At 45.9% G+C, this 103,828-nt stretch overlaps 1 protein-coding gene across 1 annotated transcript; it reads right to left on the reverse strand.

Moving 5' to 3' along the window:
* Positions 1 to 5,544: 5,544 nt before the first annotated feature.
* LOC139262688 (apoptosis-associated speck-like protein containing a CARD) lies at positions 5,545 to 102,749 on the reverse strand. The gene is made up of 3 exons (XM_070877840.1): positions 102,735 to 102,749; positions 101,670 to 101,778; positions 5,545 to 5,879 (listed from the first exon to the last, which is right to left on the reverse strand). Exons 1-3 carry the CDS (start codon positions 102,747 to 102,749, stop codon positions 5,611 to 5,613), a joined length of 393 nt encoding a protein of 130 aa, XP_070733941.1. The 3' UTR covers positions 5,545 to 5,610.
* Between the last annotated feature and the right edge of the window lie 1,079 nt (positions 102,750 to 103,828).

Below are 103,828 nucleotides of genomic sequence, written 5' to 3' on the forward strand. Positions count from 1 at the left end.
AGTCATCTTACTACAATTATATAGGGCCCTGGTGAGACTACACCTGGAGTATTGTATAGAGTTTTGGTCTCCTTACCTATGGAAGGATATACTTGACATAGAGGGAGTGCAATGAAGGTTCACCAGACTGATTCCTGGGATGGGGGGATTGTCCTACGAGGAGAGATTGAGTAGGTTAGGCCTATATTCCGTGGAGTTTAGAAGAATGAGAGGTGATCTCATACAAAATTCTTATAGGGCTTGACAGGGTAGATGCAGAGAGGATGTTTTCCCTGGCTGGGGAATCTAGAACCAGGGGTCACAGTCTCAGAATAAGGGGTCGGCCATTTAGGACTGAGATGAGAAATTTCTTCACTCAGAGGGTGGTGAATCTTTGGAATTCTATGGAGGCTCAGTCGTTGAGTATATTCAAGACAGAGATCGCTAGATGTTTGGATATTAAGGGAATCAAGGGATATGGGGACAGTGCAGGAAAGTGGAGCTGAGTCCATGATCAAATCAGCCATGATCTTGTTGAATGGTGGAGCAGGCTCCAGGGGCTGAATGACCGACTCCTGCTCCTATTTCTTACATTCTTATGACAGGGGGCAGTGATCAGTAACGGGAATTCTGTCTACAACTCTCCCCCACCATAGCCCAAGGAAAGAAAGATAAGGAGGTAAAGAAAAAACAAAGAAAAAGAAAACAAATGAAAGAAAAGAAAGGAAAAGAAATGTAAAGATTAAAAAGGAGGAAATAGAAAGAAATTGGAGACAGAGGCAGACAGAGAGAAATAGAGATTTGGAAACACACAAAGAAAAAGTTACAAGAGGGAAAATAATCCCATTTTAAATAGTTTTGTCTACAAGCCATGTCATGAGAGAATAACTAATGTATAAGTACACGAAATAAAGCAACAGTGGATGCTCAGGAGAAAATAGATTTGCTGATGACAGGAGCCAGGGTCAGCGAAGCTATCTGTCCTCAATTATAACTTTCTGTATAACTAAGTACCTATTATTGTTGTTCCATTGTAACTTTTCATGGAGTTTCGGAGTTTGAAAAATATGCTTGGGTATAATGCACCCCAGATATCTGCTACATTGGGAAATAGTGTTATATGGGTCGGGAGACGGGCTGGTTTAAATTAATTACTTCATGCCCATGAACAACCTAGTAAAGAAATTGATGATGTTAACAGAATGTTTCTCTAAATATTTGCATTGCATGTAATTAAAATTGAAGGATAAATTCCCCGTTATGATACAGTTGAGTTACCTCCATAATATGCATGATGAGCTGCCCTTTAGCTCCCTCTGCTGGAATAGTCAGTAACTACAACAGTGAAGCATTCAATGCCCAATTGGAAGATCTGACTTTGAATTCTAGGGGTAGGTTATTGTCTTCACTGGAAAACCTAGTGGATTAACCCGTCCATTATAAAACCCACCTCATTTCATTCAAATCAATCAAATGAAAAGTAGATGGATTCTATAAAGACAGGCGATCTGAGTGGGAATGGGCTTGGAGCCTCTGCACCTACCGGCTCCAGCAACACCGCGATTGAAAAATTCTCATCCTTGTGTTCAAATCCCTCCGTGGTCTCGCCCCTCCCTATCTCTGTAATCCCCTTCAACATCTACAACGCTCCGAGATCTCTGCGCTCTTCCAATTCAGGCATCTCTCACATCCCCGATTATAATCGCTCCACCATCGGCGGCTGATCCTTCAGCTGCCAAGGCCCTAAGCACTGGAATTCCCTCCCTAACCTCTCCGCCTCTCTATTTTTCCCTTCTCCCTTAAGACGTTCTTTAAAACCTACCTCTTTGACCAAGCCTTTAGTCACCTGCCCTAATATCTCCTTATTTGGCTCGGTGTCAAATTTTGTCTGATAATGCTCCTGTGAAGCACCTTGGGATGTTTTACTGTGTTAAAGGCGCTAAATAAATGCAAGTTTTATGTTGTTTAACATGTGGAGGTGTGAGGTCAACTACTTTGAATTTAAGAAAGATAGATTAGTATATTTTCTAAATGGAGAGAGGCTGGGAAGGAGCAGAGATATTCAGGGGTCAGAAGTCAGTGAAAGCTGGTGGCCAGGTATAATTTTAAAAGGCTAATGGAATGTTGGCCTTTATCTCAAACGGCTGGAATACAAAGGGGTGGGAGGTACATTACAGTTACAGTAGGAGGTACGTTACAAAGGGGTGGGAGGTACGTTACAGTTGTATAAATCTCTGCTGAGACCCCACCTGGAGTTCTGCATCCAGTTCTGGGCCCTGCTCCTCAGGAAGGATATATTGGATTGGAGGGGGGCAGTGCAGGTTCACCAGAATGATACCGCGGCAAACAAGCCAAAGGTAGGCAGCGGAAACGTTACAGGGACACTCTCAAAGCCTGCCTGAAAAAGTGCAACATCCTCACCGACACCTGGGAGTCCCTGGCCAAAGACCGCCCTAAGTGGAGGAAGTGTATCCGGGAGGGCACTGAGCACCTCGAGTCTCATCGCTGAGTGCATGCAGAAATCAAGCGCAGGCAGTGGAAAGAGCATGCGGCAAACCTGTCCCACCCATCCTTTCCTCCAGGTATAATTTTAAAAGGCTAATGGAATGTTGGCCTTTATCTCAAACGGCTGGAATACAAAGGGGTGGGAGGTACGTTACAGTTACAGTGGGAGGTACGTTACAGTTACAGTGGGAGGTACGTTACAAAGGGGTGGGAGGTACATTACAGTTACAGTGGGAGGTACGTTACAAAGGGGTGGGAGGTACGTTACAGTTACAGTGGGAGGTACGTTACAAAGGGGTGGGAGATACGTTACAGTTACAGTGGGAGGTACGTTACAAAGGTGTGGGAGGTACATTACAGTTACAGTGGGAGGTACGTTACAAAGGGGTGGGAGGTACATTACAGTTACAGTGGGAGGTACGTTACAAAGGGGTGGGAGGTACGTTACAGTTACAGTGGGAGGTACGTTACAAACGGGTGGGAGGTACGTTACAAAGGGGTGGGAGGTACATTACAGTTACAGTGGGAGGTACGTTACAAAGGTGTGGGAGGTACATTACAGTTACAGTGGGAGGTACGTTACAAAGGGGTGGGAGGTACATTACAGTTACAGTGGGAGGTACGTTACAAAGGGGTGGGAGGTACGTTACAAAGGGGTGGGAGGTACGTTACAAAGGGGTGGGAGGTACGTTACAAAGGGGTGGGAGGTACGTCTGTCCCACCTGTGACAGAGACTGTAATTCCCGTATTGGACTGTACAGTCAACTAAGGGCTCATTTTAAGAGTGGAAGCAAGTCTTCCTCGATTCCAAGGGACTGCCTATGATGATGATGACTGGGGCTAAAAGAGTTAAATTATGAGAACAAGCTGCGTAGACTATGCTTGCATTCCCTTGAATATAGAAGATTAAGGAATGATGTAGTTGAGGTGTTTGAGATGAATGAAGGATTTGATAGGGTAGGTCGAGAGAAACTATTTCCGCTGGTCGGGGAGCCCAGAACAAGAAGGCATAACCTGAAAAGTAGAGCTAGTTTTTTGTTATGTAAGGGTTACGGAAAGAAGACGAGCAGATGGAATTAAGATACAAATCAGCCATGATCTAATTGAATGGCGGGGAAGGCAGAAGGGTTTGAATGGCCGACTCCTGCTCCTATGTTCCAATATTCCCTTTAAGCCATGATTTTTACTGTATGGCCTGTCTCTTTTAATGCATGGTCCCTTTAAATGTCTGCGCATGTGCAATATTTACATTGTAAAATCCGGTGGGCGGCCTGCACGGGACCTCTCAGATTACTGCGCGGCCATGCACGCGCACCCTAGCAAGATCATTGGTGTGTGTGTGTGTTTGTGTACATAGGATTTTTTGTGTCCACCTGAGGGGGCGGGCAGGGACTGGATTTAACATCTCAGCTAAAAGACAGCACCTCTGACAATGCAGCACTCCCTCAGCACTGCACTGGACTGTCAGCCTGGATTATGTGCTCATGTCTCTGCAGTGGGACTTGAACCCACAACCCACTGACCCAGGCGAGAGTGCTACCCACTGAGCCACGGCTGATGGAATGCTACCTGCCCAATTCATCCATTCAACCAAAGATTCAACCAAAGGTTAATGATCCACGGTTAATGATCAAGCTGGGTTGTTGACTGCTGGCGGAGTGACTGCAGCAGAGTTAATCACTTAATCTGTTGCCACACATCCCTGATGTGGGGTTTTCTGTCAGTTTCAACGTAGCTGACTGCTCTCCTTCGCAGCAATGCTTCTAAACAAAGCACCCTCGCTGACATCTAGTGGTACAGAATCTGTACTACATTGATATGCCAGACACGAGACTCCCAAAGCAAGCACTCCTTCACGGCAAACGAGCCAAAGGTGAGCAGTGGAAACGTTACAAGGACACCCTCAAAGCCTCCCTGATAAAGTGCAACATTCCCACTGACACCTGGCCAAAGACTGCCCTAAGTAGAGGAAGTTAATCCGGGAGGGTGCTGAGCACCTCATCGCCGAGAGCATGCAGAAACCAAGCGCAGGCAGCGGAAAGAGCGTGAGGCAAACCAGTCCCACCCTCCCTTACCCTGAACGACTATCTGTCCCACCTGTGACAGAGACTGTGTTTCGAGTATTGGATTGTTCAGCCATCTAAGAACTCATGTTAAGAGTGGAAGCAAGTCTTCCTCGATTCCGAGGGACTGCCTACGATGATGATGACATTGATATTCCAAACAATCCGCGGGGGTTTTCTCCGTCTCTGGCCGTGCCTTCGGGTGTGGGGGCGTGGGCATGCTAGATCAGCAGAAACCAGGTAAAATGGCCCTTTACACCGTAAACTTCCGCAGAAGTTACATCAGGGGAACCTCGGTGGGAATGCCATGGAAATCTGTGAAGGCTCCCGGCAAATCCAGGGAAATCTCCCTGGGCTGGTTTTGTGATTTTTAGCTTACATATTTCGATGGAAGTATCCTCAGGATGTCCCAAAGTGCTTCCCAGCCAATGAAGAACGTTTGAAGTGTTGTCGCTGCTGTAACGCAGCAGTCAATTTGTGCACAGCAAGCTCCCTCAAATAGCAATGAAATAATGACCAGATAATCTGTTTTTTTAGTGATGTTGGTTGAGGGATAAATATCAGCCAGGACCGGGGAGAACTCCCCTGCTCTTCTTCGAAATAGTGCCATGGAATCTTTCACGTCCATCTGAGGGAAGACAGGGCCTCGGTTTAACGTCTCATCTGAAAGACGGCACCTCCGACAGTGCAGCACTCCCTCAGGACTGCACTGGAGTGTTAGCCTAGATTTATGTGCTCTATGGCAATATTTTGAAAAAGAGCAGGTGTCCCCAGTGTCCTGGCTAATATTTATCCCTCTCCAATACCTATAAATAAATAATCTGGTCATTATCACAATATTGTTTGTGGGATCTTGATGTGCTCAAATTGGCTGTTGTGTTTCCCACATTACAACAGTGACTATACTTCAAAAGTACCTCATTAGCTGTAAAGCACTTTGGGACGTTCAGATGTCCTAAAAATCCTTATATGAATGCAAGTCTTTATTTTCGTCCTTTTATTTACAATATAGTACAAACATTACAGTATAAAAAACTAGCCTGCTCTTTAATTAGATGGTTATTTATTGAGAAAGATCTTTCATGAGGTAGGGGTCTTGTTCCCGCAGTGCCTCTCGAAGAACATCCATAGCTTTGCTTCCTTTATTGATGACAGCATCCAGTAACCGTCTGACCTGCTCAGCTCGTATGTCTCCGGCTCGGATTTTCTCGTATTCTTCCTGGTTGAGAACATCTCGCTGCTTCAAGATTTCCACCAGAGGATCAACAACGGAAACCCTTTCCACCAGCTCCCGCCGGTGTGCCTCAATGAAATGTTTCGGTGATCTGAGATCTGGAAAAAAACCCGTGTATACATTTATCATCAAACTCTTCAATCCCTTGGTGGGTGGGAGGGTCAGAGCATTTTCTCCCTTCCTTCTCTCTCCTGAAGTTTCTGACTCCTAGCCGGTTCCAATGGCAGTGGCAAATCTACGGCCAAATGTTCACACTCTGGGCACGCCTCCACTGCGACGGCAGAGTGATTGCCACCACGGCCAAGCCTGGGCCGCTCCTTACCCCATCTCCGAACGCACACGGTGTTCACCAGAGGTAACCATGGGCACTGTGGGGTGACGGCTAACAGAGCACAGACCCAGGGTCAAATCTGGCCCCCCAGCAGTCCGTGTAGCTGAGCAGCAGTTCTGTTCCTTCAGCCACCGGTGGAGTTTGGTGCAGGTCATGCAAAATAGAAAATCGCAAATCTCTACTCTGCTCTGCTGATAGTGGCAGTAACCATTAGGTCACGGTTACTGAGGAGATATATTACCATGAACAGATACTGGGGTAGAAATTGCAGTCGGGGGCGTACCTCCAGAGGGCACCTCGGACCTGTGAAACAAATTCTAACGACTTCCAGGCACCAAGACTGCGGAGAGCTTTGGTCTCGGGCCTCCAGATAGATATCCGAGTAAAGGTCCATGGATCCCACCAACGCAGGTGGTTCGGTGGCGTCCCTCGGACCACATGGCCCGGTCCTCCAATAACAAAGGAAGGTTCCATCCCTGGGATCACGTGTGCCTAGTCCTCCAATAACAAAGGAGGGTTCCATCCCTGGGATCATGTGGGCCCGGTCCTCCAATAACAAAGGAGGGTTCCATTCCTGGGATCACGTGTGCCTAGTCCTCCAATAACAATGGAGGGTTCCATCCCTGGGATCATGTGGACCCGGTCCTCCAATCGCCTACTTTAACCAGCTGTGATGGAATTATGGGCAATTGTTGGCCAGTTGTTGGGCACATCACCCAACTCTGCACCAGCAATATAGTGTTTCCAGTTGGGTCGGATAATCGGTCGAGAAACAGCTTGACAGAGCGCAAGCGTACGCGGAAACCCGGAGGTTACGGCGCCTTCCCGATGGATTACGCATCAGAATGCATCTCCATGGAGACAGCAAGTTCCAGCCCATCATATCACACCATGGGCAGGGTGGGGGGTGTACTGAGAATAATATATCACTCCATTGGGACATGGGGGGGGGGGGGGCACTGATATTATATCACAGCATGGGGGGGGACACTGAGAATATTATATCATATCATGGGGGGGCACTGAGAATATTATATCACACCATGGGGGGGGGCACTGAGAATATTATATCACACCATGGGGGGGGCACTGAGAATATTATATCACACCATGGGGGGGGCACTGAGAATATTATATCACACCATGGGGGGGGGGCACTGAGAATATTATATCACACCATGTGGGGGTGAGCACTGAGACTATTATATCACGTCATGGGGGGGCACTGAGAATATTATATCACACCATGGGGAGGGGCACTGAGAATATTATATCACACCATGGGGGGGGCACTGAGAATATTATATCACGTCATGGAGTGGCACTGAGAATATTATATCACACCATGGGGGGTGCACTGAGAATATTATATTACACCAATGGGGGGACTGAGAATATTATATCACGTCATGGGGGGGCACTGAGAATATTATATCACGTCATAGGGGGCATTGATAATATTATATCACACCATGGGGAGGGCACTGAGAATATTATATCACACCATGGGGGGGGGCACTGAGAATATTGTATCACACCATGCGGAGGGCACTGAGAATATTATATCACACCATGGGGAGGGCACTGAGAATATTATATCACACCATGGTGGGGGGGGCACTGAGAATATTATATCACACCATGGGGAGGGCACTGAGAATATTGTATCACACCATGGGGGGGGACACTGAGAATATTATATCACACCATGGGGAGGGGCACTGAGAATATTATATCACACCATGGGGAGGGCACTGAGAATATTATATCACGTCATGGGGGGCATTGATAATATTATATCACACCATGGGGTGGGGGGCACTGAGAATATTATATCACACCATTGGGGGGGCACCGAGAATATGATATCACGTCATGGGGGGGGCACTGAGAATATTATAGCACACCATGGGGAGGGCACTGAGAATATTATATCACACCATGGGGGGGGCACTGAGAATATTATATCACGTCATGGGGGGTGCACAGAGAATATTATATCACACCATGGGGAGGGCACTGAGAATATTATATCACGTCATGGGGGGGGCACTGACAATATTGTATCACACCATGGGGGGGGCACTGAGAATATAATATCACACCATGGGAGGGGGCACTGAGAATATTATATCACACCATAGGGAGGGGCACTGAGAATATTATATCACACCATGGGGGGGGCACTGAGAATATTATATCACGTCATTTGGGGGCACTGATAATATTATATCACGTCATGGGGGGGGTTGCACTGAGAATATTATATCACATCATGGGGAGGGCACTGAGAATATTATATCACATCATGGGGAGGGGGGGGCGACTGAGAATATTATATCACATCATGGGGAGGGGGGGGCGACTGAGAATATTATATCACACCATGGAGGGGGGGCACTGAGAATATTATTTCACGTCATGGGGGGGCACTGAGAATATTATATCACACCATGGGGGGGGCACTGAGAATATTATATCACACCATGGGGAGGGGGGGGCGACTGAGAATATTATATCACACCATTGGGGGGGCACTGAGAATATTATATCACACCATGGGGGGGGCACTGAGAATATTATATCACACCATGGGGGGGAGATCTGAGAATATTATATCACATCATGGGGGGTGCACTGAGAATATTATATCACACCATGGGGGGGACTGAGAATATTATATCACGTCATGGGGGGGGCACTGAGAATATTATATCACGTCATGGGGGGGCACTGAGAATATTGTATCACACCATGGGGAGGGACACTGAGAATATTATATCACACCATGGGGAGGGGCACTGAGAATATTATATCACACCATTGGGGGGGCACCGGGAATATTATAATCACGTCATGAGGGGGGCACTGAGAATATTATATCACGTCATGGGGGGGCACTGAGAATATTATAGCACACCATGGGGAGGGCACTGAGAATATTATATCACACCATGGGGGGGGCACTGAGAATATTATATCACACCATGGGGAGGGGCACTGAGAATATTATATCACACCATTGGGGGGCGCACCGAGAATATGATATCACGTCATGGGGGGGCACTGAGAATATTATAGCACACCATGGGGAGGGCACTGAGAATATTATATCACACCATGGGGGGGGCACTGAGAATATTATATCACACCATGGGGAGGGCACTGAGAATATTATATCACGTCATGGGGAGGGTTGCACTGAGAATATTATATCACACCATGGAGAGGGGGGGCGACTGAGAATATTATATCACACCATTGGGGGGGCACTGAGAATATTATATCACGTCATTTGGGGGCACTGATAATATTATATCACGTCATGGGGGGGGTTGCACTGAGAATATTATATCACATCATGGGGAGGGCACTGAGAATATTATATCACATCATGGGGAGGGGGGGGCGACTGAGAATATTATATCACACCATGGAGTAGGGGCACTGAGAATATTATTTCACGTCATGGTGGGGTACTGAGAATATTATATCAAACATTGGGGGGGGCACTGAGAATATTATATCACACCATGGGGGTCACTGAGAATATTATATCACACCCTGGGAGGGGCACTGAGAATATTATATCACAGCATGGGGAGAGAGGGGGTCACTGAGAATATTATATCACAGCATGGGGGGAGCACTGAGAATATTATATCACACCATTTGGGGGCACTGAGAATATTATATCACACCATGGGGAGGGCACTGTGAATATTATATCACACCATGGGGGGGCACTGAGAATATTATATCACCTCATGGGGGGGCGCTGAGAATATTATGTCACACCATGGGGGTGGCACTGAGAATATTATATCAGGTAATGGGGGGGGCACTGAGAATATTATATCACACGAAGGGGAGGGACACTGAGAATATTATATCACACCATGGGGGGGGGCACTGAGAATATTATATCACACCATGGGGGGGGCACTGAAAATATGATATCACGTCATGGGGGGCACTAAGAATATTATATCACACCATGGGGGGGGCACTGAGAATATTATATCACACCATGGGGGGCACTGAGAATATTATATCATACCATCAGTGGGGGCACTGAGAATATTATATCACACCATGGGGGGGTGCACTGAGACTATTATATCACACGATGGGGGGAGCACTGAGAATATTATATCACACCATGGGGGGGGCACTGAGAATATTATATCACAACATGGGGGGGGCACTGAGAATATTATATCACACCATGGGGGGGAGCACTGAGAATATTATATCACACCATGGTGGGTCACTGAGAATATTATATCACACCATGGGGGGGGGGCACTGAGAATATTATATCACAACATGGGGCGGTGCACTGAGAATATTATATCACACCATGGGGGGGGCTCTGAGAATATTATATCAAACCATGGGGAGGGCACTGAGAATATTATATCACGTCAAGGCGTAGGCACTGAGAATATTATATCACACCATGGGGGGGGCACTGAAAATATGATATCACGTCATGGGGGGCACTGAGAATATTATATCATACCATGGGGAGGGGGGTCACTGAGAATATTAAAACACAACATGTGGGGGGCACTGAGAATTTATATCACATCATGGTGGGGTGACTGAGAATATTATATCACACCATGGGGGGGGCACTGAGAATATTATATCACACCATGGGGGGCACTGAGAATATTATATCATACCATCAGTGGGGGCACTGAGAATATTATATCACACCATGGGGGGCACTAAGAATATTATATCACACCATGGGGGGGTGCACTGAGAATATTATATCACACCATGGGGGGGAGCACTGAGAATATTATATCACACCATGGGGGGGGGCACTGAGAATATTATAGCACAACATGGGGAGGGCACTGAGAATATTATATCACACCATGGGGGGGGAGCACTGAGAATATTATATCACACCATGGTGGGTCACTGAGAATATTATATCACACCATGGGGGGGGGGCACTGAGAATATTATATCACAACATGGGGCGGTGCACTGAGAATATTATATCACACCATGGGGGGGCACTGAGAATATTATATCACACAATGGGGAGGGCACTGAGAATATTACATCACACCATGGGGAGGGGTACTGAGAATATTATATCACACCATGGGGGGGCACTGAGAATATTATATCACACCATGGAGGGGGCACTGAGAATATTATATCACGTAATATGGGGGGCACTGAGAATATTATATCACACCATGGGGAGGGGCACTAAGAATATTATATCACAGCATGGGGGGGTGGGCAATTATATCACGTCATTGGGGGGGTACTGAGAATATTATATCACACCATGGGGAGGGGGGTGGCACTGAGAATATTATATCACACCATGGGGGGGAGCACTCAGAATATTATAATCACACCATGGGGGGGCACTGAGAATATTATATCACACCATGGGGTGGAACTGAGAATATTATATCACACCATGTGGGGGGCACTGAGAATATTATATCACACCATTGGGGGGCACTGAGAATATTATATCACAACATGGGGAGGGGGGGGCTGAGAATATTATATCACACCATGGTGGGGGCACTGAGAATATATAACACCATGGAGGGGGCACTGAGAATATTATATCACGTCATGGGGGGGCACTGAGAATATTATATCACACCATGGGGGCGGCACTGAGAATATTATATCATGTAATGTGGGGGGCACTGAGAATATTATATCACACCATGGGGAGGCACACTAAGAATATTATATCACACCATGGGGGGGGCACTGACAATATTATATCACACCATGGAGGTGGGGCACTGAGAATATTATTTCACGTCATGGTGGGGTACTGAGAATATTATATAACACCATGGAGGTGGCACTGAGAATATTATATCACACCATGGGGAGGGCACTGAGAATATTATATGACACCTTGGCGGGGGCACTGAGAATATTATCTCACGTAATGTGGGGGGCACTGAGAATATTATATCACTTCATGGGGCGGGCACTGAGACTATTATATAACACCATGGGGGGCACTGAGAATATTATATCACGTAATGTGGGGGGCACTGAGAATATTATAGAACACCATGGGGGGGCACTGAGAATATTATATCACACCATGGGGAGGGCACTGAGAATATTATATAACATCACGGGGGGAGGCACTGAGAATATTATGTCACACCATGGGGGGGAGCACTCAGAATATTATATCACACCATGGGGGGGCACTGCGAATATTATATCACACCATGGGGTGGCACTGAGAATATTATATCACACCATGAGGGGGGCACTAAGAATATTATATCACACCATGGGGGGGGCACTGAGAATATTATATCACCCCATGGGAAGGGCACTGAGAATATTATATAACATCACGGGGGGGGGCACTGAGAATATTAGATCACGTAATGGGGGGGCACTGAGAATATTATATCACACCATGGGGAGGGCACTGAGAATATTATATCACGTCATGGGGGGGCACTGAGAATATTATATCACACCATGTGGGGGGCACTGAGAATATTATATCACACCATGGGGAGGCACACTAAGAATATTATATCACACCATGGGGGGGGCACTGACAATATTATATCACACCATGGAGGGGGGGCACTGAGAATATTATATCACACCATGGGGAGGGCACTGAGAATATTATATGACACCTTGGCGGGGGCACTGAGAATATTATCTCACGTAATGTGGGGGGCACTGAGAATATTATATCACTTCATGGGGCGGGCACTGAGACTATTATATAACACCATGGGGGGCACTGAGAATATTATATCACGTAATGTGGGGGGCACTGAGAATATTATAGAACACCATGGGGGGGCACTGAGAATATTATATCACACCATGGGGAGGGCACTGAGAATATTATATAACATCACGGGGGGAGGCACTGAGAATATTATGTCACACCATGGGGGGGAGCACTCAGAATATTATATCACACCATGGGGGGGCACTGCGAATATTATATCACACCATGGGGTGGCACTGAGAATATTATATCACACCATGGGGGGGGCACTGAGAATATTATATCACACCATGGGGGGGCACTGAGAATATTATATCACCCCATGGGAAGGGCACTGAGAATATTATATAACATCACGGGGGGGGCACTGAGAATATTAGATCACGTAATGGGGGGGCACTGAGAATATTATATCACACCATGGGGAGGGCACTGAGAATATTATATCACGTCATGGGGGGGCACTGAGAATATTATATCACACCATGTGGGGGGCACTGAGAATATTATATCACACCATGGGGAGGCACACTAGGAATATTATATCACACCATGGGGGGGGCACTGACAATATTATATCACACCATGGAGGGGGGGCACTGAGAATATTATTTCACGTCATGGTGGGGTACTGAGAATATTATATAACACCATGGAGGGGGCACTGGGAATATTATATCACACCATGGGGAGGGCACTGAGAATATTATATGACACCATGGCGGGGGCACTGAGAATATTATCTCACGTAATGTGGGGGACACTGAGAATATTATATCACTTCATGGGGCGGGCACTGAGACTATTATATAACACCATGGGGGGCACTGAGAATATTATATCACGTAATGTGGGGGGCACTGAGAATATTATAGAACACCATGGGGGGGCACTGAGAATATTATATCACACCATGGGGAGGGCACTGAGAATATTATATAACATCACGGGGGGAGGCACTGAGAATATTATGTCACACCATGGGGGGGAGCACTCAGAATATTATATCACACCATGGGGTGGCACTGAGAATATTATATCACACCATGGGGGGGGGCACTGAGAATATTATATCACACCATGGGGGGCACTGAGAATATTATATCACCCCATGGGAAGGGCACTGAGAATATTATATAACATCACGGGGGGGGGCACTGAGAATATTAGATCACGTAATGGGGGGGCACTGAGAATATTATATCACACCATGGGGAGGGCACTGAGAATATTATATCACGTCATGGGGGGGCACTGAGAATATTATATCACACCATGTGGGGGGCACTGAGAATATTATATCACACCATGGGGAGGCACACTAAGAATATTATATCACACCATGGGGGGGGCACTGACAATATTATATCACACCATGGAGGGGGGGCACTGAGATTATTATTTCACGTCATGGTGGGGTACTGAGAATATTATATAACACCATGGAGGGGGCACTGAGAATATTATATCACACCATGGGGAGGGCACTGAGAATATTATATGACACCTTGGCAGGGGCACTGAGAATATTATCTCACGTAATGTGGGGGGCACTGAGAATATTATATCACTTCATGGGGCGGGCACTGAGACTATTATATAACACCATGGGGGGCACTGAGAATATTATATCACGTAATGTGGGGGGCACTGAGAATATTATAGAACACCATGGGGGGGCACTGAGAATATTATATCACACCATGGGGAGGGCACTGAGAATATTATATAACATCACGGGGGGAGGCACTGAGAATATTATGTCACACCATGGGGGGGAGCACTCAGAATATTATATCACACCATGGGGGGGCACTGCGAATATTATATCACACCATGGGGTGGCACTGAGAATATTATATCACACCATGGGGGGGGCACTGAGAATATTATATCACACCATGGGGGGGGCACTGAGAATATTATATCACCCCATGGGAAGGGCACTGAGAATATTATATAACATCACGGGGGGGGGCACTGAGAATATTAGATCACGTAATGGGGGGGCACTGAGAATATTATATCACACCATGGGGAGGGCACTGAGAATATTATATCACGTCATGGGGGGGCACTGAGAATATTATATCACACCATGTGGGGGGCACTGAGAATATTATATCACACCATGGGGAGGCACACTAAGAATATTATATCACACCATGGGGGGGGCACTGACAATATTATATCACACCATGGAGGGGGGGCACTGAGAATATTATTTCACGTCATGGTGGGGTACTGAGAATATTATATAACACCATGGAGGGGGCACTGGGAATATTATATCACACCATGGGGAGGGCACTGAGAATATTATATGACACCATGGCGGGGGCACTGAGAATATTATCTCACGTAATGTGGGGGACACTGAGAATATTATATCACTTCATGGGGCGGGCACTGAGACTATTATATAACACCATGGGGGGCACTGAGAATATTATATCACGTAATGTGGGGGGCACTGAGAATATTATAGAACACCATGGGGGGGCACTGAGAATATTATATCACACCATGGGGAGGGCACTGAGAATATTATATAACATCACGGGGGGAGGCACTGAGAATATTATGTCACACCATGGGGGGGAGCACTCAGAATATTATATCACACCATGGGGTGGCACTGAGAATATTATATCACACCATGGGGGGGGGCACTGAGAATATTATATCACACCATGGGGGGCACTGAGAATATTATATCACCCCATGGGAAGGGCACTGAGAATATTATATAACATCACGGGGGGGGGCACTGAGAATATTAGATCACGTAATGGGGGGGCACTGAGAATATTATATCACACCATGGGGAGGGCACTGAGAATATTATATCACGTCATGGGGGGGCACTGAGAATATTATATCACACCATGTGGGGGGCACTGAGAATATTATATCACACCATGGGGAGGCACACTAAGAATATTATATCACACCATGGGGGGGGCACTGACAATATTATATCACACCATGGAGGGGGGGCACTGAGAATATTATTTCACGTCATGGTGGGGTACTGAGAATATTATATAACACCATGGAGGGGGCACTGAGAATATTATATCACACCATGGGGAGGGCACTGAGAATATTATATGACACCTTGGCGGGGGCACTGAGAATATTATCTCACGTAATGTGGGGGGCACTGAGAATATTATATCACTTCATGGGGCGGGCACTGAGACTATTATATAACACCATGGGGGGCACTGAGAATATTATATCACGTAATGTGGGGGGCACTGAGAATATTATAGAACACCATGGGGGGGCACTGAGAATATTATATCACACCATGGGGAGGGCACTGAGAATATTATATAACATCACGGGGGGAGGCACTGAGAATATTATGTCACACCATGGGGGGGAGCACTCAGAATATTATATCACACCATGGGGGGGCACTGCGAATATTATATCACACCATGGGGTGGCACTGAGAATATTATATCACACCATGGGGGGGGCACTGAGAATATTATATCACACCATGGGGGGGGCACTGAGAATATTATATCACCCCATGGGAAGGGCACTGAGAATATTATATAACATCACGGGGGGGGGCACTGAGAATATTAGATCACGTAATGGGGGGGCACTGAGAATATTATATCACACCATGGGGAGGGCACTGAGAATATTATATCACGTCATGGGGGGGCACTGAGAATATTATATCACACCATGTGGGGGGCACTGAGAATATTATATCACACCATGGGGAGGCACACTAAGAATATTATATCACACCATGGGGGGGGCACTGACAATATTATATCACACCATGGAGGGGGAGCACTGAGAATATTATTTCACGTCATGGTGGGGTACTGAGAATATTATATAACACCATGGAGGGGGCACTGGGAATATTATATCACACCATGGGGAGGGCACTGAGAATATTATATGACACCATGGCGGGGGCACTGAGAATATTATCTCACGTAATGTGGGGGACACTGAGAATATTATATCACTTCATGGGGCGGGCACTGAGACTATTATATAACACCATGGGGGGCACTGAGAATATTATATCACGTAATGTGGGGGGCACTGAGAATATTATAGAACACCATGGGGGGGCACTGAGAATATTATATCACACCATGGGGAGGGCACTGAGAATATTATATAACATCACGGGGGGAGGCACTGAGAATATTATGTCACACCATGGGGGGGAGCACTCAGAATATTATATCACACCATGGGGTGGCACTGAGAATATTATATCACACCATGGGGGGGGGGGGGGGCACTGAGAATATTATATCACACCATGGGGGGCACTGAGAATATTATATCACCCCATGGGAAGGGCACTGAGAATATTATATAACATCACGGGGGGGGGCACTGAGAATATTAGATCACGTAATGGGGGGGCACTGAGAATATTATATCACACCATGGGGAGGGCACTGAGAATATTATATCACGTCATGGGGGGGCACTGAGAATATTATATCACACCATGGGGGGGGGCACTGAGAATATTATATCACGTAATGTGGGGGGCACTGAGAATATTATATCACACCATGGGGAGGGGCACTAAGAATATTATATCACACCATGGGGGGGGCACTGAGAATATTATATCACACAATGAGGGGGGCACTGAGAATATTATATCACGTCACGGGGGGTACTGAGAATATTATATCACACCATGGGGAGGGGGGGGCACTGAGAATATTATATCACACCATGGGGGGGGAGCACTCAGAATATTATATCACACCATGGGGGGGCACTGAGAATATTATATCACACCATGGGGTGGCACTGAGAATATTATATCACACCATGGGGGGGGCACTGAGAATATTATGTCACACCATGGGGGGGCACTGAGAATATTATATCACACCATGGGGGGGGGCACGGAGAATATTATATCACACCATGGAGGGCACTAACAATATTATATCACAGCATGGGGTGGCACTGAGAATATTATATCACAGCATGGTGGGGGGGCACTGAGAATATTATATCACAGCATGGTTAGGGGGTCCCTGAGAATATTATATCACAACATGGAGGGGGGGCACTGAGAATATTATTTCACGTCATGGTGGGGTACTGAGAATATTATATCACATCATGTGGGGGGCACTGAGAATATTATATCACACCATGGGGGGGGCACTGAGAATATTATATCACACCATGGGGGGGCACTGAGAATATTATATCACACCATGGAGGGGGCACTGAGAATATTATATCACACCATGGGGAGGGCACTGAGAATATTATATCACACCATGGGGGGGGGGCGCACTGACAATATTATATCACACTATGGAGGGGGGGCACTGAGAATATTATATCACGTCATGGGGGAGTACTGAGAATATTGTATCACACCATGGGGAGGGGGGCACTGAGAATATTATATCACACCATGGGGGGAGCACTCAGAATATTATATCACACAATGGGGGGGGCACTGAGAATATTATATCACACCATGGGGGGGGCACTGAGAATATTATATCACACCATGGGGGGGCACTGAGAATATTATATCACAACATGGGGAGGGAGTGGCTGAGTATATTATATCACACCATGGGGGGGCACTGAGAATATTATATCATGTAATGTGGGGGGCACTGAGAATATTATATCACACCATGGGGAGGCACACTAAGAATATTATATCACACCATGGGGGGGGGCACTGACAATATTATATCACGTCATGGGGGGGTACTGAGAATATTGTATCACACCATGGGGAGGGGGGGCACTGAGAATATTATATCACACCATGGGGGGAGCACTCAGAATATTATATCACACAATGGGGGGGCACTGAGAATATTATATCACACCATGGGGGGGGCACTGAGAATATTATATCACACCATGGGGTGGCACTGAGAATATTATATCACACCATGGGGGGGGCACTGAGAATATTATATCACACCATGGGGGGGGCACGGAGAATATTATATCACACCATGGAGGGCACTGAGAATATTATATCACAGCATGGGGGGGCACTGAGAATATTATATCACAGCATGGTGGGGGGGCACTGAGAATATTATATCACACCATGGACGGGGCACTGAGAATATTATATCACGTCATTGGGAGGGCACTGCGAATTTTATATAATACCATGGGGGGGGCACTGAGAATATTATATCACACCATGGGGCGGTGCAGTGAGAATATTATCTGACGTAATGTGGGGGGCACTGAGAATATTAAATCACGTCATTGGGAGGGCACTGAGAATATTATATCACACCATGGGGGGGGGGCACTGAGAATATTATATCACACCATGGGGCGGTGCAGTGAGAATATTATATCACACCATGGGGGGGGCTCTGAGAATATTATATCAAACCATGGGGAGGGCACTGAGAATATTATATCACGTCAAGGCGGGGGCACTGAGAATATTATATCACACCATGGGGGGGGGGCACTGAGAATATTATATCACACCATGGGGGGGGCACTGAAAATATGATATCACGTCATGGGGGGCACTGAGAATAATATATCACACCATGGGGAGGGGGGTCACTGAGAATATTAAAACACAACATGGGGGGGCACTGAGAATATTATATCACATCATGGTGGGGTCACTGAGAATATTATATCACACCATGGGGGGGGCACTGAGAATATTATATCACACCATGGGGGGCACTGAGAATATTATATCATACCATCAGTGGGGGCACTGAGAATATTATATCACACCATGGGGGGCACTAAGAATATTATATCACACCATGGGGGGGTGCACTGAGAATATTATATCACACCATGGGGGGGAGCACTGAGAATATTATATCACACCAGGGGGGGGGCACTGAGAATATTATATCACAACATGGGGGGGCACTGAGAATATTATATCACACCATGGGGGGGAGCACTGAGAATATTATATCACACCATGGTGGGTCACTGAGAATATTATATCACACCATGGGGGGGGCACTGAGAATATTATATCAAACCATGGGGAGGGCACTGAGAATATTATATCACGTCAAGGCGGGGGCACTGAGATCATATCACACCATGGGGGGGGGCACTGAGAATATTATATCACATCATGGGGAGAGCACTGAGAATATTATATCACGTCATGGGGGGGCACTGAGAATATTATATCACACCATTGGGGGGGGCACTGAGAATATTATATCACACCATGGGGGGGGCACTGAGAATATTATGTCACACAATGGGAGGGCACTGAGAATATTATATCACACCATGGGGGGGCCACTGAGAATATTATATCACACCATGGGGGGGGGGCACAGAGAATATTATATCACACCATGGGGAGGGGTACTGAGAATATTATATCACAGCATGGGGGGGGCACTGAGAATATTAAATCACAAAATGGCGGGGCACTGAGAATATTAAATCACACCCTGGGGAGGGGCACTGAGAATATTATATCACACCATGGGTAGGGCACTGAGAATATTATATCACACCATGGGGGGGCACTGAGAATATTATATCACACCATGGGGAGGGCACTGAGAATATTACATCATACCATGGGGAGGGGTACTGAGAATATTATATCACGCCATGGGGGGGCACTGAGAATATTATATCACACCATGGAGGGGGCACTGAGAATATTATATCACGTAATATGGGGGGCACTGAGAATATTATATCACACCATGGGGAGGGGCACTAAGAATATTATATCACAGCATGGGGGGGTGGGCAATTATATCACGTCATTGGGGGGGTACTGAGAATATTATATCACACCATGGGGAGGGGGGGGCACTGAGAATATTATATCACACCATGGGGGGGAGCACTCAGAATATTATAATCACACCATGGGGGTCACTGAGAATATTATATCACACCATGGGGTGGCACTGAGAATATTATATCACACCATGGGGGGGTGCACTGAGAATATTATATCACACCATGGGGGGGCACTGAGAATATTATATCACAACATGGGGAGGGGGGGGCTGAGAATATTATATCACACCATGGTGGGGCACTGAGAATATTATATCACACCATGGAGGGGGCACTGAGAATATTATATCACGTCATGGGGGGGCACTAGGAATATTATATCACACCATGGGGGCGGCACTGAGAATATTATATCATGTAATGTGGGGGGCACTGAGAATATTATATCACACCATGGGAGGCACACTAAGAATATTATATCACACCATGGGGGGGGCACTGACAATATTATATCACACCATGGAGGGGGGGCACTGAGAATATTATTTCACGTCATGGTGGGGTACTGAGAATATTATATAACACCATGGAGGGGGCACTGAGAATATTATATCACACCATGGGGAGGGCACTGAGAATATTATATGACACCATGGCGGGGGCACTGAGAATATTATCTCACGTAATGTGGGGGGCACTGAGAATATTATATCACTTCATGGGGCGGGCACTGAGACTATTATATAACACCATGGGGGGCACTGAGAATATTATATCACGTAATATGGGGGGCACTGAGAATATTATAGAACACCATGGGGGAGCACTGAGAATATTATATCACACCATGGGGAGGGCACTGAGAATATTATATAACATCACGGGGGGAGGCACTGAGAATATTATGTCACACCATGGGGGGGAGCACTCAGAATATTATATCACACCATGGGGGGGCACTGAGAATATTATATCACACCATGGGGTGGCACTGAGAATATTATATCACACCATGGGGGGGGCACTGAGAATATTATATCACACCATGGGGGGGCACTGAGAATATTATATCACCCCATGGGAAGGGCACTGAGAATATTATATAACATCACGGGGGGGGCACTGAGAATATTAGATCACGTAATGGGCGGGCACTGAGAATATTATATCACACCATGGGGAGGGCACTGAGAATATTATATCACGTCATGGGGGGGCACTGAGAATATTAGATCACGTAATGGGGGGGCACTGAGAATATTATATCACACCATGGGGAGGGCACTGAGAATATTATATAACATCACGGGGGGGGGCACTGAGAATATTAGATCACGTAATGGGGGGGCACTGAGAATATTATATCACACCATGGGGAGGGCACTGAGAATATTATATCACGTCATGGGGGGGCACTGAGAATATTATATCACACCATGGGGGGGCACTGAGAATATTATATCACGTAATGTGGGGGGCACTGAGAATATTATATCACGCCATGGGGAGGGTCACTAAGAATATTATATCACACCATGGGGGGGGCACTGAGAATATTATATCACAGCATGCGGGGGGCACTGAGAATATTATATCACATCATGGGGGGGTACTGAGAATATTATATCACACCATGGGGAGGGGGGGCACTGAGAATATGATATCACACCATGGTGGGGAGCACTCAGAATATTATATCACACCATGGGGGGGCACTGAGAATATTATATCACACCATGGGGTGGCACTGAGAATATTATATCACACCATGGGTGGGGCACTGAGAATATTATATCACACCATGTGGGGGCACTGAGAATATTATATCACAACATGGGGAGGGAGTGGCTGAGTATATTATATCACACCATGGGGGGGGCACTGAGAATATATAACACCATGGAGGGGGCACTGAGAATATTATATCACACCATGGGGGCGGCACTGAGAATATTATATCATGTCATGTGGGGGGCACTGAGAATATTATATCACACCATGGGGGGAGCACTCAGAATATTATATCACACAATGGGGGGGCACTGAGAATATTATATCACACCATGGGGGGGGGGCACGGAGAATATTATATCACACCATGGGGGCACTAAGAATATTACATCACAGCATGGGGGGGCACTGAGAATATTATATCACAGCATGGTGGGGGGGCACTGAGAATATTATATCACAGCATGGTTAGGGGGTCCCTGAGAATATTATATCACACCATGGGGGGGGGCACTGAGAATATTATATCACACCATGGGGGGGCACTGAGAATATTATATCACACCATGGAGGGGTCACTGAGAATATTATATCACACCATGGGGAGGGCACTGAGAATATTATATCACACCATAGGGACGGAGCGCACTGAGAATATTATATCACACCATGGGGGGGCACTGAGAATATTATTTCACACCATGGGGAGGGCACTGAGAATATTATATCACACCATGGGGGGGGCACTGAGAATATTATATCACACCATGGGGGGCACTGAGAATATTATATCATACCATCAGTGGGGCACTGAGAATATTATATCACACCATGGGGGGCACTGAGAATATTATATCATACCATCAGTGGGGCACTGAGAATATTATATCACACCATGGGGGGCACTGAGAATATTATATCACACCATGGGGGGGTGCACTGAGAATATTATATCACACCATGGGGGGGAGCACTGAGAATATTATATCACACCATGGTGGGGGCACTGAGAATATTATATCACAACATGGGGGGGCACTGAGAATATTATATCACACCATGGGGGGGAGCACTGAGAATATTATATCACACCATGGTGGGTCACTGAGAATATTATATCACACCATGGGGGGGGGGCACTGAGAATATTATATCACAACATGGGGCGGTGCACTGAGAATATTATATCACACCATGGGGGGGGCTCTGAGAATATTATATCAAACCATGGGGAGGGCACTGAGAATATTATATCAAGTCAAGGCGGGGGCACTGAGAATATTATATCACACCATGGGGGGGGGCACTGAGAATATTATATCACACCATGGGGAGGGCACTGAGAATATTATATCACGTCATGGGGGGGCACTGAGAATAATATATCACACCATTGGGGGGGGCACTGAGAATATTATATCACACCATGGGGAGGGCACTGGAAATATTATATCAAGTCATGGGAGGGCACTGAGAATATTATATCACACCATGGGGGGGGCACTGAGAATATTATGTCACACTATGGGAGGGCACTGAGAATATTATATCACACCATGGGGGGGGGGCACTGAGAATATTATATCACACCATGGGGGGGGGGCACAGAGAATATTATATCACACCATGGGGAGGGGTACTGAGAATATTATTTCACAGCATGGGAGGGGGCACTGAGAATATTAAATCACAAAATGGCGGGGCACTGAGAATATTATATCACAGCATGGGGAAGGGCACTGAGAATATTATATCACACCATGGGTAGGGCACTGAGAATATTATATCACTCCATGGGGGGCACTGAGAATATTATGTCACACCATGGGGGGGCACTGAGAATATTATATCACACCATGGGGAGGGCACTGAGAATATTACATCACACCATGGGGAGGGGTACTGAGAATATTATATCACACCATGGGGGGGCACTGAGAATATTATATCACACCATGGAGGGGGCACTGAGAATATTATATCACGTAATATGGGGGGCACTGAGAATATTATATCACACCATGGGGAGGGGCACTAAGAATATTATATCACAGCATGGAGGGGTGGGCAATTATATCACGTCATGGGGGGGGTACTGAGAATATTATATCACACTATGGGGAGGGGGGGGGCACTGAGAATATTATATCACACCATGGGGGGGAGCACTCAGAATATTATAATCACACCATGGGGGGGCACTGAGAATATTATATCACACCATGGGGTGGCACTGAGAATATTATATCACACCATGGGGGGGGCACTGAGAATATTATATCACACCATGGGGGCGCACTGAGAATATTATATCACAACATGGGGAGGGGGGGGCTGAGAATATTATATCACACCATGGTGGGGGCACTGAGAATATATAACACCATGGAGGGGGCACTGAGAATATTATATCACGTCATGGGGGGGCACTGAGAATATTATATCACACCATGGGGGCGGCACTGAGAATATTATATCATGTAATGTGGGGGGCACTGAGAATATTATATCACACAATGGGGAGGCACACTAAGAATATTATATCACACCATGGGGGGGGCACTGACAATATTATATCACACCATGGAGGGGGGGCACTGAGAATATTATTTCACGTCATGGTGGGGTACTGAGAATATTATATAACACCATGGAGGGGGCACTGAGAATATTATATCACACCATGGGGAGGGCACTGAGAATATTATATGACACCATGGCGGGGGCACTGAGAATATTATCTCACGTAATGTGGGGGGCACTGAGAATATTATATCACTTCATGGGGCGGGCACTGAGACGATTATATAACACCATGGGGAGGGCACTGAGTATATTATATAACATCACGGGGGGAGGCACTGAGAATATTATGTCACACCATGGGGGGGGAGCACTCAGAATATTATATCACACCATGGGGGGGCACTGAGAATATTATATCACACCATGGGGTGGCACTGAGAATATTATATCACACCATGGGGGGGCACTGAGAATATTATATCACACCATGGGGGGGAGCACTCAGAATATTATATCACACCATGGGGTGGCACTGAGAATATTATATCACACCATGGGGTGGCACTGAGAATATTATATCACACCATGGTGGGGCACTGAGAATATTATATCACACCATGGGGGGGCACTGAGAATATTATATCACCCCATGGGAAGGGCACTGAGAATATTATATAACATCACGGGGGGGGCACTGAGAATATTAGATCACGTAATGGGGGGGCACTGAGAATATTATATCACACCATGGGGGCGGCACTGAGAATATTATATCATGTAATGTGGGGGGCACTGAGAATATTATATCACACCATGGGAGGCACACTAAGAATATTATATCACACCATGGGGGGGGCACTGACAATATTATATCACACCATGGAGGGGGGGCACTGAGAATATTATTTCACGTCATGGTGGGGTACTGAGAATATTATATAACACCATGGAGGGGGCACTGAGAATATTATATCACACCATGGGGAGGGCACTGAGAATATTATATGACACCATGGCGGGGGCACTGAGAATATTATCTCACGTAATGTGGGGGGCACTGAGAATATTATATCACTTCATGGGGCGGGCACTGAGACTATTATATAACACCATGGGGGGCACTGAGAATATTATATCACGTAATATGGGGGGCACTGAGAATATTATAGAACACCATGGGGGGGCACTGAGAATATTATATCACACCATGGGGAGGGCACTGAGAATATTATATAACATCACGGGGGGAGGCACTGAGAATATTATGTCACACCATGGGGGGGAGCACTCAGAATATTATATCACACCATGGGGGGGCACTGAGAATATTATATCACACCATGGGGTGGCACTGAGAATATTATATCACACCATGGGGGGGGCACTGAGAATATTATATCACACCATGGGGGGGCACTGAGAATATTATATCACCCCATGGGAAGGGCACTGAGAATATTATATAACATCACGGGGGGGGCACTGAGAATATTAGATCACGTAATGGGCGGGCACTGAGAATATTATATCACACCATGGGGAGGGCACTGAGAATATTATATCACGTCATGGGGGGGCACTGAGAATATTAGATCACGTAATGGGGGGGCACTGAGAATATTATATCACACCATGGGGAGGGCACTGAGAATATTATATAACATCACGGGGGGGGGCACTGAGAATATTAGATCACGTAATGGGGGGGCACTGAGAATATTATATCACACCATGGGGAGGGCACTGAGAATATTATATCACGTCATGGGGGGGCACTGAGAATATTATATCACACCATGGGGGGGCACTGAGAATATTATATCACGTAATGTGGGGGGCACTGAGAATATTATATCACGCCATGGGGAGGGTCACTAAGAATATTATATCACACCATGGGGGGGCACTGAGAATATTATATCACAGCATGCGGGGGGCACTGAGAATATTATATCACATCATGGGGGGCTACTGAGAATATTATATCACACCATGGGGAGGGGGGGCACTGAGAATATGATATCACACCATGGTGGGGAGCACTCAGAATATTATATCACACCATGGGGGGGCACTGAGAATATTATATCACACCATGGGGTGGCACTGAGAATATTATATCACACCATGGGTGGGGCACTGAGAATATTATATCACACCATGTGGGGGCACTGAGAATATTATATCACAACATGGGGAGGGAGTGGCTGAGTATATTATATCACACCATGGGGGGGGCACTGAGAATATATAACACCATGGAGGGGGCACTGAGAATATTATATCACACCATGGGGGCGGCACTGAGAATATTATATCATGTCATGTGGGGGGCACTGAGAATATTATATCACACCATGGGGGGAGCACTCAGAATATTATATCACACAATGGGGGGGCACTGAGAATATTATATCACACCATGGGGGGGGGGGCACGGAGAATATTATATCACACCATGGGGGCACTAAGAATATTACATCACAGCATGGGGGGGCACTGAGAATATTATATCACAGCATGGTGGGGGGGCACTGAGAATATTATATCACAGCATGGTTAGGGGGTCCCTGAGAATATTATATCACACCATGGGGGGGGGCACTGAGAATATTATATCACACCATGGGGGGGCACTGAGAATATTATATCACACCATGGAGGGGTCACTGAGAATATTATATCACACCATGGGGAGGGCACTGAGAATATTATATCACACCATAGGGACGGAGCGCACTGAGAATATTATATCACACCATGGGGGGGCACTGAGAATATTATTTCACACCATGGGGAGGGCACTGAGAATATTATATCACACCATGGGGGGGGCACTGAGAATATTATATCACACCATGGGGGGCACTGAGAATATTATATCATACCATCAGTGGGGCACTGAGAATATTATATCACACCATGGGGGGCACTGAGAATATTATATCATACCATCAGTGGGGCACTGAGAATATTATATCACACCATGGGGGGCACTGAGAATATTATATCACACCATGGGGGGGTGCACTGAGAATATTATATCACACCATGGGGGGGAGCACTGAGAATATTATATCACACCATGGTGGGGGCACTGAGAATATTATATCACAACATGGGGGGGCACTGAGAATATTATATCACACCATGGGGGGGAGCACTGAGAATATTATATCACACCATGGTGGGTCACTGAGAATATTATATCACACCATGGGGGGGGGGCACTGAGAATATTATATCACAACATGGGGCGGTGCACTGAGAATATTATATCACACCATGGGGGGGGCTCTGAGAATATTATATCAAACCATGGGGAGGGCACTGAGAATATTATATCAAGTCAAGGCGGGGGCACTGAGAATATTATATCACACCATGGGGGGGGGCACTGAGAATATTATATCACACCATGGGGAGGGCACTGAGAATATTATATCACGTCATGGGGGGGCACTGAGAATAATATATCACACCATTGGGGGGGGCACTGAGAATATTATATCACACCATGGGGAGGGCACTGGAAATATTATATCAAGTCATGGGAGGGCACTGAGAATATTATATCACACCATGGGGGGGGCACTGAGAATATTATGTCACACTATGGGAGGGCACTGAGAATATTATATCACACCATGGGGGGGGCACTGAGAATATTATATCACACCATGGGGGGGGGGCACAGAGAATATTATATCACACCATGGGGAGGGGTACTGAGAATATTATTTCACAGCATGGGAGGGGGCACTGAGAATATTAAATCACAAAATGGCGGGGCACTGAGAATATTATATCACAGCATGGGGAAGGGCACTGAGAATATTATATCACACCATGGGTAGGGCACTGAGAATATTATATCACTCCATGGGGGGCACTGAGAATATTATGTCACACCATGGGGGGGCACTGAGAATATTATATCACACCATGGGGAGGGCACTGAGAATATTACATCACACCATGGGGAGGGGTACTGAGAATATTATATCACACCATGGGGGGGCACTGAGAATATTATATCACACCATGGAGGGGGCACTGAGAATATTATATCACGTAATATGGGGGGCACTGAGAATATTATATCACACCATGGGGAGGGGCACTAAGAATATTATATCACAGCATGGAGGGGTGGGCAATTATATCACGTCATGGGGGGGGTACTGAGAATATTATATCACACTATGGGGAGGGGGGGGGCACTGAGAATATTATATCACACCATGGGGGGGAGCACTCAGAATATTATAATCACACCATGGGGGGGCACTGAGAATATTATATCACACCATGGGGTGGCACTGAGAATATTATATCACACCATGGGGGGGGCACTGAGAATATTATATCACACCATGGGGGCGCACTGAGAATATTATATCACAACATGGGGAGGGGGGGGCTGAGAATATTATATCACACCATGGTGGGGGCACTGAGAATATATAACACCATGGAGGGGGCACTGAGAATATTATATCACGTCATGGGGGGGCACTGAGAATATTATATCACACCATGGGGGCGGCACTGAGAATATTATATCATGTAATGTGGGGGGCACTGAGAATATTATATCACACAATGGGGAGGCACACTAAGAATATTATATCACACCATGGGGGGGGCACTGACAATATTATATCACACCATGGAGGGGGGGCACTGAGAATATTATTTCACGTCATGGTGGGGTACTGAGAATATTATATAACACCATGGAGGGGGCACTGAGAATATTATATCACACCATGGGGAGGGCACTGAGAATATTATATGACACCATGGCGGGGGCACTGAGAATATTATCTCACGTAATGTGGGGGGCACTGAGAATATTATATCACTTCATGGGGCGGGCACTGAGACGATTATATAACACCATGGGGAGGGCACTGAGTATATTATATAACATCACGGGGGGAGGCACTGAGAATATTATGTCACACCATGGGGGGGGAGCACTCAGAATATTATATCACACCATGGGGGGGCACTGAGAATATTATATCACACCATGGGGTGGCACTGAGAATATTATATCACACCATGGGGGGGCACTGAGAATATTATATCACACCATGGGGGGGAGCACTCAGAATATTATATCACACCATGGGGGGGCACTGAGAATATTATATCACACCATGGGGTGGCACTGAGAATATTATATCACACCATGGTGGGGCACTGAGAATATTATATCACACCATGGGGGGGCACTGAGAATATTATATCACCCCATGGGAAGGGCACTGAGAATATTATATAACATCACGGGGGGGGCACTGAGAATATTAGATCACGTAATGGGGGGGCACTGAGAATATTATATCACACCATGGGGAGGGCACTGAGAATATTATATCACGTCATGGGGGGGCACTGAGAATATTATATCACACCATGGGGGGGCACTGAGAATATTATATCACGTAATGTGGGGGGCACTGAGAATATTATATCACACCATGGGGAGGGACACTAAGAATATTATATCACACCATGGGGGGGCACTGAGAATATTATATCACACCATGAGGGGGGCACTGAGAATATTATATCACGTCATGGGGGGGTACTGAGAATATTATATCACACCATGGGGAGGGGGTGGCACTGAGAATATTATATCACACCATGGGGGGGAGAACTCAGAATATTATATCACACCATGGGGGGGCACTGAGAATATTATATCACACCATGGGGTGGCACTGAGAATATTATATCACACCATGGGGGGGGCACTGAGAATATTATATCACACCATGGGGGGGCACTGAGAATATTATATCACAACATGGGGAGGGAGTGGCTGAGTATATTATATCACACCATGGGGGGGGCACTGAGAATATATAACACCATGGAAGGGGCACTGAGAATATTATATCACACCATGGGGGCGGCACTGAGAATATTATATCACACCATGGGGGGCACTGAGAATATTATATCACACCATGGGGTCGGCACTGAGAATATTATATCACACCATGGGGGGGCACTGAGAATATTATATCATGTAATGTGGGGGGCACTGAGAATATTATATCACACCATGGGGAGGCACACTAAGAATATTATATCACACCATGGGGGGGGGGGCACTGACAATATTATATCACACCATGGAGGGGGGGCACTGAGAATATTATATAACGTCATGGGGGGGTACTGAGAATATTGTATCACACCATGGGGAGGGGGGGGCACTGAGAATATTATATCACACCATGGGGGGAGCACTCAGAATATTATATCACACAATGGGGGGGGCACTGAGAATATTATATCACAACATGGGGGGGGGCACTGAGAATATTATATCACACCATGGGGTGGCACTGAGAATATTATATCACACCATGGGGGGGGCACTGAGAATATTATATCACACCATGGGGGGGCACTGAGAATATTATATCACACCATGGAGGGAGCACTCAGAATATTATATCACACAATGGGGGGGCACTGAGAATATTATATCACACCATGGGTGGGGCACTGAGAATATTATATCACACCATGGGGGGGGGGGCACGGAGAATATTATATCACACCATGGGGGGCACTAAGAATATTATATCACAGCATGGGGGAGCACTGAGAATATTATATCACACCATGGGGGGGCACTGAGAATATTATATCACACCATGGAGGGGGCACTGAGAATATTATATCACACCATGGGGAGGGCACTGAGAATATTATATCACACCATAGGGAAGGGGCGCACTGAGAATATTATATCACACCATGGGGGGGCACTGAGAATATTATATCACACCATGGGGGAGCACTAAGAATAATATATCACAGCATGGTGGGGTGGCACTGAGAATATTATATCACAGCATGGTTAGGGGGTCCCTGAGAATATTATATCACACCATGGGGGGGGCACTGAGAATATTATATCACACCATGGGGGGGCACTGAGAATATTATATCACACCATGGAGGGGGCACTGAGAATATTATATCACGCCATGGGGAGGGCACTGAGAATATTATATCACACCATAGGGACGGGGCGCACTGAGAATATTATATCACACCATGGGGGGGCACTGAGAATATTATTTCACACCATGGGGAGGGCACTGAGAATATTATATCACACCATGGGGGCGGCACTGAGAATATTATATCACACCATGGGGGGGCACTGAGAATATTATATCACACCATGGGGGGCACTGAGAATATTATATCACACCATGGGGGGCACTGAGAATATTATATCACACCATGGGGGCGGCACTGAGAATATTATATCACACCATGGGGGGGCACTGAGAATATTATATCATGTAATGTGGGGGGCACTGAGAATATTATATCACACCATGGGGAGGCACACTAAGAATATTATATAACACCATGGGGGGGGCACTGACAATATTATTTCACACCATGGAGGGGGGGCACTGAGAATATTATATAATGTCATGGGGGGGTACTGAGAATATTGTATCACACCATGGGGAGGGGGGGCACTGAGAATATTATATCACACCATGGGGGGAGCACTCAGAATATTATATCACACAATGGGGGGGCACTGAGAATATTATATCACACCATGGGGGGGGCACTGAGAATATTATATCACACCATGGGGTGGCACTGAGAATATTATATCACACCATGGGGGGGGCACTGAGAATATTATATCACACAATGGGGGGGCACTGAGAATATTATATCACACCATGGGGGGCACTGAGAATATTATATCACACCATGGGGGGCACTGAGAATATTATATCACAACATGGGGGCGGCACTGAGAATATTATATCACACCATGGGGGGGCACTGAGAATATTATATCATGTAATGTGGGGGGCACTGAGAATATTATATCACACCATGGGGAGGCACACTAAGAATATTATATAACACCATGGGGGGGGAATGACAATATTATTTCACACCATGGAGGGGGGGCACTGAGAATATTATATAATGTCATGGGGGGGTACTGAGAATATTGTATCACACCATGGGGAGGGGGGCACTGAGAATATTATATCACACCATGGGGGGAGCACTCAGAATATTATATCACACAATGGGGGGGCACTGAGAATATTATATCACACCATGGGGGGGGCACTGAGAATATTATATCACACCATGGGGTGGCAGTGAGAATATTATATCACACCATGGGGGGGGCACTGAGAATATTATATCACACCATGGTTAGGGGGTCCCTGAGAATATTATATCACACCATGGGGGGCACACTGAGAATATTATATCACACCATGGGGGGGCACTGAGAATATTATATCACACCATGGAGGGGGCACTGAGAATATTATATCACACCATGGGGGGGGGCACTGAGAATATTATATCACACCATGGGGGAGCACTGAGAATATTATATCACAGCATGGTGGGGTGGCACTGAGAATATTATATCACAGCATGGTTAGGGGGTCCCTGAGAATATTATATCACACCATGGGGGGGGCACTGAGAATATTATATCACACCATGGGGGGGCACTGAGAATATTATATCACACCATGGAGGGGGCACTGAGAATATTATATCACACCATGGGGAGGGCACTGAGAATATTATATCACACCATAGGGACGGGGCGCACTGAGAATATTATATCACACCATGGGGGGGCACTGAGAATATTATTTCACACCATGGGGAGGGCACTGAGAATATTATGTAACACCATGTGGGGGAGCACTGAGAATATTATATCATACCATGTGGGGGGCACTGAGAATATTATATCACACCATGGGGAGGGCACTATGAATATTATATCACAGCATGGAGGTGGGCACTGAGAATATTATATCACACCATGGGGAGGGGCCCTGAGAATATTATATCACACCATAGGGGTGGGCACTGAGAATATTATATCACACCATGGGGAGGGGCACTGAGAATATTATATCACACCATGGGGGGGGCAATGAGAATATTATATCACGTCATGGGGGGCACTGAGCATATTATATCATACCATGGGGGGGGAGCACTGAGAATATTATTTCGCACCATGGGGAGGGCACTGAGAATATTATATCACATCATGGGGGGGGCACTGAGAATATTATATCACACCATGGGGGGTCACTGAGAATATTATATCACACCATGGGGGGGGCACTGAGAATATTATATCACACCATGGGGGGGCACTGAGAATATTATATCACCCCATGGGAAGGGCACTGAGAATATTATATAACATCACGGGGGGGGCACTGAGAACATTAGATCACGTAATGGGGGGGGCACTGAGAATATTATATCACACCATGGGGAGGGCACTGAGAATATTATATCACGTCATGGGGGGGCACTGAGAATATTATATCACACCATGGGGGGGGCACTGAGAATATTATATCACGTAATGTGGGGGGCACTGAGAATATTATATCACACCATGGGGAGGGACACTAAGAATATTATGTCACACCATGGGGGGGCACTGAGAATATTATATCACACCATGAGGGGGGCACTGAGAATATTATATCACGTCATGGGGGGGTACTGAGAATATTATATCACACCATGGGGAGGGGGTGGCACTGAGAATATTATATCACACCATGGGGGGGAGAACTCAGAATATTATATCACACCATGGGGAGGGCACTGAGAATATTATATCACACCATAGGGACGGGGCGCACTGAGAATATTAAATCACACCATGGGGGGGCACTGAGAATATTATTTCACACCATGGGGAGGGCACTGAGAATATTATGTAACACCATGTGGGGGGGCACTGAGAATATTATATCACGTCATTGGGAGGGCACTGCGAATTTTTATAATACCATGGGGGGGGCACTGAGAATATTATATCACACCATGGGGCGGTGCAGTGAGAATATTATCTGACGTAATGTGGGGGGCACTGAGAATATTAAATCACGTCATTGGGAGGGCACTGAGAATATTATATCACACCATGGGGGGGGGCACTGAGAATATTATATCACACCATGGGGCGGTGCAGTGAGAATATTATATCACACCATGGGGGGGGCTCTGAGAATATTATATCAAACCATGGGGAGGGCACTGAGAATATTATATCACGTCAAGGCGGGGGCACTGAGAATATTATATCACACCATGGGGGGGGGCACTGAGAATATTATATCACACCATGGGGGGGGGCACTGAAAATATGATATCACGTCATGGGGGGCACTGAGAATAATATATCACACCATGGGGAGGGGGGTCACTGAGAATATTAAAACACAACATGGGGGGGCACTGAGAATATTATATCACATCATGGTGGGGTCACTGAGAATATTATATCACACCATGGGGGGGGCACTGAGAATATTATATCACACCATGGGGGGCACTGAGAATATTATATCATACCATCAGTGGGGGCACTGAGAATATTATATCACACCATGGGGGGCACTAAGAATATTATATCACACCATGGGGGGGTGCACTGAGAATATTATATCACACCATGGGGGGGAGCACTGAGAATATTATATCACACCATGGGGGGGGCACTGAGAATATTATATCACAACATGGGGGGGCACTGAGAATATTATATCACACCATGGGGGGGAGCACTGAGAATATTATATCACACCATGGTGGGTCACTGAGAATATTATATCACACCATGGGGGGGGGCACTGAGAATATTATATCACAACATGGGGCGGCGCACGGAGAATATTATATCACACCATGGGGGGGCTCTGAGAATATTATATCAAACCATGGGGAGGGCACTGAGAATATTATTTCACGTCAAGGCGGGGGCACTGAGATCATATCACACCATGGGGGGGGCACTGAGAATATTATATCACATCATGGGGAGGGCACTGAGAATATTATATCACGTCATGGGGGGGCACTGAGAATATTATATCACACCATTGGGGGGGGCACTGAGAATATTATATCACACCATGGGGGGGGCACTGAGAATATTATGTCACACAATGGGAGGGCACTGAGAATATTATATCACACCATGGGGGGGGCACTGAGAATATTATATCACACCATGGGGGGGGCACAGAGAATATTATATCACACCATGGGGAGGGGTACTGAGAATATTATATCACAGCATGGGGGGGGGCACTGAGAATATTAAATCACAAAATGGCGGGGCACTGAGAATATTAAATCACACCCTGGGGAGGGGCACTGAGAATATTATATCACACCATGGGTAGGGCACTGAGAATATTATATCACACCATGGGGGGGCACTGAGAATATTATGTCACACCATGGGGAGGGCACTGAGAATATTACATCATACCATGGGGAGGGGTACTGAGAATATTATATCACGCCATGGGGGGGCACTGAGAATATTATATCACACCATGGAGGGGGCACTGAGAATATTATATCACGTAATATGGGGGCACTGAGAATATTATATCACACCATGGGGAGGGGCACTAAGAATATTATATCACAGCATGGGGGGTGGGCAATTATATCACGTCATTGGGGGGGTACTGAGAATATTATATCACACCATGGGGAGGGGGGGGCACTGAGAATATTATATCACACCATGGGGGGGAGCACTCAGAATATTATAATCACACCATGGGGGTCACTGAGAATATTATATCACACCATGGGGTGGCACTGAGAATATTATATCACACCATGGGGGGGTGCACTGAGAATATTATATCACACCATGGGGGGGCACTGAGAATATTATATCACAACATGGGGAGGGGGGGGCTGAGAATATTATATCACACCATGGTGGGGGCACTGAGAATATTATATCACACCATGGAGGGGGCACTGAGAATATTATATCACGTCATGGGGGGGCACTGAGAATATTATATCACACCATGGGGGCGGCACTGAGAATATTATATCATGTAATGTGGGGGGCACTGAGAATATTATATCACACCATGGGAGGCACACTAAGAATATTATATCACACCATGGGGGGGGGGCACTGACAATATTATATCACACCATGGAGCGGGGGCACTGAGAATATTATTTCACGTCATGGTGGGGTACTGAGAATATTATATAACACCATGGAGGGGGCACTGAGAATATTATATCACACCATGGGGAGGGCACTGAGAATATTATATGACACCATGGCGGGGGCACTGAGAATATTATCTCACGTAATGTGGGGGGCACTGAGAATATTATATCACTTCATGGGGCGGGCACTGAGACTATTATATAACACCATGGGGAGGGCACTGAGAATATTATATAACATCACGGGGGGAGGCACTGAGAATATTATGTCACACCATGGGGGGGAGCACTCAGAATATTATATCACACCATGGGGGGGCACTGAGAATATTATATCACACCATGGGGTGGCACTGAGAATATTATATCACACCATGGGGGGGGCACTGAGAATATTATATCACACCATGGGGGGGCACCGAGAATATTATATCACCCCATGGGAAGGGCACTGAGAATATTATATAACATCACGGGGGGGGCACTGAGAATATTAGATCACGTAATGGGCGGGCACTGAGAATATTATATCACACCATGGGGAGGGCACTGAGAATATTATATCACGTCATGGGGGGGCACTGAGAATATTAGATCACGTAATGGGGGGGCACTGAGAATATTATATCACACCATGGGGAGGGCACCGAGAATATTATATAACATCACGGGGGGGGCACTGAGAATATTAGATCACGTAATGGGGGGGCACTGAGAATATTATATCACACCATGGGGAGGGCACTGAGAATATTATATCACGTCATGGGGGGGCACTGAGAATATTATATCACACCATGGGGGGGCACTGAGAATATTATATCACGTAATGTGGGGGGCACTGAGAATATTATATCACGCCATGGGGAGGGTCACTAAGAATATTATATCACACCATGGGGGGGGCACTGAGAATATTATATCACAGCATGGGGGGGGCACTGAGAATATTATATCACATCATGGGGGGGTACTGAGAATATTATATCACACCATGGGGAGGGGGGGCACTGAGAATATTATATCACACCATGGGGGGGAGCACTCAGAATATTATATCACACCATGGGGGGGCACTGAGAATATTATATCACACCATGGGGTGGCACTGAGAATATTATATCACACCATGGGGGGGGCACTGAGAATATTATATCACACCATGTGGGTGCACTGAGAATATTATATCACAACATGGGGAGGGAGTGGCTGAGTATATTATATCACACCATGGGGGGGGCACTGAGAATATATAACACCATGGAGGGGGCACTGAGAATATTATATCACACCATGGGGGCGGCACTGAGAATATTATATCATGTAATGTGGGGGGCACTGAGAATATTATATCACACCATGGGGGGAGCACTCAGAATATTATATCACACAATGGGGGGGCACTGAGAATATTATATCACACCATGGGGGGGGGGGGGCACGGAGAATATTATATCACACCATGGGGGCACTAAGAATATTATATCACAGCATGGGGGGGCACTGAGAATATTATATCACAGCATGGTGGGGGGGCACTGAGAATATTATATCAGCATGGTTAGGGGGTCCCTGAGAATATTATATCACACCATGGGGGGGGCACTGAGAATATTATATCACACCATGGGGGGGCACTGAGAATATTATATCACACCATGGAGGGGTCACTGAGAATATTATATCACACCATGGGGAGGGCACTGAGAATATTATATCACACCATAGGGACGGGGCGCACTGAGAATATTATATCACACCATGGGGGGGCACTGAGAATATTATTTCACACCATGGGGAGGGCACTGAGAATATTATATCACACCATGGGGGGGGCACTGAGAATATTATATCACACCATGGGGGGCACTGAGAATATTATATCATACCATCAGTGGGGCACTGAGAATATTATATCACACCATGGGGGGCACTGAGAATATTATATCACACCATGGGGGGGGTGCACTGAGAATATTATATCACACCATGGGGGGGAGCACTGAGAATATTTTATCACACCATGGTGGGGGCACTGAGAATATTATATCACAACATGGGGGGGCACTGAGAATATTATATCACGCCATGGGGGGGAGCACTGAGAATATTATATCACACCATGGTGGGTCACTGAGAATATTATATCACACCATGGGGGGGGGCACTGAGAATATTATATCACAACATGGGGCGGTGCACTGAGAATATTATATCACACCATTGCGGGGGCTCTGAGAATATTATATCAAACCATGGGGAGGGCACTGAGAATATTATATCACGTCAAGGCGGGGGCACTGAGAATATTATATCACACCATGGGGGGGGGGCACTGAGAATATTATATCACACCATGGGGAGCGCACTGAGAATATTATATCACGTCATGGGGGGGCACTGAGAATAATATATCACACCATTGGGGGGGGCACTGAGAATATTATATCACACCATGGGGAGGGCACTGGAAATATTATATCAAGTCATGGGAGGGCACTGAGAATATTATATCACACCATGGGGGGGGCACTGAGAATATTATGTCACACTATGGGAGGGCACTGAGAATATTATATCACACCATGGGGGGGGCACTGAGAATATTATATCACACCATGGGGGGGGGGGCACAGAGAATATTATTTCACAGCATGGGGGGGGGCACTGAGAATATTAAATCACAAAATGGCGGGGCACTGAGAATATTATATCACAGCATGGGGAAGGGCACTGAGAATATTATATCACACCATGGGTAGGGCACTGAGAATATTATATCACTCCATGGGGGGCACTGAGAATATTATGTCACACCATGGGGGGGCACTGAGAATATTATATCACACCATGGGGGGGGCACTGAGAATATTACATCACACCATGGGGAGGGGTACTGAGAATATTATATCACACCATGGGGGGGCACTGAGAATATTATATCACACCATGGAGGGGGCACTGAGAATATTATATCACGTAATATGGGGGGCACTGAGAATATTATATCACACCATGGGGAGGGGCACTGAGAATATTATATCATGTAATGTGGGGGGCACTGAGAATATTATATCACACAATGGGGAGGCACACTAAGAATATTATATCACACCATGGGGGGGGCACTGACAATATTATATCACACCATGGAGGGGGGGCACTGAGAATATTATTTCATGTCATGGTGGGGTACTGAGAATATTATATAACACTATGGAGGGGGCACTGAGAATATTATATCACACCATGGGGAGGGCACTGAGAATATTATATGACACCATGGCGGGGGCACTGAGAATATTATCTCACGTAATGTGGGGGGCACTGAGAATATTATATCACTTCATGGGGCGGGCACTGAGACTATTATATAACACCATGGGGAGGGCACTGAGTATATTATATAACATCACGGGGGGAGGCACTGAGAATATTATGTCACACCATGGGGGGAGCACTCAGAATATTATATCACACCATGGGGGGGCACTGAGAATATTATATCACACCATGGGGTGGCACTGAGAATATTATATCACACCATGGGGGGGCACTGAGAATATTATATCACACCATGGGGGGGAGCACTCAGAATATTATATCACACCATGGGGGGGCACTGACAATATTATATCACACCATGGGGTGGCACTGAGAATATTATATCACACCATGGGGGGGCACTGAGAATATTATATCACACCATGGGGGGGCACTGAGAATATTATATCACCCCATGGGAAGGGCACTGAGAATATTATATAACATCACGGGGGGGGCACTGAGAATATTAGATCACGTAATGGGGGGGCACTGAGAATATTATATCACACCATGGGGAGGGGCACTGAGAATATTATATCATGTAATGTGGGGGGCACTGAGAATATTATATCACACAATGGGGAGGCACACTAAGAATATTATATCACACCATGGGGGGGGCACTGACAATATTATATCACACCATGGAGGGTGGGCACTGAGAATATTATTTCATGTCATGGTGGGGTACTGAGAATATTATATAACACTATGGAGGGGGCACTGAGAATATTATATCACACCATGGGGAGGGCACTGAGAATATTATATGACACCATGGCGGGGGCACTGAGAATATTATCTCACGTAATGTGGGGGGCACTGAGAATATTATATCACTTCATGGGGCGGGCACTGAGACTATTATATAACACCATGGGGAGGGCACTGAGTATATTATATAACATCACGGGGGGAGGCACTGAGAATATTATGTCACACCATGGGGGGAGCACTCAGAATATTATATCACACCATGGGGGGGCACTGAGAATATTATATCACACCATGGGGTGGCACTGAGAATATTATATCACACCATGGGGGGGCACTGAGAATATTATATCACACCATGGGGGGGAGCACTCAGAATATTATATCACACCATGGGGGGGCACTGAGAATATTATATCACACCATGGGGTGGCACTGAGAATATTATATCACACCATGGTGGGGCACTGAGAATATTATATCACACCATGGGGGGGCACTGAGAATATTATATCACCCCATGGGAAGGGCACTGAGAATATTATATAACATCACGGGGGGGGCACTGAGAATATTAGATCACGTAATGGGGGGGCACTGAGAATATTATATCACACCATGGGGAGGGCACTGAGAATATTATATCACGTCATGGGGGGGCACTGAGAATATTATATCACACCATGGGGGGGGCACTGAGAATATTATATCACGTAATGTGGGGGGCACTGAGAATATTATATCACACCATGGGGAGGGACACTAAGAATATTATATCACACCATGGGGGGGCACTGAGAATATTATATCACACCATGAGGGGGGCACTGAGAATATTATATCACGTCATGGGGGGGTACTGAGAATATTATATCACACCATGGGGAGGGGGTGGCACTGAGAATATTATATCACACCATGGGTGGGAGAACTCAGAATATTATATCACACCATGGGGGGGCACTGAGAATATTATATCACACCATGGGGTGGCACTGAGAATATTATATCACACCATGGGGGGGGCACTGAGAATATTATATCACACCATGGGGGGGCACTGAGAATATTATATCACAACATGGGGAGGGAGTGGCTGAGTATATTGTATCACACCATGGGGGGGGCACTGAGAATATATAACACCATGGAAGGGGCACTGAGAATATTATATCACACCATGGGGGCGGCACTGAGAATATTATATCACACCATGGTGGGCACTGAGAATATTATATCACACCATGGGGGCGGAACTGAGAATATTATATCACACCATGGGGGCGGCACTGAGAATATTATATCACACCATGGGGGGGCACTGAGAATATTATATCATGTAATGTGGGGGGCACTGAGAATATTATATCACACCATGGGGAGGCACACTAAGAATATTATATCACACCATGGGGGGGGGGGCACTGACAATATTATATCGCACCATGGAGGGGGGGCACTGAGAATATTATATAACGTCATGGGGGGGTACTGAGAATATTGTATCACACCATGGGGAGGGGGGGCACTGAGAATATTATATCACACCATGGGGGGAGCACTCAGAATATTATATCACACAATGGGGGGGGCACTGAGAATATTATATCACAACATGGGGGGGGCACTGAGAATATTATATCACACCATGGGGTGGCACTGAGAATATTATATCACACCATGGGGGGGCACTGAGAATATTATATCACACCATGGGGGGGCACTGAGAATATTATATCACACAATGGGGGGGCACTGAGAATATTATATCACACCATGGGGGGGGCACTGAGAATATTATATCACACCATGGGGGGGGGGCACGGAGAATATTATATCACACCATGGGGGGCACTAAGAATATTATATCACAGCATGGGGGAGCACTGAGAATATTATATCACAGCATGGTTAGGGGGTCCCTGAGAATATTATATCACACCATGGGGGGGGCACTGAGAATATTATATCACACCATGGGGGGGCACTGAGAATATTATATCACACCATGGAGGGGGCACTGAGAATATTATATCACACCATGGGGAGGGCACTGAGAATATTATATCACACCATAGGGATGCGGGGCGCACTGAGAATATTATATCACACCATGGGGGGGGGCACTGAGAATATTATATCACACCATGGGGGAGCACTGAGAATATTATATCACAGCATGGTGGGGTGGCACTGAGAATATTATATCACAGCATGGTTAGGGGGTCCCTGAGAATATTATATCACACCATGGGGGGGGCACTGAGAATATTATATCACACCATGGGGGGGCACTGAGAATATTATATCACACCATGGAGGGGGCACTGAGAATATTATATCACGCCATGGGGAGGGCACTGAGAATATTATATCACACCATAGGGACGGGGCGCACTGAGAATATTATATCACACCATGGGGGGGCACTGAGAATATTATTTCACACCATGGGGAGGGCACTGAGAATATTATATCACACCATGGGGGCGGCACTGAGAATATTATATCACACCATGGGGGGGCACTGAGAATATTATATCATGTAATGTGGGGGGCACTGAGAATATTATATCACACCATGGGGAGGCACACTAAGAATATTATATCACACCATGGGGGGGGGGCACTGACAATATTATTTCACACCATGGAGGGGGGGCACTGAGAATATTATATAATGTCATGGGGGGGTACTGAGAATATTGTATCACACCATGGGGAGGGGGGGCACTGAGAATATTATATCACACCATGGGGGGAGCACTCAGAATATTATATCACACAATGGGGGGGCACTGAGAATATTATATCACAACATGGGGGGGCACTGAGAATATTATATCACACCATGGGGTGGCACTGAGAATATTATATCACACCATGGAGGGGGCACTGAGAATATTATATCACACCACGGGGGGGGGGCACGGAGAATATTATATCACACCATGGGGGGCACTAAGAATATTATATCACAGCATGGGGGGGGGCACTGAGAATATTATATCACACCATGGGGGGAGCACTCAGAATATTATATCACACAATGGGGGGGCACTGAGAATATTATATCACACCATGGGGGGGGCACTGAGAATATTATATCACACCATGGGGGGGGGGCACGGAGAATATTATATCACACCATGGGGGGCACTAAGAATATTATATCACAGCATGGGGGAGCACTGAGAATATTATATCACAGCATGGTTAGGGGGTCCCTGCGAATATTATATCACACCATGGGGGGGGGGCACTGAGAATATTATATCACACCATGGGGGGGCACTGAGAATATTATATCACACCATGGAGGGGGCACTGAGAATATTATATCACACCATGGGGAGGGCACTGAGAATATTATATCACACCATGGGGGGGGCACTGAGAATATTATATCACACCATGGGGGAGCACTGAGAATATTATATCACAGCATGGTGGGGTGGCACTGAGAATATTATATCACAGCATGGTTAGGGGGTCCCTGAGAATATTATATCACACCATGGGGGGGGGCACTGAGAATATTATATCACACCATGGGGGGGCACTGAGAATATTATATCACACCATGGAGGGGGCACTGAGAATATTATATCACACCATGGGGAGGGCACTGAGAATATTATATCACACCATAGGGACGGGGCGCACTGAGAATATTATATCACACCATGGGGGGGCACTGAGAATATTATTTCACACCATGGGGAGGGCACTGAGAATATTATGTAACACCATGTGGGGGGGCACTGAGAATATTATATCACGTCATTGGGAGGGCACTGCGAATTTTATATAACACCATGGGGGGGCACTGAGAATATTATCTGACGTAATGTGGGGGGCACTGAGAATGTTATATCACGTCATTGGGAGGGCACTGAGAATTTTATATATCACCATGGGGGGGCACTGAGAATATTATCTCACGTAATGTGTGGGGCACTGAGAATATTATATAACACCATGGGAGGGGCACTGAGAATATTACATAACACCATGGGGGGCACTGAGAATATTATCTCACGTAATGTGGGGAGCACTGAGAATATTATATAACACCATGGAGGGGGCACTGAGAATATTATATCACACCATGGGGAGGGCACTGAGAATATTATATGACACTATGGCGGGGGCACTGAGAATATTATCTCACGTAAAGTGGGGGGCACTGAGAATATTATATCACTTCATGGGGTGGGCACTGAGAATATTATATCACACCATGGGGAGGGCACTGAGAATATTATATAACATCACGGGGGGAGGCACTGAGAATATTATATCACGTAATGGGGGGACACTGAGAATATTATATCACACCATGGGAGGGGCACTGAGAATATTATATCACAGCATGGGGAGAGGGGAGACTGTGAATATTATATCACACCATGGGGGGGGCACTAAGAATATTATATCACAGCATGGGGGGCTGTCACTGAGAATATTATAACACAGCATGGGGGGGGAGCACTGAGAATATTATATCATACCATGTGGGGGGCACTGAGAATATTATATCACACCATGGGGAGGGCACTATGAATATTATATCACAGCATGGAGGTGGGCACTGAGAATATTATATCACACCATGGGGAGGGGCCCTGAGAATATTATATCACACCATAGGGGTGGGCACTGAGAATATTATATCACACCATGGGGAGGGGCACTGAGAATATTATATCACACCATGGGGGGGGCAATGAGAATATTATATCACGTCATGGGGGGCACTGAGAATATTATATCATACCATGGGGGGGGAGCACTGAGAATATTATTTCGCACCATGGGGAGGGCACTGAGAATATTATATCACATCATGGGGGGGGGCACTGAGAATATTATATCACACCATGGGGGGTCACTGAGAATATTATATCACACGATGGGGGGGGCACTGAGAATATTATATCACACCATGGGGGGGCACTGAGAATATTATATAACATCACGGGGGGGGCACTGAGAACATTAGATCACGTAATGGGGGGGGCACTGAGAATATTATATCACACCATGGGGAGGGCACTGAGAATATTATATCACGTCATGGGGGGGCACTGAGAATATTATATCACACCATGGGGGGGGCACTGAGAATATTATATCACGTAATGTGGGGGGCACTGAGAATATTATATCACACCATGGGGAGGGACACTAAGAATATTATATCACACCATGGGGGGGCACTGAGAATATTATATCACACCATGAGGGGGGCACTGAGAATATTATATCACGTCATGGGGGGGTACTGAGAATATTATATCACACCATGGGGAGGGGGTGGCACTGAGAATATTATATCACACCATGGGGGGGAGAACTCAGAATATTATATCACACCATGGGGGGGCACTGAGAATATTATATCACACCATGGAGGGGGCACTGAGAATATTATATCACGCCATGGGGAGGGCACTGAGAATATTATATCACACCATAGGGACGGGGCGCACTGAGAATATTATATCACACCATGGGGGGGCACTGAGAATTTTATTTCACACCATGGGGAGGGCACTGAGAATATTATATCACACGATGGGGGCGGCACTGAGAATATTATATCACACCATGGGGGGCACTGAGAATATTATATCACACCATGGGGGGCACTGAGAATATTATATCACACCATGGGGGGCACTGAGAATATTATATCACACCATGGGGGCGGCACTGAGAATATTATATCACACCATGGGGGGGCACTGAGAATATTATATCATGTAATGTGGGGGGCACTGAGAATATTATATCACACCATGGGGAGGCACACTAAGAATATTATATCACACCATGGGGGGGGGCACTGACAATATTATTTCACACCATGGAGGGGGGGCACTGAGAATATTATATAATGTCATGGGGGGGTACTGAGAATATTGTATCACACCATGGGGAGGGGGGGCACTGAGAATATTATATCACACCATGGGGGGAGCACTCAGAATATTATATCACACAATGGGGGGGCACTGAGAATATTATATCACAACATGGGGGGGGCACTGAGAATATTATATCACACCATGGGGTGGCACTGAGAATATTATATCACACCATGGGGGGGGCACTGAGAATATTATATCACACCATGGGGGGGGGCACGGAGAATATTATATCACATCATGGGGGGCACTAAGAATATTATATCACAGCATGGGGGGGGCACTGAGAATATTATATCACACCATGGGGGGAGCACTCAGAATATTATATCACACAATGGGGGGGCACTGAGAATATTATATCACACCATGGGGGGGGCACTGAGAATATTATATCACACCATGGGGGGGGGCACGGAGAATATTATATCACACCATGGGGGGCACTAAGAATATTATATCACAGCATGGGGGAGCACTGAGAATATTATATCACAGCATGGTTAGGGGGTCCCTGAGAATATTATATCACACCATGGGGGGGGGGCACTGAGAATATTATCTGACGTAATGTGGGGGGCACTGAGAATGTTATATCACGTCATTGGGAGGGCACTGAGAATTTTATATATCACCATGGGGGGGCACTGAGAATATTATCTGACGTAATGTGGGGGGCACTGAGAATGTTATATCACGTCATTGGGAGGGCACTGAGAATTTTATATATCACCATGGGGGGGCACTGAGAATATTATCTCACGTAATGTGTGGGGCACTGAGAATATTATATAACACCATGGGAGGGGCACTGAGAATATTACATAACACCATGGGGGGCACTGAGAATATTATCTCACGTAATGTGGGGAGCACTGAGAATATTATATAACACCATGGAGGGGGCACTGAGAATATTATATCACACCATGGGGAGGGCACTGAGAATATTATATGACACCATGGCGGGGGCACTGAGAATATTATCTCACGTAAAGTGGGGGGCACTGAGAATATTATATCACTTCATGGGGTGGGCACTGAGAATATTATATCACACCATGGGGAGGGCACTGAGAATATTATATAACATCACGGGGGGAGGCACTGAGAATATTATATCACGTAATGGGGGGACACTGAGAATATTATATCACACCATGGGAGGGGCACTGAGAATATTATATCACAGCATGGGGAGAGGGGAGACTGTGAATATTATATCACACCATGGGGGGGGCACTAAGAATATTATATCACAGCATGGGGGGCTGTCACTGAGAATATTATAACACAGCATGGGGGGGGAGCACTGAGAATATTATATCATACCATGTGGGGGGCACTGAGAATATTATATCACACCATGGGGAGGGCACTATGAATATTATATCACAGCATGGAGGTGGGCACTGAGAATATTATATCACACCATGGGGAGGGGCCCTGAGAATATTATATCACACCATAGGGGTGGGCACTGAGAATATTATATCACACCATGGGGAGGGGCACTGAGAATATTATATCACACCATGGGGGGGGCAATGAGAATATTATATCACGTCATGGGGGGCACTGAGAATATTATATCATACCATGGGGGGGGAGCACTGAGAATATTATTTCGCACCATGGGGAGGGCACTGAGAATATTATATCACATCATGGGGGGGGCACTGAGAATATTATATCACACCATGGGGGGTCACTGAGAATATTATATCACACGATGGGGGCGGCACTGAGAATATTATATCACACCATGGGGGGGCACTGAGAATATTATATCACCCCATGGGAAGGGCACTGAGAATATTATATAACATCACGGGGGGGGCACTGAGAACATTAGATCACGTAATGGGGGGGGCACTGAGAATATTATATCACACCATGGGGAGGGCACTGAGAATATTATATCACGTCATGGGGGGCACTGAGAATATTATATCACACCATGGGGGGGGCACTGAGAATATTATATCACGTAATGTGGGGGGCACTGAGAATATTATATCACACCATGGGGAGGGACACTAAGAATATTATATCACACCATGGGGGGGCACTGAGAATATTATATCACACCATGAGGGGGGCACTGAGAATATTATATCACGTCATGGGGGGGTACTGAGAATATTATATCACACCATGGGGAGGGGGTGGCACTGAGAATATTATATCACACCATGGGGGGGAGAACTCAGAATATTATATCACACCATGGGGGGGCACTGAGAATATTATATCACACCATGGAGGGGGCACTGAGAATATTATATCACGCCATGGGGAGGGCACTGAGAATATTATATCACACCATAGGGACGGGGCGCACTGAGAATATTATATCACACCATGGGGGGGCACTGAGAATATTATTTCACACCATGGGGAGGGCACTGAGAATATTATATCACACCATGGGGGCGGCACTGAGAATATTATATCACACCATGGGGGGGCACTGAGAATATTATATCACACCATGGGGGGCACTGAGAATATTATATCACACCATGGGGGGCACTGAGAATATTATATCACACCATGGGGGGGCACTGAGAATATTATATCATGTAATGTGGGGGGCACTGAGAATATTATATCACACCATGGGGAGGCACACTAAGAATATTATATCACACCATGGGGGGGGGCACTGACAATATTATTTCACACCATGGAGGGGGGGCACTGAGAATATTATATAATGTCATGGGGGGGTACTGAGAATATTGTATCACACCATGGGGAGGGGGGGCACTGAGAATATTATATCACACCATGGGGGGAGCACTCAGAATATTATATCACACAATGGGGGGGCACAACATGGGGGGGGCACTGAGAATATTATATCACACCATGGGGTGGCACTGAGAATATTATATCACACCATGGGGGGGGCACTGAGAATATTATATCACACCATGGGGGGGGGGGCACGGAGAATATTATATCACACCATGGGGGGCACTAAGAATATTATATCACAGCATGGGGGGGGCACTGAGAATATTATATCACACCATGGGGGGAGCACTCAGAATATTATATCACACAATGGGGGGGCACTGAGAATATTATATCACACCATGGGGGGGGCACTGAGAATATTATATCACACCATGGGGGGGGCACGGAGAATATTATATCACACCATGGGGGGCACTAAGAATATTATATCACAGCATGGGGGAGCACTGAGAATATTATATCACAGCATGGTTAGGGGGTCCCTGAGAATATTATATCACACCATGGGGGGGGGCACTGAGAATATTATATCACACCATGGGGGGGCACTGAGAATATTATATCACACCATGGAGGGGGCACTGAGAATATTATATCACACCATGGGGAGGGCACTGAGAATATTATATCACACCATGGGGGGGCACTGAGAATATTATATCACACCATGGGGGAGCACTGAGAATATTATATCACAGCATGGTGGGGTGGCACTGAGAATATTATATCACAGCATGGTTAGGGGGTCCCTGAGAATATTATATCACACCATGGGGGGGGCACTGAGAATATTATATCACACCATGGGGGTCACTGAGAATATTATATCACACCATGGAGGGGGCACTGAGAATATTATATCACACCATGGGGAGGGCACTGAGAATATTATATCACACCATAGGGACGGGGCGCACTGAGAATATTATATCACACCATGGGGGGGCACTGAGAATATTATTTCACACCATGGGGAGGGCACTGAGAATATTATATCACATCATGGGGGGGGGCACTGAGAATATTATATCACACCATGGGGGGGCACTGAGAATATTATATCACACCATGGGGGGGGCACTGAGAATATTATATCACACCATGGGGGGGGGGCACGGAGAATATTATATCACACCATGGGGGGCACTAAGAATATTATATCACAGCATGGGGGAGCACTGAGAATATTATATCACAGCATGGTTAGGGGGTCCCTGCGAATATTATATCACACCATGGGGGGGGGGCACTGAGAATATTATATCACACCATGGGGGGGCACTGAGAATATTATATCACACCATGGAGGGGGCACTGAGAATATTATATCACACCATGGGGAGGGCACTGAGAATATTATATCACACCATGGGGGGGGCACTGAGAATATTATATCACACCATGGGGGAGCACTGAGAATATTATATCACAGCATGGTGGGGTGGCACTGAGAATATTATATCACAGCATGGTTAGGGGGTCCCTGAGAATATTATATCACACCATGGGGGGGGGCACTGAGAATATTATATCACACCATGGGGGGGCACTGAGAATATTATATCACACCATGGAGGGGGCACTGAGAATATTATATCACACCATGGGGAGGGCACTGAGAATATTATATCACACCATAGGGACGGGGCGCACTGAGAATATTATATCACACCATGGGGGGGCACTGAGAATATTATTTCACACCATGGGGAGGGCACTGAGAATATTATGTAACACCATGTGGGGGGGCACTGAGAATATTATATCACGTCATTGGGAGGGCACTGCGAATTTTATATAACACCATGGGGGGGCACTGAGAATATTATCTGACGTAATGTGGGGGGCACTGAGAATGTTATATCACGTCATTGGGAGGGCACTGAGAATTTTATATATCACCATGGGGGGGCACTGAGAATATTATCTCACGTAATGTGTGGGGCACTGAGAATATTATATAACACCATGGGAGGGGCACTGAGAATATTACATAACACCATGGGGGGCACTGAGAATATTATCTCACGTAATGTGGGGAGCACTGAGAATATTATATAACACCATGGAGGGGGCACTGAGAATATTATATCACACCATGGGGAGGGCACTGAGAATATTATATGACACTATGGCGGGGGCACTGAGAATATTATCTCACGTAAAGTGGGGGGCACTGAGAATATTATATCACTTCATGGGGTGGGCACTGAGAATATTATATCACACCATGGGGAGGGCACTGAGAATATTATATAACATCACGGGGGGAGGCACTGAGAATATTATATCACGTAATGGGGGGACACTGAGAATATTATATCACACCATGGGAGGGGCACTGAGAATATTATATCACAGCATGGGGAGAGGGGAGACTGTGAATATTATATCACACCATGGGGGGGGCACTAAGAATATTATATCACAGCATGGGGGGCTGTCACTGAGAATATTATAACACAGCATGGGGGGGGAGCACTGAGAATATTATATCATACCATGTGGGGGGCACTGAGAATATTATATCACACCATGGGGAGGGCACTATGAATATTATATCACAGCATGGAGGTGGGCACTGAGAATATTATATCACACCATGGGGAGGGGCCCTGAGAATATTATATCACACCATAGGGGTGGGCACTGAGAATATTATATCACACCATGGGGAGGGGCACTGAGAATATTATATCACACCATGGGGGGGGCAATGAGAATATTATATCACGTCATGGGGGGCACTGAGAATATTATATCATACCATGGGGGGGGAGCACTGAGAATATTATTTCGCACCATGGGGAGGGCACTGAGAATATTATATCACATCATGGGGGGGGGCACTGAGAATATTATATCACACCATGGGGGGTCACTGAGAATATTATATCACACGATGGGGGGGGCACTGAGAATATTATATCACACCATGGGGGGGCACTGAGAATATTATATCACCCCATGGGAAGGGCACTGAGAATATTATATAACATCACGGGGGGGGCACTGAGAACATTAGATCACGTAATGGGGGGGGCACTGAGAATATTATATCACACCATGGGGAGGGCACTGAGAATATTATATCACGTCATGGGGGGGCACTGAGAATATTATATCACACCATGGGGGGGGCACTGAGAATATTATATCACGTAATGTGGGGGGCACTGAGAATATTATATCACACCATGGGGAGGGACACTAAGAATATTATATCACACCATGGGGGGGCACTGAGAATATTATATCACACCATGAGGGGGGCACTGAGAATATTATATCACGTCATGAGGGGGTACTGAGAATATTATATCACACCATGGGGAGGGGGTGGCACTGAGAATATTATATCACACCATGGGGGGGAGAACTCAGAATATTATATCACACCATGGGGGGGCACTGAGAATATTATATCACACCATGGAGGGGGCACTGAGAATATTATATCACGCCATGGGGAGGGCACTGAGAATATTATATCACACCATAGGGACGGGGCGCACTGAGAATATTATATCACACCATGGGGGGGCACTGAGAATTTTATTTCACACCATGGGGAGGGCACTGAGAATATTATATCACACGATGGGGGCGGCACTGAGAATATTATATCACACCATGGGGGGCACTGAGAATATTATATCACACCATGGGGGGCACTGAGAATATTATATCACACCATGGGGGGCACTGAGAATATTATATCACACCATGGGGGCGGCACTGAGAATATTATATCACACCATGGGGGGGCACTGAGAATATTATATCATGTAATGTGGGGGGCACTGAGAATATTATATCACACCATGGGGAGGCACACTAAGAATATTATATCACACCATGGGGGGGGGCACTGACAATATTATTTCACACCATGGAGGGGGGGCACTGAGAATATTATATAATGTCATGGGGGGGTACTGAGAATATTGTATCACACCATGGGGAGGGGGGGCACTGAGAATATTATATCACACCATGGGGGGAGCACTCAGAATATTATATCACACAATGGGGGGGCACTGAGAATATTATATCACAACATGGGGGGGGCACTGAGAATATTATATCACACCATGGGGTGGCACTGAGAATATTATATCACACCATGGGGGGGGCACTGAGAATATTATATCACACCATGGGGGGGGGGCACGGAGAATATTATATCACATCATGGGGGGCACTAAGAATATTATATCACAGCATGGGGGGGGCACTGAGAATATTATATCACACCATGGGGGGAGCACTCAGAATATTATATCACACAATGGGGGGGCACTGAGAATATTATATCACACCATGGGGGGGGCACTGAGAATATTATATCACACCATGGGGGGGGGCACGGAGAATATTATATCACACCATGGGGGGCACTAAGAATATTATATCACAGCATGGGGGAGCACTGAGAATATTATATCACAGCATGGTTAGGGGGTCCCTGAGAATATTATATCACACCATGGGGGGGGGGCACTGAGAATATTATCTGACGTAATGTGGGGGGCACTGAGAATGTTATATCACGTCATTGGGAGGGCACTGAGAATTTTATATATCACCATGGGGGGGCACTGAGAATATTATCTGACGTAATGTGGGGGGCACTGAGAATGTTATATCACGTCATTGGGAGGGCACTGAGAATTTTATATATCACCATGGGGGGGCACTGAGAATATTATCTCACGTAATGTGTGGGGCACTGAGAATATTATATAACACCATGGGAGGGGCACTGAGAATATTACATAACACCATGGGGGGCACTGAGAATATTATCTCACGTAATGTGGGGAGCACTGAGAATATTATATAACACCATGGAGGGGGCACTGAGAATATTATATCACACCATGGGGAGGGCACTGAGAATATTATATGACACCATGGCGGGGGCACTGAGAATATTATCTCACGTAAAGTGGGGGGCACTGAGAATATTATATCACTTCATGGGGTGGGCACTGAGAATATTATATCACACCATGGGGAGGGCACTGAGAATATTATATAACATCACGGGGGGAGGCACTGAGAATATTATATCACGTAATGGGGGGACACTGAGAATATTATATCACACCATGGGAGGGGCACTGAGAATATTATATCACAGCATGGGGAGAGGGGAGACTGTGAATATTATATCACACCATGGGGGGGGCACTAAGAATATTATATCACAGCATGGGGGGCTGTCACTGAGAATATTATAACACAGCATGGGGGGGGAGCACTGAGAATATTATATCATACCATGTGGGGGGCACTGAGAATATTATATCACACCATGGGGAGGGCACTATGAATATTATATCACAGCATGGAGGTGGGCACTGAGAATATTATATCACACCATGGGGAGGGGCCCTGAGAATATTATATCACACCATAGGGGTGGGCACTGAGAATATTATATCACACCATGGGGAGGGGCACTGAGAATATTATATCACACCATGGGGGGGGCAATGAGAATATTATATCACGTCATGGGGGGCACTGAGAATATTATATCATACCATGGGGGGGGAGCACTGAGAATATTATTTCGCACCATGGGGAGGGCACTGAGAATATTATATCACATCATGGGGGGGGCACTGAGAATATTATATCACACCATGGGGGGTCACTGAGAATATTATATCACACGATGGGGGCGGCACTGAGAATATTATATCACACCATGGGGGGGCACTGAGAATATTATATCACCCCATGGGAAGGGCACTGAGAATATTATATAACATCACGGGGGGGGCACTGAGAACATTAGATCACGTAATGGGGGGGGCACTGAGAATATTATATCACACCATGGGGAGGGCACTGAGAATATTATATCACGTCATGGGGGGGCACTGAGAATATTATATCACACCATGGGGGGGGCACTGAGAATATTATATCACGTAATGTGGGGGGCACTGAGAATATTATATCACACCATGGGGAGGGACACTAAGAATATTATATCACACCATGGGGGGGCACTGAGAATATTATATCACACCATGAGGGGGGCACTGAGAATATTATATCACGTCATGGGGGGGTACTGAGAATATTATATCACACCATGGGGAGGGGGTGGCACTGAGAATATTATATCACACCATGGGGGGGAGAACTCAGAATATTATATCACACCATGGGGGGGCACTGAGAATATTATATCACACCATGGAGGGGGCACTGAGAATATTATATCACGCCATGGGGAGGGCACTGAGAATATTATATCACACCATAGGGACGGGGCGCACTGAGAATATTATATCACACCATGGGGGGGCACTGAGAATATTATTTCACACCATGGGGAGGGCACTGAGAATATTATATCACACCATGGGGGCGGCACTGAGAATATTATATCACACCATGGGGGGGCACTGAGAATATTATATCACACCATGGGGGGCACTGAGAATATTATATCACACCATGGGGGGCACTGAGAATATTATATCACACCATGGGGGGGCACTGAGAATATTATATCATGTAATGTGGGGGGCACTGAGAATATTATATCACACCATGGGGAGGCACACTAAGAATATTATATCACACCATGGGGGGGGGCACTGACAATATTATTTCACACCATGGAGGGGGGGCACTGAGAATATTATATAATGTCATGGGGGGGTACTGAGAATATTGTATCACACCATGGGGAGGGGGGGCACTGAGAATATTATATCACACCATGGGGGGAGCACTCAGAATATTATATCACACAATGGGGGGGCACAACATGGGGGGGGCACTGAGAATATTATATCACACCATGGGGTGGCACTGAGAATATTATATCACACCATGGGGGGGGCACTGAGAATATTATATCACACCATGGGGGGGGGGGCACGGAGAATATTATATCACACCATGGGGGGCACTAAGAATATTATATCACAGCATGGGGGGGGCACTGAGAATATTATATCACACCATGGGGGGAGCACTCAGAATATTATATCACACAATGGGGGGGCACTGAGAATATTATATCACACCATGGGGGGGGCACTGAGAATATTATATCACACCATGGGGGGGGCACGGAGAATATTATATCACACCATGGGGGGCACTAAGAATATTATATCACAGCATGGGGGAGCACTGAGAATATTATATCACAGCATGGTTAGGGGGTCCCTGAGAATATTATATCACACCATGGGGGGGGGCACTGAGAATATTATATCACACCATGGGGGGGCACTGAGAATATTATATCACACCATGGAGGGGGCACTGAGAATATTATATCACACCATGGGGAGGGCACTGAGAATATTATATCACACCATGGGGGGGCACTGAGAATATTATATCACACCATGGGGGAGCACTGAGAATATTATATCACAGCATGGTGGGGTGGCACTGAGAATATTATATCACAGCATGGTTAGGGGGTCCCTGAGAATATTATATCACACCATGGGGGGGGCACTGAGAATATTATATCACACCATGGGGGTCACTGAGAATATTATATCACACCATGGAGGGGGCACTGAGAATATTATATCACACCATGGGGAGGGCACTGAGAATATTATATCACACCATAGGGACGGGGCGCACTGAGAATATTATATCACACCATGGGGGGGCACTGAGAATATTATTTCACACCATGGGGAGGGCACTGAGAATATTATGTAACACCATGTGGGGGGGCACTGAGAATATTATATCACGTCATTGGGAGGGCACTGCGAATTTTATATAACACCATGGGGGGGCACTGAGAATATTATCTGACGTAATGTGGGGGGCACTGAGAATATTATATCACGTCATTGGGAGGGCACTGAGAATTTTATATATCACCATGGGGGGGCACTGAGAATATTATCTCACGTAATGTGTGGGGCACTGAGAATATTATATAACACCATGGGAGGGGCACTGAGAATATTACATAACACCATGGGGGGCACTGAGAATATTATCTCACGTAATGTGGGGAGCACTGAGAATATTATATAACACCATGGAGGGGGCACTGAGAATATTATATCACACCATGGGGAGGGCACTGAGAATATTATATGACACCATGGCGGGGGCACTGAGAATATTATCTCACGTAAAGTGGGGGGCACTGAGAATATTATATCACTTCATGGGGTGGGCACTGAGAATATTATATCACACCATGGGGAGGGCACTGAGAATATTATATAACATCACGGGGGGAGGCACTGAGAATATTATATCACGTAATGGGGGGACACTGAGAATATTATATCACACCATGGGAGGGGCACTGAGAATATTATATCACAGCATGGGGAGAGGGGAGACTGTGAATATTATATCACACCATGGGGGGGGCACTAAGAATATTATATCACAGCATGGGGGGCTGTCACTGAGAATATTATAACACAGCATGGGGGGGGAGCACTGAGAATATTATATCATACCATGTGGGGGGCACTGAGAATATTATATCACACCATGGGGAGGGCACTATGAATATTATATCACAGCATGGAGGTGGGCACTGAGAATATTATATCACACCATGGGGAGGGGCCCTGAGAATATTATATCACACCATAGGGGTGGGCACTGAGAATATTATATCACACCATGGGGAGGGGCACTGAGAATATTATATCACACCATGGGGGGGGCAATGAGAATATTATATCACGTCATGGGGGGCACTGAGAATATTATATCATACCATGGGGGGGGAGCACTGAGAATATTATTTCGCACCATGGGGAGGGCACTGAGAATATTATATCACATCATGGGGGGGGGCACTGAGAATATTATATCACACCATGGGGGGTCACTGAGAATATTATATCACACCATGGGGGGGCACTGAGAATATTATATCACCCCATGGGAAGGGCACTGAGAATATTATATAACATCACAGGGGGGGGCAATGAGAATATTAGATCACGTAATGGGGGGGGCACTGAGAATATTATATCACACCATGGGGAGGGCACTGAGAATATTATATCACGTCATGGGGGGGCACTGAGAATATTATATCACACCATGGGGGGGCACTGAGAATATTATATCACGTAATGTGGGGGGCACTGAGAATATTATAACACACCATGGGGAGGGACACTAATAATATTATATCACACCATGGGGGGGCACTGAGAATATTATATCACACCATGAGGGGGGCACTGAGAATATTATATCACGTCATGGGGGGGTACTGAGAATATTATATCACACCATGGGGAGGGGGTGGCACTGAGAATATTATATCACACCATGGGGGGGAGAACTCAGAATATTATATCACACCATGGGGAGGGCACTGAGAATATTATATCACACCATAGGGACGGGGCGCACTGAGAATATTATATCACACCATGGGGGGGCACTGAGAATATTATATCACACCATGGGGGGGCACTGAGAATATTATTTCACACCATGGGGAGGGCACTGAGAATATTATGTAACACCATGTGGGGGGGCACTGAGAATATTATATCACGTCATTGGGAGGGCACTGCGAATTTTATATAATACCATGGGGGGGGCACTGAGAATATTATATCACACCATGGGGCGGTGCAGTGAGAATATTATCTGACGTAATGTGGGGGGCACTGAGAATATTAAATCACGTCATTGGGAGGGCACTGAGAATATTATATCACACCATGGGGGGGGGCACTGAGAATATTATATCACACCATGGGGCGGTGCAGTGAGAATATTATATCACACCATGGGGGGGTCTCTGAGAATATTATATCAAACCATGGGGAGGGCACTGAGAATATTATATCACGTCAAGGCGGGGGCACTGAGAATATTATATCACACCATGGGGGGGGGCACTGAGAATATTATATCACACCATGGGGGGGGGCACTGAAAATATGATATCACGTCATGGGGGGGCACTGAGAATAATATATCACACCATGGGGAGGGGGGTCACTGAGAATATTAAAACACAACATGGGGGGGCACTGAGAATATTATATCACATCATGGTGGGGTCACTGAGAATATTATATCACACCATGGGGGGGGCACTGAGAATATTATATCACACCATGGGGGGCACTGAGAATATTATATCATACCATCAGTGGGGGCACTGAGAATATTATATCACACCATGGGGGGCACTAAGAATATTATATCACACCATGGGGGGGTGCACTGAGAATATTATATCACACCATGGGGGGGAGCACTGAGAATATTATATCACACCATGGGGGGGGCACTGAGAATATTATATCACAACATGGGGGGGCACTGAGAATATTATATCACACCATGGGGGGGAGCACTGAGAATATTATATCACACCATGGTGGGTCACTGAGAATATTATATCACACCATGGGGGGGGGCACTGAGAATATTATATCACAACATGGGGCGGCGCACGGGGAATATTATATCACACCATGGGGGGGCTCTGAGAATATTATATCAAACCATGGGGAGGGCACTGAGAATATTATATCACGTCAAGGCGGGGGCACTGAGATCATATCACACCATGGGGGGGGGCACTGAGAATATTATATCACATCATGGGGAGGGCACTGAGAATATTATATCACGTCATGGGGGGGCACTGAGAATATTATATCACACCATTGGGGGGGGCACTGAGAATATTATATCACACCATGGGGGGGGGCACTGAGAATATTATGTCACACAATGGGAGTGCACTGAGAATATTATATCACACCATGGGGGGGGCACTGAGAATATTATATCACACCATGGGGGGGGGCACAGAGAATATTATATCACACCATGGGGAGGGGTACTGAGAATATTATATCACAGCATGGGGGGGGGCACTGAGAATATTAAATCACAAAATGGCGGGGCACTGAGAATATTAAATCACACCCTGGGGAGGGGCACTGAGAATATTATATCACACCATGGGTAGGGCACTGAGAATATTATATCACACCATGGGGGGGCACTGAGAATATTATGTCACACCATGGGGAGGGCACTGAGAATATTACATCATACCATGGGGAGGGGTACTGAGAATATTATATCACGCCATGGGGGGGGCACTGAGAATTATATGTCACACAATGGGAGGGCACTGAGAATATTATATCACACCATGGGGGGGGCACTGAGAATATTATATCACACCATGGGGGGGCACAGAGAATATTATATCACACCATGGGGAGGGGTACTGAGAATATTATATCACAGCATGGGGGGGGCACTGAGAATATTAAATCACAAAATGGCGGGGCACTGAGAATATTAAATCACACCCTGGGGAGGGGCACTGAGAATATTATATCACACCATGGGTAGGGCACTGAGAATATTATATCACACCATGGGGGGCACTGAGAATATTATGTCACACCATGGGGAGGGCACTGAGAATATTATATCACGTAATATGGGGGGCACTGAGAATATTATATCACACCATGGGGAGGGGCACTAAGAATATTATATCACAGCATGGGGGGGTGGGCAATTATATCACGTCATTGGGGGGGTACTGAGAATATTATATCACACCATGGGGAGGGGGGGCACTGAGAATATTATATCACACCATGGGGGGGAGCACTCAGAATATTATAATCACACCATGGGGGTCACTGAGAATATTATATCACACCATGGGTGGGTGCACTGAGAATATTATATCACACCATGGGGGGCACTGAGAATATTAAGTCACACCATGGGGAGGGCACTGAGAATATTATATCACGTAATATGGGGGGCACTGAGAATATTATATCACACCATGGGGAGGGGCACTAAGAATATTATATCACAGCATGGGGGGGTGGGCAATTATATCACGTCATTGGGGGGGTACTGAGAATATTATATCACACCATGGGGAGGGGGGGCACTGAGAATATTATATCACACCATGGGGGGGTGCACTGAGAATATTATATCACACCATGGGGGGGCACTGAGAATATTATATCACAACATGGGGAGGGGGGGGCTGAGAATATTATATCACACCATGGTGGGGGAACTGAGAATATTATATCACACCATGGAGGGGGCACTGAGAATATTATATCACGTCATGGGGGGGCACTGAGAATATTATATCACACCATGGGGGCGGCACTGAGAATATTATATCATGTAATGTGGGGGGCACTGAGAATATTATTTCACACCATGGGAGGCACACTAAGAATATTATATCACACCATGGGGGGGGGGCACTGACAATATTATATCACACCATGGAGGGGGGGCACTGAGAATATTATTTCACGTCATGGTGGGGTACTGAGAATATTATATAACACCATGAAGGGGGCACTGAGAATATTATATCACACCATGGGGAGGGCACTGAGAATATTATATGACACCATGGCGGGGGCACTGAGAATATTATCTCACGTAATGTGGGGGGCACTGAGAATATTATATCACTTCATGGGGCGGGCACTGAGACTATTATATAACACCATGGGGGGCACTGAGAATATTATATCACGTAATGTGGGGGGCACTGAGAATATTATAGAACACCATGGGGGGGCACTGAGAATATTATATCACACCATGGGGAGGGCACTGAGAATATTATATAACATCACGGGGGGAGGCACTGAGAATATTATGTCACACCATGGGGGGGAGCACTCAGAATATTATATCACACCATGGGGGGGCACTGAGAATATTATATCACACCATGGGGTGGCACTGAGAATATTATATCACACCATGGGGGGGGCACTGAGAATATTATATCACACCATGGGGGGGCACCGAGAATATTATATCACCCCATGGGAAGGGCACTGAGAATATTATATAACATCACGGGGGGGGCACTGAGAATATTAGATCACGTAATGGGCGGGCACTGAGAATATTATATCACACCATGGGGAGGGCACTGAGAATATTATATCACGTCATGGGGGGGCACTGAGAATATTAGATCACGTAATGGGGGGGCACTGAGAATATTATATCACACCATGGGGAGGGCACTGAGAATATTATATAACATCACGGGGGGGCACTGAGAATATTAGATCACGTAATGGGGGGGCACTGAGAATATTATATCACACCATGGGGAGGGCACTGAGAATATTATATCACGTCATGGGGGGGCACTGAGAATATTATATCACACCATGGGGGGGCACTGAGAATATTATATCACGTAATGTGGGGGGCACTGAGAATATTATATCACGCCATGGGGAGGGTCACTAAGAATATTATATCACACCATGGGGGGGGCACTGAGAATATTATATCACAGCATGGGGGGGGCACTGAGAATATTATATCACATCATGGGGGGGTACTGAGAATATTATATCACACCATGGGGAGGGGGGGCACTGAGAATATTATATCACACCATGGGGGGGAGCACTCAGAATATTATATCACACCATGGGGGGGCACTGAGAATATTATATCACACCATGGGGTGGCACTGAGAATATTATATCACACCATGGGGGGGGCACTGAGAATATTATATCACACCATGTGGGGGCACTGAGAATATTATATCACAACATGGGGAGGGAGTGGCTGAGTATATTATATCACACCATGGGGGGGGCACTGAGAATATATAACACCATGGAGGGGGCACTGAGAATATTATATCACACCATGGGGGCGGCACTGAGAATATTATATCATGTAATGTGGGGGGCACTGAGAATATTATATCACACCATGGGGGGAGCACTCAGAATATTATATCACACAATGGGGGGGCACTGAGAATATTATATCACACCATGGGGGGGGGGCACGGAGAATATTATATCACACCATGGGGGCACTAAGAATATTATATCACAGCATGGGGGGGCACTGAGAATATTATATCACAGCATGGTGGGGGGGCACTGAGAATATTATATCACAGCATGGTGGGGGGGCACTGAGAATATTATATCACACCATAGGGACGGGGCGCACTGAGAATATTATATCACACCATGGGGGGGCACTGAGAATATTATTTCACACCATGGGGAGGGCACTGAGAATATTATATCACACCATGGGGGGGGCACTGAGAATATTATATCACACCATGGGGGGCACTGAGAATATTATATCATACCATCAGTGGGGCACTGAGAATATTATATCACACCATGGGGGGCTCTGAGAATATTATATCACACCATGGGGGGGTGCACTGAGAATATTATATCACACCACGGGGGGAGCACTGAGAATATTATATCACACCATGGTGGGGGCACTGAGAATATTATATCACAACATGGGGGGGCACTGAGAATATTATATCACACCATGGGGGGGAGCACTGAGAATATTATATCACACCATGGTGGGTCACTGAGAATATTATATCACACCATGGGGGGGGGGCACTGAGAATATTATATCACAACATGGGGCGGTGCACTGAGAATATTATATCACACCATGGGGGGGGCTCAGAATATTATATCAAACCATGGGGAGGGCACTGAGAATATTATATCCCGTCAAGGCGGGGGCACTGAGAATATTATATCACACCATGGGGGGGGGCACTGAGAATATTATATCACATCATGGGGAGGGCACTGAGAATATTATATCACGTCATGGGGGGGCACTGAGAATAATATATCACACCATTGGGGGGGGCACTGAGAATATTATATCACACCATGGGGAGGGCACTGGAAATATTATATCAAGTCATGGGAGGGCACTGAGAATATTATATCACACCATGGGGGGGGGGGCACTGAGAATATTATGTCACACTATGGGAGGGCACTGAGAATATTATATCACACCATGGGGGGGGCACTGAGAATATTATATCACACCATGGGGGGGGGGGCACAGAGAATATTATATCACACCATGGGGAGGGGTACTGAGAATATTATTTCACAGCATGGGGGGGGGCACTGAGAATATTAAATCACAAAATGGCGGGGCACTGAGAATATTATATCACAGCATGGGGAAGGGCACTGAGAATATTATATCACACCATGGGTAGGGCACTGAGAATATTATATCACTCCATGGGGGGCACTGAGAATATTATGTCACACCATGGGGGGGCACTGAGAATATTATATCACACCATGGGGAGGGCACTGAGAATATTACATCACACCATGGGGAGGGGTACTGAGAATATTATATCACACCATGAGGGGGCACTGAGAATATTATATCACACCATGGAGGGGGCACTGAGAATATTATATCACGTAATATGGGGGGCACTGAGAATATTATATCACACCATGGGGAGGGGCACTAAGAATATTATATCACAGCATGGAGGGGTGGGCAATTATATCACGTCATGGGGGGGTACTGAGAATATTATATCACACTATGGGGAGGGGGGGGGCACTGAGAATATTATATCACACCATGGGGGGGAGCACTCAGAATATTATAATCACACCATGGGGGGGCACTGAGAATATTATATCACACCATGGGGTGGCACTGAGAATATTATATCACACCATGGGGGGGGCACTGAGAATATCATATCACACCATGGGGGCGCACTGAGAATATTATATCACAACATGGGGAGGGGTGGGCTGAGAATATTATATCACACCATGGTGGGGGCACTGAGAATATATAACACCATGGAGGGGGCACTGAGAATATTATATCACGTCATGGGAGGGCACTGAGAATATTATATCACACCATGGGGGCGGCACTGAGAATATTATATCATGTAATGTGGGGGGCACTGAGAATATTATATCACACAATGGGGAGGCACACTAAGAATATTATATCACACCATGGGGGGGGGGGCACTGACAATATTATATCACACCATGGAGGGGGGGCACTGAGAATATTATTTCACGTCATGGTGGGGTACTGAGAATATTATATAACACCATGGAGGGGGCACTGAGAATATTATATCACACCATGGGGAGGGCACTGAGAATATTATATGACACCATGGCGGGGGCACTGAGAATATTATCTCACGTAATGTGGGGGGCACTGAGAATATTATATCACTTCATGGGGCGGGCACTGAGACTATTATATAACACCATGGGGAGGGCACTGAGTATATTATATAACATCACGGGGGGAGGCACTGAGAATATTATGTCACACCATGGGGGGGAGCACTCAGAATATTATATCACACCATGGGGGGGCACTGAGAATATTATATCACACCATGGGGTGGCACTGAGAATATTATATCACACCATGGGGGGGCACTGAGAATATTATATCACACCATGGGGGGGAGCACTCAGAATATTATATCACACCATGGGGGGGCACTGAGAATATTATATCACACCATGGGGTGGCACTGAGAATATTATATCACACCATGGGGGGGCACTGAGAATATTATATCACACCATGGGGGGGCACTGAGAATATTATATCACCCCATGGGAAGGGCACTGAGAATATTATATAACATCACGGGGGGGGCACTGAGAATATTAGATCACGTAATGGGGGGGCACTGAGAATATTATATCACACCATGGGGAGGGCACTGAGAATATTATATCACATCATGGGGGGGCACTGAGAATATTATATCACACCATGGGGGGGGCACTGAGAATATTATATCACGTAATGTGGGGGGCACTGAGAATATTATATCACACCATGGGGAGGGACACTAAGAATATTATATCACACCATGGGGGGGCACTGAGAATATTATATCACACCATGAGGGGGGCACTGAGAATATTATATCACGTCATGGGGGGGTACTGAGAATATTATATCACACCATGGGGAGGGGGTGGCACTGAGAATATTATATCACACCATGGGGGGGAGAACTCAAAATATTATATCACACCATGGGGGGGCACTGAGAATATTATATCACACCATGGGGTGGCACTGAGAATATTATATCACACCATGGGGGGGGCACTGAGAATATTATATCACACCATGGGGGGGCACTGAGAATATTATATCACAACATGGGGAGGGAGTGGCTGAGTATATTATATCACACCATGGGGGGGGCACTGAGAATATATAACACCATGGAAGGGGCACTGAGAATATTATATCACACCATGGGGGCGGCACTGAGAATATTATATCACACCATGGGGGGCACTGAGAATATTATATCACACCATGGGGGCGGCACTGAGAATATTATATCACACCATGGGGGCGGCACTGAGAATATTATATCACACCATGGGGGGGCACTGAGAATATTATATCATGTAATGTGGGGGGCACTGAGAATATTATATCACACCATGGGGAGGCACACTAAGAATATTATATCACACCATGGGGGGGGGGGCACTGACAATATTATATCACACCATGGAGGGGGGGCACTGAGAATATTATATAACGTCATGGGGGGGTACTGAGAATATTGTATCACACCATGGGGAGGGGGGCACTGAGAATATTATATCACACCATGGGGGGAGCACTCAGAATATTATATCACACAATGGGGGGGGCACTGAGAATATTATATCACAACATGGGGGGGGCACTGAGAATATTATATCACACCATGGGGTGGCACTGAGAATATTATATCACACCATGGGGGGGGCACTGAGAATAATATATCACACCATGGGGGGGCACTGAGAATATTATATCACACCTTGGGGGGAGCACTCAGAATATTATATCACACAATGGGGGGGCACTGAGAATATTATATCACACCATGGGGGGGGCACTGAGAATATTATATCACACCATGGGGGGGGAGCACGGAGAATATTATATCACACCATGGGGGGGGCACTGAGAATATTATATCACACCATGGGGGGGGCACGGAGAATATTATATCACACCATGGGGGGCACTAAGAATATTATATCACAGCATGGGGGAGCACTGAGAATATTATATCACAGCATGGTTAGGGGGTCCCTGAGAATATTATATCACACCATGGGGGGGCCACTGAGAATATTATATCACACCATGGGGGGGCACTGAGAATATTATATCACACCATGGAGGGGGCACTGAGAATATTATATCACACCATGGGGAGGGCACTGAGAATATTATATCACACCATGGGGGGGGCACTGAGAATATTATATCACACCATGGGGGAGCACTGAGAATATTATATCACAGCATGGTGGGGTGGCACTGAGAATATTATATCACAGCATGGTTAGGGTGTCCCTGAGAATATTATATCACACCATGGGGGGGGCACTGAGAATATTATATCACACCATGGGGGGGCACTGAGAATATTATATCACACCATGGAGGGGGCACTGAGAATATTATATCACACCATGGGGAGGGCACTGAGAATATTATATCACACCATAGGGACGGGGCGCACTGAGAATATTATATCACACCATGGGGGGGCACTGAGAATATTATTTCACACCATGGGGAGGGCACTGAGAATATTATGTAACACCATGTGGGGGGGCACTGAGAATATTATATCACGTCATTGGGAGGGCACTGCGAATTTTATATAACACCATGGGGGGGCACTGAGAATATTATCTGACGTAATGTGGGGGGCACTGAGAATATTATATCACGTCATTGGGAGGGCACTGAGAATTTTATATATCACCATGGGGGGGCACTGAGAATATTATCTCACGTAATGTGTGGGGCACTGAGAATATTATATAACACCATGGGAGGGGCACTGAGAATATTACATAACACCATGGGGGGCACTGAGAATATTATCTCACGTAATGTGGGGAGCACTGAGAATATTATATAACACCATGGAGGGGGCACTGAGAATATTATATCACACCATGGGGAGGGCACTGAGAATATTATATGACACCATGGCGGGGGCACTGAGAATATTATCTCACGTAAAGTGGGGGGCACTGAGAATATTATATCACTTCATGGGGTGGGCACTGAGAATATTATATCACACCATGGGGAGGGCACTGAGAATATTATATAACATCACGGGGGGAGGCACTGAGAATATTATATCACGTAATGGGGGGACACTGAGAATATTATATCACACCATGGGAGGGGCACTGAGAATATTATATCACAGCATGGGGAGAGGGGAGACTGTGAATATTATATCACACCATGGGGGGGGCACTAAGAATATTATATCACAGCATGGGGGGCTGTCACTGAGAATATTATAACACAGCATGGGGGGGGAGCACTGAGAATATTATATCATACCATGTGGGGGGCACTGAGAATATTATATCACACCATGGGGAGGGCACTATGAATATTATATCACAGCATGGAGGTGGGCACTGAGAATATTATATCACACCATGGGGAGGGGCCCTGAGAATATTATATCACACCATAGGGGTGGGCACTGAGAATATTATATCACACCATGGGGAGGGGCACTGAGAATATTATATCACGCCATGGGGGGGGCAATGAGAATATTATATCACGTCATGGGGGGCACTGAGAATATTATATCATACCATGGGGGGGGAGCACTGAGAATATTATTTCGCACCATGGGGAGGGCACTGAGAATATTATATCACATCATGGGGGGGGGGGCACTGAGAATATTATATCACACCATGGGGGGTCACTGAGAATATTATATCACACGATGGGGGGGGCACTGAGAATATTATATCACACCATGGGGGGGCACTGAGAATATTATATCACCCCATGGGAAGGGCACTGAGAATATTATATCACGTCATGGGGGGGCACTGAGAATATTATATCACACCATGGGGGGGGCACTGAGAATATTATATCACGTAATGTGGGGGGCACTGAGAATATTATATCACACCATGGGGAGGGACACTAAGAATATTATATCACACCATGGGGGGGCACTGAGAATATTATATCACACCATGAGGGGGGCACTGAGAATATTATATCTCGTCATGGGGGGGTACTGAGAATATTATATCACACCATGGGGAGGGGGTGGCACTGAGAATATTATATCACACCATGGGGGGGAGAACTCAGAATATTATATCACACCATGGGGGGGCACTGAGAATATTATATCACACCATGGGGTGGCACTGAGAATATTATATCACACCATGGGGGGGGGCACTGAGAATATTATATCACACCATGGGGGGGCACTGAGAATATTATATCACAACATGGGGAGGGAGTGGTTGAGTATATTATATCACACCATGGGGGGGGCACTGAGAATATATAACACCATGGAAGGGGCACTGAGAATATTATATCACACCATGGGGGCGGCACTGAGAATATTATATCACACCATGGGGGGCACTGAGAATATTATATCACACCATGGGGGCGGCACTGAGAATATTATATCACACCATGGGGGCGGCACTGAGAATATTATATCACACCATGGGGGGGCACTGAGAATATTATATCACACCATGGGGGGCACTGAGAATATTATATCACACCATGGGGGGCACTGAAAATATTATATCACACCATGGGGGCGGCACTGAGAATATTATATCACACCATGGGGGGGCACTGAGAATATTATATCATGTAATGTGGAGGGCACTGAGAATATTATATCACACCATGGGGAGGCACACTAAGAATATTATATCACACCATGGGGGGGGGGCACTGACAATATTATATCACACCATGGAGGGTGGGCACTGAGAATATTATATAACGTCATGGGAGGGTACTGAGAATATTGTATCACACCATGGGGAGGGGGGGCACTGAGAATATTATATCACACCATGGGGGGAGCACTCAGAATATTATATCACACAATGGGGGGGCACTGAGAATATTATATCACAACATGGGGGGGCACTGAGAATATTATATCACACCATGGGGTGTCACGGAGAATATTATATCACACCATGGGGGGGGCACTGAGAATATTATATCACACCATGGGGGGGGGCACGGAGAATATTATATCACACCATGGGGGGCACTAAGAATATTATATCACAGCATGGGGGGGCACTGAGAATATTATATCACACCATGGGGGGAGCACTCAGAATATTATATCACACAATGGGGAGGCACTGAGAATATTATATCACACCATGGGGGGGGCACTGAGAATATTATATCACACCATGGGGGGGGGGGCACGGAGAATATTATATCACACCATGGGGGGCACTAAGAATATTATATCACAGCATGGGGGGGCACTGAGAATATTATATCACACCATGGGGGGAGCACTCAGAATATTATATCACACAATGGGGGGGCACTGAGAATATTATATCACACCATGGGGGGGGCACTGAGAATATTATATCACACCATGGGGGGCACTAAGAATATTATATCACAGCATGGGGGAGCACTGAGAATATTATATCACAGCATGGTTAGGGGGTCCCTGAGAATATTATATCACACCATGGGGGGGGCACTGAGAATATTATATCACACCATGGGGGGGCACTGAGAATATTATATCACACCATGGAGGGGGCACTGAGAATATTATATCACACCATGGGGAGGGCACTGAGAATATTATATCACACCATAGGGACGGGGCGCACTGAGAATATTATATCACACCATGGGGGGGGCACTGAGAATATTATATCACACCATGGGGTGGCACTGAGAATATTATATCACACCATGGGGGGGGCACTGAGAATATTATATCACACCATGGGGGGGGGGGGGCACGGAGAATATTATATCACACCATGGGGGGCACTAAGAATATTATATCACAGCATTGGGGGGCACTGAGAATATTATATCACACCATGGGGGGAGCACTCAGAATATTATATCACACAATGGGGAGGCACTGAGAATATTATATCACACCATGGGGGGGGCACTGAGAATATTATATCACACCATGGAGGGGGGGCACGGAGAATATTATATCACACCATGAGGGGCACTAAGAATATTATATCACAGCATGGGGGGGCACTGAGAATATTATATCACACCATGGGGGGAGCACTCAGAATATTATATCACACAATGGGGGGGCACTGAGAATATTATATCACACCATGGGGGGGGCACTGAGAATATTATATCACACCATGGGGGGCACTAAGAATATTATATCACAGCATGGGGAGCACTGAGAATATTATATCACAGCATGGTTAGGGGGTCCCTGAGAATATTATATCACACCATGGGGGGGGCACTGAGAATATTATATCACACCATGGGGGGGCACTGAGAATATTATATCACACCATGGGGGGGGCACTGAGAATATTATATCACACCATGGGGGGGCACTGAGAATATTATATCACACCATGGAGGGGGCACTGAGAATATTATATCACACCATGGGGAGGGCACTGAGAATATTATATCACACCATAGGGACGGGGCGCACTGAGAATATTATATCACACCATGGGGGGGGCACTGAGAATATTATATCACACCATGGGGTGGCACTGAGAATATTATATCACACCATGGGGGGGGCACTGAGAATATTATATCACACCATGGGGGGGGGGCACGGAGAATATTATATCACACCATGGGGGGCACTAAGAATATTATATCACAGCATTGGGGGGCACTGAGAATATTATATCACACCATGGGGGGAGCACTCAGAATATTATATCACACAATGGGGAGGCACTGAGAATATTATATCACACCATGGGGGGGGCACTGAGAATATTATATCACACCATGGAGGGGGGGCACGGAGAATATTATATCACACCATGAGGGGCACTAAGAATATTATATCACAGCATGGGGGGGCACTGAGAATATTATATCACACCATGGGGGGAGCACTCAGAATATTATATCACACAATGGGGGGGCACTGAGAATATTATATCACACCATGGGGGGGGCACTGAGAATATTATATCACACCATGGGGGGCACTAAGAATATTATATCACAGCATGGGGAGCACTGAGAATATTATATCACAGCATGGTTAGGGGGTCCCTGAGAATATTATATCACACCATGGGGGGGGCACTGAGAATATTATATCACACCATGGGGGGGCACTGAGAATATTATATCACACCATGGAGGGGGCACTGAGAATATTATATCACACCATGGGGAGGGCACTGAGAATATTATATCACACCATAGGGACGGGGCGCACTGAGAATATTATATCACACCATGGGGGGGGCACTGAGAATATTATATCACACTATGGGGGAGCACTGAGAATATTATATCATAGCATGGTGGGGTGGCACTGAGAATATTATATCACAGCATGGTTAGGGGGTCCCTGAGAATATTATATCACACCATGGGGGGGGCACTGAGAATATTATATCACACCATGGGGGGGCACTGAGAATATTATATCACACCATGGAGGGGACACTGAGAATATTATATCACACCATGGGGAGGGCACTGAGAATATTATATCACACCATAGGGACGGGGCGCACTGAGAATATTATATCACACCATGGGGGGGCACTGAGAATATTATTTCACACCATGGGGAGGGCACTGAGAATATTATGTAACACCATGTGGGGGGGCACTGAGAATATTATATCACGTCATTGGGAGGGCACTGCGAATTTTATATAACACCATGGGGGGGCACTGAGAATATTATCTGACGTAATGTGGGGGGCACTGAGAATATTATATCACGTCATTGGGAGGGCACTGAGAATTTTATATATCACCATGGGGGGGCACTGAGAATATTATCTCACGTAATGTGTGGGGCACTGAGAATATTATATAACACCATGGGAGGGGCACTGAGAATATTACATAACACCATGGGGGGCACTGAGAATATTATCTCACGTAATGTGGGGAGCACTGAGAATATTATATAACACCATGGAGGGGGCACTGAGAATATTATATCACACCATGGGGAGGGCACTGAGAATATTATATGACACCATGGCGGGGGCACTGAGAATATTATCTCACGTAAAGTGGGGGGCACTGAGAATATTATATCACTTCATGGGGTGGGCACTGAGACTATTATATAACACCATGGGGGGCACTGAGAATATTATATCACGTAATGTGGGGGGCACTGAGAATATTATATCACACCATGGTGGGGGCAGTGAGAATATTATATCACACCATGGGGAGGGCACTGAGAATATTATATAACATCACGGGGGGAGGCACTGAGAATATTATATCACGTAATGAGGGGACACTGAGAATATTATATCACACCATGGGAGGGGCACTGAGAATATTATATCACAGCATGGGGAGAGGGGAGACTGTGAATATTATATCACACCATGGGGGTGCACTAAGAATATTATATCACAGCATGGGGGGCTGTCACTGAGAATATTATAACACAGCATGGGGGGGGAGCACTGAGAATATTATATCATACCATGTGGGGGGCACTGAGAATATTATATCACACCATGGGGAGGGCACTATGAATATTATATCACAGCATGGAGGTGGGCACTGAGAATATTATATCACACCATGGGGAGGGGCCCTGAGAATATTATATCACACCATAGGGGTGGGCACTGAGAATATTATATCACACCATGGGGAGGGGCACTGAGAATATTATATCACGCCATGGGGGGGGCAATGAGAATATTATATCACGTCATGGGGGGCACTGAGAATATTATATCATACCATGGGGGGGGAGCACTGAGAATATTATTTCGCACCATGGGGAGGGCACTGAGAATATTATATCACATCATGGGGGGGGGCACTGAGAATATTATATCACACCATGGGGGGTCACTGAGAATATTATATCACACGATGGGGGGGGCACTGAGAATATTATATCACACCATGGGGGGGCACTGAGAATATTATATCACCCCATGGGAAGGGCACTGAGAATATTATATCACGTCATGGGGGGGCACTGAGAATATTATATCACACCATGGGGGGGGCACTGAGAATATTATATCACGTAATGTGGGGGGCACTGAGAATATTATATCACACCATGGGGAGGGACACTAAGAATATTATATCACACCATGGGGGGGCACTGAGAATATTATATCACACCATGAGGGGGGCACTGAGAATATTATATCTCGTCATGGGGGGGTACTGAGAATATTATATCACACCATGGGGAGGGGATGGCACTGAGAATATTATATCACACCATGGGGGGGAGAACTCAGAATATTATATCACACCATGGGGGGGCACTGAGAATATTATATCACACCATGGGGTGGCACTGAGAATATTATATCACACCATGGGGGGGGCACTGAGAATATTATATCACACCATGGGGGGGCACTGAGAATATTATATCACAACATGGGGAGGGAGTGGTTGAGTATATTATATCACACCATGGGGGGGGCACTGAGAATATATAACACCATGGAAGGGGCACTGAGAATATTATATCACACCATGGGGGCGGCACTGAGAATATTATATCACACCATGGGGGGCACTGAGAATATTATATCACACCATGGGGGCGGCACTGAGAATATTATATCACACCATGGGGGCGGCACTGAGAATATTATATCACACCATGGGGGGGCACTGAGAATATTATATCACACCATGGGGGGCACTGAGAATATTATATCACACCATGGGGGGCACTGAAAATATTATATCACACCATGGGGGCGGCACTGAGAATATTATATCACACCATGGGGGGGCACTGAGAATATTATATCATGTAATGTGGAGGGCACTGAGAATATTAAATCACACCATGGGGAGGCACACTAAGAATATTATATCACACCATGGGGGGGGGGCACTGACAATATTATATCACACCATGGAGGGTGGGCACTGAGAATATTATATAACGTCATGGGAGGGTACTGAGAATATTGTATCACACCATGGGGAGGGGGCGCACTGAGAATATTATATCACACCATGGGGGGAGCACTCAGAATATTATATCACACAATGGGGGGGCACTGAGAATATTATATCACAACATGGGGGGGGCACTGAGAATATTATATCACACCATGGGGTGTCACGGAGAATATTATATCACACCATGGGGGGGGCACTGAGAATATTATATCACACCATGGGGGGGGGCACGGAGAATATTATATCACACCATGGGGGGCACTAAGAATATTATATCACAGCATGGGGGGGCACTGAGAATATTATATCACACCATGGGGGGAGCACTCAGAATATTATATCACACAATGGGGAGGCACTGAGAATATTATATCACACCATGGGGGGGGCACTGAGAATATTATATCACACCATGGGGGGGGGGCACGGAGAATATTATATCACACCATGGGGGGCACTAAGAATATTATATCACAGCATGGGGGGGCACTGAGAATATTATATCACACCATGGGGGGAGCACTCAGAATATTATATCACACAATGGGGGGGCACTGAGAATATTATATCACACCATGGGGGGGGCACTGAGAATATTATATCACACCATGGGGGGCACTAAGAATATTATATCACAGCATGGGGGAGCACTGAGAATATTATATCACAGCATGGTTAGGGGGTCCCTGAGAATATTATATCACACCATGGGGGGGGCACTGAGAATATTATATCACACCATGGGGGGGCACTGAGAATATTATATCACACCATGGAGGGGGCACTGAGAATATTATATCACACCATGGGGAGGGCACTGAGAATATTATATCACACCATAGGGACGGGGCGCACTGAGAATATTATATCACACCATGGGGGGGGCACTGAGAATATTATATCACACCATGGGGTGGCACTGAGAATATTATATCACACCATGGGGGGGGCACTGAGAATATTATATCACACCATGGGGGGGGGGGCACGGAGAATATTATATCACACCATGGGGGGCACTAAGAATATTATATCACAGCATTGGGGGGCACTGAGAATATTATATCACACCATGGGGGGAGCACTCAGAATATTATATCACACAATGGGGGGGCACTGAGAATATTATATCACACCATGGGGGGGCACTGAGAATATTATATCACACCATGGGGGGCACTAAGAATATTATATCACAGCATGGGGAGCACTGAGAATATTATATCACAGCATGGTTAGGGGGTCCCTGAGAATATTATATCACACCATGGGGGGGGCACTGAGAATATTATATCACACCATGGGGGGGCACTGAGAATATTATATCACACCATGGAGGGGGCACTGAGAATATTATATCACACCATGGGGAGGGCACTGAGAATATTATATCACACCATAGGGACGGGGCGCACTGAGAATATTATATCACACCATGGGGGGGGCACTGAGAATATTATATCACACCATGGGGGAGCACTGAGAATATTATATCATAGCATGGTGGGGTGGCACTGAGAATATTATATCACAGCATGGTTAGGGGGTCCCTGAGAATATTATATCACACCATGGGGGGGGGCACTGAGAATATTATATCACACCATGGGGGGGCACTGAGAATATTATATCACACCATGGAGGGGACACTGAGAATATTATATCACACCATGGGGAGGGCACTGAGAATATTATATCACACCATAGGGACGGGGCGCACTGAGAATATTATATCACACCATGGGGGGGCACTGAGAATATTATTTCACACCATGGGGAGGGCACTGAGAATATTATGTAACACCATGTGGGGGGGCACTGAGAATATTATATCACGTCATTGGGAGGGCACTGCGAATTTTATATAACACCATGGGGGGGCACTGAGAATATTATCTGACGTAATGTGGGGGGCACTGAGAATATTATATCACGTCATTGGGAGGGCACTGAGAATTTTATATATCACCATGGGGGGGCACTGAGAATATTATCTCACGTAATGTGTGGGGCACTGAGAATATTATATAACACCATGGGAGGGGCACTGAGAATATTACATAACACCATGGGGGGCACTGAGAATATTATCTCACGTAATGTGGGGAGCACTGAGAATATTATATAACACCATGGAGGGGGCACTGAGAATATTATATCACACCATGGGGAGGGCACTGAGAATATTATATGACACCATGGCGGGGGCACTGAGAATATTATCTCACGTAAAGTGGGGGGCACTGAGAATATTATATCACTTCATGGGGTGGGCACTGAGACTATTATATAACACCATGGGGGGCACTGAGAATATTATATCACGTAATGTGGGGGGCACTGAGAATATTATATCACACCATGGTGGGGGCAGTGAGAATATTATATCACACCATGGGGAGGGCACTGAGAATATTATATAACATCACGGGGGGAGGCACTGAGAATATTATATCACGTAATGAGGGGACACTGAGAATATTATATCACACCATGGGAGGGGCACTGAGAATATTATATCACAGCATGGGGAGAGGGGAGACTGTGAATATTATATCACACCATGGGGGTGCACTAAGAATATTATATCACAGCATGGGGGGCTGTCACTGAGAATATTATAACACAGCATGGGGGGGGAGCACTGAGAATATTATATCATACCATGTGGGGGGCACTGAGAATATTATATCACATCATGGGGAGGGCACTATGAATATTATATCACAGCATGGAGGTGGGCACTGAGAATATTATATCACACCATGGGGAGGGGCCCTGAGAATATTATATCACACCATAGGGGTGGGCACTGAGAATATTATATCACACCATGGGGAGGGGCACTGAGAATATTATATCACACCATGGGGGGTGCAATGAGAATATTATATCACGTCATGGGGGGCACTGAGAATATTATATCACACCATGGGGGGGGAGCACTGAGAATATTATTTCGCACCATGGGGAGGGCACTGAGAATATTATATCACATCATGGGGGGGGCACTGAGAATATTATATCACACCATGGGGGGTCACTGAGAATATTATATCACACGATGGGGGGGCACTGAGAATATTATATCACACCATGGGGAGGGCACTGAGAATATTATATAACATCATGGGGGCGCACTGAGAATATTATCTCACGAAATGTGGGGGGCACTGAGAATATTATATCACGTCATGGGGAGGGCACTGAGAATATTATATAACACCATGGGGGGGCACTGAGAATATTATATCACGTAATGTGGGGGGCACTGAGAATATTATATAACACCATGGGGGGGGGCACTGAGAATATTATATCACACCATGGGGAGGGCACTAAGAATATTATATAACATCACGGGGGGGGGCACTGAGAATATTAGATCACGTAATGGGGGGCACTGAGAATATTATATCACACCATGGGAGGGGCACTGAGAATATTATATCACAGCATGGGGAGAGAGGGGGTCACTGAGAATATTATATCACAGCATGGGGGGATCACTGAGAATATTATATCGCACCATGGGGGGGGCACTGAGATTATTATATCACATCATGGGGGGGGTCACTGAGAATATTATATCACACCATGGGAGGGCACTGAGAATATTATAGCACACCATGGGGGAAGCACTGAGAATATTATATCACACATTGGGGGGGGCACTGAGAATATTATATCACACCATGGGGGGTCACTGAGAATATTATATCACACCATGGCGGGGGCACTGAGAATATTATATCACACCATGGGGAGGGCACTGAGAATATTATATAAAATCATGGGGGCGCACTGAGAATATTATCTCACGAAATGTGGGGGGCACTGAGAATATTATATCACGTCATGGGGAGGGCACTGAGAATATTATATAACACCATGGGGGGGCACTGAGAATATTATATCACGTAATGTGGGGGGCACTGAGAATATTATATAACACCATGGGGGGGACACTGAGAATATTATATCACACCATGGGGAGGGCACTAAGAATATTATATAACATCACGGGGGGGGGGGGCACTGAGAATATTAGATCACGTAATGGGGGACACTGAGAATATTATATCACACCATGGGAGGGGCACTGAGAATATTATATCACAGCATGGGGAGAGAGGGGGTCACTGAGAATATTATATCACAGCATGGGGGGAGCACTGAGAATATTATATCGCACCATGGGGGGGGCACTGAGATTATTATATCACATCATGGGGGGGGTCACTGAGAATATATCACACCATGGGAGGGCACTGAGAATATTATAGCACACCATGGGGGAAGCACTGAGAATATTATATCACACATTGGGGGGGGCACTGAGAATATTATATCACACCATGGGGGGTCACTGAGAATCTTATATCACACCATGGGTGGGGCACTGAGAATATTATATCACACCATGGGGAGGGCACTGAGAATATTATATCACAGCATGGGGGGAGCACTGAGAATATTATATCACACCATGGGGAGGGGCACTGAGAATATTATATCACACCATGGGGGGGCAATGAGAATATTATATAACGTCATGGGGGGCACTGAGAATATTATATCACACCATTTGGGGGCACTGAGAATATTATATAACACCATGGGGGGGGCACTGTGAATATTATATCACACCATGGGGGGGCACTGAAAATATTATATCACCTCATGGGGGGGCACTGAGAATATTATGTCACACCATTGGGGTGGCACTGAGAATATTATATCACGTAATGGGGGGGGCACTGAGAATATTATATCACACGATGGGGAGGGACACTGAGAATATTATATCACACCATGGGGGGGGCACTGAGAATATTATATCACACCATGGGGGGGGCACTGAAAATATGATATCACGTCATGGGGGGCACTGAGAATATTATATCACACCATGGGGAGGGGGGTCACTGAGAATATTAAAACACAACATGGGGGGGGCACTGAGAATATTATATCACATCATGGTGGGGTCACTGAGAATATTATATCACACCATGGGGGGGGCACTGAGAATATTATATCACACCATGGGGGGCACTGAGAATATTATATCATACCATCAGTGGGGGCACTGAGAATATTATATCACACCATGGGGGGCACTAAGAATATTATATCACACCATGGGGGGGTGCACTGAGAATATTATATCACACCATGGGGGGGAGCACTGAGAATATTATATCACACCATGGGGGGGGCACTGAGAATATTATATCACAACATGGGGGGGGCACTGAGAATATTATATCACACCATGGGGGGGAGCACTGCGAATATTATATCACACCATGGTGGGTCACTGAGAATATTATATCACACCATGGGGGGGGGGCACTGAGAATATTATATCACAACATGGGGCGGTGCACTGAGAATATTATATCACACCATTGGGGGGGCTCTGAGAATATTATATCAAACCATGGGGAGGGCACTGAGAATATTATATCACGTCAAGGCGGGAGCACTGAGAATATTATATCACACCATGGGGGGGGCACTGAGAATATTATATCACACCATGGGGAGGGCACTGAGAATATTATATCACGTCATGGGGGGGCACTGAGAATATTATATCACACCATGGGGAGGGCACTGAGAATATTATAACACACCATGGGGAGGGCACTGAGAATATTATATCACACCATGGGGGGGGCACTGAGAATATTATGTCACACTATGGGAGGGCACTGAGAATATTATGTCACACCATGGGGGGGGCACTGAGAATATTATATCACACCATGGGGGGGGCACAGAGAATATTATATCACACCATGGGAAGGGGTACTGAGAATATTATATCACAGCATGGGGGGGGCACTGAGAATATTAAATCACAAAATGGCGGGGCACTGAGAATATTAAATCACACCCTGGGGAGGGGCACTGAGAATATTATATCACACCATGGGTAGGGCACTGAGAATATTATATCACACCATGGGGGGGCACTGAGAATATTATGTCACACCATGGGGGGGCACTGAGAATATTATATCACACCATGGGGAGGGCACTGAGAATATTACATCACACCATGGGGAGGGGTACTGAGAATATTATATCACACCATGGGGGGGCACTGAGAATATTATATCACACCATGGAGGGGGCACTGAGAATATTATATCACGTAATATGGGGGGCACTGACAATATTATCTCACACCATGGGGAGGGGCACTAAGAATATTATATCACAGCATGGGGGGGTGGGCAATTATATCACGTCATTGGGGGGGTACTGAGAATATTATATCACACCATGGGGAGGGGGGCGGCACTGAGAATATTATATCACACCATGGGGGGGAGCACTCAGAATATTATAATCACACCATGGGGGGGCACTGAGAATATTATATCACACCATGGGGTGGCACTGAGAATATTATATCACACCATGGGGGGGGCACTGAGAATATTATATCACACCATGGGGGGGCACTGAGAATATTATATCACAACATGGGGAGGGGGGGGGCTGAGAATATTATATCACACCATGGTGGGGGCACTGAGAATATATAACACCATGGAGGGGGCACTGAGAATATTATATCACGTCATGGGTGCGGCACTGAGAATATTATATCATGTAATGTGGGGGGCACTGAGAATATTATATCACACCATGGGGAGGCACACTAAGAATATTATATCACACCATGGTGGGGGGGCACTGACAATATTATATCACACCATGGGGGGGGCACTGAGAATATTATTTCACGTCATGGGGGGGTACTGAGAATATTATATAACACCATGGAGGGGGCACTGAGAATATTATATCACACCATGGGGAGGGCACTGAGAATATTATCTCACGTAATGTGGGGGGCACTGAGAATATTATATCACGTAATGTGGGGGGCACTGAGAATATTATATCACACCATGGGGAGGGCACTGAGAATATTATATAACATCACGGGGGGAGGCACTGAGAATATTATGTCACGTAATGGGGGGACACTGAGAATATTATATCACACCATGGGGGGGGCACTGAGAATATTATATCACAGCATGGGGAGAGGGGAGACTGTGAATATTATATCACACCATGGGGGGGGGCACTAAGAATATTATATCACAGCATGGGGGGCTGTCACTGAGAATATTATAACACAGCATGGGGGGGGCACTGAGAATATTATATCACACCATGTGGGGGGCACTGAGAATATTATATCACACCATGGGGAGGGCACTATGAATATTATATCACAGCATGGAGGTGGGCACTGAGAATATTATATCACACCATGGGGAGGGGCACTGAGAATATTATATCACACCATGGGGGGGGCACTGAGAATATTATGTCACACTATGGGAGGGCACTGAGAATATTATATCACACCATGGGGGGGGCACTGAGAATATTATATCACACCATGGGGGGGGGCACAGAGAATATTATATCACACCATGGGGAGGGGTACTGAGAATATTATATCACAGCATGGGGGGGGGCACTGAGAATATTAAATCACAAAATGGCGGGGCACTGAGAATATTAAATCACACCCTGGGGAGGGGCACTGAGAATATTATATCACACCATGGGTAGGGCACTGAGAATATTATATCACACCATGGGAGGGCACTGAGAATATTATGTCACACCATGGGGGGGCACTGAGAATATTATATCACACCATGGGGAGGGCACTGAGAATATTACATCACACCATGGGGAGGGGTACTGAGAATATTATATCACACCATGGGGGGGCACTGAGAATATTATATCACACCATGGAGGGGGCACTGAGAATATTATATCACGTAATATGGGGGGCACTGAGAATATTATATCACACAATGGGGAGGGGCACTAAGAATATTATATCACAGCATGGGGGGATGGGCAATTATATCACGTCATTGGGGGGGTACTGAGAATATTATATCACACCATGGGGAGGGGGGGAGGCACTGAGAATATTATATCACACCATGGGGGGGAGCACTCAGAATATTATAATCACACCATGGGGGGCACTGAGAATATTATATCACACCATGGGGTGGCACTGAGAATATTATATCACACCATGGGGGGGGCACTGAGAATATTATATCACACCATGGGGGGGCACTGAGAATATTATATCACAATATGGGGAGGGGGGGGGCTGAGAATATTATATCACACCATGGTGGGGGCACTGAGAATATATAACACCATGGAGGGGGCACTGAGAATATTATATCATGTAATGTGGGGGGCACTGAGAATATTATATCACACAATGGGGAGGCACACTAAGAATATTATATCACACCATGGGGGGGGGCACGGACAATATTATATCACACCATGGAGGGGGGGCACTGAGAATATTATTTCACGTCATGGGGGGGTACTGAGAATATTATATAACACCATGGAGGGGGCACTGAGAATATTATATCACACCATGGGGAGGGCACTGAGAATATTATATGACACCATGGCGGGGGCACTGAGAATATTATCTCACGTAATGTGGGGGGCACTGAGAATATTATATCACTTCATGGGGCGGGCACTGAGACTATTATATAACACCATGGGGGGCACTGAGAATATTATATCACGTAATGTGGGGGGCACTGAGAATATTATATCACACCATGGGGGGTCACTGAGAATATTATATCACACCATGGGGAGGGCACTGAGAATATTAAATAACATCACAGGGGGAGGCACTGAGAATATTATGTCACGTAATGGGGGGACACTGAGAATATTATATCACACCATGGGGGGGGCACTGAGAATATTATATCACAGCATGGGGAGAGGGGAGACTGTGAATATTATATCACACCATGGAGGGGGGGGCACTAAGAATATTATATCACAGCATGGGGGGGCTGTCACTGAGAATATTATAACACAGCATGGGGGGGGCACTGAGAATATTATATCACACCATGTGGGGGGCACTGAGAATATTATATCACACCATGGGGAGGGCACTATGAATATTATATCACAGCATGGAGGTGGGCACTGAGAATATTATATCACACCATGGGGAGGGGCACTGAGAATATTATATCACACCATAGGGGTGGGCACTGAGAATATTATATCACACCATGGGGAGGGGCACTGAGAATATTATATCACACCATGGGGGGGCAATGAGAATATTATATAACGTCATGGGGGGCACTGAGAATATTATATCACACCATGGGGGGGGAGCACTGAGAATATTATATCGCACCATGGGGGGGGCACTGAGAATATTATATCACATCATGGGGGGGGTCACTGAGAATATTATATCACACCATGGGAGGGCACTGAGAATATTGTATCACACATTGGGGGGGCACTGAGAATATTATATCACACCATGGGGTTCATTGAGAATATTATATCACACCATGGGGGGGGCACTGAGAATATTATATCACACCATGGGGAGGGCACTGAGAATATTATATAACACCATGGGGGCGCACTGAGAATATTATCTCACGAAATGTGGGGGGCACTGAGAATATTATATAACACCATGGGGGGGGGCACTGAGAATATTATATCACACCATGGGGAGGGCACTGAGAATATTATATAACATCACGAGGGGGGGCACTGAGCATATTAGATCACGTAATGGGGGGGCACTGAGAATATTATATCACACCATGGGGGGGGCACTGAGAATATTATATCACACCATGGGGTGGGCACTGAGAATATTATATCACACCATGGGGGGGCACTGAGAATATTATATAACAACATGAGGGGGGCACTGAGAATATTATATCACGTAATGTGGGGGGCACTGAGAATATTATATCATGTAATGTGGGGGGCACTGAGAATATATAACACCATCGAGGGGGCACTGAGAATATTATATCACATCACGGGGGAGGGCACTGAGAATATTATATCGTATAATGGGGGGGGTACTGAGAATATTATATCACATCATGGGAGGGGCACAGAGAATATTATATCACAGCATGGGGACAGGTGGATGCTGAGAATATTATATCATACCATGGAGGGGGGAGCACTAAGAATATTATACCACAGCATGGGGGGTGTCACTGAGAATATTATATCACAGCATGGGGTGGGGCATTGAGAATATTATATCACACCATGGGGGGGCACTGAGAATATTAAATCACACCATGGGGGGGGCACTGAGAATATTATATCACATCATGGGGGGGCACTGAGAATATTATATCACACCATGGGGGGGCACTGAGAATATTATATCACGTAATGGGGGGGCACTGAGAATATTATATCACACCATGGGGAGGGGCACTAAGAATATTATATCACAGCATGGGGGGGCACTAAGAATATTATATCACACCATGGGGGGGGGCCCACTGAGAATATTATATCACACCATGGGGTGGCACTGAGAATATTATATCACAACATGGGGGGGGCACTGAGAATATTATATCACACCATGGGGGGGCACTGAGAATATTATATCACACCTTGGGGGGGCACTGAGAATATATCACGTCATGGGGGGAGGGGCACTGAGAATATTATATCACACCATGGGGAGGGGGGCACTGAGAATATTATATCACACCATTGGGGGGGCACTGAGAATATTATGTCACACCATGGGGGGGCACTGAGAATATTATATCACATCATGGGGGGGCACTGAGAATATTATATCACGTCATGGGGAGGGTACTGAGAATATTATATAACAACATGAGGGGGGCACTGAAAATATTATATCACGTAATGTGGGGGGCACTGAGAATATTATAACACGTAATGTGGGGGGCACTGAGAATATATAACACCATGGAGGGGGCACTGAGAATATTATATCACATCACGGGGGGGGACACTGAGAATATTATATCGTATAATGGGGGGGGCACTGAGAATATTATATCACATCATGGGAGGGGCACAGAGAATATTATATCACAGCATGGGGAGAGGTGAATGCTGAGAATATTATATCATACCATGGAGGGGGGGCACTAAGAATATTATACCACAGCATGGGGGGGGTCACTGAGAAGATTATATCACAGCATGTGGTGGGGCATTGAGAATATTATATCACACCATGGGGGGGGCACTGAGAATATTATATCACACCATGGGGGGGCACTGAGAATATTTTATCACATCATGGGGGGGCACTGAGAATATTATATCACACCATGGGGGGGCACTGAGAATATTATATCACACCATGGGGGTGGCACGGAGAATATTATATCACACCATGGGGGGCACTGAGAATATTATATCACAGCATGGGGAGGGGGGGGCTGAGAATATTATATCACACCATGGGGGGGGCACTAAGAATATTATATCACACCATGGGGGGGCACTAAGAATATTATATCACAGCATGGGGGGGGCACTGAGAATATTATATCACAGCATGGGGGGAGGCACTGAGAATATTATATCACACCAAGGGGAGTGGGGTCACTGAGAGTATTATATCACACCATGGAGGGGGGGTCACTGAGAATATTATATCACAGCATGGGCGGGGGGCACTGAGAATATTATATCACACTATGTGGAGAGGGAGGGGGGCACTGAGAATATTATATCACACCATGGGGGGGGGCACTGAGAATATTATTTCACACCATGGGCGGGGTGCACTGAGAATATTATTTCACACCATGGGCGGGGGGCACTAAGAATATTATATTACACCATGGGAGAGGGGGGAGGGACTGAGAAAATGGGCGGTGGGTGCACTGAAGAGACAGGGACTTGGCCATTAATTTAACAGCCTGGTTCAGGTAGAAGCCGGATTGGGAGGAGGGAGAATGAGGAAATAGATAGCAATGAAGCGTGTGATGGATGGTGCTGAAAGCAGGATGAATGGTAATGAAGGACTGAAAATGTTACACTCCTTCTCAAAAAGGGGCGAGGTATAAATCTGGTAATGACAGGCCAATGAGTCTTACATCACTGGTGAGAAAACTACTTGAGACCATTGTCAAGACAAAATTAATTTTCACTTGGAGAAGCATGGCTTAATAAGGGACAACCAGCAGGGATTTGTTAAAGGTGATTCGTGTCTGACTAACCTGCTTAAGTTCTTTGATGAAGTAGCAGAGGGTTGACAAAGGTAATGCAGTAGATGTTGTATATATGGACTTTCAAAAGGCACATAACAGACTTATTTTGAAAATAGATGCACATGGGAGTAAAGGGACAGTGGTAACTTGGATACGTAATTGGCTCAGGGTAAGGAGGGCGGGACTGGTGGTGAATGGGCATTTTTTCTGAATGGAGGGAAGTATACACGGGGTCCCCTGTGGTCGGTATTGAATGATTCCATGATCTCATTGAATTGCGGAGCAGGCTCGAGGGGCCGAATGGCCTACTCCTGCTCCTAATCCTAATTTTTATGATATATTTTCTTGTTAAATATGAAGGACCTGGACTTGGGTATAAGGAGTACAATTCCCAAGTTTTCAAAAGATACCAAAATAGTAAATAGTGAGGATAGTAGCAGACCTCAGGAAGACATAGACAGACTGTGAAATGAGCAGACACATGAACGATGCAATATAACAGGGAAACATAGAAATCTACAGCGCAGAGGGAGGCCATTTCAGTCCATCGTGTCTGCACCGGCCAACAAAGAGCCACACGGCCCTCGGTCAGCAGCCCTGAAGGTTGCATATAAACCTATGAACAACGGCGGAAAGGTAAAGAGCACCCAGGGATGCCGGACTTCAGTTATGTGGAGAGATTGGATAATCTAAGATTGTTCTCCTTAGAGCAGAGAAGGTTAAGGGGAGATTTAATTAAGCTGTTCAAAATTATGAGGGGCTTTGATGGAGCAAGTAGGGAGAAACTGCTTCCTCTGACAAGTGGGTCGGTAACCAGAGGTCATAGATTAAAAATAATTGGCAAAAGAACCAGAGAGAAGATATGCAATGTTCCCTCTATTTTTTTTTGGAGGGGGGGGGAACGGGCTGTGCATTTTGAAAATTTCTGCCAGTGCACGTTTTTCCATTTAAAGGCCGGTGTGTGGCCTGCGCGGGAAGTGTGGAACGTTGCGTGGCTGCTTAACGGGAACATTGGGGTTGAGGAGGCATATGCTCACACAGAGTTGGTCAAGATCTAGAACGCACCACCTGAAAGGGTGCTGGACGCAGATTCAATAGCAACTTTCAAAAGGCAATTGGACATGTACTTGACCAGGACTAATTTGCAGGGATATGTGGAAAAAGCTCGGGTCTGGGATTAAATTGAACAGCTCTTTCAAAGAGCTGGCACAGGCACGATGTGCTGAATGGCCTCCTTCTGTGCTGTAAGATTCTATGGGGTCGAAATTCAGTTGTGGATGCCGCCCGTTACCGCCGGCGTTCGGCGGTAAACTGGCGGCAAAGGCCTATCAGCTTCATTAAGTGGCGTCCAGACCATGACCCCGTTGAAATTGAATCGGCTCTGTGGCAGAGGCGCCAAGAGGCAATGCTGTGCCGGCTGACGACACCCGCATGGTGACACCATCCAGCGTACAACGCCTCTGTCCCGACATTTGCTTTGTACGCAGGTGGCCGTATAGCCTGAAAAAAGTGGTGGTTAAAGAGCGGTTCTCAGGCGGAATCGCCCAGAAAGGAAGGTAAGCTTTTCTTATTATTTATTTCTGCATGTTTTCATTCGTTTTAAGAGTGGGGAAGTGTGTGCGCGGATCGGAAAAGTTTTAGTTCTTTTTTTCTTCCCTTTCCCTCCCTTTTTTTCCTAGCTTGGCGGCAGCCTCCCGTTGTGAAATTGAGGAGGCCTCCTGAGCTCCCGCCTCATTGGAGCTGAGGAGGAGTGTGCAACGGCACTTTATAGCGCTGCTCTCTCATCATTGGGAGCAAAAACTGAATTTAGCAATGTGCACTTAACGCCCGGCACTAAAATCAGCACTCAGACACCGCCTCAAAAACAACGGTACAAAATTACAAGCCCTATGTTTCTGTGATGGAGGGGTAGATGGTAATGAAGGAGAGATGGATGGTAAAGAAGGGATGAATTTATGGCCATGAAGAGGAATGGATGGCAATAAAGGAGGGATGGATGTTAATAAAGATGTAATGTACAGCAATGATGAAAATAATAGACGGCAGTAAAGGAGAGAGTGATGGTAGGAAGGGGAAATGAACGGCAATAGATGAGGGATGAAAAGCAATGAAAGGAGAAGGCACGTGAACCTCAAGGTCTTTTCCCGCTTGTAAAATTCACTGTGTTACGTACATAAGGATCAGTAACAGAATTACCTATCCCACTCATTGCTCAGTCACACGGCCCACGAGTTCTGCCCTGTGGAAACATGAGGATTCAGATAAAGATTAAGGTAAGTACAATCAGCTCTGATCAATTCTAATTCTGCTGTCTGCAATCCTTTCCAAAAAGCTTCAAGGTTCCCAGCTCTAGGAAAATAAGGAATTGCTACAGGCAAAACAAACCAAAGTCCAGCTCATTCACCTTCTACGAACCTGGTAGTCACATGACTTGAGGTGTCTGCTGTACAAGGTCCATGTTTCTGAGCCATACAAGAGGGCGGGTATTACTTCAGCCCTATACACCATGAGCTTGGTGGCAGTTTGAAACATGGACCATGTACAGTAGACACCACAAGTCACTGGAGAAATACCACCAACGATGTCTCCGCAAGATCCTACAAATCCCCTGGGAGGACAGATGCACCAACGTTAGCGTCCTCAACCAGGCCAACATACCCAGCATTGAAGCACTGACCACACTTGATCAGCTCCGCTGGGCAGGCCACATAGTTCGCATGCCAGACACGAGACTCCCAAAGCAAGCACTCTACTTGGAATTCCTTCATGGCAAACGAGCCAAAGGTAGGCAGCGGAAACGTTACAAGGACACCCTCAAAGCCTCCCTGATAAAGTGCAACATCCCCACTGACACCTGGGAGTCCCTGGCCAAAGACCTCCCTAAGTGGAGGAAGTGCATCCGGGAAGGCGCTGAGCACCTCGAGTCTCAACGCCGAGAGCATGCAGAAATCAAGCGCAGACAGCGGAAAGACCGAGCCACAAACCAGTCCCACCCACCCCTTCCCTCAATGACTATCTGTCCCACCTGTGACAGAGACTGTGGTTCTTGTATTGGACTGTACAGCCACCTAAGAACTCATGTTAAGAGTGGAAGCATGTCTTCCTCGATTCCGAGGGACTGCCTATGATGATGAGTCACATGACTAATCATGGCTATCAATCTCCATCAATCAATGTACAACAGACCCAGAAAGCGCTTCTTTTATAACGTCAGCTGAATAGAAATATGAATGAGAGTTCCCGGAATGACTCCACCGATGTGAACTGCACAGAGTGAGAGGGAGCTGTGTAGAGCTGGCAGGCCATAGGTTCCATTCCCAGTTAGTTGAGCCAGGACACAAGTTGGGCTGCTGCAATTGGCCATAGCATCCTGGAGCTATGGAGGGGAAATTCAACCAGTGCTCCTGTTCCTCATTGCTGTGCAGTGACAGGTGAGAGCATGATCGGGCTCAGTTTATAAAGCCTACCCTAGCTGAACTCTCAATGCCAAGCCATATGCTTCTGTGAGGTACCAGAGGGCTTGGAGTGCCCTTGGAGCCATCCAGTAGAGCAGGGGAGAAAATTGGTGGCAAACTAAAAGTGACAGAGCTTTAGAAGGATGCAGGCCTATGATTTCTGTAGCTGCTGTAGCTAGAACAGATTTACTGGGAAATCACTGCTTAAACGAGCACCAAATATAAAATCAGATTGTCAGAACTTCTACAAGTATGTAAAAAGGAAAAGAGTAGCAAAAGAAGTAAACATTGGTCCCTTATGTTAAGTATCGAATAACTCCACGAGGCTAAGTACGGTGAGCTAGTTCAGGCATGACCTTACTCCAGTTTATTTATTCTCAAAGTGAGGATTCAACATGGCTGCCACCATTATATACACAGCTTGCACTGTCTGCCAGTGACCATTAGGGCTCCGACAGTGGCAGTTAACATACATAACACCTTAGATGCTGAGGCAGGAGAAATTATTATGGGGAATAAGGAAATGGCAGAAACGTTAAACAAATATTTTGTATCTGTCTTCACAGTAGAAGACGCAAAAAGCATACCTAAAATGGTGGGGAACTAAGGGTCTAATGAGGGTGAGGAACTTAATGTAATTAATATAAGTAGAGAAAAAGTGCTAGAGAAACTAATGGGACTAAATCCCAGGATCTGGCGGCCTACATCCTAGGGATCTGAAAGAGGTGGCTGCAGAGTCGATGCATTGGTTTTGATCTTCCAAAATTCCTTAGATTCTAGAACAGTCCCAGCGGATTGGAAGGTAGCAAATGTAACACCGCTATTCAATAAAGAAGGTAGAGAGAAAATGGGGAACTACAGGCCAGTTAGCCTGACACCAGTTGTCGGGAAAATGCTGGAATCCATTGTTAAGGGAGTGGTATCAGGGCATTTAGAAAATGATAACATGATTAGGCAGAGTCAACATGGTTTTATGAAAGGGAAATCGTGTTTGACAAATTTAGTAGAGTTTTTTTTGAGGATGTAACAGGACAGATAAAGGGGAACCAGTGGATGTAGTATTTTGGATTTCCAAAAGGCTTTCGATAAGGTGCCACATAAAAGGTTATTACACAAGATCATGGGATTGGAGGTAATGTATTAGCATGGATAGAAGATTGGTTAACGGCCAGAAAACAGAGAGTAGGGATAAATGGGTCTTTTTCAGTTTGGCAGGCTGTAACTAGTGGGGTGCCGCAAGGATCAGTGCTGGGGCCTCAGCTATTTACAATCTATGTTAATGACCGAGCTGAAGGGACCGACATAAAGCTAGTGAGAACACTGTGGGCTGGATTTTTGGTTGTCTCACACCTCAGGGGGGCCGTTAATGGGAGCGTAAGAGGTTACCGACCGGGAGCGCGGCATTTAGCTCTCTGACCAAACAAACATTCATTAGAGGGTCACCGGGGGCACAAACCAGTAACGCCCAGCTGCTGCCGATCACTCCGATCATGGCGTATTCCTGGTGCAACACCCACACTTGTGTCCCGGTCGGTAAATTAGGTGCGGCCGCCTCATTTAACGGCCGCCAGGAACAACGTCTGTAAAAACAGTAGGTCCAGGCTTGCAGAGTCAGTAACTGGTGGCTACTTAAAGGGATGAGGAAGCACTTCCCTCGGAGGTCACAGTCAGTGCAACGTTTACACACAGCACGGTGGTGAGCCTCCCAGTTTGCAGTAGCAGACAAATATAACAGTACAGTTTGAAAACAAGTGATTTTGAAACTTTAATGGGTGAATTACTATGCCGCGCCTTTAAGACTCGGCTTTTGCTGGGATCTGACTCGGAGTTCCACGCAGGCGCAATGGGTCCGCCAAACTTACCGACCAAACTTTTGTCATCGCCCCTCAGCTCTGGTGTGCAACAGCTGATTTATCGCCCCTGTCAGCTCTTTGACCAATTCGGACGAATTTCTCGGCGAAAGGCACAAACTTTTTCAAGGCGCTAAAATTACCGCTCCGAATGAGGTGCGACTGAATTTCTCCCCCAATGAGTCTGCAAAAGGATATAGATAGACTAAGTGAGTGGGCAGTAAGGTGGCAGGTGGAGTATAATGTAGGGAAATGTGAGGTTATTCATTTTGGTAAAAAGAATAGAAAAGCAGAATATTTTTAAATGTTGAGAAACTTTTAAATGTTGGTGTTCAGAGAGATTTGGGTGTCCTTGTGCAAGAAACAGAAAGCTAGTATGCAGGTACAGCAAGCAATAAGGAAGGCTAATGGCATGTCCTTTATTGAAAGGGGATTGGAGTTTACGAGTTTAAGAGCTACAATTGTACAGGGCCTTGGTGAGACTGTGTACTGTGCACAGTTTTGGTCTCCTTATCTAAGGAAGGATATACTTGCCATGGAGGCGGTGCAACGAAGGTTCACTAGATTGATTCCTGGGATGAGAGTGTTGTTTTCTGATGAGAGATTGTGTAGAATGGACCTATACCCTCTGGAGTTTCGAAGAATGAGAAGTGATCTCATTGAAACATAAAAGATTCTGAAGGGGATTGACAGGGTAGTTGCTGAGAGGTTGATTCTTCTGGTTGGAATGTCTAGAACTACGGGGCATAGTCTTGGAATAAGGGGTCGGCCATTTAAGACAGAGATGAGGAGGAATTTCTTCACTTAGACGGTTGTGAATCTTTGGAATTCTCTCCCCAAGACTGAGATAGACAGATCTTTGGAGTCTAGGGGAAATCAAGGGATATGGGGATTGGGTGGGCAAGTGGAGTTGAGGTCGATGATCAGCCATAATCTTATTAAATGGCGGAGCAGGTTCGAGGGGCCACGTGGCCTACTCCTGCTCCTATTTCTTATGTTCTTATGTTCTAATGTTAGCTGTTCTTCCTGCATTTTTCACAATTTGATTTAATTATATTTTGCTTTTGTTCTCCTGCCATGCACCAACTCTGAGAAAAAGGAGAGTCGGGCAGATACTCCCACACCTCCACCCACCCAATGCAATGAGGAGGTGGTGGTCGAGATTCTGCTTCTGATTTTCTCCCCTCCCTCTGGGCAGAAAAACAGGGCCTGAGCACAGCACCATGCGCATGTGGGCATCCAGTAGTTGGGCCAGCGTTGGGGAATCCCAAGACCCATCTAGTTCACCTTCCACCATCCTGTAGATGCATGATACAATGATAATGGAGTTGTTGACTAATCATAGCAATCAATCGCTATCAATTCATCTACGACAGACCCAGATACTAAGAGAGGAAAACCCCCAGTGATGGAACACTTTGGAAACCATAGCTTCACACTCACCTGTTCCTGCTAATCATGCTACACTTACCTCATGTCAGGTCTCAAGTTACTCATATACTCTATCTCAAAGTGTTATTTTCTAAAATAAATCTATCGAATTTGCATTTGAATCAATCAACACTCACGTCTCCCTAGGGATTCTGTTCCATAGAATTACCACGCACTCATTGAAATAATGTTTCACTCCTGCCCCTAGAATTCCCTACCCAATTCCCTCTCTCTCTGCTTTCAACAAACTACTTGTTCTCCTCTCTTTGGCCATGATGTCATCATCCCACCCAAACCTTCTTCTCTTTGCCCTTCCTGCTCAGCCTGCAAGATTTATTCGCTCCTTAATGTTTTTTTCTTAATTCGTTCATGGAATGTGGGTGTCGCTAGCAAAGCCAGCATTTATTGCCCATCCATAATTGCCCTTGAGAAGGTGGTGGTGAACCTCCTTCTTGAACCGCTGCAGTCCGTGTGGTGAAGGTTCCCCCACAGTGCTGTTAGGGAGGGAGTTCCAAAATATTGATCCAACGACAATGAAGGAACGGCGTTATGCTTCCAAATCAGGATGGTGTGTGACTTGGAGGGGAATGTGGAGGTGGTGTTCCCATGCGCCTGCTAGGTGGTAGAGGTCGCGGGTTTGGGAGGTACTGCTGAAGAGGCCTTGGCGAATTGCTGCACTGCATCTTGTAGGTGGTACATACTACAGCCACGGTACGTTGGTGAATGTTTAAGGAGGTGGATGGGGTGCCAATTAAGCAGGCTGCTTTATCCTGGATCGTGTCGAGCTTCTTGAGTGTTGTTGGAGCTGCACTCATCCAGGCAAGTGGAGAGTATTCCATCACACTCCTGACTTGCACCTTGTAGATGGTGGAAAGGCTTTGGGGAGTCAGGAGGTGAGACACTTGCTGCAGAATACCCAGTCTCTGACCTGCTCTTGTTGCCACAGTGTTTATGTGGCTGGTCCAGTTAAGTTTCTGGTGACCCCCAGGATGTTAATGGTGGTGGATTCGATGATGGTAATGCCATTGAATGTCAAGAGGCAGTGGTTAGACTCTCGCTTGTTGGAGATGGTCATTGCCTGGCACTTGTTGGCGCGAATGTTACTTGCCATTTATGAGCCCAAGCCTGAATGTTGTTCAGATCTTGTTGCATGCGGGCATGGACTGCTCCATTATCTGAGGATAAAGCATTTTGAGATGTCTTCAGCACGTGAGGAGCACTATCTAAATGCACATGACTGTAATCAGACAGTTCACCAAGCAACAGTTCATGCGCTACTCGCACCAGTCCTGGGGAAAGAAGGGAGCTGTTCTGTTGGGACGGGCTTCACTTAAACCGGGTTGGGACCAGTGTCCTGGCGAATCGAATAACTAGGGCAGTAGACAGGACTTTAAACTAATGAAAGGGGGTGGGGAGGATTCAGGAAACAGTAAATTTAAAAGCATCAAGAGAAATGTCAAGGCTCTAGAGCAGAGTAGAGTTTGGGGTAAAAATAAGCAGAGTGGGTCAGGAAGGGACAGAGAGAGTAATAAAGGTTATAGGGCATCAGTGACTAAGGTGACATCAGGGAAAAATAGAAAAAAGTCAAAGCTAACGGCACTATATCTGAATGCACGAAGCATTTACAACAAAATAGATGAATTAATAGCGCAAATAAAAAATGAATAGATTTGATCTAAAAGCCATTACAGAGTCGTGGTTGCAAAGTGGCCACGGTTGGGAACTAAATATTCCAGGACACTTAACTTGTAGAAGAGATAGGCAAAATGGAAAAGGAGGGGTAGCCCTGATAATAAAGGATGGGATAACAACAGTAGCGAGAAAGGATCTCAGCACCGAAAATCAAGAAGCATAATAATTTTGGGTGGCACTAAGAAAAACATTGGTGGGAGTTGTTTATAGGCCCCAAGCAGTAGCTGGAATGTAGGGCGCAGTATAAATCAGAATATTAGAGGTGTATGTAACAAGGGTAATACAGTAATCATGGGGGACCTCAATCTACATAGAGAATGGGCAAACCAAATTTTCAGTAATACTGTGGAGGACAAATTCATGGAATGTATACATGATAGTTTTCTAGATCAGTATGTTCAGGAACCAACTAGAGAACAGGCTACTTTAGATCGAGTATTGTGCAATGAGAAAGGGTTCATTAATATTTTTAATTTCTCTTGTTAGCCACCGTTGGACCACTTATCCTGTGGAGTTTTTGTGCCTTAAAGTAATGTATATTTGTTGTAAATTATATATTCATTCTTTAAATGCTATCCATTACTTGTCTACCATCATCCCTTTTAATGTAGTTTCCCAATCTACCTTAGCCAACTCGCCCCTCATAATGGTGTAAAGGGGCCTTTAGGGAAGAGTAACCATAATACGATAGAATTTTATATTGAGTTCGAAGATGATTTAGTTAATCTGAAACTAGGGTCTTAAATCTAAACAAAGCAAACTAATAGGATTTAAAGAATGAATATATAATTTACAACAAATATACATTACTTTAAGGCACAGCATAATTGGTCCAACGGTGGCTAACAAGAGAAATTAAAAATAGTATTAGATCAAAAGAAGAGGCTTATAATGTTACCAAAAAGAGTAATAAGCCCGAGGATTGGGAGGATTTTAGAATTCAGCAAAAGAGGACCAAGAAATTGATAAAGAAAACGAAAATAGAATGAGAGTAAACTGACGAGAGACATAAAAACAGACTGTAAAAGCTTCTATAGGTATGTAAAAAAGAAAAGATTAGCGAAAGTAAATGTGGGTCCCTTACAGGCTAAGACAGGAGAAATTATAATTGGGGATAAGGAAATGGCAGAGAAATTAAACAAGTACTTTGTGTCTGTCTTCATGGAAAAACACTCAAAATACCCCCCGGAAATAGTGGAGAACCAAGGGTGAGAATGAGGAATTGAAAGAAATTAGAATTAGTAACAACAATAGTTCCGGAGAAATTAATGGGACTGAAAGCCGATAAATCCCCTGGAGCTGATGGCCTACATCCTAGGGTTTTGAAAGAGGTGTCTATAGAGATCGTGGATGCATTGATTATCATCTTCCAAAATTCCATCGATTCTAGAACAGTTCCTGCGGATTGGAAGGTAGCAAATGTCACCCCACTATTTAAGAAAGGAAGGAGAAAATGGGGAACTAGACATCAGTAGTAGGGAAAATGCTAGAATCTATTATTAAGGACGTGGTAACAGGGCACTTAGAAAATAATAATAGGATTGGGCAGAGTCAACACGGATTTATGAAAGGGAAATCATGTTTGACAAATCTGTTAGTTTTTTGAGGTTGTAACTAGCAGAACAGAGATGGGGAACCAGTGGATATGGTGTATTTGGAATTTCAGAAGGAATTTCGATGGGGTGCCACACAAAAGATTATTAAACAAAATTAGGGCTCATGGGATTGGGGTAATATACTGGTATGGATTGTGGATTGGTTAACAGACAGGAAACAGAGAGTAGGAATAAACAGGTCATTTTCGGTTTGTCAGGCTGTAACTGCTGGGGTACCACAAGGATCGGTGCTTGGGCCTCAGCTATTCACAATCTATATTAATGATTTGGATGAGGGGACCAAATGTAATATATCCAAGTTTGCTGATGATACAAAGCTAAGTGAGAATGTACGTGTGGGGAGGATGCAAAGAGGTTTCAAGGGGATATAAACAGGCTAAGTGAGTGGGCAAGAACACGGCAAATTGAATATAATGTGGAGAAATGTGAAGTTATCCACTTTGGTCGCAAAAATAGAAAAGCAGAGTATTTTTTAAATGGCGAGAGATTGGGAAATGTTGGTGTTCAGAGGGACCTGGGTGTCCTTGTACACGAATCACTGAACGTTAACATGCAGGTACAGCAAGCAATTAAGAAAGAAAATGGTATGTTGGCCTTTATTACAAGAGGATTTGAGTATAAGAGTCAAGTCGTCTTACTGCAATTATATAGGGCCGTAGTGAGATCACACCAAGAGTATTGTGTACAGTTTTGGTCTCCTTACCTAAGGAAGGATACACCAGCCATAGAGGGAGTGCAACAAAGGTTCACCAGACTGATTCCTGGGATGGGTGATTGTTCTATGAGGAGAGATTGAGTAGACTAGGCCTATATTCTCTAGAGTTTAGAAAAATAGGTGACCTCATTGAACCATACAAAATTCTTACAGCTTTTAACAGGGTAGAGAGGATGTTTCCCCTGGCTGGGGAATCTAGAACCAGGGGTCACAGTTTCAGAATAAGAGGTCAGCCATTTAGGACTGAGATGAGCTGAGCTGCCCACCCCATATCCTCTGCATCATAAGCCCGCTACTTCCATCTACGTAACACTGCCAATCTCTGCCCCTGCCTCAGCCCATCATTTGCTGCTGAAACCATAATCCTTGTCTTAATGGTACCAGAGTTGACTATTCCAATGCTCTCCTGACTGACCTCCCATCTTCCACTGTCTGTAAACTTGAGCTCATCCACATCTCTGCTGCCCATGTCCTAATTCACACCAAGTGGCTTGATGGACCATTTTGTCTTTACCTGTCCGTCATTGTCTGTAAGTCCCGCTCACCCATCACCCCAGTCCTTGATGATCTACATTAGCTCCTAGTCCTCCAATTTAAAATGTTTATCTTCAGATTTAAATCCCTCCATGACCTCACCCCTCCCTATCTCTGTAACCTCCTCCAACCCTACAACTTCTCATCTCCAAAGAATATTGCCTTCAACCATCGAGGCCCTTAGCTCCAGAATTTCTCCCCAAAATCTCTCCTTCCGTAAGGCCCTTCTTAAAGGCCCTCTTTGATCAACTTTTCACTCACCTGTCTCAATTGAGCTGTGACTCAGCAGGCAGCACCCTTGCCTCTGAGGCAGAAGGTTATGGGTTCAAGCCCCACTCCATGGACTTGAGCACAAAATACAGGCTAACACTTGGGTGCAGTACCGAGTAATTATCACTCAATCAACATCAGTGATACAGATTGTGGGTGAAATTGCGTAGCGCCCCGTTAGGGGGCGGTAACATCCGGGAGGCGGGACATTTTGCGCCAGGCGCGGAAGTCCCGTCCCACTCGAAAAATTGGGTTACCGTCCCCGAAAAAAAGGGGAGAGCAAAATAACGTGCTCCACTTCCTTTCCGGGGCGGTAATGGGGCGGCCGGGTCGGGAGCGGGGCGCAGCGCTGCACTGAGCCACATAGCGTTGTCATGTAGGAGGGGCTCTACCCTTTATTTGAGGGAAGGGCCCATGCTGCAAACTCTGCAGTGAAGAAACTGGCCTCCATGGACCACCGGGAGCGGGGGGAGCCGTTCCCACAGCCTGTCACTCAAGCAGAAGAAAGACAGCTAATTTTTTTTAAATTACCTCCCCTTTAAGTAGCGCCCTGTGAGCGGCCTGCAGCTCGGAAACTGTCGCTGGCATCACCCCGCGCAGCTTCAGGGGATGCTCTCCAATCTTTGTTCCAGGGTGATAACATAAGAACATAAGAAATAGGAGCAGGAGCAGGCCATACAGCCCCTCGAGCCTGCTCTGCCATTTAATAAGATCATGGCTGATCTGATCATGGACTCGGGTCCACTTCCCTGCCCGCTCCCCATAACCCCTTATTCCCTTATCGTTTAAGAACTGTCTATTTCTGTCAAATTTACTCAATGTCCCAGCTTCCACAGCTTTCTGAGGCAGCGAATTCCACAGATTTACAACCCTCTGAGAGAAGAAATTTCTCCTCATCTCAAATTTAAATGGGCGGCCCCTTATTCTAAGATCATGCCCTCTAGTTCTAGTCTCCCCCATCAGTGGAAACATCCTCGCTGCATCCATCTTGTCAAGCCCCCTCATAATCTTATACGTTTCGATAAGATCACCTCTCATTCTTCTGAATTCCAATGAGTAGAGGCCCAACCTATTCAACCTTTCCTCATAAGTCAACCCTCTCATCTCCGGAATCAACCTAGTGAATCTTCTCTGAACTGCCTCCAAAGTAAGTATATCCTTTCTTAAATATGGAAACCAAAACTGCACGCAGTATTCCAGGTGTGGCCTCACCAATACCCTGTACAACTGTAGCAAGACTCCCTTTAGTACCCAATGTGCATCGCCGCGATGACGTTGTTATCGCCAGAGAAAGCGAAGTGGGGCGCTACAGGTTACCGCCGCCGCTAAACTCCCACAAAATTTAGCAGGAATCGTTAGCGGTGCCACACCCGTAATGGGAGGAGCAAACGACCCGTATTCCTGGGACATTGTGTTTCCTACATTACAACAGTGAATACACTTCAAAAGTACTTTGTGGCCCCCCCGACCTGCGAGAGAACAGCTCCGCAGCTCGGCTATAAAAGAGCTGGAGCGGCATACCACTTCAACCTACAGCGCGAGCTGCTCCAAGGAATTTGAGATGGGCGACTGGGTGACATCATCAAAACCCTGGTCGCCGTCTTGGAGCGTGGGCAGGAACATTGGCAGGGCCCAGGTACAGAGGAGTGGGACGGTCGGGCGGATGAGCAGCGAGTGTTTGTGGCAAGATGCGATGAGTGTTTCTGGCGGAGGAGCGGCGAGAGATCGTGGCGGAGGTGCGACAGATGAGGTTATAGGGCCCAGAAGAGCCAAGGGCCCAGGGGCAGCCCACACTGCAATATGTGTGCACACTAGGTACGTGCAGCAGAGCAGGTCTCCAGTCGTCCTGGTTCAATCCTTGCCACTGGATAAAGGCCTAGTTCTGTCAAGCCCATGTGGTGGCTGATGTGCAACAGTCACAACACGTTAAAAAAATCCACGCAAATCAATTGGAGTTCAGGACTGGAACATCAGGTCATTCATTGAAATATCTGTGAACTCATTTGGAAGCAAGTCATCCTCGTTCGAGGGACCGCCTATGATGACTTCAATGGCTGTAAAGCGCTTGGGGACCAAGGTAAAGGGGAGGGAGGAGGGGTCAGACCAGCACAAGCCATGCAGATCCAACCCATCCCCGTGTCAGGTCGGTACTGATAGTGACTCAATACATGGCAGAAATACATGGCACCACTTCTATTCCCTTTCCGGAGCACAACGTTTGATTGTTGGATGGAACCGCCGACACGAGCACATATCCCAATCACAGGGAAACATTTCATCATTAGTTATCTGCAGAGGTTTATCTGCACTGGGTTCGGGATTAGCAGGGTTTTCAGCCGCTCCGCGCACACTCACTCACCGGGCCGCTCCGGGTCCGGCTCGGGTCTGCTCCAAGTCCAGCCAGTCGGGAAATACTCCCGATACAGGGGAGCCGCCGCTGCAGCTGCCGGGGTGGGAAGAAAAATGAACTGAACGGATCAGGAAATGAAATAACAGAATGTGAAAGTGAAACTGAGGGCGTCACGTAACAGAGTGAGAGTAATAGAGGATGAGAGTAATAGAGGATGAGAGAGAGGGTGAGAGTAATAAAAGGAGAGTGAGAGGGTGAGTAATAGAGGGAGAGTGAGAGGGTGAGAATAATAGAGGGAGAGTGAGAGTAATAGAGGGAGAGTGAGAGTAATAGAGGGAGAGTGAGCGGGTGAGAGTAATAAAGGAGGAGTGGGTGAGAGAGGATGAGAGTAATAGAGGGTGAGAAAGAGGGTGAGAGTAATAGAGGAGGAGTGAGTGGGTGAGAGTAATAAAGGGAGTGAGAGGGAGAGTAATAAAGGTAGAGTGTAGGTGAGTAATAAAGGGAGATGAGTTTGAGAATAATAATAGGTGAGAGGGAGAGTAATAAAGGGAGCGTGAGGGGAGTAATAAAGGGTGAGAGGGAGAGTAATAAAAGTAGAGTGAGGGGGGAGTAATAAAGGGTGAGAGTAATAAAAGGGTGAGAGTAATAAAAGGAGAGTGAGGGGGAAAGTAAGGATGAGAGTAATAAAGGGAAGAATGATAGGGCTAGAACTTGAGAGTAAGAGTAACTAACAAAATGAGAGTAACGAAGGAAGAGTGACAAGGTAAGAGTGAGAGTAACAAAGCAAGAGTAACAAGTTGAGAGTAACAAAGGCAGACAAAGACTGACAGACTAACAATAGCAAAGTGCAAGAAATAAAGAGTAACAGTAACAAAGTGGGAGAGTCACCAGGGTGACAAAGTGCAAGTAACAAAGTGAAGTGGGGATTTTCAGCTCTGCTATAATTATAGGGTTAAGAAAGAGTCTCGGGACTCAAATTAACTAACAGGCTGTTTGCAGTGGTCAGCTTTTAGATCGCTTAAGAGGCAGTTGACATAATGCTAAGAATAACATGTTGACTTTGCAAGAACTAACCGAGGTAAGCTGCATGACTTAGAAATGGAACCACAAGGGGCCTAGGAGGGTAGGAAAGCAGAACAATGGGGCAGAAGTGAACCATTAACAGGATACTACCTGGCCTGAGCAAAGGTCAGGCTAACAACAATAGATTGTGGCCACATCAGTCAGGACTTCTTCCGGTAATGGAGCCGGTACCTTAATGTTAAGTGAGCTAGGCATAAAACAGAGGCGAGTGATTATGTGCTGCGGAAGGTAAGTAACCAACCAATCACTGTGCACGCGGGCTTTTGGCTAATCAAATTGTGCCAAAGGATCGTGCACGAGGTTGAGCATGTATGTTTACGTGTAAAAAAGATTGTTTTAAACTACGTATCATTGGACAGTGACCTTGCTAGACCCATAGCAGGTCACCTCCCCACCGGTGTGAATAAAGACTGCTTGAATCTTCAAACACAGTCCTGGTGTCGAATGTTTATTTTAAATACTCCACTTCACAAAGTGAAAGAAACAGTATCCAGGAGGTGACTTATGACTGTACACTTGGCTCCTCGACAGCTCATCGGGTATGGTACACTTCCAGACATCAAGAGCATGAGGGAAGATTTATAGAAACTGAAAACTGACTTGCCATTTTCAAACCCTAGGCCATGTTCAGATATTTCCTTGCTTTGACACATCAATGATCAACGGGCAAGACAATGTTCATCACCAGAGGGGTTGAACTGTTTCCATATCTCATATAATTGGTCACCCAGTGAAAGCGATTGTTCCTGTTATTATTAGACCGTTCTAACTTAAGTTAATATTGATAGGCCCAAGTTTTACGATTGTACTGGATGAATACAGGAGTGAATGCCGCTGGGCTACATTGATCCTATCTACAAGAGTGCTATAAATGGGTCGGCCATTTAGGACTGAGATGAGGAGAAATTTCTTCACTCAGAGGGTTGTGAATCTTTGGAATTCTATATCCCAGAGGGCTGTGGATGCTCCATCATTGAGTATATTCAAGATTGAGATCGATAGATTTTGGTCACTAAAGGAATCAAAGGATCTAGCGGGAAAGTGGAGTTAAGGTCGAAGGTCAGCCGTGATCTTACTGAATGGTG

Source organism: Pristiophorus japonicus, chromosome 4, assembly GCF_044704955.1.
Source record: "Pristiophorus japonicus isolate sPriJap1 chromosome 4, sPriJap1.hap1, whole genome shotgun sequence".
In the NCBI taxonomy this organism is placed as follows: Eukaryota; Metazoa; Chordata; class Chondrichthyes; family Pristiophoridae; genus Pristiophorus; species Pristiophorus japonicus.

Coding starts and splice junctions, on each gene's coding strand:
- LOC139262688 (XM_070877840.1), bottom strand. Junction 5,880..101,669: donor GCCGGACCCGGAGCGGCCCG/GTGAGTGAGTGT, acceptor GTTTTTTTCCAG/ATCTCAGATCACCGAAACAT.